This window comes from Sturnira hondurensis, unplaced genomic scaffold (assembly GCF_014824575.4).
Source record: "Sturnira hondurensis isolate 20B ecotype Veracruz unplaced genomic scaffold, ASM1482457v3 Scaffold0016284, whole genome shotgun sequence".
Lineage (NCBI taxonomy): Eukaryota > Metazoa > Chordata > Mammalia > Chiroptera > Phyllostomidae > Sturnira > Sturnira hondurensis.
The window spans coordinates 37,017-181,195 of NW_028088915.1; the positions used below are offsets into that span (position 1 = coordinate 37,017).

General features: G+C 41.0%; 5 protein-coding genes across 6 annotated transcripts; 3 read left to right on the plus strand and 2 right to left on the minus strand.

Moving 5' to 3' along the window:
• Positions 1–20,184: 20,184 nt before the first annotated feature.
• UCN3 (urocortin 3) lies at positions 20,185–20,682 on the plus strand. Its single transcript, XM_037066015.1, has one exon. It carries the CDS (start codon positions 20,185–20,187, stop codon positions 20,680–20,682), a length of 498 nt encoding a protein of 165 aa, XP_036921910.1.
• A 4,385-nt stretch (positions 20,683–25,067) lies between these two features.
• Positions 25,068–34,655, minus strand: TUBAL3 (tubulin alpha like 3). The gene is made up of 4 exons (XM_037065888.1): positions 34,571–34,655; positions 31,003–31,246; positions 28,202–28,350; positions 25,068–26,846 (listed from the first exon to the last, which is right to left on the minus strand). Exons 1-4 carry the CDS (start codon positions 34,571–34,573, stop codon positions 25,902–25,904), a joined length of 1,341 nt encoding a protein of 446 aa, XP_036921783.1. The 5' UTR covers positions 34,574–34,655; the 3' UTR covers positions 25,068–25,901.
• An 11,660-nt stretch (positions 34,656–46,315) lies between these two features.
• NET1 (neuroepithelial cell transforming 1) lies at positions 46,316–96,494 on the plus strand. Of its 2 annotated transcripts, XM_037065893.1 has the most exons (12): positions 46,316–46,528; positions 62,122–62,188; positions 72,735–72,794; positions 90,668–90,775; positions 91,196–91,363; positions 91,756–91,818; positions 92,147–92,243; positions 92,367–92,443; positions 93,135–93,392; positions 93,822–93,992; positions 94,973–95,159; positions 95,494–96,494. In XM_037065893.1, exons 1-12 carry the CDS (start codon positions 46,401–46,403, stop codon positions 95,898–95,900), a joined length of 1,791 nt encoding a protein of 596 aa, XP_036921788.1. In that variant the 5' UTR covers positions 46,316–46,400; the 3' UTR covers positions 95,901–96,494. The 2 variants fall into 2 exon arrangements, with proteins under 2 accessions (XP_036921788.1, XP_036921790.1); XM_037065895.1 differs by lacking the exons at positions 46,316–46,528; positions 62,122–62,188; positions 72,735–72,794 and adding an exon at positions 85,367–85,636.
• Positions 96,495–113,101: 16,607 nt separating this feature from the next.
• LOC119000796 (calmodulin-A-like) lies at positions 113,102–113,935 on the minus strand. The gene has a single exon (XM_037065896.1). The coding sequence runs from the start codon at positions 113,709–113,711 to the stop codon at positions 113,262–113,264; it is 450 nt and encodes a 149-aa protein (XP_036921791.1). The 5' UTR covers positions 113,712–113,935; the 3' UTR covers positions 113,102–113,261.
• Positions 113,936–136,879: 22,944 nt separating this feature from the next.
• CALML3 (calmodulin like 3) lies at positions 136,880–137,461 on the plus strand. Its single transcript, XM_037065897.1, has one exon. The coding sequence runs from the start codon at positions 137,012–137,014 to the stop codon at positions 137,459–137,461; it is 450 nt and encodes a 149-aa protein (XP_036921792.1). The 5' UTR covers positions 136,880–137,011.
• Positions 137,462–144,179: the final 6,718 nt, after the last annotated feature.

The following is a 144,179-nucleotide window of genomic DNA, read 5'->3' on the forward strand; positions in this document are numbered from 1 at the left end:
ATATTGTTTAACATCTAGCAGGATTACTTCAATATATTTGTAGTTGCCCTGCAGTCCTCTCTTCATATTATTTTGTTTCCTTTTCCCCAACCCAGCAAACTTATTAGATTCCTGATGAGATTACTCTAACTCCTATATCCTCTCTCCACTCATCCCATTCCTGACTGACGTGTGACCTTTTTTGGCTGAATTATTGAAATCTATTAATGGTTGTATTGCTTCTGATTGCCGGCATTTGCCAAATGTGCTGTGGCATTTATCAAGCTCTTGATAGTCTGGACAAGGGTCACTTCCAGCACTGATTTAAGCTCCACAAACTAATTTTCCTTAATTCCTGTCAGCTCAGATGCAACAGCCCTGGTAACAAGTTACTAATGAGTTTGTTATGTAGTTTATAACAATAACAAAAGAAAAAACACAGAATTAGTGGGTATTTAGCAAAGTTAAAAGGTATTAAACTTTCAAAAAATGTCATTTCTCTAGGTCTCTGGCAATATTTGGGGTGATAAACCCCACAAGGAGTCCAGAGAACTATTCTGGACTGTGCCTTCATACACAAGGTGGGGGGCAGGAAGCTGCTTAACACTTGGAAAGGGGAAGAGGTGGGTCTCATATCCTTCTTCTCCTAACTTTACTTACTATGTCTAGGATGACTTCTGATAAATTCACAACCCAAAAGAAGAAAGGCTTTTACGTCAATGTGAAATCATTGGGAAGTTGACTCACTCCTCAGAAAACATCAAGCTGATCTCTTCACTTTATTGCTCAAGCAGCTTCAGAGTGTTTAAGAAAACAGATTTGCCTGAAAAGTCAGAAGACCTGGGTTCTTACTAACTTTTGGGTGAACCATGTAACCCCTTATCTTTGATTTACTTACACCTTCAATGAAGTACATAAGAATAATAAAACCTTTCCTGCTCCCAGCAACAAAGTTTGGTCAGGTAAATTCTGCCCAACATTGCCTCCATGACTAGAAGGTAGGAGCTCATAAATTTCACTTGTTTGCTGTCCTAATTTCAATACTCACATCCCCCCTCATTTTCAGAAGGCTAAAACTTCCTTCTTCGATAGCTGGAAAAATTCAGCTATATCAGATTAAAAAGCATGTTTTCATAGACAATCAGCCAAACCAAATGCAAAATTCTCCCAGGTTTGAATAAAAGAGACGTGGTGGGTAGGAAAAACTCCAGGTGATAGGACAGAGAGAATGGGTTGAGGCTCTTCATGCTTTATTTCCATGGCTCTGTTCTCTACCATAAGGCTTCTCTCACTTTGTCCTTGTCACCACCATCAAAGTTGGCCCCCAGACATAATGTGCTCCTTCTATCCTTCACACATTCCCCTTTGATTAGCACTTAGCTTCCTAAGTACTGGGCACATTATCTGGACAAAAGTCTTGCAGTAAATAGGGCTTAGCCCCTGACCTTAGCAAACTCACAAAATAGCAGAGGAGTTAGGTAGGCAGAGATAATTACACTAAAATGTGACAAATGATATCATAACAGTAATACAAGGTGATATGGGAGCCTTAAGACCGGAAAGACTAGCCCTGCAGAAAACTTTCACAGACCAAGTAACTTTTCTACCATGTCTTGAAAAGATAAACTGGAAGGTGCTATGTATTCGCAGAGAACCTATAAATCTCTCTGGTGTAGCACTGACCACCCTTTGGGTGGTCTCCTCTGCCAGACTGTGAACTCCTTGAGGGCAAGAATTGTCACATTCATCTTCATATTTCCCACACCCTGCACAGTTCCCAGCACATGGGAGGAGCCCAACCAAAGGCTGATGAATGAGTAAAGAACAAATTTGCAAAATTGCTCATTTAGTTTTAGAGAAGCATGGCTATTAAAGTAAGAAGAGAATGATAGAAACACAACAAAAGTAAGCCCCAGAGTCTAGCCGGTTTTTGAATGTTTAAGTTAGAAGCCTTGCTTGTGACCATAAATCAAGGGGCAGGAGCTGGTACAGAGGGAAGGAATGAGGGGAGGGGATCTTTGGGGAGATGAAAGGATTGGAGCACAGAAGTGTCCCTTCGATTAGGGGCTGGCTACATTTTACATAGAAGCAAGAGTGTAAGGGGTAAGAAATGGGTTAAAAAAATGTTAAGAGCACAGAAGTAGCCATTTGAGTAAGGGCTGGATATATTTTTCTTAGCATCAAGAGTAAAAAGGGGTGAGAAATGCATAACGAAGTATTTGAGACTATTGTAGTCTAACGGCATGAAGTGGAGTAGGAATTGAGGAAATTCACTCTTGTTTCTTTCTGTGAAGTAAAAGCACTAACATTTGCTCAGGACCTAATGTTGAGGAAAGTGCCTGGTACTTATCATGTTTCTTGATTAAATGTGCCCTGTTAAATCTGGGTTCTCAGAAGCAGCCCTTAACCTCTGAAAATCTTGAAAAATCCACCTTGCTTGAGGAATCAAGTTGACAGAATGTTTTCCATCAAATCCCTCACAAGGTGGCATCTAAAAGCGTTTAAATGTTTGAAAAATGACAATGTTCCTAATCTCAATGGTTTGAGAAGCTGGTCTTTGCATCCGCAGGTACTAAAATAGGGTTAGTTTTTAAAAAGCTCTTTCACTCTTATTTCCCTTACCAAACCATTTCCAATTTCCCTGTTGATTATCAGATATACCTGCTGTCCAAACAGTCAGAGCAGGTCTTTGATAATATAACATATGGTGCATGTGTGTGTGTGTGTGTGTTTCACACAGAGAGAGAGATTCTCCCATGATTGTTCATGACCTCAAATGTCAGATCAGTTCCCTGGGTGACAAGAAGGCTTTTCTCGGCTTTCCACTGATCCTTTGTATGATTCACTTCCACTCTAAAAACTGACCATCTTTTTCTGCCTGAGTTATTCTGTATAAGAGGAAATAGATTAGCTACTGATAGAGCTGATCACCAAGGGTACCTGAAGATAAGGGGCTCAGCATAAGCAGAAAGGTTGGTTATGAAGAAGAGCTGGGGACTGAGGCATTCTGAAGTGAGAGCAAATACGTGCTAGTGAGCTCAACTATGATGTTCCTTCTCTCATATATGCTGAGCCCTGTGGGCACCCAGGCAAGGCAACTTGTAAAGGCACCTGGAAATGCTGAAGCCCAAAGAAGGAATTAGAAGTTTTAGGTGTTCAGTGCACATGAACCCAAGTGAAATGTGTTTCCTTTTAGGATGTGAAAATCAACAGCAAGTGAGATTTTTATCTTCCTGAAAAGTCTGTGCACCTGATGAAGAAGAAATATGTTGAAAACAGATGTTGGACCTTTTAAAGCCATGGTATGTAATCCACCCAAAGGAGTCAACCCTTATCTAAGGATCTGGAGAGTGACTGAAGGTCAGTCCTAGGGAAAACAGTACATAAGGCAACAGCTCCCCAACATGCTGCTTGGCGATCTTTCTTGCATTAGTCTCATTCCAGATCCCAGGTGCCTTTCTGATTGCCCCTGTCTCTATCCAAAGACAGCAGTCTTACAAATGGGTGATAAAATGGACAAAATACTCTCCCATGGGAACTCTGAAGCAACATGATACATATGTGAGGAAGTCCTTTTGGATACAGGGGGGCCCTTTCCTTGCCCTCAAATCTCACAGAGTTTTTACTTCTGTTGATGATCAATCAAAGATACTTCTTTTTGTAAAATTCTCTAAGTTTTGTGAAATTTTTTTTTAGGTTTCTTTAGTAAAAATCATTTCTGAATAAGAAAACTAGATATCCTTAGTCTTTCCTTCTCTCTCTCCCTCCCTCCTTCCCTCCCTTCCTTTCTTTCTTCATTTTTAATGTATTTTGTGACCACTATGGGCCATGCATCTTGCCAGCAAGGCACTGAGCACACTCTCCACCCCTCCACAGGAGGCCACCACCAATTCATGGCATGTCTATAGAACCCTTAGATTTTTGTGGCACTATGCTATGTACCAGGAGCATGTACACTCTTACCGAAACAAGTGATAGCAGCTTACTTCATTCCATCCCACAACCTTTTTTCTCCAACTGGTAATCTACATAACCAAGTGCTTTCTAGACAGGTGTGATTAATGGTTATCAAGCCCATCTAATCATACCTTCTTTCTCTGGTAGACATTTGCTCCTAGCAAATTTGTTTTTCACACTGAGCTGCCAATGTCCATGCTTTAATTTGCATACCAAACACTGTTTTTAAATCACAGTGAAATGAATGGGAACTACATCTAGCCTTTTATAAAGCTAATTTACAAAAATAGTTCTTCCCTTATTGGAGCTTTTGACACTATCACTTAGTGACATATAATACTGATAATAGCAAACAATTATTAGACATGTCTCTTTGTCTATTATTTTACTCAACAACCTTATAAGGTAGTTATGATATTAAAGAAATAGGTCTTGTGGGAGTCATGGCAATTCAGTAGGCAATGTTATATGCAATAAATAATGAATATAATATCACTATAAAAGACTCAGTCCTCCATCTTCTCCAAAGTCACCCAACCAGCCAGACCTGAGCTAGCGATTGAACTCAGGTCTGTTTGGCTCCCCAATCTATGCACATCACCTTTCTGCACTAACTCCCTGCTTAGTTTGAGGTGGCAATTAGACCCCAAATCTCACTCATCACTTCCTCTCCCATCCAACCAAGGGGAAAAATGCCTATCTGGTTGATGTCTCAAAAGGACCTCTATTCAAATCCTTGATTTGACCCCACTCTGATTAAATCCTTGAGTGATGTAATCACCAAGAGTTACATCACCTACCACAGTCCTCCTGCTGTAGCATGTGAGTAAGGGGCCAAGCTACTGTGGAGTATCACAGGACTCATTGCTGAGATTGAAATAACCAACTGTGCTTTACCTTAAGCATCCATGTGGAGCAACTACAGGAGCTATTTGAGAACAATGACACTTGGAAAGTATTGGCATATACAATTTTTAGATGATTAGTAGGACCATCATCATCAATCAAGTATTTTTATATGATAGGTTTGCTTGGTAAAAAATAGGCACAATTTCTTTCTTAAGAATCCTGAAACAAAATAACCCCCATGATGCTCATCTTTACAACATGATGCTGTCCACTCCCAAAGCCACTGCCCTAGTTGAGATTCTCATTATCTTTCATGAAATTCTTGTGATTCTTTGTTAATAGATCTCACTGCTTTCACATTTCTATTCTCCAGAATTCATCTAGTCACCTTCCTAAAGCACAGCTATACCCACACCACAGAGCCCACCCCTCTGTTGTTAATATCCCCTGTAAACTTCTCAGCCATCATTCAAAAAAAGCAGCCTCAAAGAAAGATTCTGAGATTCTATCTTTCCAAGACGCCAGTCAAATCATACTATGCTATTCCCTGAACACCCTGGACTTTTGCTCATATTCTTCCCTCTGCTGAGAATATTTCCCACATTCCATATTTATAATCTCTGCCTTTCAAAATTCTGCTTAAATGCAAAAACACCCTCTACTATGAAGACTTTGATATCTTCTTATTTGAATCCTTCTTTGAGCCTCCATATCACTTTGTTTGGAATTCTCCTGTGATTCTTCTCTTATTAGCATTGTGACCCTGGGAAAGTCAGTTAACTACAGAGAATGATTCTTACCTTGCATGGTTGTTGATAGGGTTAAATGAGAGTAAAATAAATGAGTTAGTGTGGCATATTGAAGGCACCCAATCTATGGTGGCTTTTCTGATGGTTATTTTTATCCTTAATATCACCCCCCACACACACACACACAGCTATAAAACCAGAGGATAGCCCAAACTCTGTTCATCTTTATAGCCCTTGCAGAGCCTCTCAAAAAAAATGTGGTAAGTCTTCAGAAAACATTGGTTGAATTGAAAATGTCAATATCCCACATTAAGACACCAATTCTTAATGTCCAGAAAGGAGAAGGTTTGAGAAAAGGAATAATTCACTTACCTTACTGATACATCTAGCCTTTGTAAATATGTTCCTCTTTTTCGTTCTTACACAGTATGTTGGTGATTAAAGAGGTATGTATTGTCTTTGCTAACAAAGACATCAGTATACACCCAACTAATATAATAATTACTCAATTTCTATAGCATCTAAAAACTTAATGGCATTTTTTGTGGACTAAATTATGCAATTTCTGTTTTCTCCATTTGTTGGTGGAGCATGAAGGATGGTGGAGTGGCGCTATCATGTCTGCTCTGGTTCCTAGAGCCTAAAACAGAACCTGGTATAAAACTGTGTGCAGGAAAATGCTTTCTGAACATTGCTGGCCCAGATTCTCACTCACATGTCTCAGTGAAGATGAGAGAGAAGAAACAATAGGCCAGTCTTGGCACCATCAGAGGGCTCAGCTGGCCTTTAAAGTGTCCTTCTCACCTCAATTCTGCCATTTCCTTATTGCCCTTGGGACAGTTTGCTCAGGTTTATTTCTGCACAGGCCAATTAGGGCAAAGGTTCTTGGATATCCTAATGATGTCAGGACTGGGTTAAGATTTTTCCCTGAGGTTTGACAGAATATATTTAGAGGCAGTTCTATAACTTTGGTACTCACAGAGTTCTGCCTTGCTAATCAGTGTTTCAGAAGCTGATGCTAGGAGGGTTATTAAACCATCTATCACAGGTCTTTACTTGAGGGAAACCCAATCATAATGAATGTATTTGTTAAAAGTGCTTTCTTCCTCAGTAATGATCAAGAAACAAACAAATGAAACCCAATCACAAGTTATACAGAATCTTATTTTTGTCTAGGATCTGGGTGAAAAAAAATTAAAATTTCCATGAGTCCATATTAAGTGCAAGCTTCAATGTCTAAAAATCTCTCTGTGGCCTCCAAGACAGGGCAAGGGGCCCCTTACAATGTCCTCACAGCACCCTGGGCTTCCCCTCTTATAGCAGTCAGTTGTCTTTCTGTCCTTTCACTGACTTTCTTTGGCCCACAGCAGCTCACCCTGCAGGGGATTCAGAGTCAGTGGATTCTAACACATATGCTTATATGGCATAAGGCTGTAAACTGGTACAATCACTTTAAAGGGCAATGGGCAATCATTTTTAAAATATTGTATCTTTTAAAATGACAGAGTTACACAGATCCTTTGATCCCACAGTTCTTAGACAGCCAACCTAACACAATCTGAGAATTAGAAAAAATGAATAGGAATTATCTATTCTCAACAGGAAATGAGTTCATCATTTATTCTGAGAAACACTGCTTTGAGAGATGCTGCTCTGAGAGCAGGAATCAGGACTGTCCCACTCCATTTTTAATCTCCGGCAGTCAAGACCATCCCTCTCCCTCCTGGGCATTCAATCAATATTTAAGTGAATAAGTGACCTTACCAAAAATTCAGATTTTCTTCATGACGTAAAATCTATTTTTAAAAACCCAGCATGCTCCTCTTCCAAATGGGACGATTAACCAGTCCTATAATTTTGAATGACAAAGCAGGGTGTCTCTGAAGCACTTCTTTTGTTGAAAACTGAAACATTTATTAGTGACATTTAAAGTGTTCTCCCACCTACTCCCCCTTGCAAATATTTCTGAAGAAAGTCCATTTCTGAACAGACTTACCCTCATTTACATCTAATTCTCCTCAGACTACACTCACTGGAGGAGTGTCAGAAAAGGTCAGGGCACTGGAGGAATGTGACAGCTGAAGAACCAAGCATATGCAAAGCATTGACAATTAGTCAGAATGGAGAAAGAGACAAAGGAACCAGATGCTTGTTCTAACACGCAGCAAAGAACTATCCATTATGACAGCGAGTTGCAAAGAACACGGGGGAAAATGACTTTTTTAAATCTGAGACTCTAGATCTATGGATAAGCACCAAGCTAGAAAAAGCCTTAAGGCAACACATGAACAGGTCCAACAGGTCTCCTGTTCAAATATGGTCAGAACCAGAGCATTCCCGACTCATCTGGCAAAGTACATCTTCCTTTCACTCATCATTGTTCTAGATTAAAGAGCTTCTAAAGCACCTTCTGCAGTAGGTGGTGCTGCCTATCAATCTAATAGTAACCTTAGTGAGAAATCGGCATTTAAGGGCCATCTGTGAGCCTGCATCAAGGCAGCCATCTAGTGAAACCGAAGTGATTTGAAAATAACCTCCCCTTAATTTGCACAAGAGCCTTTCCCCATAGAACACCTGGCTGATACAACTACAAAAAATGCTGGTGCTGAACTCATCTCTCTATTGTCTGTAACAGCGAATAGCAAACTCCTTGGTCTCCGGGTCCCTTTACACTCTAAAGAGAATGACAAAGAGCTTTTGTTTATGTTAGTTATATCCGTCAATGTTTACCAAAATCAACATTAAAACAGAAAGAAATTTAAATATGTATTAATTTTTTAAATAAAACTAGCAAACTTAATTACTTGTTAAATAAAAAACATCCTACGGAAAATAACTATATAATCCAAAATAAGAACTAAATTTAGTGAGAAGAGTGTCATTGTCTTATAGTATTGCAAATCTTTTTGATATTTGGGAAGATTCTTTTACAAATATTGGATCTAAATTTTTTGTCAGAAATGTAATTTGTGAATATTTACTCCTACTATGTGTCTTCTTTTCATTCCCTTACTAGTAATCTTGAAGAATAGAGAGTCAAAATTTTAATGAAGTCTAATTCATCATTTTTTCAATGGTTCATGCTTCTGATGCTGTATCTTAGAAATCTTTGCCTAACCTAAATGCATAAGAAAGTCATTCCTATGTTTCCTTCTGAAAGTCTTATTGTCCTAGGTTTTACACATAGACCTATGCTTAATTTTGAGCTAATTCTTATATGTGGAATTATGTATTAATTGAGAGTATTTTTGCTTTTGTATGGATATTCAATTGTCCCAATGCCATTTGTTGAAAAGACCATCCATCCATTCTCCACATAACTGCCTTTGCTACTTTATTGAAAGTCAATTGATCATACATATATAAGTCAATATATGGACTCAGTTCTCTTCCATTAATCTATACATCTATCTTTTGTCTAAAATCATGTTCTCTTGATTTCTGTAGCATTATAGTAACCCTTGACATCAAGAAAAGTTAATCCTTCATTTTCTTTATTTTCAAAGTTGGTTTGGCAATTCTAGCTTCTTAATGTTTCATATACATTAGAATTGGGTCATCAATTTTTAAAAATCCTTCTGGGACTTTAATTGGAATTTTGTTGATTTTATAAGTTAATATGGGGAGAATTACTATCTTTAATATACTCTTGCAATCCATGGACATGGTGTAGTTCTGCATTTATATAGGTAATCTTTGAGTTCTTTCATCAGGGTTTACAGTTTTCAACCTACAGATCTTACACATAGTTTGTTAGTTTTATGTCTAAGCAGATTTTTGGTGCCATTTTAAATGGTACTTTTTATTTCAATTTCTAATTGTTCATTGCTAATATATAGAAATAAAATTAATTTTGTATGTTGACCTTATGTCCTATGCTTTTTACTAAACTAACTTATTGGTTTGAGATTTCTAGTATGATGTTGAATAGAAAGAGACAGGATACATCCTTGTTTTGTCCCCAATCTTGGGAAGGAAGCAGTTAGTTTTTCACCATATAATATGTTAATGTAGATACTTTATTAGGCTGAAGAAGTTCTCTTACATTACTAGTTTGCTGCCTTTTTAAAAGTATTGTCATGAAGGGATGTTGAATTTTGCCAAAAGCTTCTCCTGCATCTGTTGAGATGACCATACCGTTTTTCTTTTTTAATCTGCTGAAATGGTTAATTAAATTTATCAGTTTTCAAATGTTGAACTCACTTTGCATTCCTAGGGTAAATTCTACTTGGTTATGATGTACATATTACTTTTTAAAATACATATTGTTAATTTGATTTGTTAGTATTTGAGGATTTTTGCATCTATGTTCATGAGGGATATTAGTCCACAGTTGTCTTTTCTTGTAGGACTTACAGAATGAGTTGGGAGGTGTTCTTTAGGGGGCTGGGACTAGGGTAATGTAACTGAGACCCCTAAGTACAAACAATATGGAGGCAGTCAATCATAGGTGCTGACCCTACACTTGCATAAGTGTTCTCTTGCTTCACCCTGGTCCCAGCCCTGTTTCTATATTCTGAATAGTTTGTGTAGGACTGGTAGTATTCCTTTTTTCAGTGTTTGATAGTATTTGCCTGTGAAGCCATCTAAGCTTAAAGTTTTCTCTGTGTTAACTACAAATTCAGTTTCTTTAATAGATAAAGAACTATTCCAGATACCTCTTCCTTCTTGAGTGGTCTATGGACATTTGTGTCATTTGAGAATTTTTTTCATTTAGTCTCATTTCTTGAATTTATGGACATACATTTATTCCTAATACCCATTATTACCCTGAAGGGTCAGTAATGTCCTTTTTTTATTCCTGGTGTTGGTAATTTGTATCATCTCTCTTTTCATGGTCAGTCTAGCTAGAAGTCTATCAATTGTGTTGATCTTTTAAAGGCTTTTATTTTCATTGATTCCCTTTTTCTAGTCTCAATTTTACTTACATATGTTTTTATCTTTATAATTCCTTTTGCTTGCTTTGGGTTTAATTTGCTTTTCTTTTTTCTAGCTTTTTATTAAAAAAAAAACTAATAGAAGCATGTTAAGAACACAGGTGCTAGCTTGAAGGGCCAATATTGAACAGATTTTGAATAATTTGAAAGTAAAAAATATTATACTAATGGATTTTAATACCTGGAATTTTAAAAGTAATTTATATATTTATGATAATATTCTGAAATAAGAGAAAAGGGAAAAAAGCGGTGAGGGAGATAAGGGATAAGGAGTTTTCTAGAGAAGAATACCAGTCAATACATGCAGAAGTAATTACAGAATTTGAAAATCACCATTTGTAATTCACAATGTTATAATTTATTTAATAAAATGTTGTCAATAAATGTTAAAGCCACTAGGTGAAAAAAGGATATTCACATGCACTCAAAATATGAGCACACAGATTATTTATTAACTAGGAAAGAGAAAAGGGTACCTTATAGTAGAGAAATCTAGCAAAACTATCTTAACTAAGTGATCAAAATTAAAATGACAGGTAATGGAATAAACTGTTACACACTTCCTGATGTAATGTAATAAGAAGTATATAACATCATGAATGTGGTAATCTTGCCAAAAATGTTAAACCTAATCTAAACATAAGGAAGCAAACAAACCCAGAATGTGGGGCATTTTACAAGATACCTGGCCTAGATTCTTCAGACACACACACATCATCACAAGTCAACAATAGGTTAACTAAGGTAAAGAATACACCAGTGTTGATTATACTCTTCTTTCAACTTTTCTAGAGAGTAGAAAATTTTCCAAATAAAAAGTTGGGGTGATAAGAGTGTGCATAAGAAGTCATTTGGGCAACTTGCTTATTTTATAAAGGGGAAGTTGCCTTCAAGGTAGAGCACTGACAAATCAGCCATCTCTCCAATAACAATGTTTGGATGTTTGAAAACAAGCCTAGTGGAGAAGGATCACGCCAGCAGGGAATGAACAATGAGTTATTGCTTGAGGAAATCTCATTTTCACTTCTGAGCTGCTGCAGATATACTCTAAAGAGCAGTGATGTTCTAGTTAGCAGCTCAGGCTAAGCCCAGGTTTCTCTGCATCCTATACACTCGGCATTAGCGATTTTTTCTGCAAACACTAGGAGATGAGCACCTGACTGCTGTTCAAACCTCCTTTTCCCACAGGGGAACTTGAGGAACCCTGTGAAGTTCAGTGAGCCACCCCCCAACATACAGAGTGTGAAATGGAAATAGTAATATTATTACACCCCCGACACAGAGCAGAAAAATAACTCTTTATTGAGCAGAAACAGAATTAGTCTCTTTCAATGTTTGAAAATGCAGTGGAAGAATGGCAAGGCAGAATCTAAAATAACATCTATGCTATGGCTACAAATACATGTAACCATGTTTTCTCAGGTTAGAAATTGAGGTGCCCATGCCCTAGTCTGAATGGCCTGGGACCTACAATGACACACCATCCCAAGTCCCAAAGAGCTATTTCTGGGTTGTCTTATATGAAACTACTGAGTAGTACTTTTTGTTCTTCCACATCCACCTCCCCACCATCATGACATGAATGTCCTCAAAGCTACAGACCCTAATTGGACCAAAGGGGCACTATTCTCCTCAGCTTTGCTGTAATGAAGTCAAGCTGGGTTCCACAAAGAATCAAAAAGTTGATCATTTCTAATCTTCTTGAGAGGCTCACTTCCTAATCAACCATCTGATCTCTCAAACTTGTCTACAAAAATTATTTCTATAATAAAGTAATTTATTATAGGAATAATACTGCTCTTTCTCACCTGGAATTCTGGTTAAAATGCAGATTTGGGCTTACTAGCTCTGGGAGCTGAGATTCCGCATCTCTAACAAGCTCCTAGGGGTGCTGATGCTGCTGCTCACTAGACCACACTGTGAGCAGCACGCTCCTATAGTACTTAATACTAAGTACTATAGTACTAAGCACCTATGTTCCTAGTACTTAGCAGGTATATCTAATAAACATGTTTTGGAGAGGTGACTGAATTTATTGACTACTTCTACAATAGTAGAATGAAGAAAAGAAACTTTATCAAGATATCTGTTTTTCATCCTCCTCACGTTCCTTTTTTTTTTCTTAGACTAGGACGGCTGTGGCATTGTTAGAAGGTAGTAGAACTGTCAAGGGGGTATTTACCTTTTGGCCTGTAAAGCAAAACAAGAAACAGCATCACTAGTTGAGGGCCCTGACCATGCCACCCAGTGATCTGGCATCACAGAGTGAATCTGTTTTTCTACGTGCAGCAGCTTCTGTCCTTACCCTCATTACAATTACTGGCCAGAATTACAGATTTATGTGTTGTTTACTCCCCCCTACTTTCCCTGAATACGCACATACATGTATACAAGCACATCCCTTTTAATTTTGATTGCTTCTTCTGCTTGTAATAATGAAAATGATCTTACATTATCAAAAGCTATTAGTGCCTTCTAATCTAGACCTAGCGTAGGAAAAAAACCCGCACATTCTCTGCCTTTCTTTGATTATTAGAGATAAAATGTAATCTCAATGTAATCTGACTCCCTATACCTGTCTTTTTGGACAAATATCTGATAATCTTCTATTTTTATTTTATTTTATTTTAATAATATTATCTTCACTTATAGGCTCCATGTCTAACTCAACCAAGGCAAAGTTCTGTTTCCTTCTCATGGTCAGAAATGCAGCACACCCAGCTTTGTAAAAAATAAGCCCCTCAAGAATATTCACATCAGGAGGTCTGAGCTCTGACTTGTGTGTAACCCTATCTAAATAATTTAACACACCTGTGCCTCAGTTTCCTCTTCTGAAAAATGAGGAAACTGAACTAGATTATGTAGTCTCTTTTAAGTCAAACATTCTATGATTCTAGAACAGTTCACAAAAACAAAAGCATTTAAAATACCCAATGAATATCTTTTCAGGTATATGAGATTGATGGCAACATATATATATGTACATGTAAACATATGTATATGTATATACATATATACACAAAATTTTGCTATTTCTACCTTGTTCTAGATTTTATAGACACAGAAAATGTATTTGATAAAATCCAGCAATATTTATGATAAAAACTCTCAGCAAAGTGGGAACAGAGGGATTGTACTTCAACATAATAAAGGCCATCTATGACAGACCTACAGCCAATATCATACTCAATGGGCAAAAACTAAAAGCATTTCCCTTAAGATCACAAACAAGACAGTGATACCTGCTTTTACCACTCTTATTAACTGGAAGTCCTAGCCACAGCCATCAGATGGGAAGAAGAAATAAAAGATATCCAAATTGGAAAGAAAAAAGTAAAACTGTCATTATTCACAGATGACATGGTATTATATATAGAAAGCCCTAAAGACTCCACCAAAAAAACTACTGGATCTAATAAATGAATTTGACAAAAGAGCAGGATACAAAATAAATATTCAGGAATCAGTTGCATTTTTATACACTAATAATGAAATATCAGAAAGTGAATTTTTTTTAAAAATCTCATTTACTATTACAACCAAAAAAATTTATCCCTAAGAATAAATTTAACCTAAAAGATAAAAGACTTGTACTTGGAAAATTATAAGATACTGAAAAAAGAAATGGAGGAAGATTACATAAGTGGAAGTATATAATGTATGCATGGATAAAAACAATTAACATCATTAAAATGTCAAAGCTACCCAAAGCAATCTACAGATTCAGTGTAATTCCTATTACAATACCAATGGCCTGCCTCACAGATCTAAAACAAATATTCCAAAAATTTATTTGGAACCACAGGAGACCCTATGTACCCTCAGCAATCATGGAAAAAAAACAAAAGTGGAGGTATCACACTATTTAATATCAAAATATACTACAAGGCCATGATATTGACAGGAGAACAGGCATACAGATCAATGGAGCATAACAGAGAACACAGAAATAAACTCATGCCTCTATGGTCAGTTAATATTTGACAAAGGAGGCAAGAGCATACAATAGGGTAAATACAGTCTCTTCAGTAAATGGTGCTGCAAAAACTGAACAGATATAAACAAAAAAATGAAATTAGACCACCAACTTACACCATATAAAATAATAAATTCAAAATGGATTAAAGACAAATATAAGTAACAAAACCATAAAAATCCTAGAAGAAAACACAGGCAGTAAAATTTTGGACATTTCAACTTAATGCCAAGAATACAAAGAACCCAATTTAAAAATTAGCAAAGGACCTGAATAGGCACTTCTCCAAAGAGGACATACAGATAACCAATAGACATACAAAAACATGCACAGTGCCACTAATCATAAGAGAGATGCTAATGAAAACCACAATGAGATATCACCTCATGGCTGTCAGAATAGCTATCATCAATAAATCACCAACGACAAGTGTTGGTGAGGATGTGGAGAAAAATGATCCCTCATGCATTCTTGGTGGAAGTGCAGACTGGTGCGACCACCATGGAAAACAATATGGATCCTCAAAAAATTAAAAATGTATCTGCCTTTTGACCCAGGATTCCCACTTCTGGGAATATATCCAAAGAAACCCGAAACACTAATTTGAAAGTATATATGTTTATTTTATAAACACCCCTATGTTTATTTTAATGTTACTAACAATACCCAAAATTTGGAAGCAGCCCAAGTGTCCACCAGGACATGAGTGGATAAAACAACCATGGGACATTTGCACACTGGAATACTATTCAGCTGTAAAAACAAAGAAAGTTTTACCCTTTGCAGCAGCATGGATTGACCTGGAGAACATTATATACTAAGCAAAATAAGGCAGTCAGAGAAAGACAAATCCCATATGATCTCACTTATATGTGGAATCTAATGAACAAAATAAACTGATGAGCTAAACAGAAACAGAGGCATGGACACATGAAACAGGCTGACAGCTGTCAGAGGGGAGGAGAGTTGAAGGGCTGGATAAAAGAAAGCAAAGGGATTAAGCAAATATATATATATATATATATATATATATATATATATATATATATTACACTATGTCATATTACATATAGACACAGACAACAGTGTAGTGTTAACCAGGGGGAAAGGGGTGGGGGAAGGTGGAAGTGGGCAAAGCGGGGATAAATAGGGAAATGGGAAGAGACTTTGCTTCGGGTGATGGGCGCCTGATGCACTGTTCAGATGATGTTTTCTTGAGTTGTACACTTGAAACCTGTATGGTTTTTTGAACCAATATTACCCCAGTAAGTTCAATTAAAACATAAAAATAAAAACAAAAGAGAATCAGTCAATCCAACAGAATACAGAAAAGAAAAAACAGGAATAAAGAGTAGAAAACTGAGGAAATAGAAAAAGCAAAGTAATTCAGCAGAGTATAAGCCAAATACATTAGTCATCACTATTAGTATAAATGTGTTAACAGCCTTGTTAAAATGAAGATTGTTAGAGTAGCTTTTTAAAATTTAAATAAATACCACTCTCAAAATAATTTTGGCACAGAAAAGACTGGAAAACATGCACCAAAAAACGTTAACCAACAGAAAACTGAAATAGCTGTGTTTGACATCAGGCATAACAGACTTTAAGACAAAAAGAAATGTTATGTGGCATAAAGGGGTTTGCGGTAAAATGATGAAAGGGGCCGTTTTTATGTACCCAGCACTCCAAATACATAAAGTGAAAAGGGACAGACTTACAAAAAGAAATTTACAAGGCCACAAACACAGGGGGAGATTAGCACACTCCCTCCAGCAACTATGCAGTCAAACTAAAAATCGGAAAGGGAAAATAAAGAGAGAATTCAAAAACAAGCATGACAATAATATTCAGTGTCCATGTAGAACTTTATCAAGTTCTTACAAATACTAACTTGATGTCAACCTTGTTAGAACAATAGGGAAGGTAAAACCAGAAACAGGGGCAGAGAATATGATCCCCCCCAATCAAACAGCCGAGCTAGCGACAGAGGCATAAATGCAGACTCTCCTTCCTGGCACCAAGGCAAAACCTGGCATCAAATCAAATCCTTGATTCTTATAAATCAAGCATTCTGCAGTTCCCTACTTCCTTTTTCCTATACTTATGCTTATATTTCCTGTATTGTCCAGCTCAAACATTGAGAAAATAAACTATGTTATTTTGTATAACTGCTTCAAGCACTTTGGAGAAATTAGTTTTATCAATATAAGCCATTCCAATCCATCTACAAAGCAATAAGCTTTTCTGCCCACCCTTGCCCTCCACATACTCTCTACAGGGTGTTTACATCCCTGAACGACCTTCCAATTCTGAATTCACAGAACAGACCAATGGCTCACCTGACCAAGTGCAAGCAGGGCAGAATGCCACACACAAACTTCAGCGAGAGAGTGAAGGGAAATCACTGTTTACTGGAAATCACACCCTGGTGGGGTTTGTTTACTAATAACCCTTTTTGTTCAGATTCTGTGTAATGCTCCATAAGATGCAGCCAGAAAAGGTTTAATGCTTCTTGAGGTTTTAATCGCAAATATGACATCTTTACACCACTGCCCTGGCCAGCGAGGATCCCATGGGATACCCTGCATATTCACATGCAGGAGCTCCTAGGAGCATTGGCCATTCCCAAGGTCAACCCAGGATCGGACCCAGGCCCCAGTGGGCCTGCCTGTCTGGAGGAGGAGGCAGCGGGCTCAGAGGACAGCTACCAGCCACTGACACCAAGATATTGTTTAGTCCCATGGAGCTTTGGCCTCAGGTGGGGAAATTTTCTAGGAAGTTGAGAGCAGAAAGCCCTGATTTGTAAGAAAAGAAGCCCAACATTCATTGCCTCTCTCTCTTTAAATCCCTGCTTAAACTACATTTAGAATAAAATCCTAACTTTCCTAGCTTGCATTCAGAGTACATCCCAGGATGAATGAGCATCCCAAACCCTGCCACCTACCTTTCTCCCACTCACCCTCCTGCCCACAAGTCCCTCTCGTCATTGGTTCTCTCCACCCAAACCTTTCTGTCCGAACCCCTATGCTCTGCTGTCTTGGCACATGTCACCTGTGTTGAGTCTCCAGGACAAGGATGCTCCTTTCTGTGCTGTGATATTTGCCACCCTGAAGATTGGCTTTGTGTTTATGTATCTTTCTAAAGTGCAAATGTCCTGTAAGAACAGGGGCTGCAATTTACAGCTGGCCCTTCCAGCGGGTCCTGGCAATACCTGCCACTCAGCAGGTGCCCTCCAAATACTGGATGAATGGATGAATAAATGGGTAAAATTAAGCACTTGCCTACCCAAAGCTCTAGGTACATTGTGCCTATCCCTTTGTGTGACCTTTGATAACACTATTATATTGAGTTTTGTGAGACGACACTGCAGGTCAGAGCCCATAGTCTTACAAGACAACTTCAAGCCACCTTCTCTACATTCAAAGCAGGTCCTGGCTCCAGATTTCTAAAAGGCAGGTTAGGGTGACAAGGATATAGAGAGGCTGAAATTAATAAGAATTAAGATCAGTAATAAAACTCTTCAAAGAAACTGCCCCTCAGTTCAACAGTGTTTTTTCTTTTTATCAATGAAGCAAGTTGCTAGGACAGGAGGGGAAGTGAGAGGTGGGGAGGGCTGGGAGGGAGTGCAGGTAGGAGGGGTCAAGGATACACAGTGCCTGTCATCTCCATGACGCGGACAGCTGCTTCTGGTTGTATTTTAAACAAAATCAGCATCCCAGTGTAGACACCACGTCTGGAATTTACGACCCTCCCTGTGATCTGTCACTTTGACGTACACACACGGGAAGCAGAGCAGTCTCCATAGAGAGAAAACAGTACAAGAAAAGGAACCAGTGATCCCAGAAGAGACAGAAGTTTAGGGGGATGTTCCCTGGGCAGACCTCCTGGTCCTGAAGCTGTGCCTGCCTCGCCGAGTATCTCAACTCCAGAGGGAAGTCAACTCTTGGGTAAGATTTTGGTTAGAAACTTCCTCATGAAGGATAAATTTATTTGCCCTAAATTAGGCAGGAGGTGCTGGGGACTGGACAGCACTGAGATGTGAGGCTTGAAAGACAGTGCTGAACACCAAGGTGTTTTAAATAAAGAGAAATGGCTCCAAAGGGACCGTGGGGAAGTTTTAAAGGGTGGTAAAATGATCCCCCATTTGTTGACACAGAAACACCTGCTTTGCAAAAGGTAATGGATTGAAGGCAGAGTGGGTTCATAGACAAATCTATTTTTCTGAACAGAATCTAATTGCGAACATGAAAAGTGGCCTTGGGTATAGTTTTCGAATGGGGATGGGAGATAGAAACTACAGGATATTCCCCACTGCCTGCAGGAGCAGTAGGATGCTTGCAATTATCACTCATCATGCGCCACTGTCTTTCAACCTCTGACATCTCCTTTGCTTTTCTCAGCACACCTGTGAGACAGATGTGGTGAGGGAAGTTTGAAACCAAGATCCTCTGCCCTCAAAGCCTGGAGGTTTTTCTCCCTTGCTACACAGGGGACATTGGAAGATACCTGCAATGACTAGCTGCTACCTGTGAAGGGGAGGGACCATATAGATAGCTGTTTGTTGTCTCCACTTGATGCCCAAGTTCTGAGAAATCCTGTTTGCAATTTTCTCCTCAAACATAGCAATCTAGCAAACACACACACACACACACACACACTTCTGAGAATAGATTAAATAATATGGCAGTTATACAGATTCTGCAGTACCAGTTATCTACAACCTGCTGAGGTTTTAGATAACCTCAGCTTTCCCCTGGCTGATCCTCCCTCTTTGGAGGAAGAGCCTTTCATGAATAAACCCTCACTTCACAGTTAGGGAGTGAACTGCTTCTATAGACACAAGTCTATAGAAGGAAAACAGTTCACCCCTGGGCTCACTACCATAACTTTTGAAATGTTTAAAGCTCCTCTAGGTTTGCAGACACATTTTCTAAAATGTTTTTACGTTCTTCATTCTTTTAATTCAACTTCTTACCAGTGTTTGCAGACAAGCACAGGGTAAAGGGGAAATAACTTTGTCTTGCTCCCTACCTCACCCCACTTGAAAATGGAGCTGGAAGGGGGAAAAGCTATGGAATCAGAAGCACTGCCTTCTGGCTTCACCGCTCTGAAGGCTTTTCCTCCAGCTACCCTCTTCCTCACAGGCACTCTGGATTTCAAACCAGTCCAAGTTTCTAGGACTGGACTCTGTCACAGCTCTCAGAAGTAAGTGTGTATCTGTAAATCCCCCAGAGAAGGTACTGCGGTAGCAACCCTAAACAATAACTGAGTTTCATGTATACAAGTGAGAAAAATATAGACATAGAGCTTTACCCCTTAAATCTAACTAGATAGGGCTCAATGTTTTCATAGCAGGTAGCAGGGAAATGTAAACCTCTGTGGTGTTTCACTAGAGGTGATGGCAAAGGAACCAAGAAAATGGAAGAGGAGAAACTTGTTTAGGAATTAGACTTCAGTGGGGAGCAAAAGGTGGCTTTTCTGTGTGGAGAGTTTCTTTTCCTTAACCCTTTGCCATCCTGCAACCCTAAACAAAGGTAAATGGGGAGGTGGGGAACCTGCAGCTCAGTCCCCTGAGAATTGTCTGCATTTCTACCAAATTTCCAGATGATGCTGCTGGTCTGGAGAACTGTTGTAGTAGAGCATTAACAAGGCTGCACGGGATTTTAACCCCTGTCCCTCTGAGCCTTGAGCCCTCTCATACCCCTCCCCACTTCCCTCATTTCTACCACAGGGAGAGATGCTTCTGCCAGCCCACTTCCTGATGCTGCTGATGCTGCTCATAGGGGCCCCTGGAATGGGTTTATCCCATGAGTTCTCCAAAGCCCAGTCCATCTTCTGCTGCATCAACACAGCCCTGTCTGAGGCCAAGAAGGGCCAACTGGAGGATACATCCCTGCTGAGCAAGAGAGGCTTCCCCTACCTGCCCAGCCAGGACCCATCCTCAGGAGAGGACGAGGGGAGGGAAGAGGAAAAAAACAAGAAAAAAAGGACCTTCTCTGGCCCTGGGGGTGGTGGTGGAGCTGGAAGGCCCCCATACAAGTACCTGTCCCAAGCGCAGCTCAGGGGGAGGATGTACCAGGACAAGGCCAAGGGTGACCAGCGTACCAAGCTCACTCTGTCCCTTGATGTCCCCACTAACATCATGAACATCCTCTTCAACATGGCCAAGGCCAAGAACTTGAGAGCCAAGGCAGCTGCCAATGCCCATCTGATGGCACAGATTGGACGGAAGTAAAATCGAGGCCAGCAGGAGGGTGGCCCATCAAGGACAAGGACGGAGGTCGGGGTGGTGGGGAGGACACTCAACTAGTATGTATCGTGTGGATGATACAGTTTTATAGGCTGCCTTGCTGCTCAACCCCCCTGATCCTTTCCTGCCTCCAGCCCAACCCCTTCCTCTATACAATACACAGATGTGCAGTGTTGTCCCACCTTCATGACTTGAAGCCATTGAGGTCCCTCCCTATGTTCTGTGTCTTTCTTCTCCTTCTCCACACTTCTCCTTGAGGGTCCCATGGCTGAGAAGAGGACAGTGGTTCTCCTCTCCACACACCAACCTCAGCCAAGACTGGAAGACGAGGAGACACACTGATTACCATCCCACCACTGAATCCCTTCCCTACTCTCTTGCTTCCATTAAAACCAGTGGCTTCTTGAACCCCTCACTTGTTTCAGTTCTTCTCCTATCAGCCAGCTGGCTCTAAAACTCTCTCAGAAAGGAAGACAAATGAGGGAGAACACAAAATTAGTTAATTCCCCATCCCTCCCAGGATGTGAATGGTTCTTGGAGGCCTTGGGGAGAGTAAAGAAGAGCTTGTGAAAGATCAAACAGGCAGGACTCTTGTCAGCTGTCATTCAATCTAGAGCCATCTTCATGGCCCTGGTCCCACCCAAGAGGCACAGCCAGGGGTCTGAGGCCAGAATGGCACCTGAGCTAGACAGGAGAGGGAGCTTTCAGTTATCCCTCTTGGGAAGCCCCACATGCTCCATGGCCTCCTAGGACATAGGGCCACAAAGCATTTAATTGGTGCTCCCTGAACCCACAGTAACTGCCCAGCACGGTGCTCGGCACCTGGGAGGTACTGGTGTGTGAAGCAAGACCTCTGCTCTCCATGAGTCAACATCTAAGCAAGTAGACAAAACCAAAATGAAAGAAAAGCAAATACCTCATGAAATACATAAGTTATGGACTATAAAACAGTAGCAATTAGTATAAAGAATATATGAGAAATTCAGAGATGAGAGAATTTAATGAGTTAAAGTCCACTAACAACAGACATCAGCAAGTACCCTGATGGCCTGATGGCCTCCTACAGCAGAGCCTGAGGGCCAGATTCCCAGAGAGGGACTGTGGTTCCACTCTCTTCAGCCTGGTGGTAAGTCATAAAAATATATAAAATGAACTTCTTCATGGTGGAATCAACAACCTACACACACACCAGCAGCTAACAGTACCATCACCAGCAGCAGCAAAGTCAAAATACAAATGAATGACAAATTTGGAAAAATATTTGCCACTCATATAAAAGATAAATGGTCTATTGATCACATACATAAAGAGCTACTAAAAATTGATCAGAAAAGAAAAATAAGCAAGGATATGAATAGGGTGTTGAGAAAATTTATCAGACAATTAAAGTTCTTAAAATAAAATAAAATGTTTCAAGTGTATAAAGGCAATATAAAATACTTAAGAATGTTTATCTAAGATTGCAAAGAGGAACAGAAATCCATGTATATTTTCTTTAAAAGTGATTCTTTAAGTTTGCTAGACTTAGCAATAACAAGATTCAGAAGCTGAACTTAAAAGTTTATGTTATGTAATAACTTGTTTTATCTTAATCTTATTAGGTTATTAATTGTTAAAAAACAATAGAAAAACCTATAAATGGTCTTTCTGTGTGTGGCAATGCACACACGCACATGCACACAAATGCCCCCCAGACCAGCAACACTCATATGAACAACTGAGCAGTATTTAAGCATTTCACCAGTGCCCTCCAGTGTCTAAAGAGAGAAACAATACATGCACATTAAAAAAAATTTTTTTACTACTTATTAAAAGTCTAATAAAAGTTCAGAGCACTGTACGGGATGTGCACATGAAAAAAGTTTCATCACTGAGTATTTACAATACAGAATAGGGCATAGTTTTGTAAGTTTATAGTTGTGTGTATGGAAAATAATACAACAATTAATAAATAACAGTACAAGCATTAACTCTGCATTTCACATACCTGCAACTGTAAACCTACCTTGTCCCTTGAATCCTAGAGTGGGAGTAAATGGATAATACAGATTGCTCTGGCAGCTCAGAGAAGCATGAGGAGGAAGAGTCCCAAGCAGCTACATGGAACAGGTAACATCTGAACTGGGTTTGCAGTAGGAATCACAGCCCATGGCCCCACAGGAAGTGAGAGACAGCAGTGAGAAGGAACAAGGCATAGGAGAGAGAGAAGAATCTATGCTGAGAAGTGGGGAGAGTCTAGTTTGGATGGAATGCATGACAGCAAGGTACAGGATGGGATTGGGAATTTAAGATGCAACTAGCGGTAACAGGCTCTGCATGTCACATGCAGGAGTTTACATTTTATGCCTAAAACAATGGAGAATCATGAAAGCCTTTTATAAGGAGCAGAATAATCCAAGCTGTGCTTCAGAACATTCAGTCACGAAGTAGTAAGTAGGATGGATCAGGAAGACAAAGTGAGAAGCAGAAAAACATTTAGATACAAGTGTGCTAGGGATTGGGAAAGGATTTGATGATTGAGCTAGGATGGTGTCAACAGGAAGAAAAAGGAAGGGATTCTGAGCCCTGGCTGGTGTGACTCATTTGGTTGGAACATTGTCTCATAAACCAAATGGTGGCAGGTTGGATTCCTGGTCAGGACACGTGCCCAGATTGCGGGTTCAATCCTTGGTGTGGCACATACAAGAAAGCAACAAATCAATGTTTCTCTCTCTCTCTCTCTCTCTCTCTCTCCCCCTCTCTCTTTCTCTCCTTCCCTTCCTCTGTCTCTAAAGGAAATTTTTTAAAATATCCTCAAGTGAATATTAAAAAAATTAAAAAGAAAAGAGAAAGCAGTCAAAATGATGGTGTTGCTTAGACTCTGCTTTACCAGAGAGATGATGACATAAATAAGACAGAACACCAAAGGAAGAGCAGGTTTCTTTGGAGGAAAATGATGTTTTTCTGGGAAGAAGTTTAGTGTAAGTGTAGGCAAAACACCTGGGAGGATAAGGTCAGTACACTAGGGAGAAATTCCAGTACAGAATTCACTCAGAAGAGAATGAAAATTATACTATCCATGTAAAGCTGATGTGGTTGTGAATAAGATAAAAACCAGAAAAGAGAATCAAGGGCATCTTCATTAGGGGAAGATGGTAGAGAAAAGGAGTCTGTGGAGATGTCTGATGAGGAGGAGAACAAAGTAGTGTCACAGCAAGCAACAAATGCTTAAAGTCAAGAAATCTGAAGGCCCAGAAAGTCATTGATTTGATAAATTAGGTATGATCTTCAAGCGGTCTTCAAGACAATAGTTTTAGTAGAATGATGGGGAGGTCACCAAATAACAAAGGCTAAAGAGTGAGCAGAAGATGAACTGCAGGCAACATGTGTATATTCCTTCGAAAAGTTTGATGGAGTGGAAAAATGTGACAGTATGTTATAAGAATAATAGAATCCAGAAAAAAGATGTTGGTTTTTTTTAATGAGGAGACCTCAACATACAAGAAGAGAAAAGAAGGCCCTGGCTGGTGTAGCTCAGTGGATTGAGCACAGGCCTGTGAAGCAAAAGGTCACCAGTTCAATTCCCAGTCAGGGCACATGCCTGGGTTGCAGGCCAGGTCCCCAATAGGGGACACATGAGAGGCAACCACACATTGATGTTTCTCTCCCACTCTTTCTCCTTCCCTTCTCCTCTCTCTAAAAAAAAATAAATAAAATATTTTGAGAAGAAAAGAAGTCAATGGAGAAAGGGAGAGAGAACACACAGGGACGTTGAAGAACAAGGTCTTCTAGAAGAGTTAGGGGGAGAAGGTGCACAAATCATAAGTGGCCTTGGAAAGAAGAGGTCTTTCCTCTGGGATAGTAGAGGATATGTGAAGATTCAAAACTATTTTAGTAGTTTTGAATAATCCAAGCTGTGCTTCAGAACATGCAGTCATGAAGTAGTAAGTAGGATGGATCAGGAAGACAAAGTGAGAAGCAGAAAAACATTTAGATACAAGTGTGCTAGAGATTGGGAAAGGATTTGATGATTGAGCTACCGAGAAGGTAGAGAGAAAGAGAGGGATAAACATCAGTGTGTGAGAGAATTGGCTGCCTCTCACATGCCCCCAACAGGTGACTTGTCCCACAACCCAGGCATGTGCCCTGACCAGGAATAGAACCAGTAACCTTTTNGCTGTGCTTCAGAACATGCAGTCATGAAGTAGTAAGTAAGATGGATCAGGAAGACAAAGTGAGAAGCAGAAAAACATTTAGATACAAGTGTGCTAGAGATTGGGAAAGGATTTGATGATTGAGCTACTGAGAAGGTAGAGGGAAAGAGAGGGATAAACATCAGTGTGTGAGAGAATTGGCTGCCTCTCACATGCCCCCAACAGGTGACTTGTCCCACAACCCAGGCATGTGCCCTGACCAGGAATAGAACCAGTGACCTTTTACTTCACAGGCCAGCATTCAACCCTCTGAGCCCCACCAACCAGGGCCATTAAGTATTTTTTTTAACTTCAAATCCTCATATCACCCCACCTCCAGTCCCCAGGGTTTCTTATTTAGCAAGTGCATAGTGAAGCTTAAGAATCTACCTTTTTTTTCTAAACTTCTGAAATCACTTTGATATAGAGTTCTGTGGGCCACAATTTGAGAACACCTCATCAAGGAAGGAAAGCTGAAAGAGATCACTTTCACTTACAGGACCTATAGGACCCAGAGATTCAAATTTGTGAAAGATCCAAAAATGTCTTTGTTTGTTTGTACAAAAAGCAAACTGAGACCTTAAGGCCCTCATCTGGAAGCGAAAAAAAAAAAATCATACTGAAAATGTTCATTATTTAATCAATGTACAAAGTATAGACCTGGAGGAAATAACATTAATAATCAAAACTGTGCTGTGCTCCACCTCAGGTATAGTACAGGGTTTCACAGTGTCATGGTTGAAAAAGCAAATAATATAGCCAGGTTTCCATTCAAAGAACAAGAAAAAGTCATATGTAACTCAGAAAGGACTCTGAAGCTTAGAAGATTCACAGGTAGCAATGCTGAATTATACTGACAAGAAAAGATGTGTTCATTGTTAATATTGGCTGATTTAACTTAGTGTGGAACTTATGTTCTTGCTTGATTTGATTTCTTTCCTCTTCTAATCAAGGGAACTCTACCCACTAACTGTATAATGTCTTAAAAAGTAAACATGGCATTCTACATTCATTTTTACCATCACATATGCATTAGGAACTTTGCCCCACCTCTTCATAATCCTTCTCTAGAGCAGCCAGATCTTCCCTGGCCTGTAAAAACTCCTCTTCTTCCATGCCTTCTTTCATGTACCAATGTAGAAATGCCCTCTTGGCATACATTAGGTCAAACTTGTGATTCAGGTGGGCCCAGGCCTCTACAACTGCTGTGGTGTTGCTCAGCATGCAGACAGCCTGCTGGACCTTGGCCATTTCCCCCCCTGGCAGCACTGTGGGTGGTTGATTGTTGATGCCCACCTTGAAACCTGTTGGACACCAATCTACAAACTGAATTGAGTTTCTTGACTTCATGGCTGCAATTGCTGCATTCACATCCTTAGGAACCACATCCCCTCTGTAGAGTAGGCAGCAGGCCATGTACTTCCCTAGTTGAGGATCACACTTGACCAGTTGGTTGGAGAATTCAAAGCAAGCAGTGGTGATATCTGACACAGAAAAGTCCTTGTGGTATGCATTGTCAGCAGAAATGATGGGGGCAAAGGCTGTCATGGGGAAATGTATCCTTGGATAAGGTACCAGGTTGGTCTGGAATTCATTTAAGTCCACGTTCAAGGACCCCTCAAACCGGAGGGAAGCAGTAATGGAAGATACTGCCTGACTTATCAACCTATTAATGATGGTGTAAGAGGGGCGTTCAACACCAAGTTTATGATGGCATATGTCATAGAGGGCCTCATTGTCCACCATGAAGGTACAGTCTGAGTGCTCTAATGTGAAATGGGTGGTGAGGATGGAGTTATAAGGTTCTACTACAGCAGTGGAGATCCTGGGGGCTGGGTAGACAGAGAACTCCAATTTCGTTTTCCTGCCATATTGTACCGAGAGCTGCTCCATTAAGAGCGATGTAAATCCTGATCCAGTGCCTCCACCAAAGCTTCGGAAAATCAAAAATCCCTGCAGTCCACTGCACTGCTCTGCCTGGGAAAGGAAACAAGATGTCAGAACTCAGCCAAATAAACCAGGAAGCAGTGGTTCCCAAAATAAACCAAAACTTTCATGAAGGACTGATTTACTATTATCAACTGCACAACAAACATATTTATTTTGAAACATACTTGAGTCATTACTTCTGAGGTGGCAAAGCACTGTAGAGATTTACTGTAAAGTATAAATATTCAACTGTCTTTTGTTGCCCTCCATAATTATATCTGCCCTCCATAATTAGATCAAAAGTATACGATCTAAAGCAAGGTCTCTATCAATAACAATGAAAATGACTAGCAAAACATTGAAGCAATATAGTTTTCCCCTACAGTAAATGTCAGGCCTAAATTTGTATACCCAGTCAGTTTACTGGGCTAGTGTAAAGGTATTGTATTACCTAGCAATTATGGCAAATGCCAAAACATGTGCTCGACGAGCGGTTTTCCAGACATACGTCCTTAAAGAATTAGCTGTCAGTAAATAGAGTAACTAATTTTCAGGTAGGATATGCCTCCTGTTAACTTTACAAATAGTGGTTGCTATTGAAAAATTACAAGTTTTAGGGTGCTTTGGAACTCTCCGATAACAAGATAAACTGCAAGTGAGCAGAAGCGAAGGACAGATGAGGACTAGTGATTTAAAAAAGGAAAATTCTGCTGTTTGCAAACATGGGGAGACCTTGTGGGCATCGTGCTAAGTGAGATGAGTCAGAAGAGAAAGACAAACATTGTATCATCGCACTCATGTATGGAACCCAAACAAGCCAAACTCGTAGAAATGGAGAGCAGAATAGTGGTTGCTGAGCATTGGGGTGGGTGGGGGAGGGGAATGGGGAGATTTGGGTTGAAGTGTACAAACTTTTAGAAGATAAAGCCAAGATCCAGGCCTCCAGTGTTCAGCATGGTGACCATAGTTAAAAATATTGTATTGTCTACTTAAAAGTTGCTGGGAGAGTAGATCTTAAATGTCTTCACCAGAAAATTTTTAAAAAGGTAATTATGTCAGGGGATAGAAGTATTAACTAATCCTATTGTGGTACACCTTAAATTTACATGTTATATGTCAATTACATCTCAATAAAGCAGGGAGAAAATAAAATATTTCCTTAATAAATCTTTTTTAAAAGATAGAAAATGGGGCTACACAGAAGCTGTGGAGCCTGGCTTTTCCTACATAACACAGTGTGAACAAAGCCTGCATCAGGACACTTTCCAGCTCTGAGCATGGAAGCAGGCTCCGAGGTGATTATGTGGGTAGTAGAACTGCTGGTGGTGCTTAGGTGTCCGGCAGAATCCCAGGCACTCAGGCACACTTCCCCCAACCCAGCTGAGAAGAAGAGAGCCACTTGCCAGCTTTCGGATTCTCTCTAGCACAAGGTCGATGATCTCTGACCCCAGAGAATAGTGGCCTCGGGCATAGTTATTTGCAGCATCCTCCTTCCCATTAATGAGATGCTCTGGGTGGAAGAGTGAGCGGTACTTGCCTGTCCGAATCCCATCTGCAGAGGGAAAAGCAGGTCAGCCACTCCACTCCATCAACCGCTAGCCCTCTGCTAATTCTCACACAGCCCTGGACCAGGATTCCTCCCCTCCCCCAATGTTGTGGTAAAGCAATGGGTTTAAACTGCTGACTTGGCCTTCCTTAGTCTAGGAAAAGGTATAACTAGTATGCTACAAATTGAAAGTATGCTTTTCCATCATATACCCTGTATTCATTTTTTTAGAGCTGCTGCAACAAATTACATCAAACCAGGTGGCTTAGGACAAGCGAAATTTATACAGGTGGCCAGCAGCCTAAAAGCAAGATGTTGGCAGTGTTGATTTGTTCCAGAGGCTCTGAGGGAGAATCTGCTTTGCACCTGTCTACAAGCTCCGATGACTACGGCAGTGCCTAGGGTTCCTTGGTGGGCAGCTGCATCACGCCAGTCTCTGCCTCCATCCTGCATGCTGTTTCCCCTGGGTGTTCACTCTTCTTATAAGGATACAGATCACTGGACTTTGGGCACCCTAATCCAGTATGACATCATCTTATTTCTAAATGAAGTCATATTCTGGGGTTCTGAGTGGACGTAGATTTTTAGGAGACGCCCTTCAACCCACCACACATCCTGTGGCACTTTGATATTTTAAGACAAGTGTTTCTTAATCCACAAAGAGCCAACAGTTTGTTGGAAAAGTATGAAAGAGGATACCAATGTAAATTATTACTAATATCCTTTAAAGATGCTTTAACAAAGAAGGTGTGGCATGTGCAAATGCCCACACAACTCAAATACAGTTAACATAAATGCATGTGGCAGGTACATTGGGGGTAAGATGTTGGCAGTATCCAATACAACCCAGTGCAATCCTTGCCTGGTTTCATTGCCTTTTAAAACCCTGGGCAGCATAAGAAACACAGTATGCCAGAGGCCCATGTCCTACTCCCCTACCTTAGAATTACCCAAATGGTATAACTCCTGAAGAATTATGCAGTAGTGTTTGAAGGTTAAGCAGGCTTTTGGAATGTTGTTCTGGTTACAGTGTGCTGCTGCACTGCATTGTAGTAAAGAGCATGTGTTCAAGAAGTAATATCCTACATTCATATCTTGCCTTCCACACTTAGCTATAGAGCAAATACTTATGTCTCTAGCCTCAATTATTTTACCTCACAAATAAGGGTAATAACAAGACCTACGCCACTGAGCTATTATGAGGCTTAAATGAGATCATAGGGCATGATGTATGGCTCATTAAACAAGACTCATAAATAATAATGATAAATTTGGCTTCATGGCATGCATTTATGCAGATTCATTTTAATTATATACATCTTTGGCCTTAGCTCCAGACATCCATAGTTAGTCATAGAAACTCACTGCCTTCAAAGAAATGCACTAATTTTCTAAGAGCAAGATAAGGTTCTCTAGAGTCACCTTGCTCTTCTGTATATGATATGACCATGAATTTTGTACACCCTCAAATGTTTCAATTTACTAAAAATGAGTTTAAATGACTTTTAACTAACATACACATACCCCCCAAGATACTACCAAAGTTGGGTTTTTTAAAGCTATATTTATAAACAAGAGATAAGTGGGAATATAATTCTCAGTGGGCTCTTTGTTTCTCACCAGAAAATCTAAGTCTGAGTTCAATGAAAGGGAGGAATTGATGGAATTTATAGAAGCCAGCTTCTTCATGACAATGTCCAGTTGAGATCTTAAGGGTGGTGAGTTCCATAAATTCTCTCAATGAAATCCACTCTCTCAGAAATCAGCAGCACCACTCTATCCACCCAACTTCCTAAACTTTTCCATGTTGATCAATGAATTAATTACCTGGCCCAGCATCCTCAGGGACTTCTATGGTTTCCAAACACAATTATTTGACTGTTCCATGGGTTCCTTAGCCCTAATGCCATTCAGTTCCACTCCACTTGAGTCAGCATCACTCACAACTGTAAACCCTAAAACCTTAAACTTGCAAAATTCTTTCTCTGACCATACTTCCTTTCTCCCCCTACCTGAGCCCATGACCCACCCCCAACTATCTTTTCAGTCTCCTGTCCCATCACCATCTTGTTCACACTGAAAGGTCCAGCCACACTGAACTCTCGTTGAACTTGCACGCTCCTCCATGCCTCTGTGAATTTGCAGATGCTATTTCCTCAGGAGGACACCTTGGATGACTTCCTCTGTACCCCACAGAAATTTCTATTATTATCAGGTCATAGCATAAGAAATTGAGATTTTTTAGTAAAAAATGGTCATTTGTTGGCAGTTTTATATGGCTTAACTTAATACGTTTATTAGTGTTGTATTAACTATTTTACACTTTCTCCCTCACTCAATTCTGCTGCTTTCTGTTCAAAGAGAATGGTTTTATGAGAAGGCAAACCTAGAATCACAGAAGTTCAACCCTGAATAACTCAATTATCTAAGGCAAGTTCTATAACCTTCCTAAGATGTAGTTTCCTCATCTATAAATTGGAGATGACAACAATGTTTCCTAACAGAGTTGTTGAAAGATCACTTGAGCCTCCCTAGCCAACATGACATAATCCTATTTATATAGACTGTATAATTTAACAATCCCACCCACTGATCATTGATTTGTTTGTTTTGATTGTGGCCCTGGTAAAGTACACTAAAACATAAACCTTATCTTACCTATAACACTTGGCTCTAGGTCCATGAAGAGTGCTCTGGGCACGTGCTTCCCAGCTCTTGTCTCACAAAAGAAGGTATCGAAAGAGGTATCTTTATGCTCTGTTTTAGCAACTCCCAGCTGATCCTTTTTACTGTTGAGAAGAAAGCCATCCGGATGGATTCCATGTTCCAGGCAATAGAGTTCCCAGCAAGCATCCCCAATCTGGACACCAGCTTGGCCCACGTGAATGGAAAGGCACTCCCTCTGAAATAAGCCAGAATGAGTTAGAACCCAGCAGGCCTCTCTAGGTCTCATGAGCCACATCACTCTGCACTTCTTCTTATAGCTGACAGAGACCAGCTAGTTTATGCCAACAGGAGAAATTTATTATGAGGCAAATTGGAAGTATCTCATGCAAATCAAAAACCAGGATACAGGTAAGTTTTAGGAACAACTGAACAAAGGAGTTGGATTCCTTTAAGAAGTTTCTTTCAATAACATAAATTAGGTATCTGTTGTGTAATTGCTTAAGAGTTAATCAAGAAAAATACATATATACGCACACACACAAAATCAAGCTGTCTTACCCAGAAGAAATGTAGCTCGTTATCAGAAAGAATAAAACCAATATCAATGTATAGACTTGACACATATTAAAACCCATAACAGATAAATTAATGATGTTATCTTTTCACATCTTGAGAATAGCAAGCAACACTTGCTATTCATATGGGCTTTAACTAAGTAAGGATGTTCTAAGCTTAAAAGTAGTGAAAAATTTACCAAGGAAATAAGCACTAGATTTAACAACCCAGATATACATAAGATAATTTTTATACACACTGATTTTTTAAAAGGCCTGGAGATATCTACTACATAAATAGGTAAATGTATTGACAAACAAATATAAAAGAAATAACCTAAAAATGTACAATGACATTCACAATATTGTAATTTATAAGAGTGAAAAACAAGGGCCAATCTACTGAATCGTGCACCTATTATTGACCATTTAAAGGAAGGTCCATCAATACAATGGCATGGTATTCAAGCCTCAAATATTTACCAAAAAAAGTATGACATAGAAAATGTTTATGATAAAATATTAAGTAATAATTATATGTTGTACAAGTTATATAGTGTATGATGTCAAATACATTTTAAAATATAGAAAGAGTGTTTTTAAAATATATCAAAACATAATTATAGTTATATCTGGATAGTAAGTGATTTTTTTCTTGTTTCAAACTTTACTGTTTTCCTTCACCATCATCAGCCTCTACTCTCCTAACCCACTTTTAAATCACTATTCACATTTTTTGAAGTCAAACAACCTTTTTATTTATTGAGTAGACAATATCTACTCATCTAAAAAGATAAAAAGAAAGAATCCTAAAAATTGAAAGTGACAGCAACTGATTTTAATATAGTTGAGTTTTCACTGTAGGTGGTCATGGGACAAGTCTAAGCAGGGAGGGGTCTTACAGGCTATGAGGCTGCTTTTTCATCATAAGGAGCCCATCAGGCTGTCTGCTTAATAAGCTGCTGGGCAACCCTGCCTTGGTACTCTCCCAAGGTCTGACATTCAACTAAAAAAAAACTCCTGGTCAGAGGGAGGGAGGAAGCCCTGGCTGGGCACACCCCTGCCATCAGACTTGGACTCTATCCTCACTCAGCACATTGTACTTTGCCTCCTTGATTTATAAGTCACAACACAGCCCTCTTTGCTTTATGAGAAATTCAAGCTCACTAATTGAATACTTCCCCCTCATTTCTTCTCTGTACAACTACCAGTCTCTCCTGACAAAGGCTGTTAACTTGATTTAGAAAGCACTTCCCTTAGTATCAACCAATATTCCAAACTCTCGGGCACATAAAGATCAAAACAGCACATTCCACCATAAAGAGCCTCCTCACACCCCTACGTTTAAAGTCCTGTTGGACTTTAAAATGATCTCAGTACAACAGCTGCTATAATCAGATCAAGTCTCATCTAAATCCCTAAATTTAGGTAAAAATTTAAAAGTAGGGAAGGGGAATTCATTGTTTCCACAACATGAAAACTACTTACGTGTAGATTTCTCTCATAGCATCCTTCCTCAACTGTTGACCACCCCAGTCCACATCGGATGCACACATGGCATTTGCTCAGAATAATCACACACAAAAATCACCAACATAAAAAAAAAACCAGTTGCTGCCCTGGCCAGTGTGGCTCATTTGGTTGGGGCATCGTCCCATAACCAAAAGACTGTGAGTTCAATTCCTGGTCAGGGCACATACCTAGGTGTGCGGGTTTGGTCCCCGGTCAGGGTGTGAGTGGTCCCCCGTCTGGGCACTGTCAGCAGCTACCCAATCGATGCTTCTCTCTTGCATCAACGTTTCTCTCTTTCCCTTCCTCTCTCTAAAATGCAATAAAAAATTGTCCTCAGATAAGGATAAATTTTTTTTTTCTTTTTTAAATTGCTGCTCCGTGGCCTGTTACCCAAATGGTTCAGACATAGGAGTGGCACTGTCTTTTTGAAACTCAGCAGGAACATTTGGCCCAACAAGGACCAACCTCGCCCTCATCGATTAGAGAAGCAGCTGAGTCCATAACATAACTGTGTCCCAGAGTACAAAATGCTGTTATGTTTACTTTATTCCTCTCTTAGCTTTTTCCTCCTTCCCAATCTGTTAAAAGGTTAAACTATAAAATAACAAAAGATTATAAAATGCCCACTGAATATCAGTATTGTATATCAGAGCATATTAATATATGGTTATAAGAAATAATACAGAAGATCTCCTGTACCTCTTACACATTTTCCCCAATGGAAATATCTTGCAAGATTATAGTAAATATCATACCCAGAATACCGAGTTAATACAGTCAAGACACATTCCCATTACCATGAGGATCCCTCATGTAGGAAGACATCATTTTTAAGAGCAAAACAATTTAAACACCCTTAAAATGTTAGACAGAGAGTCCAGTGGGGTGAGAAGATCAAGGATGAAAAAGCAGTTTGAAAGGTTACTTTCACTTCAAAATTAAAAATTCTGAGAAACTAAAATTACTGTGATTGAAACATAGAGATTAAAGGGAAAGTGGATCTTAAAAGGTGGTCCCCAAAAGCTAAAGTCAAGAGAGAACAAAGAAGATATTCATGCACTTTACCTGCCACACACTTACGAGATCAGCAGTGGTAACCTGGGTCTGAAGTCCCCAGAAACTCTAAAATCACACTTGAAGGTGAAGTAATTGATTTCTACAGAAAAATCAGCACATCACATCTAAAACCAATGCAAAAACTAAAGGAAGCCGTGGTTCATGCTTCAGCATTTGGGTTAAAGGCAATGAACACCTGCATATTAACTGTGCTTTTGCTAAAAGCAGCAAAAACAAAGCTGAATAAAGAAGAGCTTATTTAAATCTGCTTCAAATATGGATATTAAAAGAAGCATGGTTCTTTAAAAATTTCTTTTCTCATATCAAGAATTTATTAAGAATTGATTGGTAAGGAAGAGGGCTAAATATGCTGAGTAAAATTTGCTACAACACCAAAGCAACACTGTCAACAAGGTACAAGCACAGTAGTCACTTACCATGCTGAGCTGAAGGTGCTCCCTGGTAATGAGTGACAGAGTATGCCCAGGTGAGCCTTATCACAGTGCAGGAAGTGACTCCACCTGAGGGCCAAGCTGCTGACTTCACTTAAAGCAGCACAACCTCTTTTCAGTTTTTCCACTGCTGACTCGCAAATTAGCTGTGGTGGCCTGAACACCCTGAGATAAAGCTGTGACAAACTGAGATTTGCACAGAAATCAGAAGAAAATGAGAAAAATCTCTTTTGTAATGTAATTTTAAGTGCATTATTTTTTAGTAACACTGTCCTTGAAAAACTAAGTCTTCAAAGAAAAAAGTTTCCTCAAGTAGTAATAATTGGAATTTCAAGTCTGGAGAAGTGTTCTGATGTGATAGTCTTATATCAACTTGGCTAGTCTATAGTGCTCAGTGATTCAATCAAACACTAATCTAGGTAACTGCTATGAAGGCATTTGGTACTTGTGGTTAACACTGACAACCACTTTACCCTAAGTAAATATTTCCCTTCATAATGTGGGAGGGCCTTGCCTAGTCAGTTGCAAGATATTAAAAGCAAAAGAGCATGTGTTGCAACCGATCAAGGCCGGGCAGATCCACTCTTGCCTCCAGGAGACAGAAGAAAATGCACGGAGCTGTGGGGATGCTTGACATACCTTTATTCACAGGTGGGCAAGTCACACTCACTAAAGGTGTATGTCTAACTATTAAAAAGCCCCTACCTGTTTAAGTACTAGAGGGGAACAAAGACAGAAAACTGACAAAATATTACACAACATAACATAGTTCTACAATGCGAGCCCTCTTCATGTTATGGGAATAGTTTATCAGACCCAGTCTCAAAGCTATGAGAACACTGGTTATCAGGCCCTTCCAAGGCTATGGGAACATTGCTTCCCTTAGTTACCCAGCACCTGGGCAATGAAGCCAGACAACCTCCACTTACCCTACAGAGCAGCTTTAGCTTCAGCTCCTATGCAAATTGCCAGTCTCACCCAACAATTTCAGACTTCTTAGCACCCACCATCACAGAAACGATTAGCTGAAATAAATCTCCATACATAAATACACTATTCCATTAACTCATACATATATAAATCTCCACATACATACATACATACATACATACACACAAATAAAGAATCCTTAAAAGAAAAAAAGTACGGTCCTGGCTGGTATGGCTCAGTTGGTTTGGGCATCATGCTGCAAAGTGAAAGATTGCCAGTTCAATTTGCCATCAGGGCAGATGCCAAGGTTACAGGTTTGGTCCCTGGTCAGGACATGTTTAAGATACAGCAGATTAATGTATCTCTGTCACATGGATGTTTCTTTTCCTCTCTTTCTTCCTCCCTTCCCCTCTCCCTCTCTCTAAAAAAAAAGTATGTGTGTGTATATATTGCAAGTGTAAATGTGTGGTGTCTTATTTCACTTAGCATAATGCTCTCCAGTTCCATCCATGCTGTCTCAAATGTTAGGAGCTCTTTCTTTCTTTCTGCTGCATAGTATATCATTGTGTAAATGTACCACAGTTTTTGATCCATTCATTTACTCATGGGCACTTAGGTTGCTTCCAGCACTTGGCTATTGTAAATTGTGCTGCTATGAACATTGGGGTGCATAGGTTCTTTTGGACTGGTATTTCAGGGTTCTTAGGATATAATACCAGCAGTAGATTATCTCACCTATAAGTGGAACCTGATCAACAAAACAAGCAAGCAGGCAAAATATAACCAGAGACATGGGAATTAAGAACAAACTGACAGTAACCAGAAGGGAGGTGGGAGGGGATAATGTGTGGGGGAAGGGGGAGCAGTTTTCAGGAACAACTATAAAGGACGCGTGGACAAAACCAAGTGGGGGGGGGAGTGGGATCAGGAGAAGGAGGTAGGGAGATGGCTGGGGTGGGGGGAATGGTAGGGAGAAAATGGAGACGATGGCACTTGAACTGTAATAAAAAATAAATAAAAGTGTGGTGTTAGATTAGAAAATCCTTTCTTTTCAAAGTTCTTAAGTATTTTTTAATGCAGAACAGTCAGTTCACTGGCTAAGTAATGAGAAAAAGAAAACCTAAGCAAGAAATTCTTCTTTATTGTATTTTTTCTATTACCATTTTTCTCCCTTGTACCTGCCCTTCTCCCAATTGCCACTGATGTCCATCACCATGAGTCCTTTTTCCTTTCTACTGGATCCCTCCACCCGCTAATGTCCATAGTTGTCATCTTGCTCTCCATTTATAAGTTTGTCTCTATTTTGCTTGTCCATTAGATTCCATATATGAGTGAAATCACATGGTATTTGTCTTTCTCTGACTGGCTTATTTCACTTAAAATAATGTTCTCCAGGTCCATCCATGCTGTCACAAAGGATAAAATTTTCTACTTTTTTATGGCCAAGAGGTATACCATTGTATAAATGTCCCATAGTTGTTTTATTAACTCTTCTACTGCAAGATTCTTGTTTCAAAAAAATCTTCAGCTCTGAGAAATAACTCTACTGACATTTCTGAAGTTATCCTTGCTAATACTCTGTTGGCAGTTCTGGCTGCATCAACCCAAATCACTTTCCATTGTCATTCCCACACCCACAATGCCCACACTTCTCCCTTTTCCCTTCTCAATCCTCCTCTTCCATTACTAACATAATTCAGTATTTTAAAGCCTCAGTGGTCTTTTCATAAAACAGTCTAAGCATAAAACAAATTATTTCATTTTGCCATGTACAATGTGTACCCACATTTTGTGCACATTATACATAGGTTTATGTAATCATTATACCTATGAATAATGCACATCCTTATTTTTCCCTCAAAAATTTGGGCAAAAAGTGTGCATTATCCATGACAAAATATGGATAGTCTCCAACTACTTTTAATTAATAGTGCTTTTCCTGGCCACACGTTTTTCTTCTCACGTTTTATCTTCTCTCTTATGCTCTACAACTAACACAACAGTTTCTAGTTTTTCTGGGGTTTTTTTCCATTGGAATGTCTGAAAACAAACCTATATAGTAAACAGAACTGATAAATAGATGCAAGAAAATTAATGCACACACACATACAATAGGTTTTTAGAAACAACACATATAGTAGATTTCAGCCTTAAGGTTGATCCCACACACAAACAGGCCAATAAAAATCAAGATTCAATTACAACAGGAGGGCCCACATAACCCACAAAAGGACGTTCCTGGAGCACCCAGCTCAGGTGATCGAGGAGACTGCACAATTGGGTCCAATAGGACACCCACTACATAAGCCACCCTACCAAGACTGGGAATCATACAAGCTCTACCTCATATATACAAACAAACACAGACAGGCAGCCAAATTGGGAAGTCAAAAAAGGTCCCGAATTAAAATTCAGGAGAAATCTCCAGAAAAACAGCTAAATAAAATAGAGGCAAGTAATTTACTAAACATACAGTTTTAAAAAAAGGGTTATAAAGATTCTCAAGAAACTAAGTGAACTTCAACAAAGATACATAGCAAGCATCAAAAAGGACATTGAAACCATAAAAAACAGTCTGAAATGAAGAATACACTAGAAGTAATAAACAGCAGCAAAGTTAAAAAACAATTAAAAAATAAGGATAGTGTAGGAGTCTTAGAAAAATATGAAGCATAAGAACATATGCATTATAGGGGTACCAGAAGTAGAAGACAAAGAGGAAGAAATTGAAAACCTATTGGAAGAAATAATGACTGAAAAATTCCCTAACCTGATGAGGGAAAAATATACCCAAGTCCAGGAAGCATAGAGAGTCCCAAACAAGATGAACACAAAGACACATCATAATTAAAATGGTAACGGTTAAACACACAAAAAAGAATCTTAAAAGCAGCAAGAAAAAGATAGTTACATACAAGGGGGGGCTGCCATAAGACTGTCAGCTGATTTCTCAACAGAAACATTTCAGGCCAGAAGAGATTGGTATGAAATATTCAAAATGATATAAAGCAAGGACCTACAACCAGGACGACCCAGCAAGGCTATCCTTTAAACCGAAGGAAAAAAAGAGTTTCCAAGAGAAGAAAAAGCTAATGGAGTTTCTTACCACCAAACATGATTTACAAGAAATGTTAACAGGTCTTGAAAGAGGAGATGGGTGTGGGGGGGGGGGGGGGGGGGGGGGGGGGGGNTGGGGGGGGGGGGGGGATGGGGAGGAGGAACCAGAGAAACATAGTGAAAAGAATAATATGGCAATAAAGCCCTGGCTGGTGCAGCTCAGTGGATTGAGCACGGGCCTGCGAACCAGACGATCGCAGTTCAATTCCCAGTCAGGGCACATGCCTGGGTTGCAGGCCAGTCCCCAGCAGGAACCAGTTCCCAGCAGGGGATACACGAGAAGCAACCATACATCGATGTTTCTCTCCCTTTCTCCTTCCCTTCCCCTCTAAAGATACATAAATAAAATTTTTTAAAAAATAAAAATGTTTAAAAAAAAGAATAATATGGCAATAAATACGTACCTATCAATGGTCAGTTAAAATGTAAATGGCTTAAATACTTCAGTCAAAAGACATAGTGTAGCTGAATAGACAAGAAAAAAGACTCATATAAATGCTGTCTATAACAGATGGCCCTCAGAATGAAAAATACACACAGACCAAAAGTAAAAGGATAGAAAAATATATTTATTGAAAATGAAAATGAAAAAATAGCGGGGATAGCAGTATTTATAAGAAAAAGTAGAATTTAAAAGAAAGGCTATAGTAAGAGACAAAGAAGGACATACTGATAAAGGGAGCTAATCCAACAAGAACATATAACTCTTGTAAACATTCATGCACCCAACATAGGAGCACCAAACATAAAAAGTGAATTTTGTTGGACATTAAGCAAAAGATCAACAGTAAAACCTTGTCCATAGTAGGAAATTTTAACACACCATTGACATCAATGGATAGCTATCCCAGAGAGAAAATTAACAAGGAAATCACAGCCTTATAGCACACAAGAACAAATATATTTAATTGATATCTTCTGAGCATTTCATCCCAAAGCAACAGAAAATATACTCTTTCCAAGTACATTTTCTAGGATAGGCCACATATTAGGACACAAAACACATTTCAATACTTTAAGAAGATTGAAATCATATCAAGCACCCTCTCTGACCATACTATTATGAAAATAAAAATCAATCACAAGAAGAAACTGAAAAGCACATAGACATGAAGTCTAAATAACATGTTACTAAACAATAAATGGGCTAATAATAAGATCAAAGAAGAAATTGAAAGATACTGTGGGATAAATATGTGAAGATACAACAACCCAAACACAGCAAAAGCAATCCTGAGAGGGAAATTCATAGCATTACAGGCCTACCTCAAGAAACAAGAAAAATCTCAAATAAACAATCTGACTTTAAACTTAAAAGAACTGGCAAAAGACAACAAACAAAGCCTCTAGTGAATAAAGAAAATATATGTTGGGAACCACCCTGCCTGGTTTCAGAAGCTGTAACCCTCCGGGGCTAAGGCTAAGTAAAGGACCTCCGGACCATAAGCCACTAAGGAGATAAAGGTTATCTTCCCAGCAGGAATGCCACCTCTTCCCCCTTTTACTTCACTGTGCTTGGCCCCAGGCAGATTACTGGTTAGCCAATGACTGGAAAGATTCCTCAAGGGATGGATGACCTAAGACAGGCACGGTCATAAAGGAGCCCTCAGGGAAGGACTTGGGGTGGGCTATAGAAGGGGGTGATGGACCCTCGCCCCTCGGCTTTTATATAGCCTGAGTCCGTCTACAAGAAGTCTCCCAATCTCTTGGCTGCCTTACTTCCCTTGCCTGACTTAAGCCTGAAATGATGCTGGAGGGCAGTGCAGCTCTGGGCAGGAACAGGCAGTTCCCCGGGGCAATCACGCTTGAGAAAGAATTCATAAAATCCTGTGGAACGTGCTTTGCTAAGAATGCCCTCAATTTTCTGATAAGGATCAACACATGAAATGAGTTTGTTTTCCAAAGTTTTATAGCCATTTAGCTAACTGACCTAAGAATAAGCCATCATACTTCTTTGTATGTTATCTATTGTTTGATCCTTACTGCCTGACAATGATTAATGAGCTTTACCTGTAACCCTGGGTAAATTGAACCCAATAAAAGACCATTGGGGAACAGGCTCCTGGCCCTTCTCCTTTGAGAGGTCGGCCACCTTTCCTCCCCAAGCAGATCATGTCTTGGTACTTATTCTCATCTGTGGTGGATGGGGGGGCCCTGAAGGTGGGAGCCCCCACACACACACAAATATATTCATTAAATGGTATTCAGGAAATTGGAAAGATATATGCCAAAAAAATGAAATTAGACCACGTTTTTACACCATACACAGGAGTAAGCTCAAAATGGATTAAAGACTTAAACATTAGATCAGAAACCATAACTACGTAGTAGAAAACATAGGCAATAAAATCTTGGATATTTCAAATAGCAATATTTTTTCTAAAATGTCTCCTTTTGGCAAGGGAAACAAAAGAAAAAATAAACAAATGGGACTACATCAAACCACAAAATTTTTGCACAGCAAAGGAAACAATGAACAAAGTGAAAAGAACCCACTGAATTGGATACATATAATAAGAAGTTAATATCCAAAACATATTTTTAAAAACTTATAAAACTCAACACCAAAAACCAAACAATCCAATTTAAAAAATGGACAAAGGACCTGAAGACACGTCTCCAAAGAGGACAGATGGCCAATAGACACATGAAAAGATGCTCGATGACACTAATTATCAGAGAAATGAAAATTAAAACCATAGTGAGATATCACCTCACACCTGTCATAATAGCTTTCATCAGTAAGTCAAGAAACAAGTGCTGGCGAGGATGAGGAGAAAAGGGAACCCCTTGCACTTTTGGTGGGAATGCAGACTGACTGGTGCATCCATTGCTGAAAACAATATAGAGTTACCTCAAATAATTAAAAATGGAACTGCCTTATGATCCAGGGACTCCACTTCTGGGAATATATTTGAAGAAACCTGAAGCACCCATTCAAAAGAATATACGTAACCCTATGTTCATTGCAGCATTATTGTAATAGCCATGATATGGAAGCAGCCCAAGTGCCCAGCAGTAGATGAGTAGATAAAACAACTATGGGGCATTTTCACAGTGGAATACTACTCGGCCATAAAACGGAGGAAATCTTACCTTTTGCAACATCATGGACCGACTTGGAGATTATTATGCTAAGTGAAATAAGCCAGTCAGAGAAAAACAAATATCCTATGATTTCACTTATAGGATAGAATCTAACGAACAAAATCTAATGAACAAAATAAAGTAACAAGCAAAATAGAAACACAGATAAAGAAAACAGACTGACAGTTCTCAGAAAAGAGAGGAATTGGGGGGCTGCATGGAAAAGTTGAAGTTACTAACCAAAAAAAACAAAAAAATACTCATGTACACAGGCAACAGTATGTTGATTATCAGAGGGAACAAGGGATAGAAGAGCTAGCAGAGATAAAGGGAGTATAAATGGCAACAGAAGGAGACTTGACTTTGGGTGGTGAACACACAATACAATATACAAATTATGTGTTATAGAATGGTGTGCCCAAAATCTATATAATTTTATTAGCAATGCCACCCCAATAAATTCAACAAACATTTTTAAAAGGTTTGCTTCATAAAATAAATTTATTATAAGTGGAAGCTTCCCATTGGCAGCTTAAGAAATCACAGCTTCCGCATCTTTAAAGCATTCTTCTAATTCTTATTTTTCTGCAAAATATTAACATGAGGGTTTGATGAAAAAACTGAAATGTCTATGATGCAGAGTGCTAAATCGGATTTTTCAAAGTGGCAGGAGAAAAAGAACATGGAGCTGGCAAAAAACGTGCATTTCTAGCATTCTTCCTCTAAACCTCAAGACACATCAATTTGGTATATACGCTGTGAACTGTGAACTTACTGGCTGCTGAAACCAGCACACGTATCGCTTGATAAGCAGTTTTATGAAAATAGAGTTTGATTTATTTAGATAATGTAAGAGAATAAATGTTAGAACTGTTGATTTATATATTAATTGATATTAGTATACTAGTTGTTAAATATATTTAAGGTCAACATACATAATGAGTTATATCGTTGCATATGGCCTAAGGTCTTAGAAAAAATATTTGAGGAAGTCTCCCAAGAGAATATTTGCAAATCTATGGTTACTAGTCTGTGATTGAAGAAATTTGGAAAATGTTTAGGTCTAATTAAGGTAATGAGAATATCTCCTCAGGAAGGAAAATACAGACTCCAAAGATATGTGAAAGCTGAAATTTAATCAATTACCTCAAGCCCTGCCCTGAAGAATTTGTTAATGGAGTGAGGCAGTTTGCAAGAAGCTGGGATAAAATGGATTCAGGGAACATTTGTCAGTACTGTTCTAGGCAGGGTAAGACATTGCCTTTGTAGGCAGGAGCATTTGGACATCAGAAATTCTACATGTTAGAAAATCAAGACAGTTCACCAGATGTTTTCATGTCTTAAATGACCAACCCTCGGCATGGTCCATTCCCCTTTGCTCTGCTTCTATAGTATCCAGCAATTTTCTGATTAAAATTTGTTTTCTATTTACTCTTTCCCTAGTATCTAGCACAAGGCCTGGCATAATATAGTAGGAATTCAATAAATATTTGTGAATAATTGAACAAAATAGTAAGTTCCCAAGTGTCTGAAAATTGAAAGGACGTGCTCTGCATAAAACAACAGTATTCTGATCATGAGAAAGAAATCCCTCCCCACTGAGAATCCCTACACCAATATCCAGTATTAGTTAATCCTTTGGAAATTGATTATACAAGTTCCCAGAGGACTATCTCTAATTACACCAACAAAACCAGTTTCAAGAATTGTAGAACTAAGAGGCTCTTTCTTCCAAAGTTCTCATCAAAGTATTGGGTTGAGCCCTGGCTGGCATAGCTCAGTGGATTAAGTGCGGGCCTGCGAACCACACGATTGTGGTTCGATTCCCAGTCAAGGCACATGCCTGAGTTGCAGGCTAGTTCCCAAGAGGGGACTCACAAGAGGCAACCATACATTGACATTTCTCTCCCTCTCTCCTTCCCTTCCCTTCTAAAGATAAATAAATAAAAATTTAAATATATATATATATATTAAAAAAGTATTGGGTTGAAGTGAAGTTGTCGTTTTAAAAAGTCAAAGTTTGGCAATTTCACACAGCATGGTCTCAGTGTGTGTGTCCTATGAAGCTCTCTCTGAGTGGAGACCAACTCCTTAAACTGTGTGCCTGTGTTGTCTTACCAAAATTGCTACAAAATCAATACTTCTTAAATTTTGAGGGAGAAGGTAGGATAAGATAGAACATAGTAGTTCTTAACTATAGGCATCTTACTCCCTAACTTCTTATCTTTTTAAAACTAAAAAAAAAAATGTTTTCCTTGTGTTACAAATGTAATGTAAGTGCCACAAGATATAAAAAGTTATAAAAACAAGAAAAAATTTTAATACCTAGTCTAACCATCTAGAGACATTTTAGTACATTGATTTCATCTCTTTGTTGTGTAATCTCATAATTCATAACTCTGAATATTCTAAATATACCTCTATAACCCGGATTTTTATTTAAAAGTTATGATATATTATTCTGGTATGTGCTTCATAGTTCATTTTTATTGCCTGAAAATATTTTCTCCAGTGCATTAACCATAATTAACCATTTCCCTATCATTGTTTATTTAGATTATCTTTATTTTCTGATACCATTAATATCTTCATTTTGTAGGGGAAACTTTACTTCTGCCCTTTTAGGGTGCCTGGTTTAGCATGAGAGTTGAAGTGACAGAAGACAGACTAACAGGAGAAAGGCAGATTTTTACATGTACATGAAAGCCCTCATGGGAAAATGAAGACTCAAAGAAGGTGCAAAATCTTAATGCTTATATACTAGGTCAAAGACAAGCAACTGGAGAAAAGTATCCAAATATACGAGGACACCAAAGAAGATAAGAATATTTTAGTAAGGTCTGTTTGTACAGAATTCATTCTCTCTTGGCTCTCCCCATCTTTAGTAAGAACGTTTCACCCCTACTGGTATATGGAAAGCAGCTTTCATGTGGGAGTTTTATCTCCCACTTTCAGGAAGAAAAGGGAAGGTCAGAGTGCCCTTCTTGCATCTGGTGTTCTCCAAATGCCTGTGTTAGCACTGGTGTTTAGCTACATATTGAGAACAGAGAGCGAAAGGGACTTAGATGTTGAGTTTAATAAAATGGGAAGCATAAGCCCATTTGCTTGTTCAGCCAGGAAGTTGCAGCTTCTCACTCAAGGGGATTAAAGTATTTCTTTGCCAAGAGGATTAACACTCCTCCCTTCCCCACCTCCAGTACCAGATTGTCAGGTAGGAGCACAGGAATGTAGACATGTATGCTCAACAGAAGTCAAAATGGTGCAGGAGAAGGTGCTGGACCATAGAGGCCCACTGGTCTAGCCTGGAGGAAGAAGAAATTAGCTGAGAGGTGGGCCCATGTAAAATCCATGAAAGTTTAGGAAGTTGATTTGTTCCTTTCAAAAGGCACCAGGTCTGTCAGGTCTGTCCCACACTCAAGCTAATATACTCCTGGAGGGTACAAAAAAGCACTGGCTCTCTCTGTCTCTTTCTCACCTGGATGACCCACACTCATTCCATACATTCATAAGTCCCCCTTCCTGGCCCTGTTGTCCTACCTGCCACATGACTCATAGCCATGCAATGTCACATGTGGGCTCCAGGAGGGAGCCTGAAGTGGACTACAACTGGAAGCACATACTAAGCTGTCTTGATGCTGAACTGAGCTGTACTTTAATATGGAGCAGAAACTCCAAACACTGGCTTTTGTCTTGGCCTTGCTGAAAACACGGACTTTTTCCATGGCACGACAAAGGGAGACAGGACATTGGAAACCCAGGAGGCAGCTTCTATCTCCACACGAATAAATCATGCCGCACCACAATCTCCCGTGCCTGAGTGTTTTTCTTGTGATCTTGTGGAAGAACCTAATTCCCACAGACAACATCTGTAGCTCAAAATAGTTCTAATGACAAAGCAGCACATTTTGGATAGCATATTCTGCTACCCCTCAATGTACAAGTAGTCTTATTACCTTGGATAGATTCCCATAAATAAAATCATTGTATCAACAGGGAGCTTAATTTAAAGCCTTGGATATACAAAATGCAATATATTTAAAATCAAAGAAGGTGCTCTTTAACAACTGTTTTTATTTGAGAAGGTCCTTCGTCATTCTGTTGCTGAGAGGGAGAGATTGTCTTGGCCCCATCGGCAGACAGGGGGGCTCATAATTAGATTTTAATGGTTTTCTAGAGCAGCTATAGGAATACATTTCCCTTAACTTTCGTAATCGGGAGTTTATTTCACATGAGCAACTTGGTGTACGTGACCAAAAAACAAACCTCATCTCAGGTCATTACTTTCAACCTCTCTAGTGCGGTGAAAGTCCTAAGAGACAGTGAAATAGGTACCGGGTCTTGGGGACTCTGGAATGCAGGCAGAATAAAACCCAAGGCCACCCAATCTGCAGGTTTGTCCCTTCCAACATCTCTTTCCTGCTTCCGCTTAGGCGCGCAGACTGTGGGGAGCCGTAGATATGAAAGGAGGGGCGAAGGGAGGGATTCACGTTTCCTAGCAACCTCACGCTGTCCCCTGATAGGCTGGTCGCAAGGCGGCCACCATTTTCAAACCCCAGAAGGTAGCGGCGACAGCCGTGGCGCTTCTCTGACAAGCTTGTGTTGGGACAAAAGTTGTTGGGCGCGGTGCCCGTCCCGGCGGGCTTCCCGGGCATCCGGCCACCACCCCACCCCCATCTGCGCCATGGAGCCGGAGCTGGCGGCCCAGAAACAGCCCCAGCCGCGGAGACGAAGCCGCCAGGCTTCCGAGCTCTGCGCAGAAGGCGCCACGGGCCCTTTGCCCGATACCCCTAGGCCGGAGCCAGACGGCAGGTGAGCGCCGGGTCCGGCAGCCAGTAGGGACCGGGGAGGCTGGTCGGAGGCCTGGAGAGGGTTAGGGGATCCAGAGGCGGCATGGTCCGCCTCCTCCTCCTCTCCACCTCCCTCCGGGGGGGCGTTGGCGTGGGCTGGTCACTCGTCTCCTTCCTCCGGAGGCAGCTGTGGGGCCCGGCCTCGGATTTTGGTTCTTCACTCCAGCAGGGTACCGGCTGGAATGGGGGCGGTTCCGAAATGCAAATAGGAAGCTGAAACTGTCCGGGAGCCTGCGGGGTGGGCAGAGAGGGATTGTTACCCGAGCGCGGCGGCTTCTAACAGAACCCAGTATTTAGCATTGCCAGAGCCAGACTTCCTGGATGTGAATCCTGGTTCTGTCACCAGCCTGGACTAAGTTAGTTAATGCACTACACCAGTTTCTTCATAAGGTGGGGATAGTCATTATACCTGGCTTGTAAAGTGGCTATGGGAATTATGAGTTAAACATATAACTCATATTGTGTAGGCATCTCAAATGCTTAGAATAGTGTCTGGACCAGCATTCAACAGAATTTTTTGCTGCTATTATATTTTAAAAATTGACATCCATTTTAGTGCTGAGAGCTTTAAAAATTAGCACAACTTCTTTTCTATATTAGGGTTGTTGAAATTCAGTGAAATTTTACAGCTAGTGGGGAGATGTTTTCCTGTATTTCTTCTAATGTAATGTTTTGTTGGCCATGCTTCCTCCACTGAATGTCTCTACAGAGTTGTATTAGTAATCTTAATCAGTGAAACAGTTACCCTCACTCACACAGACATATTTAAGGAGTTCTTTGCAAATGCTATAAATATTGGATATTAATAACACTTTGATCTATTTTTGCTTTGTGGGGCCCTAGGAGAATCCGTTGAACATTGTATGTCACCTGTATGGCAGGAATATAAATTCTTAGTGAACCTTTTAAGGATTTTATACTATTTAACTTTTTAGAAAATATTTTATTCATTTATCTTTAGAGGGAAAGGGAAGGGGAGAGGGAGAGAAATATCAATGTATGGTTGCCTCTGGTGTGTCCCCCACTGGAAACTGGCCTGCAACCCAGGCATGGGTCTTGACTGGGAATCAGACCGAGATCCCTTAGTTTGCAGGCCTGTGCTCAATCCACTGAACTACACCAGCCAGGGCTATTTTCCTTCTAAGAGATTTGCAGTAATGCTATCCATTGGTAGAAAGATAATACTGTGACCTGTGAGCTACCAGTAGTGATGGAACTTAGTCTTTGAATGTTTTTCCAGTAAAATTAATGAATTTATAGAATGGATGTCCAGGCTTAAAGGTAGTCAGAAGCTGGCTAGGTGTCGTATAAACTCAGATTTGGGGATTATTGTTCCCGTTAAGGCAATTTAACTTTTTGGGTGGACTTTTTCAAAACATATTTTAAATGATTTAGGGCATATAAACATAAATAATTGAGCCAGTTCTTGATAATCCAGGACTGTCATTATTATTACTGTTTATAGTAATAGTTAAAAGGATGCCCACATTAGCTTTAAAACTATTTGCTTCCACATCAAATATTTTTTGAGTTTTAATGAGATGAAATTTGGATATCTTAACATTCATTCATTGTAAATGTGCAATTTAATGATTGATTATTAGTAACTCTATACTGTTGTGCAACCATCACCACAGTCCAATGTTAGAACATTTCATCTCCCCAAAGATTATGGCAAGTCTGTTTGCTGTCAGTCAGCACTCCCACCCCCAGGGCTAGGCAGCCATTGATATGCTTTCCATCTCTGTAAATTTCTATATCTGGCCATCACACATAAACAGAATCATACAATATGTAATCTTTTGCATCAGTGTGTTTTTACAGTTCATTCGTACTATGGCATGTGTCAATATTTCACCCCTTTTTATTGCAAAATAGTATTCTGTCACATAAATGAATATTTTACATTTTGTTACTCTTTGTTGGGGATTTTAGTTGTTTCCAGTTTGGACTACTATGAATTTTGCTGCTATGAGCAATTACATAAACAAGTCATTCTGTGGACACATGTTTTCATTTCTGTTGGGTATATTCCTAGGAGTAGAATGCTGGGTCATATAATAAGCTTATGTTTAACTTTTTAAGGAATTGCCAAACTGTTTTTCAAAAGCTACTATGTTTTTAATGACGTGTGCTTTTAGGTATTTTTCTCTTCCCTCACTGTTACTTCCTGCTGTCATTATCCCTGTACCCTCACTCCTGAATTTGATGCTGGAGGCAAGGCAACCTGACAAGTATGTTAGAATTTCATAATGTAAAATCTGGTGTCTACAAATTCAACTGTGTTCTAAGACTAGAGACTTTTTTCTAGGATGTATCTGTAATTTGGGACTCTCATATACAGGTGAGAAGCCCTATATCATAGAGCTCCTGTGGAATCTTTATGAAGTGGGAGAAGACACAGTTTCTTAACAGCAAAGATGCTGAAGAGTCAAAAGAGTGGGAGAGGTCTACTACATCAAATATTTGACTCAAATAAATGAATTGTTTCTGTAATAATTGTTTTCTATTTTTTGTCTAATTTGCAGAGAAATTGAACACCCTCAAAATCAAACCATGTTAACTGTAGAACATAGTTCACATTATTCTTGTACATTAATGATATCCTTGAGATTTACAAATTAATATTTTTAATTTTAGCTGTTTTTGAGCTTATGTATAATCAAGTTTGAGTTTATAATTAGGCTGAGGCATTTATTTGAGTTGTACTTACTAGTGTATAGGAGCAACTTTCTTAGCCGAGCAGCTACATTTTTTATTTTCACATGTAAAGTAATTTTCCTTAACAGATCTGGAGGCATCCCGAATAATCTTCAGTTACATTCGTTATATTTTGGAGGACCTTATACTTCAAGTCTTTCTTCTTGCTAGTGTCAGTGACCTACTCTGCTATCTTCCTATCATTAGTCCCATTTTCCTTGCTTCTTAAGAACTTTATTTTTCTAACTCATTTTGGTCGTTTTTCACTATAAACCCCTAAAAATCTACCTTACGATAAGCCAGTGCCTTTATGTTTTTGTAGTTTTTCTTTTTAATTGGAAGAGTTATTTCACTTATATTGTCTGTTATACTTTATAAAAATGTTCACTGAGCTATACCTTTCTGCCATTTATAATTCCAATTCAGCTCTTAATTGTCTGCCATGTTAGAGAGGGCAGTGCTACAAATCATCATCTCTGAAAATGTTTTTTATTACTTATTTTTATTAACTTTATTGGGATGACATTGGTTAATGGTATCATAGAGGTTTCAAGTGTATGTTTCTGTGATACATGATCTGTATACTGCATTGTGTTCCCACCACCCAAAGTCAAATCATCTTCTGCCACCATGTATTTGGCCCCCTTTACCCTTTACTATCCTCCCACCTGCTTTCCTCCCATAACCACTATTCTGTTGTCTGTGTCTATGAATTTCAGTTCTATATTCCACATATGAGTGAAATCATCGTTCTTAACTTTTTCTGACTGACTTATTTTGCCTAGCGTCCATGTTGTTGCAAATCTTATGGCTGAATATTATTCCATAGTATGTATATGTATCACATCTTCTTTATCCAATCATCTGTCTTCTTTAGTGAAAGACACTTTGGTTGTCCCACTGTGAATAATGCTGCAGTGAACATAAGGGGTGTATATATCTTTCTGAATAAATATTGTGAAGTTGTTCAGGTAGATACCCAGAAGAGGGATTACTGGGTTATATGGTAACTTTGTTCTTACTTTTCTGAGGAACCGCTTCTTTTTCTCCATACCCTCTCTGTGGGGGCAGCTTTGCCCAAAAAGTTGTCTGTCTGTCCCCACCCCCCACCTCCCACCACCATGGATGAAAGTAAATACTACCAAGACATGATCTGCTTGGGAAGGAAAGGTGGCCGATCCCTCAAAGGGGAAGGGCCTAGAGCCCCCGGCTCAAGGGGCTTTTATTGGGTTCATTTGCACAGGAGTACAGGTAAGGATCAAACAATAGCTATCATTCAAAGAACTATGAGGGCCTATTCTCAGTCAGGGTCAGATAGCTAAAGAGCCATAAAACTTTGAGAAACCAACTTCTTGCTTGGACCCTTATCATTTAAATGAGACCCTTAAATGAGAGCATTCCAAACAAAGCAGGTTTCACAGGATTTTTACATATTCTTTCTTATGCCTGATTTACCCGATACCACTGTAGTAAGGCAAGGAGCTGCACCACCTCCCCATCATAGGTTTTTAGGCTTAAGTGGATTAGAGCTAGGAAGCACTTCTCCCAGATGGAAATGGGGACTTGGGCTCTGTCACAATAGCCGGGGAACGAGGGTCCATCACTCCCTCTACGTCACAGCCCCCTTCCATGAAGTCCTTCCATGATGGCCTTCCAAGTAATTATGTCTGGCCTAGGTTGCCCCCCTCTGAGGGGTCGTACCTGCCATGGACATTGGCCAAGCTTTGGGGGCAGGGGAAGAAGCAGAAGCAGCACTTGCTGCCAGAGACAAGCTTTGTCTCCTGTGGCCTGCATTCAGGAGGTCGCTCACTTAGCCATGGCAGTTACAATTCCTGAAACCAGGCAGGGCGGTTCCCAATACCTCTCCAATATTTGTTATTACCTGTCTTGTTCATAATAGCCATTCTAACAGGTATGAGGTGGTATCTCACTGTAATGTTGATTTGCATTTCCCTACTAGCCAATGAAGTCGGACATCTTTTCATATATCTGTTGCCATTTGTATGTCTTCTTGGGAGAGGTGTGTCTTTTCAGGTCTCCTGCCCATTTTAAATTGGATTGTTTCGTGTTGAGTTATATGAGTTCTTTATATATTTTGGATGTTAAGACTTTTTCAGAGCTAATTGTTTGAAAATGTCATCTCCCATTCAGTTGGTTGTCTTTTTGTTTTATTGTTGGTTTCTTTTGCTGCACAGAAGCTTTTTCGTTTGATACAGTCTCATTTTTTTATTTTTGCCTTTACTTCCCCTTTGGGGTCAAATTCATAAAATGTTCTGTACAACCAAGGTCAGTAAGTTTAGTACCTGTGTTTTCATCTATGTAGTAATTTATTGTTTCAGATCTTATATGTAAGTCTTTAATCCATTTTGAATTAATTCTTGTACCTGGGAACAAACTGTAATCTAGTTTTATTCTTTTGCATGTGGCCTTCCATTTTCCCAGCACCATTTATTGAAGATGCTTTCTTTTGTCTATTGTGTGTTTTTGGCTCCTTTGTCAGAATTATTTGACCATATACATGTGGTTTTATTTCTGGGCTCTCAATTCTATTCCATTGGCCTGTGTGTCTGTTTTTCTGCCAGTACCATGCTCTTTGTTTTTTCTTTAAATTCTCACCTGAAGATATGTTTATTAATTTTAGAGAAAAGGGAGAACAGTGATGTGAGAAACATCAATCAGTTGCTTCCTGCACATACCCTGACCAGAGAGGAGATCAAATCCACAACTTTTGGTGCATAAGAGTGCTCCAACCCACCGAGCCCCCTGGCCAGGGTAGTACTATGCTGCTTTTATTATCATAGCTCTGTAGTATAATTTGAAGCTAGGGAGTATGATGGTGTTCCTGAATGAGAGAGACAGACAGATGGATAGACAGACAGGCAGGCAGACACTGAGACACTAACCCACCAGGCTACTAGCACCTCCCAGTATCAGTAGCTCTTGTTTGTTTGTGTTTTTTTTCCCTCAGGGTTGCTTTAGCTATTCAGGATCTTTTATGGTTCTGTACAAATCTGGTTAGTTTTTTTTGTTGTTGTTTTTTTTTTTTTTTTAGTTATTTAAAAAATAACATTGGGGTTTTGATGGGGGTTGCCTTAAATTTGTATATTGCTTTTGATAATATGGCCATTTTAATTGTGTTGATTCTTCCAATGGACATGGAATATCATTCCATTTAATTGTGCTTTTTTCAATCTCTTTTAATAATGCTTTGTAGTGTTCAGTATATAAGTCATGCCTGGCTGGTATAGCTCAGTGGATTGAGTGCAGGCCTGCGAACCACACGATCGTGGTTCGATTCCCAGTCAGGGCACATGCCTGGATTGCAGGCCAGTTCCCAGCAGGGGACTCACGAGAGGCAACCATACATTGATATTTCTCTCCTTCTCTCCTTCCCTTTTCTCTAAAGATAAATAAATAAAATCTAAAAAAAAAGTCCTTCACATCCTTTGTTAAGTTTATTATAGGTATGTTATTCTTTCTGTTGCAATTATAAAGGATATTGGTTTTTTTCTTTTTCTGAAGTTTCATTGGTAGTATATAGCAGCAATTACCAACCAGTGTGCTATATAGCACACTGATATATCCCACAAGAGGCAACATTGGCGTGCTGCAAGAATTTTTAAAACATGAATACCTGACTAAGTCAGAGCACTGACTTCTTCTTTCTTAGATTCTCAAGTGAAATTGTTACCGAACAAAGGGTCCAAGGTGGGGGCAATACTTGGCCAACCGAGGGATGCCAAAAACTACTTCAGAAAACAGTGGCCCCTCCCAAGGACGGTATACTAATATCTATAGGGCTCTTCTGTCCGCCGCCAATTGGAAAGACATCTCTCAATGCCAGAGATTTGTGAAAAGGAAACAAAATGTTTATTTAATGCTATTCAGGCCTAATGCCTTCCTTAAAATATTAAAGTCTTTAAGGGTATACACCTACACACACACACACAGCGCTCCCCTCTCCCACTGTCCCAACTCCGGGTACCGTAAATCAGGAAAAGAGCACACAGCCGTTTTTCAGGTCGCTGGCACATGAGCTGTGTCGCCTGCCTGTCCAGGCAGGATCTCCAAGTAATCCAAAGTCATGTGGCACCTTTCACTGGCAAGAGTTCTTTGTACCAAGTTCCAGTCAAAGTCTCTCCTGCTTTCCAGGCCACTCGGCCAAAGGGAGCATGCCAAAGCCCCGTGGGCCTCTTCTACCAAAGCCGCACTCCACCAAAAGCAAGTCTCTTCTTCACCTGGCCGCAGGGATCTCCATTCTGGCAAAGCTACGTGGGTTTTCCCTTTCACCTGGCCAAGAGGGGGAGCTGCACTCTGCTGAAACCGCATGGCTCTCCCTCCTAATGGCTACAGGGGTCTACATCTTTCCAAAACAGCGTGGCTCTCCCCCTCACCTGGCCAAGAGGGGGTCTTCACTCTGCTAAAGCCACATGCCTCTCTCGCAGGCACTCTCTCAGAGAAGCACCCCGGTTCCAGCCTGGTTTGCAGCCACTCACTTCTCCCTGGCCCAAAACTTGGCCACAGCTATTTAACATATCTATGAAACCAGTTAAAGGTTATAGATATGTTAAATGACCATTCCAGAGGTTAGCTGCAAAACTGTTGCTATGCAAAACAGCTCTCAATGGCCCTGCTCCATTCTTCCCTTCCCCCAACTGACACCTTGGGGGGGGGGGGTGAGGACATCTTAATATTTCCTCCAATATTCCTGTACACTTTGAGTTCTGGACACCATTCCATATCTTTTCTGGGCCCCCCCTTGGCTGCACCCTGTATCAAAATGACAACAGCCAACACAACAATAGCCATCTGGTGTGAACAAATCATAATTATGCCTAATTTTTGTTGTCAGGTCAGCAAAAAAAATTTGGGGGGGAGTAGGCCTCAGTATTTTAGTAATTATATCATTTATGTGTGCCATGAGATGAAGAAGTTTGAAAATCACTGGTATATAGGATAGCAGTGGATTTTTTAAATTGATTTTGTGTACTGCAACTTTACTGTATTATTGTTTCTAATAGGTTTTTTTGGAGGAGTCTTTAGGGTTTTCTGTATAAAGAATTGTCATCTTCCAAAAGCACCACTTTTACCTTTTCCTTCCCAGTTTGGGTGCCTTTTATTTCTTTCTCTTGCTTGATTGCTCCAGCTAGGAATTCCAGGACTGTGTTGAATAGGAGTGGTGAGAGTGGGCATCCTTGTCTTGTTCCTAAATTTAGAGGAAAAGCTTTCAGTTTTTCACCATTGACTAAAATACTGCCTAAGGATTTATTCTATGTGGGCTTGATTAGGTTGAATATTTTCCTCTTATGCTCATTATATTGAGTATTATAACCATAAATGGGTATTGTAGTGGTATCTTATCAAATGCTCTTCCTGCACCTATTGATAAGATCATATGATTTTTATTCTTTGTTTTGTTAATGTGGTGTATTACATTGAATGACTTGTGTATGTAGAACCATCTTTATGCCTGCCCCCAGAAATGAACCCTTCTTAATCATGATGTATTATATTTTTAATGTACTGTTGTAGAAGACTTGCTAGTATTTTGTTTAGGATTTTGCATCCGTATTCATCAGAGATATTGGCATACAGTTTTCTTTTTTTGTCTTATCCTTGGCCTCATAACATGTGTTAGGAAGTATTGCCTCTTCAATTACTTGGAATAGTTTGAGAAGAATAGGTATCAAATCATCTTCGAACACTGATAAAATTCACTAGTGAAGCCATCTGGTCCAGGACATTTATTTTTTGGGAGGTTTTTGATATGTTTCCATTTTTTCATTGTCGATTGGTCTATTTAAATTTTCCAGTTCTTCATGATTTATTGTAGGAAGGTTATGTATTTCTAGAGATTTATCCATTTCTTCTAGGTTATTGAATTTGGTGGGATATAGTCTGTCAGAGTATTTCAGTATGATCCTTCTTATATTCACAATGTCTATGATACCTTATCTTTCAAAGAACCAGCTCTTTGTTGTATTAATTTTTTGCATAGTCTTTTTGTTCTCTATTTCATTCATTTCTGCTCTAATTTTTATTATTTCCTTTCTTCTGTTGACTTTGGGTTGCTTTTATTCTTCTTTTGTTTAATCAAGATGTAATGTTAGATTGATTACTTGGGATTTCTCCTGTTTCTTAAGATAGACCTAATGATTTAAACTTATCTCACTTTACTGCTTTTGCTACATCTCAGAAGTTCTGATATGTCATATTATCATTCTCATTTGTTTATCTTTTGGTCTCACCTTTGACCTGATCTTTTTTAGTACTATGTTGTTTGATCTCCATGTATGTGTGGGCTTCTTCCTTTTTGCAGTTGATTTCTAATTTCAAAACATTGTGGTCAGAGAATATGCTTGGTATTATTTCATCTTCCCAAATTTATTGAGTCTAATTTTGTGACCCACCATATTGTCTATCCTTGAGAATGTTCCATTAGTCTTATACTGGAGACTAATGTATAATCTGATATTCTGGGATAAAAGGGTCTGTAAATGTGAATTTTGTCCATTTTGACTAGTGTGTCATTTAAAGCCAATATTTCTTTACTGATTTTTTGTTTGGATGATCTATCTAGAGCTCTAAATGGAGTATTAAGGTCCCCAGCTATGATTTTGTTTTTGACTGTTTCTCACTTTACTTCTGTTAGTAGTTGCTTTATATGTTTCAGTGCTCCCTGATTGGGTACATATATATTAAGTGTCATATCTTCTTGATGTAATGTCCCCATGATCATTATAAAATGTCTATCTTTGTCTCTTGTTGCCTTTGTTATCTTGAAATCTCTTTTGTCCAATGTAAGTATGGCTACGCCTGCTTTTCTGTGGTTGTTATTTGCTTGGAGAATCATTTTCCACTGAGTGTAACTTTGTCTTTGCAGCTTACATGTGTTTCCTGAAGGCAGCATATTATTGGGTTTTATTTTTTTATCTAGAGTACTATTCTGTGCCTGTTTATTGGTGAGTTAAATCCATTTACATTTAGGGTTATTATTGATGTATGAAGATTTCCTATGTCCATTTTATCTTTTTGTTTTCTGGTAGCTCTGTGCCTCCATTGGCTCTTTGACTTTGTGTTTCTGTTGTTTTTGTTTTCTCTTTTTTTTAAGCTCTGTGTCTCATGTTGGGTTTTTTTGTTTGTGGTTACCATTATATTTATGAAAAAACTTTTATATATGTGTGTGTATGTGTGTGTGTGTGTGAGAATATAAATTAGACCTTGTTCTTCTGAATGCATCTAATCTCTATTTCCTTTCCAAATTCAGGCCTTTATCTCCTCCCCTTTTATGTTTTTGTTGTCACAAGTCATTCCTGTTTATGTTGTGAGTCTGTTGGTGATCTTACTTGTATTTTGTGACCTTTTGTTTTTTGTTTCAGGTAGAATGACCCGCTTGAGTATTTCAAGCAATGAAGGCCTTGTGGTGGTAAATTCCCTCAGCTTCTATGTGTCTGGAAAGTCTTTATTTCTCCTTCATACTTAAAGGATAACTTTGCTGCATATATTATTCTTGGCTGCTCATTTCTCTCTTTGAGAGCTGGAATTTCATTTCTCTCTTTGAGTAGTTGGAATATTTGGTTCCACACTCTTATGGCTTGTAAAGTTAGGCAGAGAAGTCCGATGATAACCTAATGGGCTTTCCTGTATAGGTTACTTTCTTCTTTTCCCTGGCTGCTGTGGCAATTCTTTCTTTGTCATCAGTTTTTCAGTTTTAATAAAATGTGCCTTGGACAAGGCCTCTTTGGATTGAGGTAAGTAGGTGTTCTTTTTGCTTCTTGGATTTGAGGATCTAGCTCCTTCCATGAGTTTGGGAAGTTCTCATCAACTGTTTGTTGGAATAGGCTCTCCATTCCCTTCTCCCTCTCTTCTTCCACTGGTGTGCCTATCATTCTTATATTGCTCTTTCTGATGAAGTCAGGTAGTTCTCATGAAGTTCTTTCATTTTATTTCTGTATGTTCAAGTCTCTCCCTTCCCTCTGCATCATTTCTGGATTTTCATGTTCAGTGTCACTAATCCTTTCCTCCATCTGGTCTGTTCTATTTCTTAATGTTTGCTAATTCATTCTTGATCTCTTATTGAGTTTTATATCTCCAGAATTTCTGTTTGTTTATTTTTTTTTTAAAGTTCAGTGCCTTGGGAAACTACATGTTTTGTTTGTTGATTTGTTTTCTGAGTGCATTCAGTTGCTTGTTTGTATTTTCTCATATCTCGTTGAATATTTTCAGAACTGCAATCTTGAATTCTCTGTCATTTATATCACTTATTTTCATGTCTTTAAGTTTGTTTTCTGGAGAGTTTTCATTTTCTTTCTGAGCTTCCTCACTACCTTGGTTATTTGTCATATTTTATGGATTCGTTCGCTATCTAGGCAGTCTATGTCTGAGTGGCATTTCATTATCAGATTAATACAAATAAATCTTTCTCTTATTTTCCAGTAGGTGGTGCTGAATCACAAGTTTCGTCCTCGGGTTTTTGGGGGCTTTTTTTGCTGGTTTTTATTTTTGTTTTTTTAGCTCTTAATGAAATCTCAGCCAGATGTTGCTGACAGTATAACTACAATGCATGGGAGTAGAGTGGACTGTGTGAACTGGCCAGTTTCTTTGTTGTTTGCCTTCCTCATAATGGTGACCTCAGACCTCTGCAGGGTCTCCCTGCACCCCCATCCCAGAATTGGTCACAAAGTGAACCCTTTGCTCAAGGTAAAAAGCAATTCTGTAGTACCATTTCTTAGGTTTGCAGATAATGTGCTCTACAGTCGGACACCAAGGGTGAAAGGAAGCAAGTTCTGGGAGGCGATAGAGCTCCATGGCTTTGTTACTCTACCTGGAATGCCAAGGGCCCTCTGTTGCTGTGTCCCTCCCAGGTCTCTAGGCCCACCTACAGCTTGTTTTACTCATTCCTGCAGGAGTGCCCACCATATCTCTGTGCTCCTCTCTGCTGAAGGGAGCACCAGCTACAACCAGGTTCCTTCCCTCTCCAGGCTGAACCCTGCTGTGAGCTCTGCTGCTGGACTGCATCTACAGCTTGTCTTCCTTGTTGCCTCTTCCTTTAGCTCCCACTTTCCCACCTTTAGATGTTTCAATGCACAGATCTCTCAGGTGTGCTTGTGTGTTGAGCAGGGAACCCTTTTTTGTTATAGATGTTCAAATTGTTGAAACCTCAGGGGAGAGATCAAGGGGATCTCTCATGCCACCATTCAAGGGGATCAATCTAGAAATATGATTTGACCTAAGGATGAATTAGGATGATTCTCTTTTTGAAGATCAACTTTACCATTGCAGTTATGCTTTGTTTAGACTAAAGCTATCTTAGTGCAAAAATAATATACATCATTTGAAAACATACCAAATAATACAAAAGGAAGTATGAGTCCAAGGAATAATCACACTGGGGTTAATAGGAAACACAGTGTTGTATGCCAAGCTAGTTTTCTCATGTATTATTTATTTTATGCCCTTAAATGTTATAATTATTTGGGTGTATAAAAAAGGAGATTGGACAAAAATTCTTGAAAAGATCAAGGACCATCACATATTTTATCTTTGAAACTTCCCTCTGAATAGACTGTATTGTGTATCTTATAGAAAGGGCAGTTATAATCTTAATGCTTTATGAAATAAAAATAATTTTCCCACAAGGATTTAAAATAGCTGTTACATTTTGAGTCTGACCCCTGTGAAAAATGACTGTGTCTTTCCAAGATTTTTGAAAGTTGGCGTTGTCTCACATGCGTTTGGGGCAAAATTTGTTTTGGGGTCATTTTTTTCCATGGGTATTCAAAATAAATAGGTACTTGTTATTGAAATGGGGGAAAATAGCATTACTGAAAGGCTGATTATAGCTAGTGCTGGAAAGAATCTTGCCATCCAATTGGAAATATTTTTCCAGTTTGTTTCCCTGTTTAAAATTCCTAAGAACTATTTTTATTTCCAGCTTTTAGATACCACATTTATTCTAAAGTTAGTATGCTTAATTCTATGCAATAAAGAATTAATAGCTTTGGTTTTGTATTCTTAACTTTCTTATACCCGGAAGTCAGTGTTAAGTGCCACTATGATCACTACTTGGAATAAATATTTCTATTAGATTAAAAATAATCTAAGAAATCATAATTGTTGCTTCTCAGCTCCTTCCTCACTGAAAACTGTACTTAACCATGTGGTATATGATAGCACTTAGCTGAGTAGTATTTTTTTAAAGTGTGATCTGTAGAGCCATGGTATGAAGGTCCTTATAATCTTATAGCATTTGTATATAATAGTATACCTATGTATTATTTAGTTATATGAATTATAATTTATTTCAGATATCCTTTCTTATTTAACTTAAAAACCTTATTCCAGTGTTTTATCAAAAATCATACTGCTTTCTGATTCATTGTTGTTTGAGTTTTCTGCAGTGGCATAATTATTTTTTTTATTTTGCTCCACTAAAGAACACTAAAGAGGCCCCCTCAAAAAAAAAATTGGACTCTAAGAGTAAATAAGAGGCTTACTATGTTTTTTATCTGTTAAAGAGAAACAAAGGCCCAAAATGGAGTCATTTCTGCCAAGCCCCACTTCAGGGAGCCAAGATTTATTACTTAAATGTATTGCTTAAGGAATGTAACCTTTAACCAGTCCATATGGAATATCTGGTCAGCACTACTGAGATAATCTGCTGATAGGTCTCTTCCATTCCCCTCAGGAGAGTAGCCTTGCCTGAAACAATGTATTCTTCACTAATAATGTCAGTCCCACCCCCACCGCCCACCCCCTTTCTGTCTTTAAAAACCTATTTCGCCCAGCGCTCCTGGAGTTCCTTTCTATTTGCTAGATGGGATGCTGCCTGACTCATTAATGGCTCAATAAAGCAAATAAGATTTTTAAAATTTACCTGGTTGAATTTTTGTTACTAAACAGATCTTTCTCAAATAATTATTTATGAAACAATTTGCTTTAAATACCTTACGACCATTCTGCATTTACTTCTAATTTTTATTAGTGGCATCATATTTCGCTATGTCAAGACCCTTGGTAGTAACTGAACAGGCATAGCAAGGAAAAGGAAAAATCTACCCACTTTGTCATCATACCCTCTTTCTAATATGCTTCTTTTCTCAAATCTTGTTGCTATTGCAATACTCATCCCCATACCATCTATTGTAAGCAGTATTGGAGCTTCTTCCTAATTGGTCTTCATGACCAGTGTCTTGCCTTCTTCCAATCCATCGTTCTCCTTACTTAGAATTCAATACCTAACAGCTGCCATACATTTTTGATATCAAGCTTGTACTCTTTAAGGATTATTATGTAAGGCCTTGCATTATGATCTAGCCCTTATTTCTTTTGATTATGGAACAAGGAACTGCTTGGAGTTTCCTGCATTTAATTCATTTCACTGCTCAACATATACTATTCCCTTTGCCCAAAGAGCCTTCCTGGCTCTTCTGTGCTTTGTTAATTACTCAAGGGTCTTTTGATGCAGCTTTTGTATTATTTAATTATTAGTTCTTCTGTGAAGCTGTTTTGACATCCTCTTTCTCCTGTAGCCCTTTTTTCCCTTGTGTTTCTTATCAAAATATAAACAAAGTTCTGCTTTTTATTTAGCTTAAAAAACTACAGGAGCCCTTGTGTTTGATTTAAATTCATAAATTATTATAGGATAAAACAGCCATCTGTGGCCTTTCTGTGATTTACAGTGAACAAAGACCTTGAGGATCAAGGTATGGACTTGAGGTGAGGTATGGACTATACAAATGGACAATGGACTGATAATCCAGAAAGCTAAACAGTAACATTTGGTCCCAGATGACCAGACTGCTGGCCTCCCTAATTTTTGTCCCCCCTTCTGACTTAGAACGAACCAGAGCATGCCAATTGCACCCCAATCAATCACAATAAGATGCCCTGTTCCTAGTTAGCCTGCCAGCAGCCTCCAACCGAGACACGTTTGAAACTCCCTCTTCTCCACTCTGAAGGTCTCCCTCAGCCTGCTTTTGAGTTTGCCTAGACAGAGATGATAGTGGCTGGTTCTTTTGCTATAGCAAGCTCTGAATAAATAGGCTCTTATTTCTCATTTGCTTCATCTTTATTTCCACAAAAAAGAAAAAACAAACTATATTTACATCTGAAGCAGTTAACAATAAGTATAGTTTATAAGGTGTTTTTTATGTGCTATTCTAGTGATTTTTCTCCATGTTTTATAAACAAGTTTATATTTTATAAAGGTGAAGATGGGTGTGTGTCATGAGGATTCTCTTCTTTACATTGAATGGATAGATGACACAGAAGTAAAAATATGTTACTTAATAATAAAGAACAAAATCTTAGTAAATTTTAATCTTACTTAATGGTTTATTAAATCATCATTTTTAAAAAATTGGTAATGAAAGAGTTTTAATGTGAAATGCAAATTAAATACATCTAGGGTTTTTTTATTATGTTAAGAATACCCTTTTATTTTAGTTTCTAAAATATTAGGCATGAATGTTAAATTTTATCAACTAATTTTTTGTATCATTTACTGTTTTTATTTAACTTAATAGTGTGATATATAAAGAGATTTCATATAATTGAACCATGTATATGTTCCTAAAATAAACTCTGCTTGACTTGCTGAATTATTTTTTTAAAATACTCTTAATCTATCCACTAATATATAAAGGTTTTGTCACCTTTATAAAGATTCTGAAAATGACTAGAACCTGTACCCTGATTTTTTTTTGCATACTCTCCCTATTTTTTCTATGATTGAATGGCTATAAGGCTACTTTAGACAGTTTTGAAACTGAAGAAAAAGCGTTTTATCTGTCTACTGCTTTATTTTACTGACATTATTCTCAATTTATTTATTGCTTTAATTTCTATTAACAGATATTCCCTTAGGAGAGGTAGCTCCTTCACGTTTTTAACACCTGGCCCCCACTGGGACTTCACTTTGGTGAGTAAATGCCTGTTTAGATTTTTTTTTTAATTTTAAGACATTATAATTAATTTCTGGGTTCTCTTTCAATCTGGTATACAGCTTAGTTGTCTACTTCTCTCAACATCTTTGGCAACCAAAGTTAATTTTTTTCTGCTATTACTCTAAAAGAAATTATTTCAATTAAATATAAAATGTGTTTTGAGAAGTACTGGACCTAGTCATCTTTAACTCTATGCAGCCCTTTCCTTTATTCCCACCAGTGTTGAAGTTAAGAGAATATATAATTTTAACAGCTGAAATTGTTAAAATTTCATGGTTGAAAAATATAAGATATAAGGAATGAATTACTTTCTGTTATTAATCATTTTAGTATAGGGAGGCTGCTTCTTTAGTTTTAGAATGATAACTTTGCAGAGGCATCTCACTTTGTAAAAAACAACACCATAAAATTAATATTTTTTGTAGTTAAAAACTTGTTACCTCATAGTATTCATATAAATAACATATGTATTGGATTGACCAGAAGTCCATTACACTTTTTCCATAAAATAAAAGACGCATTTTTCATCTCACCAATATCTTTACTGATTTGAATATTTTAAGTATGTCAGCTATCTCCTGCTATTGGCTTCTAGTGGGTAGAGGCCAGGGATGTTGTAAAACATCCTCCAAAAACACAGCCCCACAGCAAAGAATTATTTGGCCAAAATGTCAGTATTACTAAGAAACTTTGCAAGCCACTTTTGACATGTTTGATCAGTCACAGACCTTCACCATACACCGCACAGATCTTTTTTGTGTTTCAGTTGTGTTTAACCTTTGTCGAAATAATAAACATAATACGCTGAAAATGTTGTGTATCTTCTTCCATCTTCAATATTCAAATTCTCGCATAAAAATTCAGCAGTTTTGATAATTTTTTCTTTATCATTATATTATTCTATTATGTTATAATCAGACCATTTTTCTGAAAATATTTGGACCAGAAAAATCTTATTTAAATTCAGAAACTCACCAAGATCACTCTCAACATCATTATTTTCTCTCCATTTTTGCCATTTTATTTAAAGAATGAGTTTATTGTGAAGTTCTTATTAAAAAATATATTTTATTGATTATGCTATTACAGTTGTCCCATTTTCCCCCCTTCATTCCCCTCTACCCTGCACACCCTCTCCCACCCACATTCCCCCGCTTTAGTTCATGTCCATGGGTCATACATATAAGTTCTTTGGCTTCTCCATTTCCTATGCTATTCTTACCCTTCCTCTGTCTGTTTTCTACCTACCATCTATGCTACTTATTCTCTGTACCTTTTCCCCCTCTCCCCCATTCCCAGTCCCCTGTTGATAACTCTCCATGTGATCTGCATTTCTGTGTTTCTGTTCCTGTTCAAGTTGTTTGCTTAGTTTGCTTTCGTTTTTGTTTTAGGTGTGGTTGTTAATAATTGTGAGTTTGCTGTCACTTTACTGTACATGTTTTTTATCTTATTTTTCTTAGATAAGTCCCTTTAACGTGTCCTATAATAAGGGCTCGGTGATGATGAACTTCTTTAACTTGACCTTATCTGAGAAGCACTTTATCTGTCCTTCCTTTCTAAATGAAAGCTTTGCTGGATAGAGCAATCTTAGATGGAGGTCCTTGCCTTTCATGACTTGGAATACTTCTTTCAAGCCCCTTCTTGCCTGTAAGGTCTCTTTTGAGAAATCAGCTGATAGTCTGATGGGAACTCCTTTGTAGGTAACTGCCTCCTTTTCTGTTGCTACTTCTAGGATTCTCTCCTTAATTTTAATCTTGTGTAATGTAATTATGATGTGCCTTGGTGTGTTCCTCCTTGGGTCCGATTTCTTTGGAGCTCTCTGAGCTTCCTGGACTTCCTGGAAGTCTATTTCCTTTGCCATATTGGGGAAGTTTTCCTTTATTATTTGTTCAAATAATTTTTCCACTTGTTGCTCTTCCTCTTTTCCTTCCAGCACTCCTATAATTCGAATGTTGGAACATTTAAAGATGTCCTGGAGGTTCCTAAGCCTCACCTCCTTTTTTTGAATTCTTGTTTCTTCATTCTTTTCTGGTTGGATGTTTCTTTCTTCCTTCTGGTCTACACCATTAATTCAAGTCCCAGTTTTCTTCTCATCACTATTGGTTCTCTGTAGATTTTCCTTTATTTCACTTAGTGTATCCTTCATTTTTTCATCTAATTTGCAACCAATTCTGTGAGCATCCTGATTACCAGTGTTTCAAACTGTGCATCTGATAGGTTGGCTATCTCCTCATTGCTTAGTTGTATTTGTTCTGGAGCTTTGATCTGTTCTTTTGTTTGGGCCATTTTTTTCTTTGTCTTGACACACCTGTTACATAGTGAGGGGTGGGGCCTTAGGTGTTCACAGAGCAGGGCAACCCACATTGCTGTATTGCGATGCTATATGTGGGGAAGGGGTCTGAGAGGGAACAATGGCATTTGCTTCATTCTCTACCGGATTTCAGTCACTTCCTCCACTTCCCACAAGCAAATTGGGCCCTTCTGGTGCTGATTCTTATATGGGTGTGTTTGTGTATATTCTAGGACCCTGGGTCTCTCCAACAAATGCTCCTGTGAGGCTGGGAGTTTCTCCCGCCACTTCACCCCCCACAGGTGTTTTCAGCCAGAGGTTTTGAGGCTTTATTTCCCAGAGCTGGGGCCCTGGGTTGCGCAGTCTGTCCTGCTTCCCAGTTGTTTCTCCACTTTATCTGTACATGAATGTGGGACCACCCATACCTCGCTCTGCTGCCTTGCTGGGACTGCCATCTACAGACTTGCACACCCCATTCCACAGTCTGCTGCCTCATTGGGTCTGCTATTCACTACCTTGCCGAGAGTCCTCTCCACCCAACTACCTATCTTCATCCCTCTTACCGGTCTAGATGAAGGTGTTTTATTTAACTCCTTGGTTGTTGGACTTCCATACAGTTTGATTTTCTGTCAGATCTGGTTGGTTTTTTGTTTTAAATTGTTCTTGTCCTTCTGATTGTGCAAGGAGCCACAGTGTGTCTACCAATGCCTCCATCTTGGCCAGAAGTCTGTTTTCTGTTTTTTGTTTTTTTTTAATGCACACTGACATAACAGCTGCCACAATACAATTTAACAAAATTGTTTCAAATGTAGTTAGACAACTAAGCACTACTAGAGCCATTGTACAGAAAAAAACGTAATGGACTTTTTGGTCAAACCAATCCAAATAGGGCATAATTCTTATGTTTTTTTACATGGGTGAAATAGCAAAAATGATTCTATTTCTAGCTTGCCAACCTTTATTAGTGTACCTATATTGATATGCTGTTAGGTTCAACAATACATACTTAATTTGTGTTCTATTCTTTTGTCTTTAATTTATATTTCTTTTGGAGACTCTGTTCAAGATTTCTGTGCTCTTATACTGATTACATACATTAATTTGTCAGATAAGCTTTTACAGAAAGTACCTCTTGATTTTAATGCAGTTGTGCATTTTCCTTTGAAACTTTTTTCATCTCGGTCTCATTCTCTTACTGATGAGGCTAAACTTAAAGGGAAAAAGTTTAAAAGTGTTTCTAAACTTGATTTGCAAGTCTATCAGTAAAAATATTTGAACATATATCCCTCATACATTTATAATTTTTATGTTTATGCAACTGTTATTAGCTAATATCTCACAGCACAATACTCATCTAGAGCAAAGTTAATGATAGTGAGCATATATATATATATATATATATATATATATTTCAGATAGCCCATGATAATGTCACAGTGTAGAACTTCTTTTATTTTTTAATTAATTTTATATTTTTTCTATAAAAATGTAAAGGAGCATTTATCCCATCCCCCACCCCGCACAATCACTATTATTGTTCGTGTCCATGAGTGGTTTTTCCTTTTTGCTCTACCCCTCCATCCCCTAACCACCAACCCCCATAGCTGTCATCCTGCTCTCTATTTATAAGTCTGTCTCTATTTTGCTTATTAGTTCACTTTGTTCATTAAATTCCACATATGAGTGAAAATATACAGTATTTGTTTTTCTCTGACTGGCTTATTTCATTTAGTGTAATGTTCTTCAGGTCCATCCATGCTGTCGCAAAGGGTAAAATTTTTAGCTGAGTAGTATTACAGTATATAAATGCCCCATAGTTGTTTTATCCACTCATCTACTGATAGACACTTGGGTGGTGGAGGGTGGGGTGGGCGCTACATCCATATCTTTATGATGATAAATAACACTGCAGTGAATATAGGGGTGCTATGGTTCTTTTGATTTAGTGTTGTGGGTTCTTTCAGATATACTCCCAGAGGTGGGATTGCTGGCTCAAAAGGCAGTTCCATTTAGTTTTTTTGAGGTATCTCCATACTGCCTTCCACAGTGGCTGGACCAATCTGCATTTCCACCAGCAGTGCAAAAGTGTTCCCCTTTCTCCACATGCTCACCAGCACTTTTTTGTCGATCTATGGATGATAGCCATTCTGACCAGTGTGAGGTGATGTCTCATTGTAGTTTTGATTTGCATTTCTCTGATGATTAGTGATACTGAGAATTTTTTCATATGTCTATTGGCCATCTGTGTATCCTTTTTGCAGAAATGTTTATTCAGGTCCTCTGCCTATTTTTTAATTGGATTGTTTGGGGGTTTTTAAGTTTTATATAAATTTTGGATATTAACCCCTTATCAGATGTATACCATTCTGAGGGTTATCTTTTTATTTTGTTGGTAGTTTACAGTGCAAAACCTTTTTGTTTTGAAGTAGTCCCACTTATTTTTTCTTTTGTTTCCCTTGTCTGAGGAGATATATCAGGTAAAGTATTGCCATGAACAATGCCCGAGATTTCACTGCCTATGTTTTCTTCTAGGATTTTTATGGTGTCGGGTCTAATATTTAAGTCTTTAATCCATTTTGAGTTTATTCTTGTGTGTGTTGTAAGAAGGTGGTCTAGTTTCATTTTTCTGCATTTATTTGTCCAGTTTTCCCAACACTATTTATTGAATAAACTATCTTTAGTCCATTGTATGTGCTTGCTTTCTCTGTCAAGTATTAATTGACTATAAAAGTGTAGGCTTATTCTGGGTTCTCTATTCTGTTCCATTGATCTATGTGTCTTTTTATGCCAGTACCATGCTGGTTTGATTACTGTAGCCTTATAGTATAGTTTGATATTAGGTAGCATGATTCCTCCAACTTTCTTGTTCTTTCTCAGGATTGCTGTTGCTCTCTGGGGCCTTTTGTGATTCCATATAAATTTTTGAAAGATTTGTTCTAGTTCTATGAAATACATAATTGGTATCTTGATAGGAATTGTATTGAATCTTAGATTACTTTGGGTAAAATGGACATTTTAACGATGTTCATTCTTCCTATTCGAACATGGTATATGCTTCCACTTACTTGTATCCTGTTCAGATTCTTTCTTCAGTGTAATTTTCCAAGTACAGGTCTTTTGCATCCTTGGTTAGATTTATTCCTAGGTATTTTATTCTTCTTGAAGCAATTGTGAGTGGGATTGTTTTATTAATTTCTCTTTCTGCTAGTTCATTATTGGCATATAAAAATGCAACTGACTTCTGGATATTAATTTTGTGTCCTGAGGACTGACTTCATATAAGATCTGATTAGATCACCATTATCTTTAACTATATAATGTGAGTGATGAACACATCTGTACATTAAATATTAGTAAAGCTTATTTTCAAGGATTAAGAAATACATGAAAATAAAAGTTCTAACATCTTCTTCCTGCACTCCAGGGAACATACCTTGCATATCCTGCAGGATGGGTGCATATCACTTGGGAAAATACTTCCACAGAGGACTCCCATGACAAAAGAAATATCTCTAGGTTTATGTATTAAAGCTTTCAGAATGTTATTAAGGAGTTGTAAGGGGGAGATTTATTATTTTATTTTTTAAAATATATTTTATTTATATGCTATTACAGTTGTCCCTTTTTCCCCTCCGCCCTTTATTCCCCTCCTTCCATTAGCATTTCCCCACCCCTTAGTTCATGTCCATGGGTCATGCATGCAAGTTCTTTGGCTTCTCCATTCTCTATACTATTCTTAACCTCTCCCTGTCTATTTTGTACCTACCATTTATGCTTCTTATTCTTTGTACCTTCCCCCATTTTTACCTGCCCCCTGCTAATATTCCATGTGATCTCCATTTCTATGATTCTGTTCCTGTTCTAGTTGTTCGCTTAGTTTCTTTTTGTTTTTGTTTTTTAGGTTCAGTTGTTAATATCTGTGAGTTTATTGTCATTTTACTGTTCCCACAGGTTTTTACAGCCAGAGGTTTTGAGGCTTTATTTCCCTGCGTTGAAACTTTGGTTTGAGTGATCTGTCTCACTCCCCTTTTGTTCCTCCTGGTTTATCCACACACACGTGGGACTGCCTGGTCCACCAGCTGCTGCCTTGTCGAGTGTCCTCTCCACACCAGCTGCTTGTCACCATCCCTCTTACCAGTCTGGATGAATGTTTCTTCTTAACCCTTTGGTTGTCAGACTTCTGTGCAGTTTGATTTTCTGGCAGTTCTGGTTGTTTTTTGTTTTTAAATTTGTTGTTGTCCTTCTTTGGGTTGTGCAAGTATGCCTCCATCTTGGCCAGAAGTCACCAAGACTTACAACTTTAAAATGCATAGTTTAAGAAAAGAAAATAACAAAAATTAAGCATCTAACTTAAGAGGTTGGAAAAATAACAATAAAGTAATCAAATAGAAGAAAAAGTAAGAGTGGAAAAAAATTAAGTCAGCACTCATAAAATTCTTGTCAAACCAGGAATAGAATAGAAATATCCTTAGTCAAACAACATATATTATGATAAAATATTTAAACATGTCTTTCAAATTTAGAGAAAAGCCTGCTTCACTATTTTTATTCAACATTGTACTAGTGCCCCTACCCAGCACAGTAAGACAGGAAAACAAATGATATACAAATTAGAAAAGAAAGAACAGTATGATTTCATTACTTAAAAAACCATAATCGTCTACATAGAATACCCAAGATAAAATGAATAGCAGCTGTTAGAACTAATGAGAGTTTAAGCAAGGTTTCTGGCTATAAAAGTTATAAAAAGATATCAATAGAATATATATATATATTACAAGCAGTAAACAGTTAAATGTAACTTTACAGGTGCTTTTATGAAATAACAGCAATTTAAAAATCTAAGAGTAAATTTATGAAAAGACCTGTGAGACTTTATGGAAACTACTGAAAAGCATTTATAAAGAACAGAGGACAGCTAATTACATGGAGATACACCACATTCAGGCAAGCAAAGACCCAATAGCATAAAAATGTCAGTTCTCCCTGAAATTAATTAGTAAATTCAGTATAGTTCTGAAAGAAATCCCATTGGAGTATAATAGATCTCATTCTACAATTTACATGGAAAAGTAGAAGACCCAGAACAGCAAAAGTACAAGTCAGGCATCATATGACCTGCTGTATTAGGTATTAACACTTACTCCAGCTCTGGCTGGTGTGGCTTAGTGGATTGAGTGCCATCCTGCAAACCAAAAGGTCACCAGTTCAATTCCCAGTTAGGGCACATGCTTGGGGTGTGAGCCAGGTCCCAGATACAGGGTACATGAGAGGCAACCACACAGTGATGTTTCTCTCCCTCTCTTTCTCCTTCCCTTCCCCTCTCTCAAAAAATAAATAAATGGAACCTTAAAAAAAAAGACTCCAAAGATACAATAATTACACAACATGATATGGGTACAGGATAAGTGGAGTGCAGGGTTCCTGCCATGGGTACAGGGATGGATAAATTGGTGGAACAAAATAGATAACCCAGGAACTAATATTTGAGAACTTACTATATCATAAGCATTATGAAGGAATGGTGGGCTGACATGTTGGCTATATTATCTCATACCACATACATACAAAAAATATGTTCTAAATGGAATGAGTAAGTATGAAAAGCAAAACTTAAAAATAAAATACAGTAGAATGTGTTAAAATCTATTAAAATTTCTTTATATATCCCTATACACGTGTACAGTTTTATATAAATACATAAGTATGGTCATGTATGTGCATTTTTTTCCTCAGTACAGTCCTTTCGTTTGGCAGTTTTCTCTCCTGTATATGTCTGTCTTCCAACCCCAACCTCCACTCTAATCCATGTCAACAGCACTGTTAATGTTTCTCTGGATATTTTGCTCATGTAGTTTTTTACAAATACACAGCCTCACGGATAAAATACACATATGGAGGGTTTTTGTTTAGTTTGCTTTTCAAAGTTAGCATCATATTATTTAAACTTTTCTGCATCTTCTGGATCTTGAGTTTTGTCACTTCATTTTTTTGTTTTTTCTCAGTCTGATTTATATTGTTTTTTCATGTCTTATGTCATTTTCTTGTCTTTTACCTAAATTTGAAATAGTAGTAGGTTATAGTTTTTCTCTGAGCATTTCCTTCTGAGGTAACTTTGTTACCTGTAGGGTCATTGTTCTGACCCTTAGTCTTTTTTTTCTTAGAGTTATTTTTTGAAGGAGTTGAGTTGGAGAATTTTCTGTTCTTTTCAGTGTAAATGTACTTTTCCTGGACCCTTAACAAAGAGGCTTCTGGTTCAGATGGGTTTTCTAATTTCATGGAGCTCTCTCTTTTGTTGTTTTCATGTTGGCCTGCTTCTGAGACTTATGGGCTCCGCATATTTTCCCCACTTCCTCCTAGACTTTATCTTTCTTTTTTTCTACAATCCCGCTTGATTTTGATTCTACTCCCACCAGTTTCTCCTCAATCTAATTACTTTGGGCCATAATAAAAGCATATTTTTTTCTAGCAAAGATTCCCTCTCTCCCGTAGAGTAAATAATGTGTTCCTTTTTAAAGAACCTTTGTTGCCTTTATGTATAAAACATTTACTTTTTCTCTAACAAGTATAGACTGCCCTTGAAGGCTTATATAAGAGTATTGTTCTGGACTTCCGCCAAGATGGAGGCATAGGTGGAAACACTGTGCCTTCTCCCACAACCAAGTTTGGATACAACAAAAGTTTTGGAGAACTAAGACACACTCAGAGACCAGAAAACCGAATTATACAGAAGTCCGACAGCTACGAACCGTTCAACAGGGACGGCACGAACAGCCCAAAAGATGGTGCAAGAACTCAAAGTCCCAGAGCCAATAACTCTAAGCGACCAACAGATTGCCAGCCTCTCAGAAGCCCAATTTAAAACACTATTTATCAGGATGCTCACAGAATTGGTACAGTCACAAATTAGAGGAACATATGAAGGCTAAACTAATTGAAATCAAGGGAGAGGTCCAGGAAACCAATAGCGATGGAAAGGAAAATGGGACTCAAATCAAGGGAGTGGACCAGAAGGAAGAACGAAACATCCAACCAGAAAATAGTAAAGAAAAAAGAATTCAAAAAAATGAGAGGCTTAGGAACCTCCAGGACATCTTTAAACGTTCCAACATCCAGATTATAGGGGTACCAGAAGGGGGAAAGAAACAGCCATGAGTGGAACACTTATTTGAACAAATAATAAAGGAGAACTTCCCCAGTCTGCCAAAGGCAATAGACTTCCAGGAAATCCAGGAAGCTCAGAGAGTGCCAAAGAAGTTGAACCCAAGAAGGAACACACCAAGGCACATCATAATTACATTAGCCAAGACTAAAATGAAGGAGAGAATCCTAGAAGCAGCAAGGGATAAGGGGACAGTCACCTACAAAGGAGTACCCATCAGACTGTCAGCAGATTTCTCAAAAGAGACCTTACAGGCAAGAAGGGGCTGGAAAGAAGTATTCCAAGTCATGAAATCCAAAGACCTACAGCCAAGATTGCTTTATCCAGCAAAACTTTCATTTAGAATGGAAGGACAGATAAAGTGCTTCTCAGACAAGGTCAAGTTCAAGGAGTTCATCATCAACAAGCCCTTATTATATGAAATGCTAAAGGGACTTATATAAGAAAGAGATGATGAAAAATATCAACAGTGAAAGGACAGCAAACAGACAGTTATTAACAACCACACCTAAAACAAAAGCAAACCAAGAGGACAGCTAGATCAGGAGTGGAACCATAGAAATGAAGAACACATGGAGGGTTAGCAACAGGGGAGTGGGAGGAGGAGAAGGGGGGAGAAGGCACAGAAAATAGCATAGATGGTAGGTAGAAAATAGATAAGGGGGAGGGCGAGAATAGTATGGGAAATATAGAATCTAAAGAAGTTGAGACACGTGGTTATAAACTAAGGGGGGAGAAGGGTGGGGGAGGGAGTGTGCGGGTGGAGGGGAATGAAGGGGGGAATAGAACAAGTGTAATGGTATAATCAATAAACTATATTTTTAAAAAAAGAGTATTCTGAAAACCTTACATAAGTAAGTTTTTTAATAGGGTGGAATCACTTCACAGACATGATTTAATCAGGGGGTGCTTATTAGACTGTATATATGGTAGAGGTAATTTATGAGCATCCCTAATAAAAAATATTCTTCTAAAACAGTCAAAGGCTTCACTTCTTAAAGTGATTTTTCTAGTTGTATGGAGTAATATGCTTTCCTTCTATTAAGAATGAAATCTTTTTGTGTTATAGAAAAGAAAAAGAAGAGCAAAAGATGATGATGTCGTAAGCCTTAGCAGCCTTGATCTGAAGGTAAGCCTTACTGCTCCGTTAAGAAAAGCATTTAAAAATATGCAGGTAGCATTGATTTCTGTGTTATAAGAACAATGAATGTTTTGGGCTGGGTGCACTTTTTTAATGTAAAACTGAATGCTATTGGCTCTTATAAGTAGCCTGTTTTGTCTTAGTACTTTGTTACCTATGAGGAGGAAACCCCCCTCAGAACAATGTTAGGTTATAACTGCTCATCACATACTCATATGTCTAAGGAGACCAGGCCTAGAATATATGCTAGGAAAGGTGGTAGGATAAGGACTGTGGTGAAGAGGAGGTGCCATACCCCTCCAGAAAGAGGAAGCTGCTACTCTGCTTGCACCCACTGCTGCAGGTGGGACAGCAAAATCTGGATGTTTATGTGGTGAAATCTCCTGAATTTTAAAAGTCAGATCAGATTTTTTCTAAAACGACATGCAAGCCAAATACCTCATCTACAAGCCAGATGTGGTCCAGGAGTTTCCAGTGTGTCACCTATGAAAAACTAATATGCAGTGCATACATAAAAATAATTATGTCCTTTAGTGTACAATTGTAGTTAAGTCCAAAAGCCTGGTATCTTTGGGATTATTCCATTTTTATCATTTGGCAAATTTTCTAGAACTATCTTGATTTTAAGAAACCTTTTCTAAAGATTGTTATGAAAAGTAATACATTTTTAGTGAGATTTTAAAAAATAGTTTGGCATTATGTTTAATGATGGCAGCTGCTGCTGTTTTTTAAAGACAAGGTGTTTTCTAAAAATTAAATTTTAATAAGCCTGCCCCCTCAACATATTAGCAAATCCTGTAAGCCAGATTGTGTGTGTGTGTGTGTGTGTGTGTACATAATGTCTTTCTAGAAGAATTATGTGTCTTCAGTGTTAGACTTTTTACAAAAACAATTTTAACTACATTTTAAAAAACACACACACACCTGAAGTGTTTATTAAATATTCAGCTTCTTGGTATCTGTCCCAGATCTCCTGCTTTAGAATCCTGGTGCTTGGGCCAGAGGTATTTTTATTTTTTATTGTATTATTTCCATTACCTTTTATCCCCCTTATACCCTCTTCCCCCTTGTAATCACCACACTGTTGTCCATGTCCATGAGTCTTTTTTTTTTTTTTGATTCATCCCCTTACCCTCTAACCCCTATCCCAGAGTTGCCTGCCTGCTCTCTATCTATGAGTCTCGAATCTTGTATTGAAAGAACGAAAAAGTATGAAATGGTAATCCTGAGTGTTTTTAAGTATGATTTAAATCAAATCATATACAGAAATAAGACAGTTATTTATAGTTAGCTACAATAAAATCATGGTCAAGTCTTCTTAAAGAAAGTCCCTCTTGTCTTCACCCCAGTTTCAGCATTTATCAATTTGTGATAAATTCGGTCTTGTTTCATCTATCCACTCACCTACCCTCCTGTGGACTATGTTGACTCAAATCCTAGACATTGTATCATTGCATTTATCTTATCAGATGCAGTGGCCACACTTTCCTTGATTGTTAAACATTTTTTTGTTTTTTATTTTGTCTGTTTGAATTTCAGTTCATACAAGGTTTATATATTATGATTGATTATATCTCTTCAGTATCTTTTAATCTGTAGGTTTCCAATCTTTGTTTTCTTGTAATTCATTGTTGAAGAAATCATGTCTTTTTCCTATAGAGTTTTCCTATAGAGTTTTCCCATACCCTTAATATTCATGGTAATATACCCATGGTATCATTTCCTGTGTTCCTCTATTTGCTGTATTTCTGATAAATTGGTAGTTAGATCTAGAGATTGTTTTGGGCTGCGAAGTTCCTTCTGAGGGTCTTTTTGTGGTGTTTTCAAAATTATCATTGCCTAGATCAGTTTATTTATTGAAAGTTGCAAAATTATTTTATTGTGCCTTTATCAGTCCTCTGTTTATTATCTGGAATATTTCTGTAAAGAGAAAATTCCCATCATCAATCATTTGATTACTTTGAGGTACTGAGTTATGATACAGGCAGGACAAATGTTTGACTCCTTTCCTTTATTGGTCTTCAAAGATAATGAGTTTTATTCATTGAAATTCTCTAAAAGTGACAGATTTTTTTTCTTTATAAAGTTATTATAAAATCATAGATATGAACATATTTGTTATATTTTGACCATTTTGGTTATTACTCTTATGCTCAAATTATCTCTTCTTTAGTGACTGTATGCTGCCTCAGGATGGTTCCTATGTCCTTCCCCCATCCCCCGCCCCAGCTTTATTAAGGTGTATACTTGACACACAACATTGTGTAAATTTAAGATGTACATTGTGCTGATTTCCTTTTGACCTGCACCTCATATTTAGAAGTTTATTGGCCTCCTTTTCTTCCAAGACTTATTCCTGGAATAACAGTCAAGTTATTCCAGATTCTGGGACAACAGAATCTGGAATTTTAGATTTTTACTCTTAGATTTTTAAATTGCTGTCATTTCATAAAAGCATCTGTAAAGTTACATTTAACTGTTTATTGCTTGTATATATATATATATTCTATTGATCTTTTTATAATCTGGGACTACTATATTACTACAAATTAATAAAATACTATGACTGAAAACATTTTATGTTTTATTTTTTAGGGGTTGTCTTTGACACATAGACTGTAATAAGGATGTACAAATTACTGTTTTTAAATTATTGAACTAGCTCTTTTCTATGTGTAGTTATGCCATTAACTCACATCCTTTGATTTTTAATTTTTAAGAATTACTGCTTTTAAGTAACAGTTCTAAATAATTATGTAACAAAGGTGTGTAGAATTTCAAAGTCAGTTCTCTAAGATTCTTGTTTCTATCCTTGGTTCTTGTACCCTACTCCTTTCCTCTATACAAAATCCTTTTTTAAAATGTTATGGTTTATCCTCCACTTTTCAAGAATATAAGCAGTTGCAAATATATCTGTATATCCCACTGTCTTGTATAAACAGCGACATGTTCTCTTTCATTATCTGTTCTATTTTATTCTCTCCTTTTTGTTTTATTTGTGTTTTTGCTTTGGTTTATCTTTTGATATTTAGGAAAATTGATATTTTCATTCTGTTGGTTATCTTTATATAATGCCTTCAGTTTCCTCTTGTTGGTAACTGTAAATTGGCTCATTCCTCTCAGCATTGTTTTAATTAACTAGCACATCTTCTCCTTCTCTGATTAAAGTAGTATCATTATTCTAAATTAATACATTCAAAGTAGTAAGTGCTTACTTTACCTTTCATGTGCACACCATTCTCCATTTTTTAAAATAGTTTTGCTGTGCCTAAAGGGTCAGAGCACTTAGCCATTACAAGTTGTGCTGTGTACCCTATAACCATCATTTAGTTTTAGTTCTACAAGTAAACAAATACATATATTTAGCTCTCAGCACCAGTTCTTACGTCACTACTTTCCTAGGTCTTTGATTTTCTGAAGCTCATTCTCTAATACAGGGGTCAGGAAACTGTGGCCCAGGAGGCATATCCAACCCGCTCACTTATTTACATACTATTTATGGCTGCTTTTAAAGCACTACAAGGACAAAAATTGAGTAGTTGTGACACAGACTAAAGACTAAAATATTTACTGTTTCAGCTTTTACAGAAAAAGTCTGCTGACTGCTGTTCCAGAATTGAGTGAATTCAGAGGAAATGTTCATGGGAAACATATTCCCTGAGTAATTGAGTGTGCATATCAGTTTGTTTGCAGTCTTTATACTTGAAGGTTAGTTTGGATGGATATGAGATCCATGCCTCACATTTTCTTTACTTGAATTTATTAAATATTTCACTCCATTGTTTCTGGCATAAAGGGCCACTCTTAAAAATTTATAATAAATAGGTCCTTTCAAGTTATTTTATAACATACTTTTTTAAATTACAGTTTTTAGCATTATTTCTATTGTTTTGTCTTCCCTCTCTGTTTTTTATATTTATGTTGGATTTTTTTAAAGCTCATCTTCCTTTTTGTCTCATTTTTATCTTAATGCATTAGTCATTGTTTTTTTTTTTAATTCTGAAGTAATTTTTTAAATTCTTTTCTTGGTTCTATCACCTTATTTTAAATTGTCCTTTTTCCAATCGCCTAATTTCTGAATTTTTATGTTCTTCCATAGCTTTTATAATGTGCTTATTTTATGCTATGGAGACATTCTACTCCACATTTTCTATTTTCTTATAATAGTTTGAAAGTAGGTTCATGATTCTTTTCTGTTGCTCATTTTTTAAGAGCAGTGAGTTTTCCTGCATTTTTAGATAAAGATACCCTGTTTTCAGCTTTATAACTCTAGAGCTCCCTCTTCTGTTGTTTTTACGAAGTGATTTACTTTTAGAAAGAAGGGATAAGAGGGAGAAAGAGAGGGCGAGAAACATCAATGTGTGGTTGCCTCTCATGCGCCCCTTATTGGGGATCTGGCCCAAAACCCAGGCATGTGCCCTAGACTGGGAATGAAGCTCATAAGCCTTTGCTTCCCAGGCAGGTGCTCAGTCCAGTGAACACCAGCCAGGGCTCACAAAGTGGTTTTTAAAAATTCATCCATCCTTGGATTCTACTCTTAGCAGTTTTTCTCGGAGCAGTGTTAGTTTCAAGAATTTATATGGCCCATATTGCTTTAGCACCTGTAAACTCCTTGCATGGATGGCAGTATGCTGCCCTCAACCTAAGAATTTGATCCTTAGAGTCCTTCCCACATTAGACTGTTGTTCTAAGACTAGCATGCCATTGTGGCTGTTCCCCTAGAATCAGAATCAGGGCCATCAGAGAAGCCCATTTTCCTTACCTTTTTTTCTTAATGCACAAAGACTGATACCTTGTGAATGTCATAGCTGTTTGGTTAGTCACTCACTATCTGACAACAAAAGATTTTGATGGAAACATTGTCTCTTCGTTTTGTTGTAGACTAGGTTTTCTGTTTTGCTATGCTAGTTGCTCTATCTGCCCTTTTTTTTTTCTTTAAAAGTGAAGACCTGCCCTGGCTGGTGTAGCTCAGTGGATTGAGCGTGGGCCTGCGAACCACACGATCACGGTTCGATTCCCAGTCAGGGCACATGCCTGGGTTGCAGGCCAGTTCCCAGCAGGGGACACATGAGAGGCAACCACACATTGATATTTCTCTCCCTCTCTTCTTCCCTTCCCCTCTAAAGATAAATAAATAAATAAATAATTTTTAAAGTGAAGACCTTTCAAAGATTTCATATATTAATGAATGAACCAACAGAATGGTAAAGCTGGTCAAAGGAATAGAGGAAACAGTCTTTACTAGGGCTGCTAGCACACCAGGCACTGCTGTTCAAACAGTAAGTGGTTTTCTGCCTTGGAAAGTATAGCCTACCTTGAGAACCATAGGGATCAACATTGAAATCCCCTTCCAGGCCTTAACAGAGACATTACACAACATCCTTGTCTACCGTAGGTACCTTAAGCTTGATCAGAATGCTGGGTCACGTGGCCTGAGTACTTGCACCATAGCCTGGACCTGCTGCAGACTTCTCTTGCTTCAGATCCCACTCAAAACTGTCAGTGTTTCAGATTACCCTATTATTGGGTCAAAGAAGAATTTCCAAATACAGTATATGCACCCTCCAACAGGAGTTGTACGTAATGCCATGTTCCTCTCTTAGCAGTGGGGGATGCAAAGTGCAATAACTTGTTCTTTACCTTGGAGGGAAATACCAGCCCATTTGCCTCAGCTTATTGGATCTATTAAAACTTTTTCTAATACTGCAGCCCCTGAGGGATTTTCTTGGCATGCATTTGACTTCCTATGGTATCCAGAATCCTTGCCATTTTCTGTTCACCAAGCCCTGTTAGTTGTGATGTCATCAGTATATTAGACTAACATGATATTCTGTGGATATCAAGGCTCATGTGGACACTCAGTGGCAAAAAAAAACAGAAAAATTAACAGCCTCAGTGCATGAAATATAGACTGCTGTCCTTCCCACATAAAAGCTAACTACTTTTGGTCTTCTTTACTAATGGCAATTGAAAAGAACACAGCTAGATTAGTAGCCGTCTACCAAATGCTAGAGGATGTGCTGATCTGTTCCAATAAAGGTTCTACATCTTGCATAATAGCTGAGATTACACTTTTAGTTAAGTTTACAGTAGTGTACTGTTAGCCAACACAATCCCTCTCATCGTAGAAGGCACACAGATTAATTGAATAGAGATGCAGTGGAGACTACCACTCTTGCCTGCTGTAACTTTGATGGCCATGTCTATTTTCTCTTGATGTGCAGTTGTGCTTCTATTTATTATCTTGGTCCAGGTGTAGAAGGTGAAATTTTAGGGGCTTCCACTTGGCCTTCTGGTCATAATAACTCTGAGAACATTATAAAGGTTACCAGCTGCTTTTTCAAGGCTTTTAAAGCAATTAACAAAAGCCAGGCAGCTCTTCAATTACTGTTGCCTCTATGTTGTTCATTTGTCACCACTGCTACATAAACCATTACTTCACTGCTCCATCTATACCAAATCCACACCTACAGCCTTTATCATTTTACCAATGAGTGACCCAGTTCCACAATCCCATCCTGTGTGTATAATCTCTAGGGTCAGTCTCAGAGTCAGTGTATTTGCCAGGATTCCTTCCAGAAATCAGAGCCTGAAGTTATGCAAGTATCTATAACTAAGCTGGTCAACACTGTAGACAACTAAGGATTGATCTTGCTGGGACCTTCTGTAGAGCTATGTGAAATATACTGCAGAATTGTTTTCTCAGGGGACTAAGGGGGAAGTTTTTATCCATCAGTTCCTATGCTCCAATAATCACGCTACACGCTACATGCTACAATGCCACACTGGCTTCCAAGAAGCCCAGGATGAAAAGCAAGAGGTACATGGTGCAGCTGAGGCAAGGTGCTGTCAGGAGCTGTTTGTTGGGGGAACATCAACAACTCAAGTAAAATGTGGGCTGAGAAAATAAAGAGGTTGGGCATGGGCCTTAGCCATGTTTCAGGGGAAAATCCCACTCAAAATCTTGTTACATGAACAGAAGTGATCATCTTACATTATACTGGGAATGATTTGTTGTCCTGTGTACTTGAAATAAAAAGAAATCACTAACAGTACCAATTCCCCATTTTCTTTACTGTTTGTGTTATCATTGCAAAAAGAATCATGGTTTCAGTAATACCAAACTTTTTAGCCTGTCAACTATTCTTTTTATAGTCTTTCTAGTAGTATTTAATTGATCTGAATTGATCTTTTCCAAAATCAAATTCTTAGTAAAGCTTGCAGACACACTCAAATTTTTAATCCAAATGATTTTTAAAAACTCAAATCCACATATAACTTCATTACTAACTTTGTTGTTGTTTTAACTCATTACTAAATAGTTTGGAACTCTAGTTTTTCTGAAATTCTATTTTGTTAATATTTCAGTTAGTCCTTCTTTTTTAGTAAGATTTGAAATTCTGACCTGGCTGGCATGGCTCAGTGGGTTGGGCATCGTCCTGCAGACTGAGAGGTTGCTGGTTCCATTCCCAGTCAGGGCACATGCCTAGGTTGTGGACCAAATCCTTGGTTAGGTAGGGGCATGCAAGAGGCAACAGATCACTGATCGATGTTTCTCTAACCCATTAATTTTTCTCTCCCTTTTTTTCTCTCTCTTTCCCTTTTTCTGAAATTAAATAAAATCTTTCAAAAAAAAAACATTTGAAATTCTATTACTAACCTATTTTTAGTGAGGTACATATTAGTTATTTGTATCTTGAACTCTTTGAACTAGTTATTTATATCTTGAACTCTAGAGTTCTAAAGTGGAATATAGTTTTCTTGTATTTAGAAAAATTTTTATACATTTGTATGATTTTTAAATATGTGTTTATGTTAGTAATATAAAACATAAGAGCTACACAATGCTGAGAATATAAATTCTACTGTCATTCATATTTCTATACAGATTAAAAGATGGTTTATGTTTTCCTCTATGTAAGATCCTTGCAAAAAATTACCAAGTTGAAAAAAGCAGATTGGCAATTGCAGTTCACGTTATTACTTGTAGAGGGCAGCAGAGAGCTTAGATTTAGTTTTTTCTGCTCAAAATGGCTTTCCTAGCCTAATTCCTAATTACTTGTTATTATTGTTCCAGACAAAAAATAAAAACATAATATCTAGACTAAAAAAAGTAAAGATGATTTTTCAGCTCTAATTTATTTCTAGATTTTAGAATATTAATTTCATATCAAAGGAGGAAAAAGGTCATTGTAGCCTAACAGTCCTTTTTCTATGGAGAAGAGAGGCAATGTAATCTTTCTCCTTGCTTTATTCATTTTTTAGGAAATAAAACATTGAAAGCCCATAAAAGCTGAACAGAGGCTATAACAGCCTAGTCTGTGGAAACCAGTAACTTTACCAAAAACGTGATATTTTTTTTACAAAGCTGCATTGTTTTTAGATAACTCAGTTGTCTTGAATCTATAAATTCTAGATTTGCTACATACATAGAAGACACTTAACCAATCTATACTTCAGTTATGTCATTTATAGAAAGTTATAAATAATTGCTATTAATAATATCATTAAATTATCAATTGAAATAGGATCTTTTCTGAAACTTAAGTAACTGGAAGTATTTTATCTTTTTACTTAACTGCTTTGATATAAAAAGGCTAGAAGGCAAGTAATTGACAGCTTTTGGTGTGTTTTCTTCTCTGTGAAATGCCAGTAGTTATTCAGCAAACACTGGCCTGAGTTTAGGAGACCGAAGTTTTAAACCTAGCTCTACCCCTGACTCACAGCATGACAGTGACCGATGATTGATCCCTGAGCATGCATCCAACATGTTCTAAGGGTGTTACATGTAGTGACTTCTCTGGAACCTATGTTCTAATAGGAGTTGAATAGACCAGATTCCACCCTATCCAGACAATGACTAATCATGCAACTTTAACTTTCTGAGTCTAGTTTTGTCACTTGTAAAATGGAGGTAATAGCACATATTTTATAAAGCTGGGTAAATAACATACATAAAGTGCCTAGCACAGAGTAAGAACTCAAAATTTCCCTTTCCTTTTTCATGAATGTCCTTCAATGTCCTCCTCAGAAAACTGAAGAGGATGAATAAATAATTTCAGAGGACTTTTTCAGCCCTCTGATTTGCAAGGAGTATAGTTAGAGTCAAGATTCTCTCAGGTTCATCACTCAGAGTACTAATTGAACTTCCCATGTTCATTGTTGCTTCTCTAGGTTCTATATATCATCATCTAAATTATATTTGGTCCATATACCTGAACATTCCAGATGAAGCTGATTTTAGGGTTGGTGAACGGGGATTTTTGTTCTGTGACTATCACCATTACACCCTATTTGGCCCTGTAGGCTTTTTTAAAGACTTCTATCTTTACTTTGTGTGTCCTCAGTGAGAGATATCCCTTCCTCTCACTGACCTTACCCGTCTCAGAACTGAATAGAAAAACATAGTTTGGAAAAAGACATCGGGTAAGAGACCCATGAGAATGCCCTAGAAGCTTCGTTCTTCTCATTTTACGTAGCTGTTTATTCCCTTATGAACCTAAGTGGTCATAAAGTGTTGGCCTTGCTTGCACAATTTTTTAACTGATTAACTGAACCAGACTACTGGGTTCTAGTCCACTCTCTTACTACCTCTGAGAGTTTAGGCCAGGGGTGTCAAACTCATTTTCACTGGGGGCCACATCAGCCTCGAGGTTGCCTTCAAAGGGCTGAATGTAATTTTAGGAGTGTGTAAATGTGACTACCCCTTGACTAGGAGCAAGGAGCTCAGCCCTGCTGCCGGGTAGAAACAAGGTGCCAGGCCAGATAACACAAGGTGGAGGGTCAGATTCAGCCCCCAGACCTTGTGTTTGCCACCTGTGGTTTAGATCTTACTGGTAAGATCATTGTTCTTACCTGTAAAATCAGGGAATTGGATTCCATGATTTCCAAGGTGGTTCCACTGTAATACTGTATAGAACTCTCTTCTACAAACAGTCAAGCACTTTTATGGCAAACCACATCACATTGCCCATGTGTGACCAAGTAATAAAGGATAGATGATGAGATATAACCAATCACCATTACTTTATGAAGCATAAAAATCAAAGCAGAAAGACAAATTGTTTAACACCAATACAGAACACAGTGGCGTTTATAGAAGGGTAGTGTTGCCTCTTCCTACAAGAAATAACATTGTCCTGCAAACCTTAGTAAATTGTTTTTTATAGATTATTTGTCATTATAAATAGTCTGTGCCACTATTTGTTCTACATGCTCTGTAATCTTGGGTATTTATTCCACTGAATTAGTGGCATAAAATTGGTTATGTATTTGAGGGTCCCCATTAAACTTAAAATTACTAAATCCATGAATCTTATCCTTCTTAGCCTTTTTGCTGTAACTAACATTTTTTCTCCCCTTGGCATCTTGCTTTGTTTCTTTCCTTCTGACTGTTCCTTTTGCAAAATTCTTTTTCCCTTAGCATTTCTCCAAAGTTAAATCCTTGGACCTCTGTTCTTTTCATCCAGATGTTCTCTCCCAGGCATTTCATTCACTCCCAAAGCTTAACTCAGATCTGTGTATCTGTGTTCCCAGTCTTAATCTACCCTCTGGCATAGTCCAAGTCCTTGCCAAGCATTTTCAAGTACTAGCTCAGTATTTTCATTTGCATGTTCTTCCACCATCTCAGATTCATCTGAAATGAAACTCAGAATTTTCTTTCAAAGCTTAATTTCTCTATATTTCTTTCTTTTTTTAATAATTGTTTTATTTAATTCTTGTTCAAGTACAGCTTTCTGTCTTATATTCCCAACCCTGCCCACCCCCCACCCCATGCTCCCCGCCTCCCTCCCATTTCCGCCCCCCACCCTTAGTTATTGTCCATGTGTCCTTTATACTTGTTCATGTGAGTCCATCCCTATATTTCTTTATTTACATTACCATTTACCCCTCCTAACTTGAAAATAAATCATAGGCATCTTTGACTTCTCCCATAGGTTGTCTTTTGCATGTATATTCTTTCCCTACCTTACACAGAGTTCTTGATGTCCGACTGTGACTTTTGCATTGTATTTTCAGTCATTTTAAAAATCATCTTGAACACCACCTTACAACATAACTTTCATTTATCACTTGCATCTGCTCAATAAAATCCTCTGCTCCTCTGTCTTTACCAACAGCCTGTGACCTCACATTAAGTTCACACCTTTGAGAAAGGCTTGCACTTTTCCCTTGCCCAAACCTATGAAAAACATAACATGGCCTTCAAGGCATGAAATAACATCTCAAAGCCTCTTCCCTAGTGTCTTCCCTCATCTCAGCTCAGAAAACTACCAGAAGTGGCTTCTGCTTCTGAACTCCTGTAGCACTTACAAGCTATATAGCTTATTTTGGAATTTTCAAAAGCTGTCTTATACTGGCTGTCTTTTCATGTGACCTACCTTTACACAATGATCTATTAGCACTTTAGGAGCAAATATGAAACCTATTTTTTGTATCACCCTCAATATCTAGAATAGTGCCTTCTACATGGTATATTTTTCTGTTCCTAATAAATCCTAGGAATAGAAATGTTTTTGCAGATTACCAACATTATATTATAAATAGTAGTATATACAGTTAGGATAAAAATCATACCTTTCAAAATATAATACAGTACTTTATATATTAAAGAAGAAAATCTGCTTCATAGCAGGCCTACCAAACCAACAGAAGTAGTGTTTTTTCATAGGGGAAAGGGTTTAGACTAGAAATTTAGAGACCTTGAGCAGGTCATTTCACCTCTGTGAACCTCAGTTCTTCAGCTGTAAAATGCAAGACTTGTGAAGATTTCTTTTTACCCCGTTAGGACTATATCAAGGTTAATACAGAATAGAGAAGGACTATGTTATACATTTTTAGAACAGAAGTCACCTTTTATGTATTTGTTACAAAACTTCTGTTACACAGATATCAAAATTTTAAAACAGAAAAAGTAACTGCCTTCAAGTCTAAGAAATACTGAACTTTAAACTCTGAGGTAGCCCAATTATACTTTGCATTTACTTTAGAAACAGAGTGACCTGAAGTGTGTCTGTTGTACTTAAGAAAAAATGGTGGGAACAGTCTTAAGAAAAAAATGGTGGGAACCAGTTTCTGAAGACTTAGATAACTTTAGAATTGTGTATATACTGGTACTCGTGTAAAACAAAGGCAAGGCCCCTGGATAATTAGGATTTTCTTTAGTATATTCGCTTATTTAACTCTGAATTATGATTTTCTTAAAGTTGTCGAGTGGTCCATACTAAATTTATTCCTAGGTAATAGGATTTTATAGAAAAGGTATTCCTCCCTGTGGCTAAGTACTAAAGTAGGTAACCTAGATAAGCAATTAATTTCCCTTAGGGAATGATTTTAAATCAGGAAAAGCTTTACATTTACCCAGTTTCCTTTTCCCTTCTGGTCTTACCCCAGATATTCCAAACCTCTAAAGAGCTTTCTCTTGCACAGCAAAAACTGAGAAGCCTAGGTGTGCCTAGCTGTCAGTTAGCTGGAGTCACGTGTACATTACATTAGGTGTCCGCCCACTGGAGCCTGGTCCGAAGTTGGCCCCGCCCACAGAGCCTTGAGGTCTGTGTGCTTTTTCACTGCCGCTCCCAGAGGCAGTTAGCTCCACCACAAGGAAGAGGCATGGGCAAATGGCTGCCAAGGGTGGCTGAGCCCTCAGAAGAAGTCTGTGTGCCTGTGTCGTGCTTGGTTATAGGGGCTGACTTGGATGTGGATTAATTCTAAAGATTTTAAGGGATACTTGGTGAAGCATGGTGGCGCATGATGAGATTGGAGGTCTTCTACCTATTAAAAGGACTATACGAGTCCTAGATGTGAATAATCAGTCCTTCAGAGAACCAGAGGTAAGACTTTTAGAAAAAGATTAAGCCAAAGGGATATTTTGTAACTCTACAGAAACTTAAGATTTTTAACAATTTATAAACAGTATAATGTTAAACTTTTATTTTACTGAGTTTTAAAATGTGTGACTAATTTATATGCAAGTTTGAAATGTGTCTAGGAACTTTGGTATAAGTTTAGGAACTATGGTATAGTTAGTTTATACATAGCATAGCATGAGTGTACACAGACTGTATACAAAAAGAAAAATATTTTAAATGTTACACTATTCAATTTGGTTAAATTGGTCACATTTCTGATGCTTAATTCAGTTACTACTTTTTAAAACTTGCATTTGTATTACCTAGTCTTAGGAACTGCTTTATGAAGTAAGACTCCCCTGCCAGTTAATGCTATGAATAAATTGCAACTAAAATGCTATCTGACCTTGTGCTAATTTTTCTTTTTCTTTTCATATCTAAGTAGTTCATTGTGCGTGGCTTTTTTTCTTCAAGAAAAAATATATGTTAAAATATTTCAACCAATGAATATTTAGCTACTGCCACCCTCCTTGCTTTGTCTGAAGTCATTGTGGTTTTAAAAAATCTTTATGAACATTTATCAAAATAAGTTATGATTTTTATGCCATTTTATTTAATTTTGACAGTTGATTTAATATTATATGAGTATACCATTTATACTGCATGCAACAATTTATATAATAGTGTTCCTGTTTTCCATTAACTGCATACACTTATCTTGATTGTGATGATGGTTTTGTAGCTATATACATATATCAAAATTTATTAATTATATATTTTAAATATGTGCAAATTGTTGTATACTTCAGTAGAGCTGTGTATCATACATATATAAACATTTTGCTAGTTAAAATAGCTGCCATGTTTGGGAGGTTTGCTTTCATTTGATGTGGTTTAATTTAGCTTTGGTTTTGTTTTCCTCTTTGTTTGGTTTTGGGTTTTGTTTTTATGTTTTAGTTTTCTCAAAATATCTAAGCATTTCCATTGATTAGAGTAAGGCATAGATGGTCATCAGTGTAAATACTGAAACAGATCACCTTTTGGGCCATGAAGAACTAGTCTTTTTGTTTGGTGTCAAGTACTAGCCATGTTTCTGCCGTACCTTTATTCCAGAGATTAAAAACACCAGGAATATTGTCAGGTTTTTGGTGCTGGCCACACAGCCTTAAAAAAAAGTTCTTGCCAGATAGAGGAGAAAATTATTTATCCAGTAACCCAAACTAATAAACCCAGACACATTCTGTTTTAATTTAAGTGGTCTTGATTTGGTTGACTATTGAAGAGACCCTCCTGAAATAAATCTTCTTATGTGACACCATTAATAGAAGAAACCTTTTTATAATAAAAACTGAGTTCACAACAGAAGTTTTCCATGTGGTTGCTATTATGTGCAAGGTATATCCCAGTAAAAGACTTAAATTGATCTTAACAATTTTCTGTTTATAGATATTCAGAAAATAAGGCATAAAGTCTAACTTCAGATGGATTAGTAACATAAATAAATTGTTTAAAAACTCAGTCCCGAGTAGATTCCCCACAGAAATACATGTGATTGCCCAGCTAAACTAGATAGTCTGGTTAAAAGCGAACTTAAATAAACAACATAAATTTATGTTAGAGGGTGTCGAGTGTTTTTTTTTCTCCCATCTAAGTGAACTTTTACCCTGGTGAAAGGTTGCCTATGATAGAAAGTTCCTTAAATGTACAAAACTCCTTGGTGTTCTTTGTTCCTGTAGATTTTCAGATTGTGTTTGGGGAAACTGTATAGTTTTACTATCTATACTGTTCTTGAAGCTTCTTGTATTTATAATAGGATTGTTAACAGCATTCCAAATAAAAATAAACAACCACAGCAACAAAACCATTACATAAGCATTATTTTGGGTGGTGGTAAGATAGGTAGACCCTTGCCCCCCTCTTCCTTCATCTCCTCCAAACACTGTACCTGCATTCTGTGTATGTGGAGGGTAGGAGTAGTTTTCATACCAGTTCTCAAAAAACTTTGTCGTCAATGTTTGTGTTGCTACAGTACACATGTTTAGGCTCTTAATAACCAAACCAAGATCATTAAAAGGGTTCGTCTGAACCTCTGAAGAAAAAATACTTCTGGTTATAGCTCACATGGGCCAAATGTTAACCTGTATTTTAAAAGATGTATTTTTGTCCCAACCCTATGGGTAACTTACGAATGTCTGATCAATCCATATCACTTTTCCACAATTTTTTCTGCATTATACTTTTCAAATAGTAGATGTATTCTGAAATTAGTAGTGAACCATAGTTTAGTATTCCATCTTCACATTTCAATCACACTTTTTAAATTATTCATTACGGTTTTTCATACTTTTGAAATATACATGCTAAATGTTTGTGTTGTGTCTACCAAATACTTTTAACATGTCCTACATGTCCTTTTAGCGAGGCAGGAAAGTTACTGTTGGATGCTCAAAAGTATGTGTGAAATGTGCAAAGGTGTCCCCCACTGCCCCCACACACGTTTCCTGATTTAATACCATACTTTCTTACCATGACATTTTAAGTCTCATGCTCTAACTGAACTAGCTAGGCACTCTTACCAAGACATTTGAGATTAGATAAATTCTTTTTTTTTAACCTTTTCAAATTTTATGTTTATTTTGCTTTAAAGTTTTAAAATTGACTTTTTATTTACCTAAATGTCCTCTAATGGCTTAAATGTCTTTTTTCCAATTTTTTTATTTAATTATTTTTCAAGAGATTAGATAAATTCTTACAACTAACATGTCCTTTGTGAAGAAGTGAGATTGATTATAGGGGAGTTTCTGAAGGACTGGGGAACATACTGAACCACCAAATACTGCTTAACATGATATCCTGCCACCCTAAAAAGACTGCACAAACAGATCCATAGTAGTTCAGAAAGGTGCTGTAGACATATTTACATTTAATTATCTAAATCTGAATTCTGTAGTTTTGATTAAAATATTCTATAAAGAACTTGTATCATTAATTTGAATTATATAACAAAGTAGATATCAAATATTTTTCTCTTGGCTAAGCTAACTATTCCTTTCAAATTCACTGGGAATAGTACCTAGTACCTTTCCATAGACTTTTAAATTGAAATTAAATATTTTGGGATTTACTAGGAAGTTACATTTGTTATGTTTTTAAACAAGGGAGAGGAATTAACTAACCTCTCTCCAAGAAGTAGAACAGAACTGACAACTGCTTTGTTTCTAGTTACCATTGGCATATCTTACTTTGTGAGGTAATTATATCTCCATTCAAACAGAAGACTCTTTGTACTATCTTTACTAAATAGAAAGGAATGCCTTATGGTGGACCTTCTGCCCATGCATGTGTCACTGCAGTCTCGCACAGATGTATATTGTATAAGCGTTCACACATGTCATTGCCACACAATGTGTCACTTTATTATATATCTTGAAAGTTTCTATTTCAGTTCATTTAGCATTTGCACATTAGTGGCTTTATATTCACAGTTTTACTTTGGAGTTAATTATTGTGGCGGGGGTGGGGGGCAGTTCTATAGTTCCACCTCTTAAGCCCCTCAAAGGCCTGAATTAATTATCTACAGTCTCCTTCCTTTAGTAGGTGTCCTTCCTTTTTGATGTGTATGTGTACTTTTAGTAGCTTTGATAAGTCTAATTGCTTCTCTGACTTTTTGAACCATTTAAAATTTCTTCCCAGAGAATTTTAACTCTGCCACTTTATTCTTAAATTACTCTAAGGGGATTATTTTTACTCAATATCCACAGCTTTTACTTTTTTATATGACTTTAGTCATATCAAAGAATTTTTAGAACAAACATATTTCATCTGTCAATTTTAAATCATAGTTTTTAGTTTTAAGTGGTAATTTTAATAGAATTTTTTAATTATATGTCTTTCTGAATTCTCATCAGAATTATTTTGTCAAGTATGCCACAATTGTCAAAGGCATCAAATACAAACAAATAATTATATTTCATAGACATTCTGAAGGATAGACCTGTTTTATGATTTGACTTTCTTTATTTCAATAGCTGTACAAGTCACCTAGATGCTGTGCCTCCGTTTTCCTAGCAGTAAAATTAGAATAATGCATTTTATAAACTTGCAAGGTCCTTGAATAAACGAAGTATTTGCAATACTGTTACTATTTTTTAAATAATACATGTAGAAAAATAACTATTTCTCCTGAATGTGTATATTTCTTCCTTAAAGTTAATAAATTGAATGTATGAGGAAAGATCTAATTATTTACATATCCCAACATTTAAATAAGTGGAAATATTTCCAAGAAAAAAAATATTAGTAATAGCTAAAACTTAGTATGTTCCAAGCACTGTTCTGAGCCCTTTAAACATCTTATTTAATCTTCACAACAACTTTAAAAGAGAAGTTCTAATACTAACCGCATTTTAGAAATGAGAAAACCGAGGCCCAGGGTGTTACCTAACAAGTGCTAGAACTAGGATTTGGGCTGTCAGTCTGGTTCCAGAGCCTGAATGCTCTCCTAACCACTATCCCTGCCTGAACACTTACTTCCTGTGACAGACCTGACTGCCATTAGTCAACCTATTTCAGTGTCAGACATGTTCATTTAAAAGCTGTTCTCTAAATGAATTATTTAAGAATGAACTGATATAAAGTCTGGGATTTGCTTTAAAATATTTCATTATGTAAGGGGCCAACATGAAACAAACTGTTCAACCAAAAACTGTGAAGCTAAGTAATTAAGCGCATGATTCATTATGCTAGTCCACACTTTTGTATATGTTTGAAATTTGTCCTAATAATGTGATTTTTTAAAAAGATAATCTTTGTATTAAAAAAGTTTTATAGGATTTTAGAATCTAATATCTGTATTTTAATATTAGTTTCCTTCTGTTTGATGGTATTTGTTAGTGGTCTCAGTGGTAATTCAGATACTTGACTGGCCTTCCTCATATCATTTATATTTTTAATAAATGACTGCTACTCATTAGTGTTCTTAGTATTTTTACATAATCTGTACTTGTTTCACAGGAACCAAGCAATAAAAGAGTTCGACCTCTAGCTCGGGTCACATCCTTGGCAAATTTAATCTCTCCTGTAAGAAATGGAGCAGTCAGACGTTTTGGTCAAACACTACAGGTCAGTGGAGGAGATGGGTAGTGAGTGATGTAGTAAAGGGGACATTTTATAGAAGCCTAAGATTTGTATTTTTCTCTAAGTTGTACAAACAAGTTTACACTATTATACTTAAATGTAAGTTTTCTTTTTGGAATATGCTGGTGATAAATATAGTTACTAGAACATTTATATAACATCATTATATTAGTTTGTATCACATCAAAGCATAGTTTTGGATATAAGATACAAAAAGTAATTTTGGCTGATAAATACTTTAAAATAATACATTGCAGCTTGCATAAATGATTGTTTTATGCATTGAGAAATTCTCAGAGTTTTGTTTTTAATTTGTTTTTCTATTTTTTTAAGAAAAAGGAAGAATTATTGTATCTTCCAAATCTTTTCTCTTTTATTCACTTCTTTCTTTCTTTTTCTTTTAAGTCGTTTACCCTTCGTGGTGACAACAGATCTCCAGCTTCTGCCCAGAAGCTATCAAGCAGATCAACAGTTCCAGCACCTTCCAAAAGGAGAAGTAGCGTGCTGTGGTCAGAAATGTTAGATGTCAGTATGAAGGAGTCTTTAACTGCCAAAGAAATCAAACGGCAGGAGGTATGCTGGCTTTCGATAGCAAGACCATATTTAAAAATAGTCTCTGTTTTTTAAACCTATGTTTTATGAGAAGAATAGCAAATTAATACCTGTGACAAAAATCAACCTGCATTTTTGTATTCAAGCAATAATTAATAATACATGCTGAGCAGCACTTTTGATGGACAGTGGTCATCCAACTTAACAGCTCTTAAGGAGAGGGCAACATGATGAAACACGGCAGCCTCTTTTGAGACGCCATTATGAATTACAGGCTGCAAACTGAGTCACTTTAAAAAGTACTGTTCAAAACATCAGTTAAATAATGGTAAATATCAATTGTATATAGTTTTCCTTTCTCAAAGGAAGAAATGACCTATGATGTTTGGTGGGGGGTTGGGGTGTTTTTTTAGGCAATATATGAAATGTCCCGGGGTGAACAGGATTTAATTGAGGATCTCAAGCTTGCAAGAAAGGTCAGTAAATAACTTTCTTATCATACACCCTAATTTTTAAAAATTATACTTCATAAGTTGTAAAAGATAGTTTTCTTGTCTTTAAAAGAAGTAGAAAATATTTATCGGCGTGAATATTTTTTAGATGATTTATTAGACATACCCCCTCAAATATGAATACCAATAAGAGAGAGTTTATTTGGGCATTAACATATAATTTAATTTCTTTTTATGGGTAACAAATAGAATCCACGCTAGCTTTTATATAGTGAGTCATTCAAGGACAGATCTCTCATTGTGTTTTATTTGCTTGATCTCCGTGTGTGACATATTTCTTCCCCTCTGATAGGCCTACCATGACCCTATGTTAAAGTTGTCTATTATGTCAGAAGAGGAGCTAACACAAATATTTGGTGATTTGGATGCTTATATACCTCTGCATGAAGGTAAAATTTGCAATTTAATTTTCATTAATAGCTGAAGTAATTTTAAATCTAAACTGCTAATTTAATGTTAAATTATTTTTAAAATAAACCTATTATTGGTATTTCTACCCTTTTACACTTCAGATTTGTTGGCAAGATTAGGAGAAGCAACCAAACCTGATGGAACAGTAGAGCAGATTGGTCACATTCTTGTGAACTGGGTATGTAGCAAGTTGTTTGCTTTGGGTAGTTTTTTACAGGTATGCCATAGTTGTCATTTTTTATGAATATCAGATTGATTTGATCCAGGGACTGAATTCTAAAAATAGATAAACAAGTCATTGAAACTGAAACAAATTATGTAGCTATAAAAAGTTATAGTCTATTTTTAAAAGTACTTTATGAGTGATACAGTTTTTTTAAATAAAAATATGTTCCTCCTTGGACAGAATCCCCACAGCATATGCCATTAATTATCTGTTTCATTCTGATGGTAGGCACTGTTCTGGGAGGGATCATTGGAGATTCAGTGATGAAAGACAGTTTCTACATTTACAATTAGTGAGAGAGTAATCAAGTATATAAACAGTCCCTGGATTGGTGACAAATGTGGCAGAGGAACGTGCAGATGTCCTAGGAGTACAAAGGACCAGCATCTAGCTGAGATTAAGGAAAGTGGAAGTCATGAGTCTTTGGCTGGATTTAGCCAAATTAGGGAAATTGGAGTAGGGCGTTTTGATATCAGTCAGAACACCATTCCACCCCCAATATTACCTACAGGAAAATTTCCACAGCTTGTTGAAATTTTCAAGAATAGCTGTAGATTTTGCGTTTCGTGTTCACAGGCTTACTGATGAACCAAATCCTAACAGAAATTTACCATCCTCTTTTCTTTCTCTTCTTACTCTGTAGCTGCCAGGCTTGAATGCCTACAAAGGCTACTGCAGTAACCAGCTGGCAGCCAAAGCTCTTCTTGATCAAAAGAAACAAGATCCAAGGGTCCAAGACTTTCTCCAGCGATGTCTTGAGTCTCCCTTCAGTCGAAAACTAGATCTTTGGAGCTTCCTAGATATTCCTCGGAGTCGCCTGGTCAAATACCCTTTACTATTAAAGGAAATTCTTAGACACACTCCAAAAGACCACCTTGATGTTCAGCTTCTGGAAGAAGCTGTAAGTAGTCAAATACATGATTCCTATGTTTTTGCATATTTATATATTAGCTTCCCTTAGAAAGGTTTACAATGATGACTCTCAAATTTAATGCATATTAAATCAACATAGGGAAGTGTTCTGTTTTTTTAAGGACCCAGTATGTTAGTGCACTGTACACTAGGCATAAAGAGATATAACACATCTTATATTTTAATCATAAGACTGGACTCTGATACCTTTCACTAGCTAGCTATGTGACTTTGGTCAAATCACCCAATTTGGCTGAGGCTGTTCCTTCATCTATAGAAAGAAAAGACTGAATTTATTGATTTCTAGAGTTCCTTTAATAAAGCTTTAAAGTTCTGTCATTTTAATGAGATTTGTAGTCCTACAGGGGAATGAGTTAATAGGCTAAAAGTGCTCTATCAATGTTTTGATAATTTTTAGATACTGATAATACAAGGCGTTCTCTCCGATATCAACTTGAAGAAGGGTGAATCAGAATGCCAGTATTACATTGACAAACTAGAGTATCTGGATGAAAAGCAAAAGGATCCTAGAATTGAAGCAAGCAGAGTATTGCTTTGCCATGGGGAACTGAAGAACAAAAATGGACATGTGAGTACATTTGAATGCTGATGTGAAGTGAGCTGTTACTTCTCTTTCCCACCCTATTTAAATTTTCCACATAAATTCTAAAGCAGATTTATAAAATAAATTCATTACATAATGAAAGAAGGCTACTTGGTTACCAGTTTTGATAAAGCAAATGTATGGTTTCTGTCATTACAGAATGACTTAAATGCCTTGGCGAAAAATCAGTAATACTTTATTTTTTACTTTGGAATCATAAGTCATCAATTTGTTTTATTAGGGATTCCTTTCTAAATAAATTATTAGATTCATAATGTTTGATAAAAAAGAATATTCAAAACAATTTTGTGGAATTTACTTTATAGTGACGGGAGTCATATTTAGCACTACTAAACAAATCCCTGCAGCAGATTGAATGAAAACAAACTTGTTTTTAAAATCATTACAACAGTACCTTCCAGAGCTATATATAAGCATGGATAGTGCTTTTGTTTCATTAAGTATTTTTCAGAAGCTGAATTTGCAAGTTTAGGTCCTTTTTGGGAAAAATTGAAATCTGACATCTCTGATTTCTGTCGTAAGGCCTAATTGGTTTAAAAGGTTTAAGTTTGTGTGTAACAGAACGGAACCATTAACATTTTTACCAGCTTGCATTTTTAAATCCTCGGTTAGAAAACTGGTATACAGTACTGGCATTTCCGGTCATGTTACTGCTGGTGATCAGGTCTTTGTGGGGAATAGCGTTTACTCAGGGGCTACTTAATCTCATGTTTTTTAAAATGTACCAATTTAAAAAAAAGTTTTATATAGTCTGAGATTAGTAAAGCTCTCCAAGTAGAACATGCACAGCGTTGAAATCCTCATCTTTATGGGGTCATTTCTAAGGGTATCTGAGTAAATTAATGTGAAGTTAATGTCAGATCAAGTTATTTTAACAATGGATTTCAATCACCTACAGTCACAAAGTTCCATGCTTAGTAAGCATTGGTCTCCCATTTCTCCAGAAACTTTACATTTTCCTGTTTCAAGACATCTTGGTGTTGACCCGGCCTGTTACACGAAACGAGCGTCACTCTTACCAGGTGTACCGGCAGCCAATCCCAGTGCAGGAGCTGGTCTTGGAAGATCTGCAGGATGGAGATGTGAGAATGGGAGGGTCCTTTCGAGGGGCTTTCAGCAACTCAGATAAAGGTAACAATACTAGCTTTAAAACAGTTTAAGAACACACTCAGAACCTAAATAAATTTAGTTTTAATCTTTAAGAATTCTGTTTCTACACAAAAGAAATTAAAAATGAAATGGATTCCATTGCCCTATGCAAACTATTACACTCGCTGAGTTGTAAATTGCTTCTCTGCTCTAACACCAGCATGTGTATTTGTTAAGTCATGTATGGGCTTTTTCCATGTTTCTGACTAATTGATTTGCATGTTTTATAAATAACCAGTACTCTTACTAAGATGGTATGACCACTTTATCTAGAGTAAACTTTTTGAAGTCTGTTTTTGTTTGTTTGTTTCTCTAGCTAAAAATATTTTCAGAGTTCGCTTCCAAGATCCCGCTCCAGGCCAGTCACACACTCTACAAGCAAATGATGTGTTCCACAAGCAGCAGTGGTTCAACTGCATTCGTGCCGCTATTGCCCCTTTCCAGCAGGCCACCAGTTCAGCCGAGCCGCAGGGTTTGCCAGAGCTCCATGAGGAGTGCGAGGAGAACAACCCCTCTGCTGTGAACATCAGCGCCCAGAGAAGAGCATCCACGGTGTCCAGTGTCACACAGGTTGAAGTTGATGGAGATGCTTCAGAATGTGGCTCCCCAGTGCTCACAGCAGACAACACGAAGAGTATCAGAGCGCAGCGAACACAGTGTGGCTTCCGAAAAGCAAGGGACAAAACCCAGTTCAGTGGCAAACGGAAAGAAACTTTGGTATAACTGGTGGAGAAACTTTATTTATAAATGTGTACAGTTTGTTTTTTTCTTGTAATGTGAGCATGGAAGCATTGCAGGGTTACTTAATACCAGTTTTAACATTTTCGATGTTTTTTGTTGGTTTGGTTGTTGTTCCTTTTTTTTTCTATTTTTTTAAAGGCAGCTAAATATATATATACAGATTGCTGTTAAATTGCAATCCTTTTTTATTTCTTCAGATATTTTCTCAGATGATTTAGAACATTCAAGTCTGGTATTTTCAATCAAATGAAATATTTATGAAATGGGTTTTCTCTTCATTTCTCTTCATTATGACTTTTCAATACCAACCAATTGTGAGATTTACCTTATTTGCCAAAACTTAAAATTTTGCAAAGACTGGAATTTTACTCGTGTTTCTTTGATAAATTTTGTATGCAAAATTTGAAATCTTAACCGTGGCACCTAAAATTTACATGGAATACATGTAACGTATCAGAATGTACATTGAAACAAAAGTTCCTTGGAAAACAAACCATGAAACTTTATAAGTTTCCCATTTTATCAACTGGAATGCTTTATATTAGTTTGTTTTTATTACACATTCCTCATTTTTCATTCATTTTACTGCCAGTTATTTAATTTTTTATTGTAGTTTTTAGTGTTTGCTTTTATTTTTTTACTTTGATGCCTTTCAAATTGGCATGTCTTTAAAATATTTTTCTTCCTTGATTAAAAAATGTGTGTGTTTGAGTGTATATATATAAATATATATATTTTAAATCGTATTAACTTTACCAAGTGAAACCAAGCCATACTGTTTTTGAGCCAATTAAGGAAATTACCATTTTTAAAGTGTAGTGCATCTCAGTAATGAACACACATGAACTGACTCAGCATATTTTGGACTACTGAAAGAAAACCACCTTAAGGATTTTGTTGAAAGTTTTAGTGCTACTTGAAGAGCAAGAGAGAAGGCAGTTGACTGGTAATAAGTTTGGGGTTTTTTGTGTTTTGTTTTTGTTTTTTGTTTTTTTTTGTACAAAAAAAAAGAGGGAAAAAGAGAGTAGCTTTGTCTTACAGGAAGAAATGTCTGGTTATGCCAGAATGTGAAAGCAGAGAGTAAAAGGTAAACTTGAGGGTATGTAGTAAGTCGTAGAAGGCTTGGGGGAAGTGACCTTTATTCACTTTGGTTTACAATGCCTGCAAATAATGGATTTGAAAAGACAACAAAATATGTTGGAATTTTGACAATATCAGGTCAGTTGTGGTAGATTTATTCATAAGAGGAAAAAAACTGATTAATCTTTTACAGTGTGAAGTGTACCTGGTCAAACGAGACCCTCGTCTGAAAGGGGATACTAAAAGCTCTGTGTTGTGGCAAGTCAATGATGGTGATCAAATTGAGCAAGTGTTGACTATTGTGTGGAGGGGAAATTTGAAAAATACTGTAAATAGATCAATCCAAATGATTTCTCTGTATAAATGAATTATACAATTAAAAAAAAAGCACACACATAATCACCCTTAAAGATTTCTTGGCTGGTGGTGGATATTGGGGGACATTTGCCAAAATATGTTGGTGTGATAAAGGAAGTAATGGCAGACCTCACAAAAGTTTTAAAAAATTACACATACTTAAACCTTTGTACTTCATTGACGAATAAGAGAAAGATTCGGTTGAGGTTATTTTGTGCATTTTATTATACATTTAGGGCACAGTATAATCAGAAATGATGATTGGATTAAAGACAGCTGAATATCTGGCCAGTTTGTGGTTATGACAGTAAGGCTGATACAGCAAAGCATCCTGGTGAATTTGATTAATTTCAGATTTTAATTTAGGTATCTCGGGTTTCTGACTATGACTTAAGAGACATATCAAACAATTGCAAGGAGGACTTAATTTGATCCTAAATCAAACAGACTGTTTTAATAATACAATTGGAAATATTCAGTATTGACTGGGTATTCAATAGTACTCTGATTACAGTCCCTTTAGAGACAAATTCTGAAATATTTATTGATAAAATTGTGTGATATCTAGGATTTCCTTCAAAATTACAGGGCAAGAAAATGGTTGGAGCTAAAAATGAAATAAGATTGGCCATAAGCTAAGAATTACTGAAGCTGGATGAGAGTACTGAGAATTCATTATAGTCTTTGCATATCTTTTTGTATATGTTTTGAAATTTTTCACTAAAAAAGGAAAAGAACTTAAGGAATTGCAAGTATTTAGTGAGTTTCCAACTCTTCAACCTCTTAAGCCCCTCCAGCCTCCCAGCCTTCACTTTACAAAGTACAGTCAGAATGATGATCAGACAGCTGCCTTTGCTGTCTACTGACTCCCAGAAATTCAAACCTTTTGCCTAAATTCAGCATTTGTATTCTTTTCCTGACACCTTGGCACAGCGGTGTTAGACTAATCTGGACTCTAGTGTAGTGCACATGGCCCTTCCCTCCTCTACTTTTCCCCCGTGTCTCTCCCTCTAGTGTTCCCCTTTTGGAATCAGAACTGTATCAGTGAGGTGTTGAGAAAAGTATGTTTCCAGTTCACCCCATGAAGGAACTCCATGTAACCCAACCCTGAGAATTTCCGCATTCCTGCCTCTTAAGAAAGGAATATCTCATAGTGTTTGTACTGTTGAGTAGACCAGAAAATAAGACCTAATTAGCTACATTTAAAGAATTCCAATAACCCTCCATAGAACTCAGATTCCTCCATAGCTGCTACTGGGGGCAAGAGAAAAGGTTTGTACTTCCCTCCACTGAGCAGGGCAAGCAGAGATAGTTCAGCTTTATTAAGCCCTCAGCATTTAGTCCGATCCCCTCCTTACCATCCAAGGCATCTGAAATAAAACATCAAGTGACTTGATCAAGATTGTGCAGCTGTGGCAAAGCTGAGATGATAGGCTGTTATATACCAGTCCTGTATTCTAGCTTTTAAACCAAGTATGCTTGTCACCCCAAGATCTTCCCAACCCCACCCCAGGCTACCATCATTCAGAGGTGTCTGGTGGGAGATTTTGTCTGTCCTTCCCCCTGGCCCCAAGCATCTCGAGCGTACACCATGGCCCAGTAGGCCCAGCTCATTCTGCACCATGACTCTTCAGCTTCCTCTAAGAAGTTGACTAAACCCATCATGCCTCACTCCTCCAACTCCTATGCCGATACATTTCTCTTTGTTCTACCTTCCTAGCATCTTCTCTCCTTTGGACTCTTCTCTTCCAGATCTCTGAAGTTGGAAACCCTAGCTCTCGGTCCCCAGACCTATTTTTTTATGCTGCTGGACAATCTGACCTATCCCCATGATTCGAACATCACCAACACCCAACAACCACCAAATTTACGTCTTCAGTTCGCACCTGTTCCTGAGCTCCAGACTCACTACCCAGCAGCCTGTCTGTCTGACATACCCACTTGGAAATCTGCATGTCACATTCGACATGACCAAGAGAACTATTGCTTGTTCAATTCCAACCCTGCCCTTCCCTAAATTTCACATCTCAGTAAATGACATGACCATCTAATCTGATTCTTCTTACTCCATGACAACTCCATCGATAAGCCATGTCCACGATATGTGTAGAATCCTACCACTGCCCAGCACTTTCATTGTTCCAAGTTAGTGTTCGCTGCAGTAGCTCTGGTGTGAAGAACAGCAACAACCTCCCAACCGGCCCCCACACTCTGCTCTCACCACTGTTCACTCCACCCTCCATCTGGCGGCCAGTGATCTTTCTAACATAAAAATCAGGCCATGGTAAAATGTCAGTGAAACAGCTTTAAGTTTTTATGCTAAAAGTTTACATTTAGCGAAAAATCATGCATTTACATTATGAAGTATTTGCTAAATTCAGAAAATTACAATTACCTGAAGAGAATGAGAAGACATTCAAACCCCAACTCCACAGACTAGGAGAAAAACATTTGTAAAAAAAACATATCTGATAAAGCACTATTACCTAAAATATACAAAGAGAAGTCTTAATAATAAGAAAAAGAACAAGCCAATTTTAAAATGGGCAAAAGACCTGGACACTCACCAGAGAAGATACACAGATGGCAAATTAAGCATGGAAAGGTGGTCCACATCACCTGTTGTTAAGGAATTGCAAACTGAAGCAACAATGAGATAGCACTACACGCTCATTAGAATGTTGAAATCCAAAACATCAAATGCTGGTGAGGATGTGGAGCAACAAAAACTGATTCGTTGCCGGGAGAAGGCATAATGGGGCAGCCATTTGGAAGACATTTTGGCGGTTCCTTACCCAATCACAAACATATGATCCAGCTGTTATACTCCAATCTTTACTTAGAAAACGTGCATTCAAAAACCCACAGCTTTATGCGTAATTGCTAAAACTTGGAAGGAATCAAGATGTCTTTGGTGAGTGGATAGGCTGTGGTTCATCCTGACAATGGACTATTATTCAGCGCTAAAAAGAAATGAACCAGCAAGCCGTGAAAAGACATGGAGGAAACCTAAATGCACATTAAGTGAAAAAAGATTTGAAAAGGCTACACATTATACAATTCCAACTCTGTGATATTCTGGGAGAGGTAAAATGACAGAAACAGTAAAAAGATCAGTGATCATCAGGAGTTTGGGGTGGGGAAGGATGAATAGATGGAGCACAGGACTTTCGGGGCAGTGAATCTACTGTGTGGGAGGCTGTAGTAGTGGGTACAGGTCATTAGATATTCATCCAACAGAATGTGTAACACCAAGAGTGACCCCTAATGTCCACTACGGACTTTGGGTGATCCTGATGTCAGTGTAGGTTCATCAGTGATAACAAATGTACTATCTGGGTTGGGATATTGATAATAGGCAAAGTTATGTGTCGGGGGGTGCTGTTGGGAGAATATAGGAATTCTGTACTGTCCACCTAATTTAGCTGTGAATCTAAAGATGCTCCAAAAAATAAAGTCTGCTTAAAAAAAAATTACCCAAACCCAGAAAAAAAATGCAGCATTAGGAGTACACATCATTCATATCTAGAGATCAAAACTGAAATAATACTGTGCACATTCTACAGACAGACATTGAATGTAAACGCTTAGCGTGGTGACCTGAGCCTGTCTGGGTGTCTGGGCCACAGCCCCTACTCTCAGACTGTAGCTTCACGAGAGAAATCGTGCATATAGAGGTCAGAGTCTAACCCTGGGCCCAGCTGGCCAGAGCAGACTGCACCTCCAACTCCCAAAGAATCAGAATCGAAGGCATAAATGTAACTAGGACCCACACTTCACAAGTGAGGACAAAGCAAGTGGGAGTAGGGGGAAAAGAGTGACAGGTCATCCTACATCACAGTGTGGACAGCAGCACCCACCCACCCCCGTGTTTTTGTCCTTCCCAGCTGAGTCTGAGACTAACTGGACTCTGTTTTCAACTAACTTGGGGTTGACCAACCAAGGCCGACTGCCTTTACATCTCTTTTCTCCTACGCCTGCTGGTAGAAGAGGGAAGCGTGGTGGGAGTCAGAAGCAGGGGCCCTATCCCCTACCACCCAGAAGTAGGCCCAGGGCTGCAGCTCCAGCCCTCCCCCTAGCCCAGCGGGGTTGAGTGATGAGATCATGAAGGATCAGACTGCACCCCTTTGGTGGGGTTTTTCTTTCCCCTCCAGGCCCATTCTCTGTAGTTTAAACTATAACTGTTGAAAATGACTTGAAAAGTTGGCATCAGGCCTTCTTCCACTCCTGGAAGCTGCTGCAGGGCTGGAAAAGTGTCTGTTATCTGACATCACTCACCTTTGCCAACCATCAGGCATAGACTTTATCTGTCCTCTCTTGGCAGAATCCACTCCAGCCCCCAACACACCCCCACCCCCTGGGCCCACATAGGTTCTCTCCATCTTGGGTGATTTCCAGGTATGAGCTCAGCCCACAGCTCTCCTCCACCCAACTATCCAGAGACACATGGAACCTGTGGGGACAGGGGGAGGGGATGGAACAAGTCTCAAGGGATGGTGGTGAAAAAAAGGGGGAAATGACAAAGGGCAGGAGGTACCCCAGGGTCCTCACTGTAGATATCGGAGAACTAGGCATAGAGCGGAGCTGCAGCCCCACTTTCTTCCCCTGGCTTCTGTCATGTTTCAGACATCCACATGCCACGTCTATGCCCAGGACAGGAGAGACAGCTTAGCAGAGTCTCTGCCCCAAAGGAATGTGTCATTTAAGACAGTGAAGCTGACCACAGGACTACACATGTAGTAAATAGCTAGTGTATGGCTTTTCCAGAGCATCAAAGGTACAGCACATTTTACGGGGTGGCAGATGTAGCTGAAAACTCAATACAGCCTCTAGACTTGCCGGCACAGGCAGGCCTGTGAGTCACACTTGTTCTCTTAGACCTGTGTCTGCCTGCTGGTCCCAGTGGCAAACATACTTTTCCAAAACAAAGGAAAGTGACACACAGGCATATAAATACATACTCCTGCACACCCCCGCCTGACAGCAATTGGGGAGGGGTCCCTAAAACCGCAAAACTGTTTGCCTACAGGCAAGAAGTATGAAGCAATCTTTTCCACAAATGGAAACAATTTCTATCATTCTCTGCTGGTCTAGTTTACAGCCAAGTTCTCCAGAGCTGATGGTCCCAAGAATTTTCCACTGAGTTGCTTTGTTGCAGTAACTGGCAAATAAGTGCAGTGGTTGGCATCTGCCTGCTTAATGGTACATGTTCAAAGCATGCAAAACTTTCCATTGATTCTGGGAGGCTCTGAAATCAGAGCACCTGAGGGAAGACACTGACCCAGCAATGCTCAGCAACTTGCTTTCCAATAGAGTAAGATGGATGAGACAATTTGTGACTTCCTTCTCTGCCTTGCTCTGCCTTCAGCCACTCACTCTGGAGGAAGATGCCATGTTGTAAGAACACTCAAGCTGGCCCGTGGAGAGGTTCAGGGGAGGAGGAGCTGAGCCCCCTGCCACAGCCAGCACCAGCTTGCCCACCTGTGCGGCAGCCCCTGGAGAAGCAGACCCACCTTCCCCAGGTAGAGCCTTCTGACTTCTTGACAGCAGCTTCATGAAAGATGCTAACCCAGGACTACTAGCTAAGCTGCTCCCAGAGAAGTGGTGACATCATGCATGTTTGTTATTGTTTTAAGCCACAGTGTTTTTACACATTTTTATGCAGCAATAGATAACTAATGCAAGTCCTAATATAACTGACTGAATGCCTGGCCGCCTGCCGAAACCAAAGCCAAACTCATGAAACATGTGCTGATGAAAAAGAAAGAGGTTTATTCAAGTGCTGGCCACCTGAGAAGCTGGCCCAAAGCTTATCTTGACTTCTCAGTGCAGGCAGAGATTTTTATAAGGAGGGAGAGCGAAAGCAGAACAAAGAGATCCAGGGGAGGGGTTGAAAAGTTTTCTATGTGCGAAGAAGCACAGTCCATTCCGATAAGGAGCTCCAGACTGGTCAAGTGATGCTCTGATGTGCATCATCCCGGTTTTGCTGAAGATCAGCAAGTATCCCAGAGCTAGGGTGACTGAAAGTCAGAGTCTGTATCTTCTGAAGTTAACTCCTAGAATTTTTTATACAAACATGCTGTTTACCTATAAGCTACATGTTAGTCAGAGTCAGCACTTGCCAAAACAATGTCAAAGGAACAGTGGGCTGGGTTACAATTCCCCACTGTCACACTGAATAGTTACAGCCTATGCAACTGTTGTGGGGAGAGTCGTGGGGTAACCAGGCCAGCAGGAGCTCACCAGTGCCCTGGGACTTGGACCAAACCAGTGAGAACAAATAAGAAGTAAATTTCAGGGAGACAAACCAAGCCTCTCCAGGGCCCTGAAGCAGAGGAGCAGATCACACAAACATCGACCAGGCATGGCTGCGGTCTGAGGTCGGAGGCCTGTGGCCTGCTGCTCTTTGTCCCTGAATCTTACATCCCAGGATACAAAGCGAATAAGCTGACCTTGAATGCCCAGTCTTACTCAACCTCTCTTGGTTTTGCAGTAAGGGAAACTGACTTTTCTAAATGCTGGATGTATGATAACCACGCAAGATTTGTCAAAGATGTGAATGTCGTGGTTCAATAGTACAAACAATAAACACTACCATTTATTAGGTGTCTACCATCTGCATGCAACCCCATCCTTTCTATTGGGGGGCAAAAAAAACTACAAGCCAAGGCTCTAGCCCAATCTGTTCTCTTTTCTTCCCCCCCTCAGTACAGAGCTGGCCTTGTACCGAGGGAGTTGTCAGGTGCCCACATGCCCACGTTCTGCCCACATCCCACCATCCAACATGCCACCTGTCTCCTCCACCCCCCATGCAGCTGGTCCCTGGGCTGAGGTGAGCAAATGGCTGCAGGGGACCCAAATGGGGACCTCCGCTGGCCTACACATCCCCTCTCCTGAAAGGCTTCTTTCACCAAGTGGCTGTGAAGTGGGCTCTACCAGCCTTTCCTACCAGCCTGTGTTTGGAAAGACCACAGAGGTTTTGCAATCATTGTGCTTTACTCCCAATTTTATTTTCTGTGTGACTATTTTTATTGTATTTTCTCCATTACCACTTATCCCCCATACCCTCTCCCACCTCTTTTCCTCACAATTTTAATTCTGTACATCCCCCAAATGCTTCATTGCTCCAGCTTATTAACTTTATTTTCACAATGTAATTAAGCGCCTCTGTTACTGCATCACAAGAAAGAGGCCAGAGAGGTATTTTCACTGACTCTCAGAGTAGGAGTTGGAATGGCCTGGACTCAAGTCATAGGCTAAGTATTCTTGAAATTTACTTTGGAGAGGGGGGCGGGGGTGCAGCAGATACCTCAAAGAGACTGACAGTGACCCTCAGCAGCTGAGCCCTCCCCCAAAGGGACTGTGATAGGGATGCACGTGCCGTACATGTCAAGATGCCATGGACTGAGATAACAAATAGGGGTTTCAAATATTAGCTGCAAATCAGAAGTCACGCTCTGGATGCTCTTCTTGGAGTGGCAGGCACAGGTCTGTGACAGAGCCCATCGCCACAGGCAGCTCCCTTCTGCAGGAAACAGCCTGTCCTTCCTCCCTCCTGGAAGCTCTTGCATTTCGCTGGGAGCCAACTCAATGTCCAGCTTGGGTAGCATCGCCCCTCAGAGCCTGGACAGCTGTATAATATTCTCTAGGTCTTGCCTGGTGGTCCCCAGAGGACTCCTAAACTCAACCACATACCTTCCCACCCTACCCCCAAGGAACCTGGGCAGGATTCCCACCACCCAGTCTTTGGAGATGTCCCATTCTTCCTTCTCTAGTCTTGGGAGAGGCAGCTCCAGGGAGAACTGGGGTGTCTGCCAGCCTCTGACAGCTGTGTTTCCACTTGTGGTGGGAGCATGGCAGAAGAATAAGATGCAGAGAATCTTGGGGAAAGTACTCACCCTCTGTACTTCCACACTATACACTAGAAGCTTCCGGTAGCCCAAACCCCTGGCTTTAGAACCTATACAGGTTTGCTAGGTGATTTGTTCACTATCATCTGCTGTCATCTATCATTTGTTCACTATCACAGTACTTCCTGGATGTCTATCCCAAATCCCTCCCAAGGTTACTGACCTTGACCTTCATTCTCTAGCTTTGCTGGTCTAGGACAAGAAGTCTCTCTTCTTTCCTTCCTTCAGGACAGATAGTATCAGTCCCTCTAACAGTCCCCTGCCTCTCTGCTTCTCTCTGGTCTGATAGAAATCTACAGGTCATGGTACCTTTTTTGATGAGCAAAAACAGAAGTTTTGAGGCCTCAAGGGATTTTTGAAAACCCTTGGTGAAACCAATCAGAAGATCTGGAAGCTGTATCTTTTAAAAGGCTCCCTCTGTGCCTGCAGCCAGATTTTAGTCCTGAGCCCCCAGGGCTTGAGAAGAATGGCAGGGGACCAGTGTTGTCCCCAAGGTATGGGAGCCACAGGAGGAAGGCCGCCTGCAAGACCACAGCACCAGGGCTCCTCTCCTTCCATCCGCAACGACCTGGCAGGTAAAGTTCTCTGTGTGTTCTCTGTCCCTCCCCTTCTCCAACTCCCTCACACCTTGTCCCCATCACACCCTGCTTTCCTCTCCTGGAATGCTGCTGAAGCCCATCCCTCAGTGGCCTTGGTCCCTTCCCAAGGATAAAGGAAGGTTGGGTTATATCGTGTTTCTAAAGGTCCAGTCATTTGAGAGCCACCACCACAATTTTGCATTTTGTACTGTTCTCTATCTGACATTTTTTATCTACGGGTTCAGCATTTAGTAAATGTATTTTAAATGACCATTTCATGTCGCTTTTATAAGTGGAAAACAAGCTTCCCTTTCTATGAAAAGAAGGAAACAATAACAATGTCCTCAGAACAAAACCATGTTAGTCAATCCAGCCTGGACACTTCAGCCTCTGAAAAGCACGTCTGCTCTCTTCATTACGTTGGCCAGCTTAAGGCCTAAAATCACCTCCAGTACCGTCCCTGGTATGGGTCCCAGACTCTGGCAGACAATAGATTTGAAGGTCTCTGGGGTCCCTTTCAGAGCTTCCAAGTTAACTGTTTATTGTTCTCCATTTCTTTCTCCCTCTCCTTCCCAGCCCCTGGTTATAGCTCCCTGTGATAATTAAAACACACAAATTAGTCCTCTGGTCTGAAAGCGCCTGGTTTATTTTCCAGCACCAGCCCACAGGACAAGGGACCAGCATTGTTTCGGGAGAGATAATTGTCTGTTTCCAGCCTCCCTCCCCTCTGGCTCTGACAGATATCATGGGGGTTCCTGACCGGAAATCCCCTCTGCCTCATGGAAAAACCCTCGAAGGAAGCAGAGCAGCCCCGTGGACTGACCAGGCCCCACCCAGAGATGTGAAAGTGAAAAATGGCCACCATCCCGGGCCCAGTCAGAAGCCCTGAGACTCTGATAACACTTGTAGGGAGACAGAAGCCTGAGGAGAGACACTCGTCTCCTACAGGCGCATCTGCACCATATTTCACCACATTCAAATGGTTTTGACTCTTACAACAACTCGATAAAGTCTGCAGAGGAGGAGGTGTTGCTAATGAGAAACCCACAGCCAAAAGCTCTACCCGAGGTCTTATTCAAGGTCAGCACCAAGGTCAGCTTTTCTCCCCCTCCCCTACTTTCCCCTTGCCACCTACAGTTGTCAAGATTAACACCCCACCAAATTTACTGCATGATTGCTTCTAGATGCCAAGCCCTCTAAGGCCACTGGTGAAGTAGGCCTGAGCACCTGGACTGGAAAGAAGAGAACCTGGGTCTGTTATGAGCCAGTCCACCTTCACCTTGGCACCCCAAGCCAGCCCACCTCACCCCTGCCACACAGTCTTCCCAGGACTTCTTCCTTGTGGTGGGTGATGCACCCCATCCTGCTTCTCTGCTCCCAAGGAACATGAGCACACATGCCTTATTTCTCTTCTCTCCCCTCCTACCCTCTTAGGGCTCAGGGAGGTGTGGAGTCAGCCTCAGCCCCAAACCCTGAGCTTACTCGGCTCATGGCTGGTCACACCTGCAGCAACCTTCCCCTCAGCCTCTGCCTGTCCTACCTGTCCTTCCTTCATTAGCTCAGGCTCAGGTCATCAGATCAGCCTCCTCCAGGGCCTGTCTCTCTGCTCTCATTCACCCTGCACAGCACTGCTGAGACAGTCTTCCCACAGCACAGATCCAACCACATACCACCTCTGAGTAAAGCCCTACTGTGAGTTTCCATCTCAACTTCTGGAAAATAAAATGCGCTGATAATGCATATGAGTATAGTTTTATTACCTACACGAAACAAGCTGTTCTGGACATTACTTTTTGCACTGTATCTGTATCACTCACTTAAGCTTCCCAACAGCATTGAGGAAGATATCATTATTATTATTTCTGCCTCCATCCCACTTAACAAGAAAGGAAACTGAAGCACAGAAAGTGTAACTAACTTGCCCAAGGTCACACAGCTGGTAGCTGGCTCAAATAGAATTTGAAAAGAATGACAAACTCCTGCCAGTCAGGCCTCCTGTGTAACAGGCTCCAACACCTCCCTAGTCTCCCAAGCGGTGTGGATGTCCCGAACGCAGTGCATGTCCCCACTGCCATACTTTTACTCTCCTGGCTTCCTCTGTCAAGAATGTCCTCTCACTTGTTGATAGCCTCACCCACCTTCAATACAGAGCCCGGGCCACCACCTCAGCATCTCTGCCCTTTGCTGTGCACACTGGTGACACCTGCTACCCCCTGTCTTTGCACATGGTCATATATGGAACTCTGGTGAAGCCCATCCCTTGATGGCTTTGGTCCCTTCCCAAGTATAAAGGATGGTTGGGTTACATTGAGTTTCTAAAGGTCCAGTCATCTCATCTCCCTTAGAGGACAGAGGCTGGTGTGACATTTCTCTCCCTGTCTTCATAGACCCATAATAAGGTAGGTGGCTCAAGGAAACATTTATGGAATGAATAATGAGTGGATGGATGGATGAAGGAATGAATGAGTAAGTGTGTTACCACCGTTAGCACCTCCACTACGCTGTTGTGACCACCAGGCACTGGATTGGCGAAAATACAGTTCCTCAAAAGCATTGTCATTCCTTTCCTCAGGTTTGACTTCCATTTGAGTCAAAGATCAACCAGGCAGAAAGGCAGGAGCTCTCAGGTTGGTGAAGCTCCTGGCACCAAGTGTCTCTGGGTGGCAGAGTAGGCATTAGGGCTGGCAAGTCACCAAGCAGAGCATCATTTGTTCCCAAAGTGATTCAGACTTGATTTGTGCAGCCTCCCACAGTGGTGATCTGTAGAGCAGGGTGCTTACTCTCTGGATCCTCCCGGAGCTCTGCCCACATGCTCAGTGGGAATGGGCCCCTGGTAGTCATGGTTCCCAGGGACAAGTCACAGCAGTGCTTTTACTCTTGCCATCTCAGCCTTGCCCGCAAGCACCCGAGAGCTTAACGAAAATACCGAGCCTGGGCCACTCAGCAACTGGGGGTCATAAAATCAGGGAGCCCAGACAAACTGAGGGGCCCCCACATGGCCTTTTTCGATAGCACTCTGGGTGCTGTCATTGTGCAGCCAGAACGAGAACTGCTGAGTGCTGACAAAGGGCAGGCACAGGCTGGAAAGGCAGTGAGTGCCAGTCGCCTACAGGTGAGGACCGTCTGCAATAGGGAAAGAGACCAGAATACAACAAGACAGGGAAGAACCGCAGATTAGCAAGGAGGAGCTCGCAGAGTGGGACTTTTGGGCCCTTCCCCAGATTATAGTAAAGCCAGAGAGAAGTGCAGAGGGGCAGGTGAGGTCATCTGCAGGCTTGGCAGCAAGGAGGTGAAGGCAGGCCCTGCTACATCGAGGCTGGGAAAGGCCACTTCTGCTCCCTCTAGAGGGTGACCCAACACAGTCCCAGTGAAAAGGGTGTAGGGCGGCTGCATTTAATGACTCAAAACTGAGAGCCTGGGCTAGTTTACAGAAAAGAGAGGACAGGATAATTTACCTAGATTGTTCCTGACACTCTGGAACATACAGCTCCTGTGCCTATTGACAATCTGCTCTTGATGATTTTTCCAGGGTAGAAGGGGGATCTTCATCTTGACCTTTACCTGATTTCTTATAAACTGGCCCAAATGATCTTATAGCTAAGTTTTTGTCTGTCCGACAGGTTACACGCCATAGAATCTCTGTATTTCTAGATCAAGAGGGAATGGACTTGTGAAGGTTAATTTTATGTCAACCGGACTGGGCTAAGGATGCCCAGGTAGCTGGTGAACATTATTTATAGGGTGTCTATGCAGGTATTTCTGGATAAAATTAGCATTTGAACTGGTGAACCATGCAAAGCACATCGCACCTTCCCTCAATATGGTGGGCATCACCAATCCACTGAGTGCCCAAACAGAATGAAGAGGCGGAGGAAGGAAGGATTCGCTCTCTGCGGGAGCTGGGACATCCATCTTCCCCTGCACCGGACATTGGAACTCCTGGGTCTCAGTCCTTCTGACTCAGATCAGGACCCACACCATCGGCCCCCAGTTCTCAGGCCTCGCTCGGGACTTGAACTGAGCCATACCACTGGCTCTCCTGAGTTTAATATTTAAAATATTAAACTGGACAGCGAAAACTTCACAGAAATCTTTAATAACTGTTCAAATCTCGGTAATTCTATAAGGCATTTGTAAAGATAATTTGGGGGAAAATGGCAGCAAATGGACCACGTACAGAACTAGTCTAGGCAAACTGATTTTCAGAGAAGTGGCTTTCAGAGAGTCGAGTTTCCCCCAAGTGCTCTAAAGCCATGTTGGCTCCTCAGAGGCTTCTTGCACACTTCCTAGCCCTTCTCAGTGTTCTAGACTGGGACGGGGAGGCTGTGGGGGCTCCATGTGAGGGAGTGGGGCCCGCTCAACCCTCAGAGGTCTTCAGGGAGGTTTGGAGCCAGCACAAAAACCTGTTCTGTGCATCTCCTGCAGAGTCAGCATGACAAGAGTCACTAAAACTCAGGATTTCCAAAAGATGTTCTGCCCTATGGGTCCCCGCCAACCCCCTCCACCCAACCCCCTGCCCCAGGGCCAGTTCCTTCTGGGGAGGAGCCACAGGTGATGTGTGAGGCTCACTGGAGGCTGTGGCTCTCAGACCCCTCAAGTATGTTCCAGGTTCTTGTCTCACTGAGGACCTCCTGTTCCAAGTGACCAAGGCCACTGAGGACCTCCTATTCCTCCTGTTCCATCACTTCCTCTCCCAAACCCAGATTCTCTTTCTGTTCTCCTTGGGCAATAGATCAAGAGAAGTTTGTGCTGCTTTCTTCTTGCCTGGAGGCCCCATCAAGCCCTTTTCAGGAACAGCTCATCAGTGAGAAGCCTCAAACATCCAGTCTCTAACATCAGCCAAATATTCTCAGCCCCTGGGCTGCTGGCTTCATTTCCCTCCATCCTCTGTAAGTTCTCATCTCCCAAGTTGTGCATGCATTATCTTTAATATAACATATTTTAGACATGCAACAATATGGAGAAAACAAAGCTGGCTTCCATGGAGCTGTCGGCAAGCTTAAGGAAGAAAAAATGAAGGCATCCATTGAGGGCCTCTGCACCTCACTCTCTGAGGAAACATCAGCCCTGAACTTGGAGTTCACTGTTCTCATGTGTGAGCTACATATTTTTTCAAAGTCAACCCCCCCCCGACATTCTTTTAAAGAAAAGAAAATCTATTTTACACTCCACAGACATGGACAGTTACTTGTTCTCAGACATTTGGGCCTGGTGGGCCACTAAAATGTCTGAATTAATTTGGGGCATGTGTAGGACTCTCAGAATAAGAACATGAAATAACAAAAACCCACAAAGCTATCATCTGCTATTATTAAGTGGCTTTATGAAAGAAAGAACTTTTAACATGAAAAATATAGAGAGAGCATATTCTCAGAATTTAAAAAACTGAATCCATTTAGGTTAGTCAAAAAGTCTTTGTTTTTCTGATTTTCACACAGCTTGGGAAACTTCATCTTAGACCTCTTTGGCATTTAGGAATCGCTAATTCAGAAACTCAGACTGCTGTGACCTATGTCCCTCAGAGGATGGGGACTTTCTGGAGGGAACTACCCTCATCTTGTACGCAGGAGCACTTTCGCCACCCTCCCTGCCCCCTCATATTATCCCACCAGGTCTGTACCTACCTCTGCCCACATTTCCTTATCTCTAAGCCTTAGTTTCCAAGTCTTTATCTCCAGATGTGGGCAGGGCACCTGCCTCCCCAGCCTATCCCCCCCCTTCCTCAGGGCCCTTAGGGTCCTCAGAATCCCTCCCCTTCTCCTTCATAGTTCCCCCAGCCCACTGGCCACCGCCCAGCCGCCAAGCCCAGGACCTTCCCTTGTGTGCCCAACCACAGGCCAAGCTCTGGAAGGGATGTGGCCAAATTCTGAGGGAAGAGTTTGAACCCCTGGGATGAACCAGGCAGCAGTGTGTATGGGTCACAGGAGACTGGAGTGACCTGCTGGAAATGTCAAATGGAGGAGAATAAAAGAAAAAGGTCATTGAGGCAGCAGCCCTATCTCGCTGACCTGGCCCCTCTCCCACCCCCTCCACGGGAGCTCAAACGAGGGGGCAGGTGGTGCAGGGCCTGACCCAGAGTTTTGCAATAACCCCCAGGGAAAGCTGGTTCCGCCTCTCCCCACCCTGAGCTGAGAACCACTGATGAGACACAAACCAGGATAAGATAAAGCCAGTCATCACTGACAGTTCGGGCTCAAATTTCATTCAGTCAAACAGGAACAAAAGGAAAACTCATTTCACAAACGGGGAAGCAGAAGCCCATCATTAAATGGCACCCAGGGTCACAGAGCTGGCTGCAGACAATGCTGTCTGGTCCCTTAACCCCACTGGGCCTCAGTTTCCTCATGTGCAAGATGAGCTCAGACTAAATTGTCTCTGAGAACCAGGACGAGGGAGCCTGTGAAAAGCAGCCTCAAACAGGTCTAGTTTTTAAGGAGCACATGGCAATATCATAAATCCAGGTTCAAATGGCAGCTCTCCTGACATCAGGCTGGGCTGGGCGGCTGCCAGCAGAGCCTCATCGTCCATCTCCGTCTCTCTGACTCTCCTCAGCCCTTCTGTGGAACACGCCCACCGCCTCGGAGCAACTGCAGAGCCCCCAACTCACAGAGGGGCCATTGAGGGGCAACAGCAAGGGGCTAGCTCTTGGGGTGGGAGCAGAAGAGGAAGGAAACTTCTCACAGACCACTGGGTCTCTGCTTAGAAACACTCCAGATCCCCCTAGGATCTGACTGGCCAGCAGCCGCAGTGCAAGTGCCATCGTCCCTTTGCCCTCACAGCACCTCTGTCTCTTCTGTTTCCTGACTGTCCCACTTTCATTCCAGTGAGGCCACCTCCACCTTCATGGTTTATAAATCTACACAATCCTGCATCTCAAACACAGGACACACACACACACACACACACGCACACACACACATTTTAAAAAATACAGTTGGCTGTATTCAAAGGATGGTAAACTTTATTGTTTGTGCTGTAGGCAGTGTCCCAGCTCTGGGGTCCATACTCTGTCCTGATCCAGAAGCTCAGGCAAAGAACCATGTCTCTTCTACCCCTGACCACCCCAGACCACAGCCGCACCCCTTCTTCTCTAGGAACCAGTGAAAAGGGTAGAAACTCAAAAGAATCTCACATGCCATCTTTGGGGACACTTCAAACATTCAAGCACCAGTGTACCACCCTCAGAGTTCACATTCCTTTTATTTGGGCCACCACCTGGCTTTGGGGTTTTTCACAACAGCCCTGTGAGGTAAGGGGCAGCCCCAGCTCCCCCAGGCACAGAGGGGGTCCCAACAGCCCATAACCCAGGCCAAGAGAGGCCAGGGGCCCCACCACCCAGACTTCCCATTTACATCCCAGTGCACAAGCAGGAACCCCAGAACCAGAGTCAGGCAGAGGAGGCGGGCCAGACCAGGGCCTCACTTCTGGCTGAGGATGCGCGAGAACTCTTCATAGTTCACCTGTCCATCCTTGTCCAGGTCTGCCTCCTGGATCATGGCCTCCAGATCTTCCTGGGTGAGCTTCTGCCCCAACCGGACCATGGCCTGTTTGAGCTCATCAATGGTGATATGGCCGTCCCCGTCCAGGTCGAAGGCTTGGAACACCTCCTTCATGTCCTGCTCACCACCCCAGGACTTCATCCTCTTAGCCATCGCTGCCAGGAACTCCGGGAAGCTGATGGCGCCATCACCATCCGTGTCTACGTGGGCAATGATATTCTTCAGCTCGTCCTCTGATGGGTTCTGGCCCAGGGTCTTCAGGACATCTCCCAGCTCCTGCACGTTGATGGTGCCATCCCCGTTCTTGTCAAACCTGGTGAAGGCCGCCTTGAACTCAGCCACCTGCTCTTTAGACAGATCCTCTGCCATGTCGCTTGCTGCCAACCAGCTCAAAGGGCTCCCGTCAGAGCTGGGGACGAGGCTGTGTCTGTGTGAGGGCAGAGCTCGGATGGCAGCCTTGCCATGGGGTGGGAACCCCTCCTTTTCTGCAATCGGTGCGAGGGAGGAGGCAGGCTCCCCACCCACCCCATGTCCTCGGGCAAAATCCTCCTTGCGGGAGGGACCGACCAGCCGCAGACCAGAAATGCAGGAACTGGAGTGGTAGGGCCCGCCCGGGAGAGGCTGGAGTATACTCCCTGGGGCCATGGCGCCTGCCAGCCTCTCCTGGCCCAGAAGGTATTTTTCTGGCAATTCTCACAGAGACCCCGGCCACATTGAGGGAACCAGATGGCTTCTGCCATTTGTAGAGGCTGAGGCCAGGAAGGGGAAGGGAGCCTCCTCAGTGGACACAGCCGCCCTGGAGGAGTGAGATCTCTGTGTCCGGTGTTCCTGTTTCCCTCTCTGGAGGCTGCTGTCCTGCTCTTGTCCCACAGGCCAGGACTGGCGGGGGTCAGGTGGAGCTAGAAGTGAGTGGAATTTCACCAGGGCAGAGCCGTGGCTGTCATCAAATGTCCAATCCAGGGCTTTCAACAAATCTATAGATGGAGGAAGTGGCCAGCTGCTGGTGGCTTCGAGAAATCGAGGACCTGGGTGGTGTTTAGGACCTGGCACATGGGTGGTGGTGAGATGTTTATTAAATGATGTTCCAAGGGTGGCTTAAGAGGTGAGGAAGTGGCTTCCTGTCCCGCAGAATTCTTCTCTAGCTTGATTCCATTCTACCATGAAGTCCAAGGTTCTCTGTGCAGACACAGGGAAGGATTACCTGTTGGTGTATGTTCTCAGGGTAGTCTTGCCTGAGAGCCGTGGGGAGAATGGAGAGCATTGTGTGGCCGGAGCAGGCCAGCCCCTCAAGATGCTCAGGGGTGGAAGGACATACAAGGGGGGGGCTGGAAACTGCAAATGTGGCCAAGCTTGCAAGTTTACTTAGAGTCAGCCCTAAGCACAGAAACTCAGTCTGGGAATCTCCCCAGCCCACTGTCTTGTCTGTTCTTTGGAAGGAAATCCCACTGCTCTAAGTGGCAGAGTTTAGATCAAGAGCTTGGTCCTTGGGTGTTGTCTTCTGGTACTTACTTAGTGAGACCCAAGACTGTGAAGGAACGTTGCCTTGGAGTCCCCACAGTGATTTTCTCAAGAAAAACTCCTCTTGATCCCCATCAATTCCCAGGAGCCCCCTTCACCACCGCCTGTATGTAAGGAATAAATTCTGTCACTCTCCAACTGAGAAATGTGATCAACTCTGTCTCTCCCTGGCTCAGCCCTCAGACAGACTGAGGATCCTGTCCTTCCCTGAAGGGCAGCCAGGCAATCACCTCCCACCCTTGGCTCTGCACACCCACCCCCAGCCCAAACCAAGTCCAGGGGACCTAGATAGAAAGAGACACAAAGGGAAATGTTCCAGTTATGTAGCTCCTTTTATAAAGACATCGAGCAGAATTGCTATTTCATCTTTGTGCTGAAATAGTACGGAGACCTCAATACCTATTGAGCAACTAATTTCTCAATGAAACTGACAACCAGTATCGGTTGGAACGTGTGGGTCCACCTAAGGGACCAGCGCAGGGAAGCTCCGGCTTCGTAGGCGAGAGAGGAAGGGTGGAGTTCCTAATAACTGGAGCAGCACAACTCCTTTATTTATTTTTAAAGAACATTTGAAGATATAAATCTATATTTTAAATTTCCTTTTCTTTCATCTTATTAACAGCACTTGTGATTAAAAACCCAAGATGCTTATTATTTTCTTGTCTTCCCTTGGTATTAAATAATACATGGCAAGCAAGGGAGAGCTTTTGTGACACTATCAGACTTGGTTCTTGGTTCAACCTCTGATTTGTGTCTCCATTATCTTCATCTATAATGTAGGATAATATGTCCACCATATCTGATCAGGACACTTAGGATCAAAGGTCAAAGTACTTTGATCAGCAGAAGGTGTTATTGTTCTGTGACAAGTTTGATGTAAACCAACACTCACTCCAGAAAATAGCCACTTGAAGGGGAGCCTTGCTCTCATTTTTTTTGTGTGTGTGTGCCTTTCTTGATTGCACTGATATAATAAACTTTTCTGCCTGGAGGTTTGAGTGACATCAAACAGTCCACACTCTGAATACTAGTTGGCTTTTGAAAGTCAGCCCTAACAGATGCAGCGGCCTCTATTCAAAGAGAGTATCTCGCTAAGAGTCACCACAAGACAGGACAATGACCATTATTCATGTGACACTTGTTCTCTCCATGTAGAGATCGGGACTTCAGGAGGTAAAGTCCTCTGCCCAAGGCCACCCAGAATCTGGGGGGAGACCCAGGTTTCTGCCTGAGTGTGTCTTCTTCCTCAGCCCATCATTTGGGTCCTGCTGCCTCTCGAACACAGTGCCTTGTCTTTTCAGAGCAGGCATCAGCACTGAAATTGTTTCTTCACACCTTCCCACCCACCCAGGTTTCTGCCCAAGCAGGCAAGTTGTTGGCTGCCCTAGGCCAGCATCAGGGATAACTGTCTCGAGTGATGAACACCACCGGGTATCTGACAGCTGAACTTGGAGCTGGGAAAAGGGCAATTATTGCCATCTCTGATTAAGCTTGATAGAGCCCTTTTCTTCTGCTGCTGATTTACTTCACGTCAGCCTGGATGCAGAGCCCAGCTCTTTGGAGGGAGTGAGAGAGAACTAGAAATGCCTCATATTCATGGTATTTCACAGTCAAAGTGCCTCCGCAGGCCTGCAAGGCTCCCTGTGTGTGATGGGAGTGAGGCTGTGCCCAGGCCAAGGACCCCAGAGCTGGAGAGACTGTCACTTGCTTGGCACCCCACAGCTGAGCCCCCTGGGGCCACATGAGAAGGTTGAACAGGTGCTGAGGAGCACAGAATAGCAGCACCTGATACGAGTCAGTTTTGCTAAAGGAGTACCTGGAACCAATGAGGATGTGGTTTGGCAAAGAGGGGAGAAGTGAGCAGGTTTGCTAGAGAAAGCTTTGAGTCTTTTCACTGTCCTCTGTTGGAGGTCAACTTTCAAGCCCAGGACTCACTCCCTCACCTGCCCCCTCTTAGTGTACCACACTGACACTGTTGCCGGGGAAACTTCAAGTATTCCTGGTGAGAACAGCCATGGTTCTGGAGGAGAAGAGGGGCCCCTTTATTGAGGAGAGAGATGAGACCTCTGCAGATGTTACAGGAAGAAGAAAACCTCTGCAAGGTAGCTGGGTGAGCACCCCCGGGGGTTCATACAGCCTCAAGGAAAGGGTGTTGTCACTGTCAGACTGCCTGGTGCAGTGGCCCTGTGTGTGTATGTGTGTGTGTGTGTGCGTGTGTTGGGAGGGGTGTAGGAGCTGAGTTGCCTTCTGCTCAGATGTTTGGGAGCAGTGCTGAAGCCCGCCCCAGCTTTCACAGGAGCCTGACCACAGGAGCAAAACACACTCCAGTGCTCCCATTACTGTTTGGCTTTGTGGGTGAAATACTTGTGAGAAACTGGTAAGACAGGTCTTGGAGACTCCTCTGGCTCCCCTGGCTAGCTAGAACATGCTTGTCCCTCACCCTGGAGCCAGTCTCTGGTACTGATGTTGCCCCTGACCTTGCCCAGGAGATCCTACCCACTGGAAACAAGGAAGAAGCCTACTCGGGAATCATTCCATGTCCACATGAGGCCACCGTCCGCCATACCTTTCTTAAGGAGTGAGCAGCAGACACGGGCTCTGAGCCCCCACTGTGCCCGTTCTGCTCCCCACAGAGACAGTACAGCATTTGGCAGCTGAGGGCAGGGTTCTGGCTTCCTGTGTCAGAGGCTGCGTAGCCTGGGGCAAGTGACTTCACCTCCCCAGCATCAGCTGCCTACATTGTAAAGGAGATAATACCAGCACCTGCTTTGTAAGGTGTTGAGAAGGTGAAATGAGCTTCACGGAAAGCATTACATCAGTTCCCAGCATCAAGTCAATACTCAGGAAATAGGAGCATTACTACCACTGGTTTACCCAATGGCCCAAGTCCCTTTTCCTCCAGGCATTTTCCATCAGGCCAAAGACCTCTCATTCTTGAAGCAGACCTGGGTGGCTTCTAAGTTCTCAGAAAGTCTTCGGCCCAGTTAAGCACCTGATCTCACTGATACCAGGAACAGAGTCTATCCTGCTCACTGAGTGGTTCGCCAAAGGCCCTCGGGGCAGGAGCTCCTGGCTGTGGAATGAATTCGACAGATGAACCTCATTCTGCAGAAAAGATCACATCTTGAGGACTCAGAAGTAGGAGACCACCTTTTCACTTGAGATCCCTGTGCAATCACATGTGTGGTTCCTGGACTCCCAGGGGGTCACCTGGGAAAGTGCAGAGGCCTGACTCTCATGGAGATTGTGTTCAAAGGGACACATCACGTGTCTGCATTCTGGGGATCGTGTGTTTGATTGCGCTGCACTCAGAACAGTTGCTGGCGCCGGCTGCTGTGTGTTCGGTGCCCACAATTTGCCTGGACTTGTTGGGGTGATTGGCAAAAGCAGTCCTTCCCCGCTTTTTTTGGTCAGTGACACACCTGGGAACTTGGCAGGACACACACTGCTCCCTGTTCCAGACTGAGGGCTTACTCACAGTTCACACACAAGCCTGGCCCCGGTGACAATGGCACTGGTTATCCAGCACTTTCTGTAAGAAGCACTTTCAGCCAAGTATTCTTCCAGATAACTGAAACTGATTCCTCTAACCACTGAGCATTTTAACTTTAACCATCTTTGGTGGAAATCTTTCTAAGGGTGTATTTTGTGTTTTATTTCCTGTCATTTTAAACAAATTATGTGGAATAAAATCCCAGTGGTTAGAAGCGCTCGATGTGACTGTCAGTCATTACATAGCACTGCCCATGGGGACTTTATGTTTGCCACACACGAGACAATCCCAGCTTGCTGCTAATTTTCTAGTTGATCCCTCCTGCCTGTGTCTTGTGGTCAGCTGTTAGTCTTTCGTCGGTCTTCAGCTTCACTGCACAGCTATTATTGATATAACTTAAGGCAGAGCCCAAAGTTGTAAATCAACAACTCGAATCCAAAAACAGTAATAAATCAGTTCCTCTGAGGGTGGTGCTCAGTGCTACTAATATAGTTCTGGATTTAGAACCAGACCCCAAAGCACCAAGACTGCCATACGCCCAAGTGTGGATCAGAGCAGACACTCCGGTAAGCGGCCTCTCTCCCTTGTGTCTCTGCTCTGGCCACTGCTGATTCCACCCCCCTGGTAAAAAATAAGTAAAGGAAGGGAACAACTCTAAGATGCTGCTGCGACTAAAGGAGTGACCGCGTTTCACCCAAGTATCCTGATGCCCTGCGCAGGAAGAGCGAATCATGGCACAACACTCACAGAGATGAGCCACGGGGCTGCTTTCCCATGACTTGATATGTTCGCATGGAGAACTTCAGTCATCTTTTCCACCATCCACACTACCCTTCCCCTCAGGAAGATACCCTCCCTGTTGCCCTAAGCAGAGCCAGGTGTTAGGGTAATGGAGTCTCTATACAAACATGCTCCCCTCCGTGTGTAAATGGCCACACAGGGCAGGTCAGATGTCCTGTTGGTGAGCAGCATGCTTCCCACGTGTCCACACAACAAGCTCACAGAGCCTGACAATATCTGCTGCATCGCTCTTTCCTATGTTTCTCTTCTTCCTTCCTTTCTTTCTTCCTTTCTTTCTTTCTTTCTTTCTTTCTTTCTTTCTTTCTTTCTTTCTTTCTTTCTTTCTTTCTTTCCTTCCTTCCTTCCTTCCTTCCTTCTTCCTTCCTCCAATAAAGCCAAATACATGTGGCGGCCTTTTTCTAAATAATCTAGCAACATGTTATGTATTAAAACTAATTAAAGGATTATATGAGCATGAACAAAAATCTAGGTCATTAACATGGATTGGGAGCTCCTGGAATGGAGGAGAGAGTGGGAAACCAACTAAAAAAGTGAAAAGATGAAAAACGTGTCTGATATGGTCAGTGTATATATGTACAAGAAAGTGGATAACACTTTTTTATAAACTTAGTTTTGCTCAATACCTTCTATTTCAATAAGGATTCACTTATTTTCTTCCCAATCCCAGGTCTCAGAGTGCTTCCATTTTTGAAAGAAGAGAATCCAGAAAAGCACACATAGCTGAATAAAATTTAAAATGCTGCAGAGCTCTTGCTACGAGAAACACTGTCTTCAGGAGAAACTGTGCTCTCCGGGTGAGGGGCAACCCCATTGTGGGCTGGGCGTTCTCTGCAGGGTCTGGGTCCAAACAGCCCTGGGTCTCTGGCTTCTGGACCAGGAGGGTCCAGTGGGGTTATTTCCCCCCTTCATTTTAGATCTACCTGAGGGACTGTCTTAGCTTCTCAAACTTGCCAGGACAAGATAAGTTCTTGGGTTGTTTTTTTTTTAAGTTGCAAATTTGGTGTCTTTGAACACATCCGTGTTCAATAAATACATATGCTCACTTTGGGGGAAACTATTGGTCCACACAAGGAGCAAAGCCTAGAATGTTCGGGGCCTGAGCTGGCAGTTATTTGACTCCCTCATCCCATAGTGGTGCAGTTGAACTATAATACTGGGTGTCACATTCCCTAAGGCCAGGGACCCAGGCACATGGCTTAAGAAAATACAAGTGTTTCTATATCTAACAGCTGTTGACAGTGGTGAGGACAGATTTCCTGACTACGAAGATTTCCTTTCGTGTTTGGCGTCTCACATGACGTACTGGCAGCTTCCTTAGAACTGGGCCTTGTGGTGGGGGACACAGGTGAAATTCTAGGAAAGGAGTAAGCCTCAGAGATAAGGCCGTTTTCAAGAAAGCACAAATCAAAAAGCAGCCCAGGAAAACTGAGAGATGGCAGATTATGCTCCTCACACACCGAGCTCCTGACGGCAGGACGCCCCATTGTTCCTCTTTGGCTCTTCACTGCTGACCCTGGTGGAAGAATCTTTCACATCTTCCACTGTTCAAATGGTCCCTGCCCCCAGAGGAGAGAGTAAGGGGCTGGGGAGGGAGACTGGGAGGTGGCCAAAGGCATAGGAGGTCAAGAAGTGAGCTGCTCTGGTCGTGGCAGGACTGGGTTCGCAACAGCAAGGACTCGGTGGACTTGGGTCTAAGCAGGGCAGGCCCTTACCAGCTCTGGTGCTTTGAAGACACTATAGTAAGCTTTGGTTTCTTCACCTGTAAAAGAGGTGGGTGATACCTAAGCCTTGTGTTTTGCAGGACTGTGAGATGAAGTGGAAAATCATTCGTGGGAGTGCAGAAAATCATTCCTTCGAAGCAGCATAGGGAGGTCAGGGGTTAATTTTTCCACCTTCACCATCGCTTTAACCCTCTTAGGTTTTCCTTCCTCCCACAGGAGTTAATGGGCCCTGGGCCAGCTAACCACCCATAAATGAGTCCCACTCAGGGGCTGTACTTGTTCAATACCTCCAGATCCTGGGCCTGACAAGGGAGTCTTAACACAGATAGTGCAAAGAAGGGAATGATCTTTGGCCAGAGAGGGTAGAAAGATGGTGACTAACAAAACCATGGGCCTAACAAAGCAGAGTACAGAGACTAGCACCCAGGCCTGCCCATGCTTGTCCTTGAGAACATGGCCTGGCAGAGACAGACAGCACTGGCTTAAACCAGGTCAGGACCAAGAACTGGGAGAGCAGGACCCGCTCCACTCCAGCCTGGCAAGCTCATTGCCTAATCTGGGCAGGCCATGGTGATGCGCTGTTGCTCCCATTTCTTGAGGGAAGGGTGACTCCTGGGGACCCCCAGAAAGGTTCGGAGGCCCCTTAGGAGAGGGTCCTCAGTATGCCATTTCCAGGAGGAGAGCAGGACCAGCACAGACCGCACCGCTGCCTCAGCTGGAGCCATTTCTCCAGAGACACCTGTACCTGCAGAGGAGGCCCACGGGGTAGAGGGAGTGCCACCTGCTCGCTCCTCAGGGAGCTTGGGCCTGCACCTCCAGAGGCCTGGGCTGGAGCCCTGGGCAGTGCTGTGCTCAGGGTGGGGAGGGGTGAGCAGAAGGGGTGTGGTCCTTCTCACTACAATTCCTTGGCTTCCTAGGCACAGGTGGCAAACACAAGGCCTGTGGGCTGAATCCAGCCCTTTACCTTGTCTTATTCAGCCCGGCACCTTGTTCCTGCTCAGCAGCAGTTCAAAGCTCCTTGCCCCTAGTTAAGGAGTAGTTGCATTTATACAGTCCTAAAATTACATTCGGCCCTTTGAAGGCAACCGCAAGGCTGATGTGGTCCCCGGTGAAAATGAGTTTGACCCCCTGTTGGGGCTTGGTGTTGCCCCTTTCCATGTCGCAGATGAAGCTTTAAGGGGCCAAGGAAACTGACCAATTAACACAACTAGGTCAATAGTAGAGTTGAACCCACTCTCTGCTGTATTATTCCAGGCCCATGTCTTACACAGTGGCCAGGATCCCTCAGCATGAGGGCACATGGACTTGGTCCAGCTGAGTACAGGTGCTCCTGACTCAGGAGCAAGATGAGTGCATCTGCATGCCAGGTGCCCTTGTTTCCAGGGTGGGGCGTCCCTCACCCTGCACCTTCACATGATTACTGAATGTGTCCCAGAGCAGCAGTCGCTCCCCACTGCCTTGAGGCACCAGGCCAGTGGTGTGTGAAGACCCCAACCCTTTCTTTGGTCCTTGGATCTTCTTTGAAACGATTGGGTTGAACAGAAGAAGTGTGCTTCTTAGTAACCAGCCCTAGGATCCCCATCCCTGCCACCATAAGGACCTTCTCTCTCATGTCCAGTCTCGTGCAGCCAGCCAGCTGAGTTTCTCAGAGGCAGAGCTGGCTCCTCACCCTGTTTCCTTCCTTTGGGAAGCCTCTTTTTCCTTCTCAGCATCCTCATAACTGGTTCCTGACAAATATGCCACGATGGTGCGCTCTTATTATTTTCTGAAGTCCCCTGGTCACAGTACTGCTCTGTTCCTGATATAGCATGGCTCCTGGCATGCCCCCACCCTTGGTCATTGGATTTCTGAAACTCTTCTGCATCAGGGTTGCAATAATGTCAGCAGTCCCCAGCCATATCTTCTACTGGGTTATCTCTTAACCCAGCCTGACATCACCTCATTGCCTAACCTGGGTAAGCCTGACATCACCTCATTGCCTAACCTAGGCAAGCCACACCCATGCCTCTGCCACCCCATTTAGCTGAGGGAGAGCAGTGATGACCTTATCTTGTCTTCACTGTTCATTTCTATGTTACAGGTGAAGCAACTGAGGCTAGGAGACATCATACAACTGGTTCTTGAAAGAGCCAGTAATTTGCATCTCAGTTCTCCTTACTCTACAGCCCAACCCCTCTGCACTTTGTTGCAGTGCCTCTCAGTGTCCTGTAGTCAACTGTCCTTCATGCACCATTGAAGACAGCTGAAGCACAATTTAAGTGACTCTTGGAGACCTGCTGAGAGCTGGCAGCAAAGGCTTCCACCAGGAGGTCGCAATCTCACCAAGCCCACACTCTGACAAAACACAGTCATACAATCAGCCAGTGCCCCAGCACCAGGCAGGGACCTGTCTTGACCCGGCAGAAGGGCAGGGGCTGTGGAATAATGGTAAGCACACCCATGTGTCCAAAGGAGGTAGCATGTCAGTCATGGCCCTGCCTCTCTGTGTTCTTACCTGATTGGAATTGTTTTTAAAATCTTTTATATTGGATAACTCAGTAAATGTACTTGGTACATAGACATTTCTCAGTACAGATTTATAAAGTCCTCGGAAACAAATTTATCTTTTAGCATCACTTTCATCAGTATGTATTCACTTTTGCTCACCACGGTCCTTCTACCTGCTGGAGCATCTGTACCAAGGTGCTCTCTGATTCTCTCTCAGCCTTCTCTCTCCCTTGATAACCTCATCTCTGTCTACAGAGATCTCTTTATTTGTTTATTTCCTACTTTTATTCCAATATTTTCACCAGTTTTTTAATATCTGTGCTAGCCACTATACAGGGAGACAATGATTTGTCTTTAAAAGATCTCTAGCCTTTATCTCTTCTTTAGAAAAGCTTTCATCACATTTCTTTTTTCACTACATCTGACCATTTTCTGACATCTTGAAAAGAGAGCAGGCTTTTTCTCCTTCCATGATCCTCCCTTTTATCCTAGTTTTAATATCTTTGCATTCTGTTCTAGTGGGAGTTCTCCTCATCCCCCCACGCCCTCCTCCCAACGTGTGGGCTTGGTTCTGCAGCTGGATCCTGTTCCTAGACACAATTAGAAAGGCCAGAAAGCTGCTTTCACACATTACTCGCTTTTATCTATACATAAATCCTACCGTGTGTGCTGGCCCATTTCCCTTTTTTGAGTATATTAAAAGCTGGTATCATTGAGAGTGAAATAACCTTCAGCTGGTGGACCCGGTGAGGTGGCAATTGTGGACTGGGTGGTCCCACATTCATGTGCAAATAAACCAGGAGAAACAACAAGGGTTGTGGGGAGCAAGACAGACCACACAACCCAAGTTGCCGGTGTGGGGAAATAAAGCCTCAAAGTCTCTGACTGAAAACACCTGTGGGGGTTGAGGTGGCAGCAGAAGAAACTCCCAGCCTCACAGGAGAGTTTGCTGGAAAGACCCACAGGGTCCTAGAATGTACACAAACCCACCCACTTGGGAATCAGCACCAGAAGGCCCAATTTGATTGTGGGAGAAGTGACTGAAAACCTGCAGAGAACAGAGAAAGCAGCATTGTTCCCTCTTGGACCCCTCTCCTACATACAGCATCCCAATGCAGCAACATGGGTTGCCCTCCCCTGGTGAATACCTAAGGCTCTGCCCCTTACTACATAACAGGTGTGCTAGGACAAAAAAAATGGCCCAAATGAAAGAACAGATCAAAGCTCCAGAAAAAATACAACTAAGCAACGAAGAGATAGCCAAACTATCAGATGCACAGTTCAAAACGCTGGTTATCAGGATGCTCCAGGAACTCTCTGAGTACTTCAACAGCATAAAAAAGACCCAAGCAGCAATGAGGGTTGAATTATGTGAAATAAAGAAAAATCTACAGGGAACCAACAGTGATGAGAAGGGAACTGGGACTTAAATCAACAGTTTGGAGCAGAAGGAAGAAAGAAACATTCAACCAGAATAGAGTAAAGAAACAAGAATTCAAGAAAATAAGAGGCTTGGGAACCTTCACCATACCTTTAAACCTTCCAATATCTGAATCATAGGCATACAGAAAGAGAAGAGGAAGAGCAAGAAGTTGAAAACTTACTGAACAAATAATGAAGGAGAACTTCCCCAATCTGGTGAAGGAAATAGACTTTCAGGGAGTTCAGGAAACTCAGAGAGTCCCGAAGAAGTTGGTCTCAAAGAGGAACACAGCAAGGCACATCAGAATTCCATTACCCAAGGTGAAAAAGAAGGAGAGAATCTTAAAAGCAGCAAGAAAAAAGCAGAAAGTTACCTACAAAGGAGTTCCCATTAGACTATCAGCTGATTTCTCAAAAGAGACCTTGCAGGCAAGAGGGGGCTGGGAAGTAGTATTTCAAGTCATGAAAGGCAAGGACCTACCTCCAAGATTACTCTACCCAGCAAAGCTATCATTTATAATAAAAGGGTCGATAAAGTGCTTCTCAGATAAGGTCAAGTTAAAGGAGTTCATCATCACCAAGCCCTTATTATATAAAATGTTAAAGGGACTTATCTAAGAAAAAGATAAAAATATGAACATTGAAATGACAACAGACTCACAGCTATTAACAACCAGACCTAAAAACAAACTAAGTAAACAACTAGAACAGGAAGAGAATCACAGAAATGGAGATTGCATGGGGGATTATCAGTGGGGGAGTGGGAGGAGGAGAGAGAGGGAAAATGTACAGAGAATAAGTAGCATAAATGGGAGGTGAAAATAGACGGGGGGGGGGTTAAAAATAGTGTAGAAAATGTAGAAGCCAAAGAACTTATATGTAGGACCCATGGACATGAACTAAAGGGGGGATTGTGGGTAGGGGGTGCAGGGCAAAGGGAAGTGAAGGGAGAAAAATGAGACAACTGTAATATCATAATCAATAAATATATTTTTAAATAAATAAAAAAGATATTAGAGTGGGGGTTGGGGCTTGCAGCACAGGGTCCTTTCTCCTGCTGGGCAGCATGAAGAACCCACCAAGACTTCACATGGAATACACCTTCCATTTTCTTTCTTGAATAAACATGGTGCTCACCCAGAGTCTTCTCTCCCAGTGCCTCTTCTCTCACTACAGCCTCAGCCCTACCAGGTCTAGGGGTCAGGTGCTGCTCACACTCTACCTCTCAGGGAGCAAAATGGCCAGTCTGCTGATGGAACCTAGCAGCTCCTAGAAGGTAAGAAGAGGGCCAGTTCTCCTTGCATTTCATTTGTTACATAGAGACCATGTAAGTGTTGATTTCTGCTAACATTTTATTGGCCAAAGTAGCAATTCTAGATTTTCATCTCCTCTCTCCCAAGAACTCACATCAGGCACAAACCCTTTGGATCTGGGTGAGAAGGTGTAGTTAATGGAAAAGTTGGGGTGTGGAATGTTAGGACCAAAGGACAGACCCTAAGCTGGGCTTATCCCCCTTATCTCTCAATGTCATCAGTGTTATTGGACAATCCCTAACTATGGTCTCTCACAGAAACATCCCGAGGCATCATGCGTCAGTTCTGGGGAGCTCAGCCATCTCGTCTGCCTCAAATGCTCTGTGCCTCTGAGGGCTGGCAGTGAATGCAGCCCTCCCCCACCCACCCCAGTGCATGCCCTGTCCTTGCTTCTATGTACTTCATGGAGATCAGATACAAGTTCCCCTCTGGAGAAACCTTTCCCAGGTCTTCCTTAGAGCCAGTTGCCCGATCCTCTGAGCATCCATGGTATGTGTACCTAGGAGCTCCTTGTCAATGGAGACACTACCATAAGTGTCCTGACGTCCTCAGGCCAGGCAGGCACTGGCACAAAGTAGACTCACACTGCATAGTAGTCTGATGAATAATAATGAATGAATGGATGGTTGAGTGAATGAATAAACACAAAGCTTTGGCAATAAAGTTCTTAATTAATTACAATGCATATTGATTTGAGAGAGAGAGAGAGAAACATTGATCTCTTGCCTCCTGTACTCACCCCAACCACCAACACCTTATGTATGTGCCCTGACCAGGATAGAAACCGAAAACTTTTGATGTACAGGACAATGCTCCAACAAACCGAACCACCTGGCCAGGGCAATAAAGTTCTTTCTTTTTCCTGACTGATTAACAAAATAAAATTCACTCTGTTGATCAGAAACACATATCAAACTTCTCATTTCCAAGGAATGTGGCTGCCTCCACCTGCATGCCTAGATCCATCTCAATGTCCTTCAGAGCAAGGGTGCAGTGGAATGTTTCTTCCTTAGAGCCCTGTGACATGCAGCCTCACAACCCACTTTCTCAGCTCCCATCAGAGGAGGAAGCACTGTGTGCATTCTCTCCTCTGCTCCTTCCCTGTGGCATGCCTTTACTCATTTGACCATTTCCTGAGGACTCCTAGAACCGGGCATTACAGCGAGCACTGGGGGAGGCAAGCTGCTCTGATAAAAAGCTTCATCATCAGGTTCTTTCTTCTTTCCCCTTACTCCCACTTTTGGTCACTTCTTCCTTCTTTCACTCTAATTCTTGGGCATCCTTTATTCTTCCCTCATTCATTAAGCTCCCCTTGCAGTGGATGATCACCCATGGCATGTCCTTAACCAGACCTATAAAGAAAAAAAAACTCAGAATTCAGCACAGACCAGTGTCCTTCTCTTCCGTTAAATGCCATGATGGCCCTTGCATTTCTCTGTGTTCTCTTGGGCCACACCACACCACCACCCTTTGCTCCTTCCACATTCTAGATAACTACCACATTTCCCAGGGTCATCCCTTCTGTGATTCACCAAATTTGGCCTCTTCTCAGCACACTACACTTAGTATGAAGAGATGTTCTTTTGATCATCTCCATATTACTTAATAGATGAGGTCAACATCTATCTGTTCCCTTCCTTGTACAAATGCAAAAATGCATACATAGAAGCACCACGGGGTTTTGTGTTGGTGGCAGTGTCAGAGTCAGAACTGTACCTCAAGATTCTTGGTTTGCACTAGGACGCCAGATTCATGTGGTTGGTGGCACCAGTGTCACAAGCATCCTTCCCACTTCTCCCTACCACACAGCACCCCTCATGGGCCCTCCATTATCTTCCCCAAATTTCACTAGGCTCATTCATTCCAAAAAATCAGAGTCCTTACCAGCCACTCGACATTGATCAAGCTCTCATCATCCATTCAACAGAGTTTCTCAACTGCCTGTGATGTGCCAGAGGCTGTGCTGGACCCTGAGGATAAACGAAACTCTTTTCCTAACTAAGGGCTTGAGGCTGACTTGAGACTGATGAGAAATTCTCTTAGCTGTGCTACATTTACACAATGGAATACTACACAGCAGAAAGAAAGAAGGAGCTCCTACAATTCGAAACAGCACAAATGGAATTGGAGAGTATTATGCTAAGTGAAATAAGCCAGGTGGTGAAAGACAAATACCATTTGATCTCACCTTTAAGTGGAACCTAATAAACAAAACAAACAAGTGAACAAAATGGAACCAGAGACATTGAAATAAAGAACAAACTGACAGTGACCAAAGGGGAGGGAGGAGGGGAATAACAGGGGAAAGAAGGAGAAGAGTCTAGTTAAGGAACTTGCATGAAGGACCCATAGACAAAAACAATGGGAGCAGTTGAATGTGGGAGGTAGAGGGTGTGTTGGGCAGGGGAGAATAATGGGGGAAAGGTTGGAACAACTGTAATTGAACAATTAAAAAATAAAAAATAAAATAAGAAATTCTCTTAGCAACTGGGAGTGCCCTTGGGTCCTGTTCCTAAGGACACTCTGTCCTGGCAGCAGAAAGAGGGCCTGACACACAGCCAAGAGACCCCTTCTGCTGTGCCGATTTTTATTACTCCGTAAGTAGTGGTGTAGTCCTGGGTAACTGCTTAAACTTGATGGGTTACAATATCCTGGCCTGTAAAATGAAGGGGTTGGGCTGTATGAACAAACTTTGAGAATTTCTTTAGCAGTGGAAGCCATGTTTTAAATGAAATCTTACTCTTTCACATAATAAATAATAGTTAATATTTATTGAGCCCTTCCTATGTTCCAGCTCCCCTGCTGAGCCTTCTTGTGCATTAATTCACAGTGTTCTTTACCACTAGTGAGCCCCTTATACACAATGAGCCACAACAGTGGCAATTTTCATGACAATCGTGAAGCAGTTAAAGGGAGCTTTCTTGGTTGGTGGTGGGGAAAGGAAGGAGGTTGGCAACCTGGGCCCCTCTCCTTCACCTTTTCTTGCCCCCATGCATCACCAGAAGGACCTTGGCAGAGCCCATGGGTTAAAAGAGCAAGTTTAGCCTTGGCCCTTATGGCTCAGTTGGTCAGAGTGTCGTCCTGTAACTGAAGGGTTGTGGGTTTGATTCCTGGTCAGAACACATACCTAGGTTGCATGTTCAATCCCCGTTCCAAGCACATGTTGTCCCTGGTCTGAACACACACAGGAGGCAGCCAGTCGATGCTTCTCTCTCACATTGATGTTTCTCTCTCTCCCTTCCTCTTTCTCTAGAAGCAAAAAGGATTTTCGAAAAATAGCAAGATTGAAAATGCTGGAGGAATGACCCCCTCCACCCCACCCAAAGTGAGCTCTAGTTAAACTGCCCTTTGTCTCTTTCATATCACTTATCAAGGTGTCAAGCTCACACCCCAGACCCTCCTACTTTCTGCACACCACCTGTGCTTACCAGCAGGCACAAGTGTCCGGACACGTGTTCACACACACGTACACATGCACACATCTTCCTGTATTAAATGCAAAGGTTTCATTACAATCATAAACTTCAAAGGCTTGGCACTTGGAAAAAACACGCCTTCTGTCTCTTACTGAGTTTCAGACCCTCAGGGGAGACCAGGCTATTCTCCAGAATATAATCACCAGGCTCCCCACCCCTTGGGGCATAAAGTAACACAGGATGTTTCTTGGTATCAGAATATTTGTGGCAGAGGCCCTTGTCCCCTCATCAACATCACCACATGGAATATTTATTTCTTAATTTTTTCCAAAACATCAAATATGAAGTTTGAAAGGTGAGTGGGTAATACAGATGAGCCTTTCCAGAACCAGCACTTGGTCCCCTCTGTTCCATCCTGCTCCATGCTGCCCCCACTTCCCACTGTTCAAAAGCCCCTCACCTACCCAAAGTACAGGGGAGGCAGAGAGTGAGCCAAGACAAGCTGCTTGGGAAAAGTTACCAACCCCTGCCCGCACGTACTAGGAAAAAATCATCCTTTCTTCAGGAAAGCAGGAAGTCTGAGAAAAGATATTTACTTGTTTGATTCCTTTTATTGTGAGATCTATGGCTGATTTGGTTTTGTTTGGATGGTCATTTAATCCAAATTTAATCAAAGTGACTCTCAGAAACTACAGACAGGCCACTTTTATGTCCCTTAGGTCTCCTCTAAATGTACTCATGCTCAACGTCACTGAAGGTGCTGGCCTCAGCAGGAGAGCCACTAAGGAACCTGGGCCCAGGCGGGGCACCCTGGAGGCTGACCTCATACACCGGCTGCCTGGTGAGAGCAATGGAAACTGAGGTGAAGACGCACCAAATCAAGAAGACCCAGGAAACTCTCAAAACAACCCAGTTGTTCAGCTCTTTCCACACTTGGTGGACTTCATTCTCCAGGTGAGGCCTCAAATCATAAAAGTGAACCACACCTGTGCTTTATGACCTATTGAGAAATTACTCACTGTGCCTTGAGAGCTCTGAGCAAGGCATTCTCATGGCCCAGCCTCCTCGGTGATGATTTGCCTATTTAGTTATCCGATTTCAATTTAACAACTCACAGCTTTGATCCAGAACGATGATTTCCTCCCTGAACATGAACTCCAGCCCAGTCCAGGCCAGCCCTTAGGGAATCTTGATGATTCACAAAACTGAGCAGAAGTCATTTCAAGAGCTGAATCATGCACTGAATCTGGGGCATCCTATTTAGTGGGAAGATGTTAAAGGAAGTCCCAAGACCCCTTGTTCCCAAAGAAGGTTGTGCCATTAGTTGAGAGGACCCTCTCCTAGCAACGAAGGTGACTAAGAAAGCGTCATTTTTCCCCGTGGTTAATATAAGCTTGAAATATTAAACAAGCCCTGTTTATTTTCAGTCAATGCTGCCCCTGGAAAGCAGGAAGCAGCAGACGTTGCTGGTCAACACCATGGGCAGAGCACACATGCCACAGCCGTCCAGGTGAGAGTAACCAACATCGTTTATTTTTTGTCATTATGTCCCCTGTTTCTCTGTATCATTGTTATTGCATCTTAGACTGTGATCTGAGAGATCCCACAACAACAACCATGTACCCTGGCAAATCCAGGCATCTGGACGTCTCTGGGAGACTTTAGGGAGGTCCTGATGGAGTCACTGGTAGGAACTTTAGCTGTGTGACCAAAGGCTCCAAAGACAAGGAGCAGCAGGAGGAGCGCACCCTGGAATGGGGCCTCCAGGGAATGATTTTAACTTAGCTTTTTACATGTTTCCCAAATGACTCTGAAGCCCCGTGACAAGCCCCCTCCCCCAGGAGAGGGTTGGAGGCCCCACCACAGAACCTTTGGCCCACGCTCCATTCCTCCCAGGACCCACTCCACCACTGTTCTGAATCTGCCCCTGGTTCCTCTACCTGGATGGACTCTGGCTGGACTGTCTGCCTAATTTTCACATTTGGCTTTGAGGAGAGAAGTCCACCCCACCCCTTGGTCTGTTGGCCCCCATCATTTCAACCGTGCTCTGGCCTCTCTCTAAGGAGCCAGGGCTAGAGTTCCAGGGTGATGGCCATAATGAAGATCCAGTCATATAAAAGTGCCACATAACCAGATGGCTCACAGGGAACAAGGAGCACATGTCCATGTTCATGAGGTCCAGGTAGTACATATGGTATATGTGGGGCAGTAGCATGTTCGAGCATCAGTGTGGAGATAAGAAAGAGAGGACAAGCCATGGGCAGGTGTCCGGAAGTGAGGCACCAGCAGCTGAAATGGTACCCACTAGAAGATGGGCCTCCAGCAGTGCTCCAGGCCCACAGAGAGAGTTGTGGCTCTGTCCATGTTCTCAGGCCAGCAGAAATGGAAAGGGGAGGTTGGGGAGGTTGGGGAGGGCTTCTCTGAGGGGCAGGGGGAAAGCTTCACGTGGGCCTGAGAACACCCAGTGGCCTTGCAGCTGCGAGGAATGGGGATGTGTGACATATCTCACTGGACCAGAGATGAAAGCCAACCTACCCAGAGGTCTTCAGGGGTCACCTTTTCACATCTGACTGGATTTTATGGTCCTGGCTGTCTGGATGACTTGCTAATACATGCTTTTGCCACAGGGTAATTGCTTAATGAATGTGAAGTCAATCCATACATGTTACATTGTAAAGGTGGACTGTGGCCTGAATGTTTGTTTCCCCAAAATTCGTATGTGGAATCCCAACCCCCAGAGATGATGATATTAAAGAGAGTGAAACCTTCAGGAGTATCATTAGTGCCCCTATAAAAGAAGCTCCAGAAAGATCCTTAGCCCTTTCTGCTGTGTTAGCTAGTCTCTATAAGAAGTCTGCAACCCTCACTCAACCATGCTGGCCCCCTGATCTCATACTTCCAGCATCCAGAACTGTCAGAGATAAATTTCTGCGATTATGCCACCCAGTTTTGTTATTTTGTTATAGCAGCCTAAACACACTAATGAAAGGTGTTTGTATTTACAGTCAAACCTCAATTCTCTAATGTCTTTTACTGTGAGCAATTCAGTACTCTACAAAGTTAATCAACGGAAAAAAAGTCTCAGTTGTCGAACAAAACTTCAGTTCTCTAACCCGACAACTATTTCATGCTGGTACCTGTATGATCAATCATGTGTTTCTCAGGTGACAAATGGAGGAGACTCAGTTTTCCAACAAATTGCTTCTTGAACAGCCGTCTGGAATAAATTACATTTAATAACCAAGGTTCTATTGTGTGTTGGGGAAAATGGAAATAGATGAGCAAATGTTAGGACTAGTGAAAGATTTAATCAAGACAGAAAGAGAGATCTGTGGTAACACTCAGCCACAGCCGTTTTGGCAGGGCACCAGGGGAAAAGATGGGGGACCCTGATCTGTAACTCTCTCTACAGCACCCAGCAGAAGAGGTAAGTTCACAAGGGTGCTGAATGAATTCTTTTTAACAAAGGCTATTATAGCATCAGTTCAGAGAAGGCAATACTTTGGGTCATCTTATCTTCAAAGGAAGTAACTGGAGCAGATGGATTCTCCCAACATGCATCCATTGGGGTCTTCATTAATACTTCACTCTGTAAGGCCAACACCGTCCCTCCCAGGATTCCAGTATTCTCAGTGCCTTTCACCCTGTAGCCCCAGGACTTCTACCCCAGTTCACACTGCTGTTTCCCAACATTCCACAGCCATGGTCCTCCAGGTGTGTTCTGTGGGTCCGGTTGGGGAAAGTGTGTCCCTGATACTCTTTCAGTGGGCCTAGGAGGTCAAAACTATTCCCATCATAGTACCAAGATATTATTGCCTTTTTAATCATGTTGGCATCTTGCTCTGACGTCAAAAGCAATGGTGGGTAAAATTACTAGCCCCTTAGCATGAATCCAGTCTCCTGCACTAGTGAGTAGCCATTATAGTCTTCAACACCATATAGTCTCAATTTTTCAAAAAGCCAGTTTCACTTAAGAATGTGCCTGCAGAAGTAGTAAAATTATTTTATTAAATTCAGCCTTTGAATGCTCATACTCAATATTCTAATTATTGAAGTATAATGGTTCTCATAAGAAAAGCACTTGTGTGATTACATGAGTCGCAGGGTAAGATTTTTCAGGGAAAGCCATTTGTATTGGAAAGAATATAGACAAACTATGGTTACTCAGACTTGGTAGCAGGCAGACATTTTCTCAAAAATAGGTGAAGTGAGCCTGTCACTTCAAGGAAAATGACTGACAGTATTTATTGCCAATAATAACCTGAGCTTCCAAATGAAAATTAGAACTCTCAAAATTTCACTCTTGTTACCATGAGCTTTACTTTTCAATACTTAAACTTTTCTAATGAGATTTGTGATCATATTAATAAACATAATTTTTTCTTTTTTAATTTTAATTTAATTCTTTTATTTAATTGCTGTTCAAGTACAGTTTTCTGTCTTTTGAACATAATTTTTTTTATATAGATGCAGTGGTTCAGGAGATTTGCAGAACTCAGTGAACCGATATTTTCCAAATCACGCACAGGTGAATTATCCATTCAAAACACAAGAATGACCGATGGACTTTAAGGTAACAATATGAGACTTGCATTGACCTGGTTTCAGATTCCACACTACAGTTGACCTTTAAGAAATTATTGCTTGTCAAATTTTGATATGGTTTGGAAGAAGAATATCCACAGTCATCTAAAAGATCCATTTAAATGTTCTACTTTTCCAACTGCATATTGTGTGAAGTTGGATTATCACATATTTCAAATCAAAACAACATCTCCCCACACATGGAGGGCTGACACCCTTCTTTAAAGCCAAATATAAAAGAGATTAGCAAAATTATTTTTAGTACCACTCTTCCCCTTATGTATTATTATTTTTCATGAAACTATGTCATTTCTGTTAACATGTAATAGGTTTTTTTAAATTTCTAAGTTACAAATAAATATGTAAAATATATTTAAATATTGAAAATTCTTCTCAATTTTAATTTCAAACTGGGTAAATACAGGTAGGTATACCCCACATGAACAAAATCTCTTGGAGTCCTCCCTCACTGATTTTTAAGTGTTTAAATGCTGTTAAGACCACAAGGGAACCAGTTCACAAAGAGGCCTGCAGGGAGAGAATCACAGAAGCCCAGGAAACCAACATTCCCTGTGTCACAGTTTCCTAACTGGAGAGTTGTGACATTTTAGTCCATCCCAGCACTATCCTTTGTGAGTCATGAATAATGCTGTTTAAAATCCTTTCTGACTTCTCTTTCAATGTGCTCTTTCAAAAAGCACACTTAAGTGAAGGCTGGGTATTGGAGCCATGACACCACAATCCAGACACCCATTGACCTCTTACTCTCTTGTAGGTTAAGGACACAGGAAGCAAGACCATGTTCCTGTCTGGCCTTGAAGTTTTCATCCATCAGTGGGACTGTCTTGGGGACAAGTTTTCCCATGATGCTAGATTCAGCCTTGGTTCTCCAGAACAGTGTCAGCAACCTGCCCATGTGCAGTGGTTTTCCTTCTGCTTCCTGCTACTGCCCTTGTATTATTTCATGAATGTCCCTTTGCTGATGAGTTTTCAGCATATGAACTTTGGAGCAGGGGGAGAGGGACATATTCAGACCATAGAATATAGTTTATCAATTCTTTCTTTCATGGGTTTTGCCTTTGATGTCATATCTAAACCCAACCCAAGTCCAAATTAGAGACCTTGGGTTTGGGTATCATTGTCAAACCCAAAGTCATCCAGATTTTCTCCTCTGTTATCTTCCAGGAGTTTTATACTTTTGCATTTTACATTTACATCTATGACTCACTTGAGTTACTTTTTCTGAAGGGTGTAGGTTGTTCTAGAACCATTTGTTGAAAAGACTATCTTTGCTTCACTGTATTGCCATTATTCCTTTGTCAAAGATCGATTGACCATATTCATAAGGTTCTATTTCTGGGTTTTCTATTCTGTTCCATTGATCTTTGTCTGTTCTTCTTTAGCCAGTACCACACTCTGTTGACTACTGTAGTTTTAGGGTAAGTCTTGAAGTCAAGTAGTATCTATCAGTCCTCCCACTTTGCTCTCGCTCAACATCGTTCTGGCTTTCTTGGCTTCTCCCAGTTCGCCACAGGCAAAGCATCCTCTTCTCACTCTGTGGGTGGCCATTTGCCTGGGAGTTGGGAGGAGTCTGTGTGCTCAGTGAATTCCCCATCACCTTCTTAAGAATATCTCCTCGTAAAAATACCCCTTACTTCAGTGCCAGCTCCCCCCAAACCAGGGGCCCAGACTTTCAGACATGCCTTTGCTTAAAACACCCAGGCATTCCCACTGATGAGAGAATAAAATGTGAGTTCCTCACTGTCCTACAACACCTCCCTTGTGTGCCATTCCTCATCTTCTTCTTCCCCATCACCCATTAGGCTGCAGCCACACCGGCCACCGTTATGTCCCTTGGCCATGCCAAGCCATCTCCCACCCCTGACTTTGAGCTTCCTCAGCCTCACTGCCTGGAAAGCCTCTTCCCCACCCCCTTCAGGTCACCCCTCAAGTGTCATCTCTGCTGAGAAAATTTCCTTCACCTTTATCACTATAGGAGTAATGTCCCCATGTTCTCTCCATCATCACCTCTTTTATTTCCTTCATAGAATTTATTGAAAATATCCAAGTACCTTGCTTGTTCACTTAGTTGCTAACTAGCTGTCTTACAGATGGAACAGACGCTTCTCGAGCACTTGGAATGGCTGATCTTGTTCACAGCTCTATTTCCAGATTCTAGGGTAAAATCTGCACATAGTAGTCTCTCGATAAATATCTACAAATGAATGAGTGAATGAATGAGTTAGAGGAAATCTTCCATTCATGCTTTTTTTCTGAAGTTAAAAGGACAGGCTGCTTTCTACCTAAAAAACAAAAAGTTCTGTTCTCTTGATACCCTCTTGCGAAGCCTAAGACCTTCTTTTAGGCATTGGAAACCAAAAACAAGGAAAGAAAGTTCCTTTCAGGCAAAGGCAACGTCTGCTTTTCCTCTTGCCAAAAACCTCAGCTGAAGGGGAGAAAGGGCGCAGGGCAGGTTATTTTACTGAGTGAAGAATGTGAGGATTGGAGAGGAGGGAAGGAAAAAAAATTCAAGGAGGAAAAACCCAAATCAGTCTCTCTAGAGGTTGTCCAGCACACCTCACTGAAGGTATCCTTGTGGTGGGTCCTGACAGCTGAGTGACGGTGGGGTGGAGAGTTGCAGCCTTTCACACACAGGCGCTGGTGTCAGCTCAATTAGCCGACCAGCTTCATTCCTGGTCCTGGACTCCTGTTCCAACAGGACCTGGCCTTCAGGCAACACGGGGGAGCGGGGCGGGGGGGGGGGGCGGGGGGGTGAGTCTGAATGGTGAGTGAGAGCCCTGCTCCTTCTTAAGCGCCCGTGAGTCAAGCCAGGGCTGGATCGCCAGCCTGCCTGCCAGCTGTCCTGCAGAGCTAGGAGAGGAGCCCGGAGCTCGCACCTGCATCCACAACTCCCATGGCCGACCAGCTGACGGAAGAGCAGGTGGCAGAGTTTAGGGAGGCCTTCTCCCTGTTCGACAAGGACGGGGACGGCACCATCACCACCCAGGAGCTGGGTACCGTCATGAGGGCCCTGGGCCAGAACCCCACGCAGGCCGAGCTCCAGGGCATGGTGAGTGAGATCGACCGGGATGGCAACGGCACCGTGGACTTCCCAGAATTCCTGGGCATGATGGCCAGGAGAATGAAGGACAGGGACAACGAGGAGGAGATCCGGGAAGCCTTCCGCGTGTTCGACAAGGATGGCAATGGCCTGGTCAGTGCAGCCGAGCTGAGGCATGTGATGACCAGGCTGGGGGAGAAGCTGAGCGACGAGGAGGTAGACGAGATGATCCGGGCGGCAGATGTGGATGGGGACGGGCAGGTCAACTACGAGGAGTTCGTCCGCATGCTGGTCTCCAAGTGAGGGGCAGGCAGGTGCCGCAGCCCCGTCAGGCTGCCCCACTCCGTTTTGCTGGGGATCTATCTGCCTCTGGCTGCCTCAAGAGCCTCGGACCTCTCATTGCTTCCTCCACCCACCAGCGTCCCCCAGCACTGCTTCTTCTTGGGCAAGGTGAAGTCAGGCCCTGTTTCTGCATCTCACTCTGTCTCCTGTTTCCTGCCAACCTCCCCCACCCTGTTCTCACCCAGAGTGACACAAGCTACTGCAAGCCCAGCAAACCCTGGGTGCTCTGTCCCTCAGGATTAGAAGGAAAAGGATGGCTTTCCACATGGACAATGAGCAGAAGGATCAGAAAGTTGTGACATCACAGAGTCCTCTGGGCAGGGTCCCTAAAAGGCACTTGGCACTCGGACCTGGGCAGCTGTAGCCCTCAGACTTCATCTGCTGCAGGTGAAAGAAATCTCGCCCTGGCCTGAGGGTGATGATAGAGACTCTGACAATGGAGACCAGGCCTCCTGAGAAACAGCACTTCCCTTCCACAGGGTGCCCGCCTGTTCCTCCCTGTCTTCACCAAACCTCTGTGATTCATCTTTTGAAGGTGGGAGTAAAACCAGATTCAGTTGTGACATGTCTGTATTCATCTACTTGGAGGGAAATTTTAATGAAAGGGAGAAGGAAGCCGCAGGGGGAATAAATGCTTCTGTTCCTATAATGTTTCTTTTTTTCACCCCCCGGAAATGATCTTTGTTAAGTCCAGGGTTGAAATGATGTCGGAATCTCCACTTTTGAGTCTTTTGAAAATGCAGTGAAGTCTTGTCTTGGTGGGTATAGTGTAAAGGGAGAAATCTGAGTAAGGTAAATTTTCAATTTTTATTTCAAATTAAATGAAATAATCAGCAGCAGGCAGTGGTTGAAACTCCATGCAGCCTCCTCAAGATCAGAGGCAATTATAGCCAGAAAGATGCTCTGATCACTGTTGGTGCTTCTCCTACATTCACTCCCTGGGGCTGTGCTGAGTCTGTGGTTAGAAGAAGGTGAGGGGTAGAAAGTGCTAACTGTGTGTCCAGTGTGTGGGGGGGTAAGAGCCAGTTGCTTGCTTGCTACCAGAGGTCACATCAGATAACCCGGAGGTTGAAGGAGTCTCCTTAGAGATTATTTTAGTTTCAAAGGGGCCCATGTGTTGGGGGGCAGTCAGGCCCCACCCCCACCCCCACTACACTGGGGCTTATCAGAATTGACCACCAGCCCTGGGACAGTCACAAAGCAGCCAGCCAATCTTGGATAAGTCCTTCTTCCTTGACAGCCCCTCCCCACCATGTGTGTTTCCTCTTATGTAAAATGAAGAATATAGGGTCAGATAGACAGGGACTTCAGGCCTTGTGATTCTTGTCGTTGACTGTGTTCAAATCCCTTAGCCTCACCGCGATGAGGCCTGACACTCACGCAGCCCCTCCCAGTGGCCGGGCACAGTTGTGAGTGCTCTGCGTGCACGGTAAGCTCACTGCTATACTAAGGAGTAGCTACTATTAATGGCTTCCCATCTCACCAATGAGAGAGCTGAGGCACAGAGAGCTCAGGAAACCAGCTCAACGTCCCACAGCTGGTAAGTGACAGAGATGGGTTCGATGCAAGAGCAGTGTGCCCTTGACACTCACTGCCACTCCACGCCTCTTTGCCTCCACTGTGACCTAATGATTGTCATGCTGCCTCTCTTGGGCATTTGTAGGGATTAGAAATAGTCTTAAAACTCCTGGCATGCAGTTGGTGCTTAACACACAGCAGCTACTATGCTATCACCTGTGGAATCCTCCTGCCTCTCTAACACTGGGACTTGGCAACATAGTTCCACCCCTGGGAATAGTCCAAGGGAAAAGATGAGGCCAGAAGAGGGCAGGAGCTGAGGGGGCTTCAGGGGCAGGGGTCAGGTGGAACTGGCCCCAGTGCCATGCAGCTGTGAGGCCAGGGGTGGAAGAGGAGGGTGGCGCTGTGGCCTGGCTTCGCAGACTGGACCTGTGAGCCAGTCCTCTCTGCAGTCCTCAGCAGTCGGGATCAGCTGCACACCTGCATGCGAAGTCGGGAACAAGCCCATGAGTGAAGGACAGAGCATCCAGATGTCACTGGACACAGCTCCCTCAGGGCACCGGTGAGCATAAAAACCAAGCTAGTCGTCACCTCAGAGGTTCAGACATTCATTTAGTTCCACCTGCCAGAGGAAACATTGACTTCACCCCCAGGGATGAATGTGATCCTGATCTCAGTGTCTTTATGGGGCATCTCCTAAATGCTTCAGGATGGAAAAGAACAGGTGGGAAAGGATGGGGTCAGGGTCTCCCTCCATGACCAGTGTCAACCGGTCTGGAATAGTCAGCCTACGCCTGGCTGGGCAGTCGGCATTCTGCCCCCTTCTTTCCTGGTGTCAGCCTCACTAACCCCTGGGCAGTGCAGAGACCTTTATGCCTGCTTACCTTCAGCTGGAAGGCCAGAAAGTGTCTCTGTGGGCTTCTGCCTAGGCTTCTGGTAATATAACAAATTCCTCTGTATTTGTGTTTTAACACACTTGAGAGATTTTTAGAGAATCTGTGGGGCCAGGGCAGGGATTAGACCGGTATATGGAAAGATCCCCTGACAAGCTCTGAACCCCCTTAGGCGTTCCAGTGACAGCCCCAGAAGCTGGGTCACAGATGGGGCACAGACAGGCTTGACGGAGGTGTCCATTTCTCCCCCATCTCCAGAGAGACCTCAGGCCATCCGCCCTGTCATTGCCACCACCGCTCTCGTGACTCTAAGCGTCATGTAGGAATCATATCCCTGTGGGGGCCTTCAAATGCAGATTGGTAATAAACAGAGTTCTCTTCTTTCCACATGGGAAATCTAAGGTGACATGGTCAAGGCAGTCCCACAGAGTTGAATATGCTTCCTTCCCTCCCTTGGGTTTACATTACTAAATACAATTTTTTTAAAATGGTTTTTCCAACTTCCTTGCTCAGTTGAACAAGATCATCAGCCTGCTTGGCCACGTGCTATAGCCCTTCCCCCAACCTGGCAGGTTAGGGACGGGGCTGCCAGGCCCAAGGGGGACAGGGTTGGGTAGACAAGCCCTGATTCTAGGGCAGTCCCCTGCTTTGGCAGCCTTGCTGACCCTCCCCACAGGCACCAACCAAGCCAGCTCAGTGCATCCTGTCACACATCAGCATGGACTCAGGGCCCAAGAGCACACCTTCACTCTCTCCAGCTCTCGCTCCATCTTCTTTTCCTTCTTCTTCCCCATGCTGCCAGGACTTGTTCTGTCCCCAGACACCTAGATAAATGTCTGGTTGATAAAGTACAGTTACCATAATCACCAGATGTAGTTGCCTGGCCTAGTTAGGAAAGGCAGGGAAGGCCAGGGGGCTGGAGCCTCAGAAAGGAGCCACCGGGTACTCCCTAACCAGGGCCTGGGAGGGAGGAGCTGGCTGCAGATCCATGCCCCTCACCCCCTGTTCTCCTGGAACAGACTTTGAGGCAGTTCTCACCCACATTTCTTCCTCTCACTGAATAACTGGACTTAAACAGCTAATTCCCTTTATCCACCCCCACCAAAGGTGCTATCTGACTGCTGCTCAGAACATTCCATCTGTCCTTGAGGAAGGAATTTATAAATATTGCCTCCACTTCCATGTGCTTGCAGCAAGCTTCTCATAAATCAGGGCTGAGGCTCCCGGACCTCCCAGACTATATAAAGCCATCCCTCTGCCTCCTGGGTTCCAATTTTAAATCAAGCAAAGCTCAGCCCTGCCGGCTCCTGTTGATCCTCATGGATTCCAAGGGCCACTCAAAGGCTCCCGAACCAGGAGGCTAAAAATGACTCTGTTGTTCCCACTGGAGAAATTTAAAATTAAAACTCACATGTGGGGTAGAGACTGCTTCATGATAAATGGAAGCATATATGTGTATATGTGCATATATACTCACACCTATTAAAAGGCCTGGGTGTACCCCACCTACTACCCTCTACCATTCTGCTCTTCTGATGGTTGTTTCCATAGCAACCAGCTTCTCAGGAGCCTGGACCCACCCAGAGAGATGAGACCTGAGCTTGGAGCAGCTGGTTAGTAAAAGGACTACACTGCCCTCTTGCCAGGTGTTGGGTGCTGGGGACTGGGGGGACTGGAGCACCTCACTCCAAGTGCAGGGAAAGTCAGGGAGTGGTCATGGAGATCTGGAGAGGAGGGCAGTGTTTCCGTCCTCTGAAGAGAAAGTACCAATGGGGACAACCAAAGAAGGAATCTTATAGTCCCATAACCACCCTCTCAGGTCTTCCGTTTCTTACTAGTGTGCCTCAGAATACTGGGGACAAAGGAGCTAGGCACTTAGTCCAGAGGAGGGGCAGCTTCTCTAGGCTAAATACCATGTGGCCCCAGGCTGTCTTGGATGATTGCCTGGTGCTGCCCTGCAGACCTGGGGTGACTGGATAGCAGTGGAGTGAACCTTGTGGAAACTGACCCTGTGCAATTCTGCCAGCCACGGGGAGAAGCTCATCTCCCTTGTCACCTGCTGAGCTGATCTCATCTACAGCCCACTGTGTACCCTGAGGATGCTGGTTCTGAGGCTCCCAGGAAGCACAGCTCTCACCGAGGGCACACTTACATGCAGGGACCAGACTGTGTGACATGCTTATGGTGCACCGCATTAGCTCATTGAATTTTCAAAACAAGAGGGTGTGGCTGCCACTGTTTTAGCTCACTTTAGAGAAAAGAATATTGAGATCTCGATAGTTTAAATAACTCCCCAAGATTACCTATCTGGTAAGACAGGGTTTGAACCCAAATCCAAAGTCAGCATCCTTCCCACCACCAAAGAGAAGGCCCTCAGAGCAAACAGCCTGAGATTGAAGGTAACTGATCTAACAGAAGCTCTGAGCACTGCAGCTGAGAGACATGCATAGAAAGGCCTGGAAGAGAAAACAGCTGCTGGGCAGGTAGGAACTGGACTAAAACAAGACATTAAGCGCTGCTAGGCAGTCAGAAGCTGAGAGAACTACTGTGCCGGTGTTGGAGTGGGTGGCTGCAGGGCAGGCGTCAAACTGCCCCAGCACTCTGGGCCCTACACAGGGCCCCTCATTTCACAACCTCCTTGCACTGGAGGTCACCGCTACCCCAAGGAACTAGAGGCAGCCACCATCACCAGGAGAGAACTCTGCACTGGGCCACATCTTTGTGGTGGTAGGTGTGATCAATTCACAGTCCTGGGCAGGCATCTCTCTGGTCAAAGATGGACACAGGCCTTTGTCTTTGGTACAGAGAGCTGAGAATGTCTGGGCCTCTCAGCTTCTATCACAGGAGAATTCTTCCTCCCACCCAACCTCATGTTGTCGGTCCAGATGATGAGCAATGAGAAAAGACACATGTTCTCTGTATGGGTTTAATTGTATCCCTCCAAAATTCACGTGTTGAAGTCCTGACCCCTAGAACCTCAGAATGAGATTTTATTTGAAAATAAGATCTTTATAGAAGCAGTCAAATGAAAATGAGCCCATTAGGATGGGCCCTGATCCAATATGACTGGTATTCTAATAAAAGGGAGAAATTTAAGTGCAGAAACACGCACTGAGGGAAGATGATGTGAAGAGACACAGGGAAGAGACAGCTGTCTCCAAGCCAAGGGGAGAGACCTCTAGAGGAGCCAAGTCTGCACACACCCTGATCTCAGACCTCATGGTTTTCTTCTCCAGAACCGTGAGACAGTGAGTGTCTGTTGTGGGAGCCCCGCAGTCCAGGTACTTTGCTACGGCAGCCCCAGCAAATTCACCCCCTTTGAAGACGGTCTGGAGGCATTCACAGGTTCTCTTTTCACTCTGAATCCCAACTAGCTTTCTCCTAGTCCAGTTCTGATTTTATACGAGTGATGAAGTGAGTCACATGCATTAGATTCTGAAGACAATCCAAGTACAAAGGAAGAAGAAATAATTCCTGAAAAGAAAAACTCTTTGACACATGCTGATGTCACTTCATAGACTTGGGACTTGCAGTTGGTGTTGACAGCCTGGCTCGTGTCTCCCACCCTTAGGAAGTCACTGGAGCTGGCATGACAGCACACAGTGCTTGGAAGTGTCAGGGGCCGTTCTCTCCATCCCCGCTAGGTACTGCAACATGGCATTCTCACCACAGGGCCCAAGGCTGAAATAAAAATTGAGATTTGTAGGATCTTAGATACGTACACCATCTTAGAGTTTCTGTGGTCTAATTTCTCATCCAGTATGAAAGGCCTAGAAGTGACGACATCCTGGAGAGGTGGCTACTTTGCATCTCCCTGAACATGTCCATTTTAGGAAGTTCCAGGCCAATTGTCCAATGGTTGGATAATTCTTATTCTCAGAAAGTACTTCCTTATACAAGTCTGAAATAATCTCCTTACAACTTCTCCTGTTGACCCCTGTCTTCCTTCTGCTACATTCTAGATATGTTCTAGAGCACCTACATTCTCTATTTTTCCTGCTAAGAGGCATTAATTCCCTCAAGAGTTTCTTATATGACACATGCTCACTCTCCCCTCACCTCTTGATACATTTCAGCTTTTCTAAGTCCTTCTTGGTGATGCATTGCTAGACCCCAGAGAGGTTTGACTGATGCCAGTGGCAGTAGGACCACGTATAGTGGTCCCATCTCTTTGACCAGAGAGATGCCTGCCCAGGACTGTGAATTGATCACACCTACCACCACAAAGATGTGGCCCAGTGCAGAGTTCTCTCCTGGTGATGGTGGCT

Bases quoted from the DNA above. Each gene is read 5' to 3' on its own strand.
- UCN3 (XM_037066015.1), top strand. From the start codon at position 20,185: ATGCTTCTGCCAGCCCACTTCCTGATGCTGCTGATGCTGCTCATAGGG.
- TUBAL3 (XM_037065888.1), bottom strand. The intron at 28,351-31,002 runs GTAAGATAAGGT...TTCCCTCTGCAG, and splicing joins CCTAGAGCCAAGTGTTATAG to ATGGGATTCGGACAGGCAAG. The intron at 26,847-28,201 runs GCAAGTGGCTCT...TTCCTTTCCCAG, and splicing joins TAGAGAGAATCCGAAAGCTG to GCAGAGCAGTGCAGTGGACT.
- NET1 (XM_037065893.1), top strand. From the start codon at position 46,401: ATGGAGCCGGAGCTGGCGGCCCAGAAACAGCCCCAGCCGCGGAGACGA. The intron at 91,364-91,755 runs GTATGCTGGCTT...GTGTTTTTTTAG, and splicing joins AAGAAATCAAACGGCAGGAG to GCAATATATGAAATGTCCCG. The intron at 93,393-93,821 runs GTAAGTAGTCAA...GATAATTTTTAG, and splicing joins TTCAGCTTCTGGAAGAAGCT to ATACTGATAATACAAGGCGT.
- LOC119000796 (XM_037065896.1), bottom strand. From the start codon at position 113,711: ATGGCAGAGGATCTGTCTAAAGAGCAGGTGGCTGAGTTCAAGGCGGCC.
- CALML3 (XM_037065897.1), top strand. From the start codon at position 137,012: ATGGCCGACCAGCTGACGGAAGAGCAGGTGGCAGAGTTTAGGGAGGCC.